Genomic DNA, 125,698 nt, shown 5'->3' with positions numbered 1-125,698 from the left:
TTTTATTAGGAATGGCTGAACTAGTGTGTAAGATTTTGATCTCCAGCAAACTCTCTTAAAATTAAGACTGCAATTTGAACACTGACGGTCCCCCCCAAAAGTTATAAAATATTGTGAAAAAGAAATGAACACTCTATGCAAATAAAAGGGAGCACCCATGAGCAATGCATGCTGTTTAATATTAGTAGGAGTCAATGATGATAGCACTGGGAGACTTATAATTTGGCTACAAGTTTCATTTTTGAGGGCCATTAGGAAATAGCTAAGGGAGAGAAAAAATTATAGACCCGGAGATCATGCTCAAAAAAAACCCAACTATTTAGTGTAGAATAACTTTGATGGGGGAAAACTTGCAGAGCTGCATGTCTGAATGCTACATTTCACCCTACCATGCTAGCTTTCTATAGGCAGGAAGGTTTGACAAGGGAGGAAAATATCATACTGTACTTCCTGGTGTTTGAACTATTTTCTTAAATAGGCAAACATTTGTTCCCAGAATAATCCACACACACCCTCCTAATAGGAGCAAGAACAAAAACGTGCCACTTGTAGAGCCCACCATAGTCACGGATGAACCTCCTCTTGATTTGCTTCAAGCTGTCGGTTTCTTGCATCACTTATATAGTCCTTAGGTATGGAACGTATTTATACCCTTAATTGCTCCACAAGATTATAGAATCTTATTTATGCACTTATTGAATGGAAACTAGCATGCATTTATGATTTTTTTAAAATGTGTGCCCTTGTAATTTAATGCAGTAGTTCTCATCTGTAAATCCTCCCGACGGGCTGGAGTTCCACTCCCAGAAACTTTGAGTATTGGTCATACTTGCTAGATATTCTGGGAGTGGAAGTTCAAAACATTTGGAGGTCTGAGCCGCTGTTAGTTCCTTTTGCTTCCACCTCTTTCACACATAAGATGCAGTGGAGACACCAATTGCTTCTTTGATGTGCCTAAGTTTGCTTTTTTGGCATATTTTTCTTCCTCCACTCACCTGTAGGTGTTTATTTGTCAGAGCTGATGTGCTCAGTTGACAAGGCTCGCCACCTTGCACAGGGCCCATAACCTCTAACCAGCAGAACCTGCTGCTTCTCTAACCACTGAGCCACAGGGCTGTTGATTGAAAGGTTGGCAGTTCAAATCCGCACAACGGGGTGAGCTGTCATTGCTTGTCCCAGTTCCTGCCAGCCTACTGTAGGCATGCTTCAGTTTCAAGAGACTATGATAACGTGCTCTGAATAGAGGTCTTAGAACAGCGTTTAGTGTGGCTGAGAAGGCCAATTTGAGAGTGACCATTCCTTCCACACTGAAGACAAATACAATCCTTCCCCTGTCCAGCTCCCTGATTTTGCTGTTTTTGGGACTGCCTCTTTGCCTTGGCCTCCTGAACAAGTATACCCCGTGAGGTTAACAGACTGTGGTGAGGCAGAATCTTACTGGCTGGGGGCTACCCGCCACTAGGCGGGCAGTAGCTACCTAGTGAGGTGCAATGCCCTCTCCCACCATCGGAAGTAGTCCTTGGCATCATGCTCTACCCCAATCAAGCAAAGACTTATAACTGGTAACTGCTACTTCCCATGATATTTCGATGCTGTATGCGAAGCTGGAATGTCCTCTCCAGAGCACGAAGCCTGGGTAAAATAATATGGAGGATAGGCTGTTACCCAAGCAGCAAATCCCCCCTCTCCACGTAGCTGAAATAGTCCAATGGAAAAGCAAGAGCCAATACAACAGGTTCCAGCGACGCCGCAGGAGTTGTCAGAACGACACGAACTGCCTCCGGGACTCCGGCTCCAGATTTTGCCTCGAGGTTAACTCCTGAGGTTTTTTCCACCAGTGGATATAGCCTCAAGGCAGTGGAGGCTTGAAATCTGAGTTTTCCTTCTCCTAGATGGGCTGCCTTCCAAGGGTAATGAGCCCCAGCTACACCTACCTGCCAGCCTAGCTGTTCAAAAGCATACAGATGTGAGTAGATGAATAGGTACGACCTTCGTGGGAAGGTCACGGCGTTGCATGTGTAGTCATGCTGGCCACATGACCATGGAAAGTGTCTACAGACAAACACGGGCTGTTTGGTTTATAAATGGGGACGAGCACTGGCTCCTAGAGTCAGACAGAACTAGACTTAATTGTCAAGGTTTACCGTCTTTCTATCCCTGCAGACGTGGAGAAGAGTTAGTGAGACGGAGGTGGCCAGTGGGAAGAGGAAGTATCAGGGACATGAAATGGGCATATACTTAGGGGCTTTGAATGTATAGGATCTAAAGCCCTGTCGGTACTCAGACATCCTTTGCCCCAATACTGGAAGCAAGGTCTGCATAGGATCGTTTTAAAGGAAAGCCTAATGAAAAGAAAAACACGATCACTTTCTTTCTATACAGGATTATGGGATGTCTCGGAGGCTTGTGCAGAAGTAGGATAGGACAGTTCTGTCAAATCCTGTAGTCCTAAAATTCGCACAGAGGAGTTAAAAGAAAATATCCTTGGAAAATGAAACTGAGCAGCAAAACACATACAATTTACAAGCTCCAAAAAAGAATTCATCAGGTTTAACAGACTGAAAAAGGAAAGAGTGTAAAGGATGTAATGTTAAAACTAAGAAACAACAACCTTGTAGAGATATTTATGTATGTATGTATTTATTTATTTACTTATTTACTTGAAATATGACTTTCTTCTTTCATCTAAAAATGCTCCCAGTCCACTGTAAGTCACTTAGCTTTAATAACATTCCTGCCTCTGCCTCTTTCTTTTCAGCGGTCTCTCATGATACGTCTACAGCACAATACAAAATGTTAGACATTTTATATCACTTTGACTGTTACAACTTCTTCCAAACACTGCTGGGAATCTTAATTTGATAATTTTGGGGGTCTTGCTTCCTAGCCTTATAACCTCATAGAATTGTTCTGCCATGTAGTAGGACTTTTTAGCTGGTTTAGTTTTCTACCACTTCTGTTCCACATTTGTTGTCTGCGACAGTACACCCGTGTTTCTGAGGGGGGAAAGCAATATGCTTGAGTTCACAGATCTGACCATTTTAGAACTTGGAAATGTTACTTTTTTTGGACTGCAACTCCCAGAATCATTAGGCAACATGGACATACAGCCATAGTGTTTTCTGGGGGATTCTGGGGAATACATAATGTTTCCAATCTCTGGACCTTATACTGTTCAAGTACACAAGATATGTGTGCAGTTTTCTTTTTAACTTAGAGCCTACAGAGCTACTTTAAAAGTGAACGAGTTACAGAATTTGAGCCTAGCAAGTTTTATAAACTAGTTAGTTACAGCTAAAGTTAGTTTCATTTTTCACTGATGAAAGTCTCATTTAAAAAAAACCCAGTAACTTGTTCTCTTTTCAGAAGTAGCTAAAATAGTTGATGGCCTGTGGTTCAAAACATACCAAAGGAGTGAGGCCATATATTATTGTAACAATAAAAGTAACTAGAACCATTATAGTTACATAGGAGAAGGAGTGAAGGTATGCCTTGTTGCATTATGATTGTAATGAAACTCAGTTATGCCTTAGTTATATCAGAAATGTATTAAGTTATTGCAGGAATAAAGGAACATCCTATTATTTGTAAATTGTTGCTGCAAAGCTGTTTAAAACACAAGCTGGCTCCTGCCTGTACGCACACATGTGGAATAATCAACAAACTGCCCAATGTCTTTAAAATATAACAAGTTACTAGCTGAAAAATTAAGAATGCCCTTTATGATAAGCTGAAAGTTAATCATATTTAAGTCCCATAGTTTTCAATGGGAGAAAATTAAGCATGTTCTTGAGAAAGAAAATTTAAATGTATTCAACATAGAAAGAATTTGTTTATATTGGCATTAAGATATTGTCATCCTCATCGTTGTTTTTCAATAACCATTGACTGATAATTGCCTCTGGAATTTTTCCTAACATTCTAAATATGAAAAATGGATCTTGCATTTTAAATATTCTAAACTTTGTACTTGGGAAGCTGGTGTTTGAATATCTGGAATTATTTTGTGACCATAATTGAAATGGATGCATGCAAATTTGCTTTGGCTCTAATGTACACTTTTAAAATAGAAACAAAAACATGAAGAAACAACATGGAGCAGTTTCTGCTTTCTCTTCTGCCATCTTTTGATGACCTTAAATATTTGTACAGAATAATCTGTCATTTAGATGTGACATTACACCTTCATTCCTCTCTGGAGGGGGGAATATCTGAGGAAAAATAGCATTATAAATTACAAATCCTGCCCATAACAACATGAAGATTGATGCATTTGTTTCAGCTTATTTAAACGCACTCTTTGAATGTCATCTGGAGAGATGCAGAATTTGGGTTTTGGATTACAATGGTCAGAACTTCCAAGGCAGAAGGGCCACAGGAAGTTTTACTCTGGAAAGTGTGGTACAGAAATACAAATCTGCACACTTTTACTTGAAACTTTTATTGCTATGGCTATAAATGTGAATATGATAATATACTTGTTTTTTCTTTTGGAACTGCTTTCTGTGATGAAGAAATTGAGTTGGCAGAATAGAAAGAAATCCCGCTACTGTCTATTGTGCATTACTTGGTCATTTCCACTGGATTATCTGCCCTTTTTTCATACATAACTAGTTTGCACTGTTTCAAACCCCAGTATTATCACACAATTTTGAATCAGAGAAGAAAAGTTCTAACTTAGCATATGCCTGTTTTCAGCCAGTCACAACATGCCAGTATTTTCTCATGTATGTAAACGACAATAAAGGAATTTGAAAAGACCAAGGACTTTCTCGTTTTCATAAGTCTTTTCTCTCCCCAGTAAACAAATAAGTACGTCGGTTTGCAGATCAACCACCTTTGGGGGCTCCCTAGTTAGATGGTCAAAAATGCCACACTTGACTCTTTGAAAGATGGGATGCTTGCAAGATGAGGCTTTGATTGTACAATCACCCACTTATTTAGAAGATCCAGAGCTCTTCCCCTTGAAACTGTCATGGCCTTCTTTCTGAGCTTTTTGCCTTCCACAAAATAATCCACTGAGAATACGGAATAGCTGCTCAATAGCTTTGGAACTGATAACACTGGTAGTTGAGGATCTATGACCTGGATTGGCAATAGCGGTCTTCCAGATGTTCTTGGACTGATGCTTCCATACTTTCTCACCATTAGTTATGCTGACTAGGGCTGATGAAGTTGCAGCCCAAGAAATTCTGAAAGGCCATAGCTGAGTCCCCCACTGGCTGATTTAGAAGCATCAGCAAATTGGCCACAGTTATATATCTTATTCAGTTATACACAGCTGCAGGGGTGTCATCTGTATCTCCTTACCTGCCTGACCTTGGTGAAACTAAAAAGGTGTACACCTGGTTTGTGTCTAGATGAAAGACTGGCCAGCAACAGGACTGGATACTGCCTTGTAAGTTCCGTAAGTGACAGAAAGTAGAAAGCATGTCAATATGTCTATCAGTATTTACTGTACATGTATTCTTGGGTCATATTCAAATACCAGGCTTAGCCAATGTCTGGAAGACATGCATGGGGTCCCCAACCTTGGGCCTTTAGATATTCTTGGACTATCCTTCGCAACCACCTCTGCTGGCCAGGATTTCTGGGAGTTGAAGTCCAAGAACATCTGGAGGCCCAAAGGTTGGGGAGGGCTGCCCTAGAGGACATGGTTCCACAATCCTTCAGGGGTTTTGCATTTTGATGCATAAAGAAAGTACTGCCTTGGCAGAGAGAGTGAAGTGAAATGGATTCCCTTTATGCAGAGACAATGCCGGTCTAGATAGCGTCTGTGGTTTCAGTCCCCAAATAACAAACAGCAATAATAAAGCAGAAGACGTACAGATGCTGTACTATGACTTTTCAGATTCCAAAATTTGGGGTTTTTGAATGGAATGATAGAGGACTCCCCTTTTCCATTTGTACCCCAGATATGGGCTTGACTCTCTGACTTGCACCACAAAATGAAAATGGCTATAACGTTTTTGTTTTTCCACTCATGTACTGTATATGAAATTTGGTGACCTGACAGACTCTGAAGAAGGGCTTGAGGGTTTCCATAGTAACCACATTTAAAGTGTACTTTCCCTCCCCCAAGAAAAAAGTGGGCTAAGGTGATTTGCCTCCAAATTTATTTATTTATTTATTTGATTTGTTTTCCGCCCATCTGGTCTATTCGACCACTCTGAGCGGCTTCCAATATAATATAAACAATTGATAAAAACACATACTGTAGTTATATAAATTTTCAAATGAAAATGTGAAAACCAAGAAAATAGAATAAAGATAAATAAAGGAGAAATGAGAAGAGAGAATCAAATATTGACTGGAGGGAAGGCCTGAATAAACATCCATGTTTTTAACTGGCTTTTAAAGATACCCGCGCGAATCTCTGGACGGAGTTTGTTCCAGAGGCGAGGAGCCACTGCCAAGAAGGCCCGATTTCGTGTCTTTTCCTTCCGGTCCTCTCTCGGCGTCAGGCTCCTCAACCTCACCTCCTGACTTGCATAGGTAATCCAGGTAGAGCTTGGTGGGAGTAGGCGTTCCGCCAAATATCAAGGCCCTAAACTGTTAGGGCCTTATAGGTAAGCATTAAGACTTTGAAGTCGATGCAGAAACGAATGGGCAGCCAATTTTCTCACTCCACTAAGGAGTCTGGCCGCCGCATTCTGCACCACCTGAAGTTTCCGCATCAGCCTCAAAGGCAGCCCCACGTAGAGCGCGTTACAGTGGTCTAATCTTGAGATTATGAGCGCATGGACCAAGGTAGTGAGCGCCCCCGTATCGAGGTAGGGCCGTAGCCGGGCAATCCGCCAGAGATGGAAAAAGGTGGTACGGACTACCGACACCACCTGCGTTTCCATGGTGAGCGCCAGGTCCAGATGGATCCCCAAGCTGCGAACCCCACTCTTAGCGGTCAAGGTCACCCCCCCAAATGAGAGTCACCCAAGCCGCCGACCACAGGGCCACCCAGCCTCAGAACCTCCGTCTTGTCCGGGTTCAATCTCAGCCCATTTTCCTTCATCCACTGCAGTACGGCCCCCAGGCAGCGATGAAGGGACAGGGTGGCATCACCTGCAGTTGGTGAAAAAGAGATGTAGAGCTGGGTGTCATCAGCATATTGATGACACGAGGCTCCACACCCCCTGATGACCCCACCCAGCGGTCTCATATAGATGTTAAACAGCATTGGGGAGATAATCGACCCCTGTAGGACCCCGCAATTGAGATTCCATGGGGCCGAGACATTCTCCCCAAGCTATACTCTCTGGGGTCGGTCCTCCAGGAAGGAGCGGAGCCAGGCAAGTGCCGAGCCACCAATTCCCCACTCAGAGAGCCTCCCCAGGAGGATACCGTGGTTGATGGTATCAAAGGCCGCTGAGATGTCGAGGAGGACCAACAGAGATGTTTTGCCCCTGTCGGCCTCCCTCAACAGGTCATCGTAAAGGGCGACCAATGCCGCCTCTGTACCGTGGCACGGCCTGAAGCCTGACTGAAATGGATCAAATGACTCAAATTGTACTACACACTCAAATCAGCTGGTTAATTTGCTTCACTTTAACCCCGAACCAAACCTGTGTGTTGGTCCAAATCAGACCAATTGGACTAATCATTCCGGTTCTGATCAAATCCAGTGCACACCTCAAACTAGCCCAGTGTTATCTAAATACTGGCTCATATAGGTTACGACTGCCCTCCCCTGGTTGTCTTGTGTAAATGATTTAACTCTAGTTCGGGTGATGTATGTACTGGTTGCTGTTTATCCAGTCATAGTTTATTTCAATTATGTGTCGTGTGCACTGAGATGTACTAAGATTTTGGCATCTCCTAAGGGCTATTTTCATATTTGGTAATTTATTTTCAAAAATTTTAATTTCCCCCTATTTTCTGTTTTTAAGGTTATATCCCTTTGTCCTAGAGTAACCTTTACCAGGCCGTTCACTGTCGTTCAAACTCACATTTCCCACTTCCAGGGTTACAGTTATCATACCTTTAAGCATTTAATACTGTATTTATACAGAAATCAGACTTTGACATTGCCCCCTGGGTTCAGAATCAAGTCGTTCACAGGCAGGTTACTACGTCCGCCTTCTATTTTAAAAATAAATAAAAACTACTTTTTTGGCCACAGGCAGAGGGCAACACACAAGAGGATTCCAAGCACCTTCCATGTCCTTATTTGTGTTTGTTATGTGCCTTCAAAGTCAGAACCGACGGATAGTAACCCAAATGGGTTTTTTTAAGGGTAACGGAAATATTTAAGGAGTGCCTTTAACCCAGTTCCCCCCCCCCGGAAATTCTCTTGACCGAGTGGGGATTCGAACCCAGCGCCCCCCCCCGGAATACTAGACCGTCACTCTACCCGTAATTACACCACATTGGGTATCTGTATTTCCTCTTTTAATCGGGGGTGACGTCTAACATCCCATCATTTCACATGAGAACCATCGCCGCCACAATCCTCCAATCGGATTTTGTTTTTGCTCTGCATCCCTCGGTGGTCCTTTTCAAAGAGGCCCATCCTTACGAGAGCAAGATGATTGGCTCTTTCGGGCCACTCGATCAGCATATTCAAATTTTGCCCCTCCAGCTGTCCAGTTGAATAAGACTAGAAGGGCGGAGTAATAGAGCCATGAAGCACCATTGGTTGAAGTCGGCTCTCGCTCGAGTGCACATCCGCGCCTTCCATTGGTCAGAGTGCGCTGGCATTCAGCAACGAAAGCTCCGCCCCTTGGGGTGTCCTCGTCTTCCTCCGCCTCGCTGGCTTCATTCACGCCTGGGGTCTCGAAGGGGGAAGGCGGGCGTGTGGCGCGGAGAGCGTGTGGGGCGAGGGGATAGCATCACGTAAGGAAATCAGTACAACAAAGAGCTCGAGGTAGCGACCGCAGCTCCTTGCCCGGTAATTATTTCCTACGTTTCTCAGAATTATAGTGACTGCTTTTTTAGGGTTGTCTTTTATAGCCTTAATTGAGTTGGGTTTTATTTTCTTATTCTTCCTGGAAACAGGAATGTAACGCCTCTAAGACTAACTAGCGTTTATTTTGCATCGGCTTTCTCGTGTCTGAGCACACTTCTTCAGATAACACATGAAAGGCTTAGGAGAAATAAAAACAAAACCTCGTTAGTCTTATAGGCACCCCGTTTCTGTTCCTAGTATGAATTACAGTATTTTCTTCCTCTTTCATTTTGCCTTTGGTAATACTTTTCCCTAAACCTCTCTTCTGGGCGCACACAAATATACAAATGTATACTGTTTCTGTAATTAAACTGTAACCCAGGCTGGTTTTGATAATAATAAAAATAGTCATGGCAGCAGCTACAGGATGTAGCACTTGTTTAAAATGGTAATTTGCTTATATGATGCTTTATTTTTATACAGACTGTGGTTGCTTCTGGGTAGGCCCCATATACAATAATGTAGGATGCTGGTGAAAACTTACAGTTTTAAGTAAATGTAAAGCATCCATACATAGGAATGATTATCATCTCCTGTGTATTTCATTTGCTTTGAAGGCCTCTACAGAGTGACTGGTCCTTGTATTAAATCAGATGTACACTGATTTTTTGTCAAGGTGGGGGGAATTACTCTTTTCATTATCAGCATCATACGGATTTGTTTTCAAATCTCCTTTTCTAAATGATTACTTTGGGAAGGGAGACAGACTGTATTCTTGTAAGGCAGCTTGCTAATACCTGGCGCAGTTCCTCAGTATTTGAAGAAGACTGCGAATATCTGATTTGAAGACGACAAGTTGAATTGAGCATATCTGTGGTTGTGAATCTTTTAAAATAATTTTGCTGCATTGAATTAAAAAAGGGGAAATCCATTATTTTCTGGTACATAGAGAAACAATTACATGAACAGGCTGCAAAAGTGAAAGTCAACTCAGCCTTCGATTTAAAGGCAGGAAAGAGTCGCTCTTAAACTTTAAAAGTGTTGTTGTGAACTTCCTTGCTCATTTCTGCAGATCAAGCCCTCAGCTAGCTGTTTCCTGCGTGGGCTCCTGCATGGCCTGAAATGAACTTTCATCTCAGCCGTAAACCAAGAAGTAGTTTCAAACTCGAAAAACCCAACGTTTTCATTTTGCTGCGCTGCTTTTAATCAAGGATTTGCTTTTGGAGTAGCTTTTAACAAAAAAAAAAAGCCTCCAAGTTCTATTGCTTCTAATAGCAAAGAGGGAAAGAGAGAGAAAGCACAGCCAGAAATTGGCACGGTGGGCCATGGCTGAGGAGGGGGAAAAAGGTAACCACATGTATAAGAATGAAATGTGGCTCATATTTATCTGATCCTTCCTGTTCATATAGTAATAACTATAATAAGGACTTACGATTATCCTGTAGGGACTTATTTTGGTGCATTGACTGTAGCGCATTAGGACGCTATGCTTCACCTCAGTTGGCTAAGGTACATTTAGGTTGCAGTGGAATATCATCAACCCAGCTGGCATGGGTTCTGCATTCTGCGTGACTTGCTTTATTCGAGGGAGACATTGGAAGTTACCTTGCGCCAGTTCAGATCACTTGTGCGTGACATTTTCAGTTTCGATCAGCAGTGGCTCTCTAAGGTCTCAGAGGGCAGATCTTTCACATAATTTGAAACCTTTGAATGTGCAAGAGATCGGATCTGCATGCAAGCTCCGTGCTAGGGTGTGGCTAGGTGGGATGGAAATTCTGATATTTTGTGTGGAGTCCTTATAATATGCCCCTTGACTCACTTGCTAGAGCTAAGTACCATACATGCAATCTTCTGAAGGATGCCTAATCTAACCTGCTTGTGTTATATATACAGCATCTGGGTTGGTCTGTTTGTAAGCCCTTGCCTCATGCAGGATTTGGCCCTGTCAATCTTTATTGCAAACCTGCATGATGTTGGGCTCCACCAACCTTGACTGCAGTTTGCTTCCATACACAATGGCTTCATAAGTTACCTATTTTAGAAGCCTGTTTAAAACCAGGAAAATCTTCAAGCACCTAACAAGCCACACATGTGGTTGTAGGAAGGAGTTGGTCACAAGTTTATTTATTAATATAAACAAATCACATTGTGTCCTTTTGGTGCTAATGCAGCTGTTGGCACAGCTAAGAACGATTGAAATCCGTAAAAGAATATGACAAGATTTCAATCTAGTGATGTTTTGGAAATATCTGTAAGAGATAAAATCAAATCATGAGGTAAACCTTTCTTACCTAATCAAATAAACTGCTGTCTAAACAAGAAGGTGCAGTAAATTGTTCTCAAAAAGGTTTCCAGTTTAACCGTATGAATCATAGGATTTTATAATTTCAGTGCCACAACTGTGAAGACCCTTAGTTTTATTTCCAGTCAGTAACACATCCACCATAGCTTGGTCACAGAGAATAATCTAACAATAAGATGTTACTGCTATTGGAAAAAGCACTAATGTATCTAGAATGCCTTTGACTTAAACCTTTTAGGATTTTCAAGGTTGTCACCAGCACTTTGAATTGTGTCTGGAAATAAATTCATTGCAACCCATGCAGGCTATAGGCATGATGTGACCCTGTAAGAAAGCACCCATCAACATTTTTGCTGCTGTGTTCTGACCATGTGCTGTTCGAAAGACTTTTCGGAGAGAACCCAGTGGAAAACCTTATTGCTGCAACCTGTCCAGACAAACAAGCCAGGGTGTGCATAATCCATCCGCTACTTGTATTCCTCTTTAGTTTCCAGCTTTTGCAACAGCTTTGCAAAACAACCACAGCATCACAGACCAATTACACACAGTTTGTGTGTTACATTATCACATAACAACCACTTACCAAAGCATGCTACAGATTTTTCTTCTTGTTTATAGGTAAACAAACTAGGGAAGATTAGCCTAGTACAGTTATGGGTAACTAATTGCCGTCCAGTTATTGTCAGGTGATGATCTGTTGCACTAAAACAGGCCAGGATTTATGTGTCAACACCAGATTCTGATTGAGAATGGTGTTCTACTCCCGGATTGCATCCTAAAAGCCGGCTTCTTTCTAGTTCCCATGGGCGTTTCTTACTTTCCTTGTGGTCATCTCTTGCTCACCACTGAACATCAAGCAAGGAGGTGCGGACAAGTCAGAACTTGGGGCAGCTTAGAATGTGCATAGTTTTGTGTCACTGTTGTGCTATTTCTTTGACTCTCCTTTTCCTATAACAACACCCAAGGAACCTTCCGTATCCAGAAAGATACATTAAAAATGAACAGTAACTCTTTATAGTTTATGGTATAAAATCACTATAAAATTGTACCTGCCTTCTGCATATTGATGTTTGCCATATTTCTGATGTGGCCTTCAGTTTCATACAAGATACAAATTCCAGGATTAAGATCTTGATTAGAAAATCGCGTGGCAATGACTTTGTGTTTTCTCTTCTGCAAAATGAAGATCTGAAGACACTGCTTTCCCTGAACGTCATGAGTCCATTAACTTCAAGGGTGCTGGAGGGTCCTATCCTGCTGCAGGCACCATTGAAGGAACGTTCTTCAGAAGCGCTTTTAAATTCAGTCCAAGAACCGTTGGATCTTACGCACAAAACATTTTAGAAAAGATTATACGTGTATTATATATACATATGAATATGGAATAAAAATATGCACATCTATATTCCATAATGAGATCTTTTTCTCATGATTAAATGTATGACATATCTTAAATTAGAACAATTGGTAGATAAGGCTTTTTTTAAAAAGGGATTTTAGCAGTAAAAAATAACGTAATTGGAAAAAAAAAACCCTGCCCCCCTCATTGATTTTTATCTATCCTGGCTCTTTCTGATGGGACTGGATGAAAAAAATGCCTCTTGAGACACTTCTGGTGCTTTGAGATAAGATGGCAGGAAGTCCCTTCTATGCTCTATGAAGCCTATGGTTTATTGCTAGTGAAATGCCTCTAATTGTGAGAAGCAGCCTATATTGGGAGAAGGTAGACTTGTTTATTTCAGTGGACTCTGCTTGGAACCTGTCAGCATTTGAGGTATAGTATTTCTCAATGTTTTCTAAGACGCTAGTAATTTATGAGTCACAGGGACCTGTTGAAGCAGAGGAAGGCTTGTTCTGTCAACTGTTGACTGATTCTGCAGATTAAAAATGTTTTTTAATGCTAGGTTCCACCTGTACATTGATAATAATGAACTCCAGATCATGGCAATGCCTTGCCATATCCTTCTTTTTGGTGGGAACAAACGAGATAGGCACGTCCTTTTCATTGAAACTTTTATTAACAGAACCAGAAGGAGAATCTAGTAACTATTTCAACAGGGCCAACATCCAAAGGAGACTCTGTCCATGAAAGAGACAAACCGCAACATGAATCTTCTGTCTTTAACGAGGGGACGGTCCAAACTTTTATTGATCCGTGGGCTTCCTCAGAAAGCCACTCCTCACCACAAATATAGTCCCACAACATGGATGGCAAGCCCAATCCCCTTCCTGTGGCTTGTGGTTTGGTGTTATGGGTTCCAGTCGGACAGCCTTCCTCCAGGGTCCTTGAACTTTTGGATAAACTAAAACTGTCCATTCTTCCGGATCTAAATCTTCCAGAGGTATTTTTACCTCTTGTCCACTTCTCCCCTTTCCAGCTATCTCCCGTTGTTTATCTCTCATACTCCATCTTTCAGGTATTTTAAACACTCCCGGTCCTGCATCCCCATTGTCCTCTTCCTCCCCAAAAACTACCTTCCTCGCCTCTCCTGTCTTTTCCCTCTCCTCTTTCGTGAGGAAGACATTCACTCTCCTTTTCTCCTTTCCTGACTCCTCCTCTCCTTTCACTTCTAAACTTTCCACTCCGTGTCACCCCCATCACATCATCACTGATCTTGATTGAGCCTTCTTGTTCTCCTCCTCCTCTGCACTCTTGGTTTCCACTTCACAGTGAGATGAACTGCCTCATAGTGACGTCCATCGTGAAGGTGACCAAGATAACTCTCTGCCACTAGGATTTTTAAATTTTCCAACTGCATTTTAAATGCTGCTTTGCGTTGCCAAGGCCTTCCACTCCACATCATCATATGCACCACAGGTTGGTTAATTATTTCACTATTATATCACCCCTAATAGGGCTTTCAAGGTATGTGAGAAATTTAAGGAGTGGTTTTCCCAGGTCTACTCCCCCAGTGAGTTTCTGTGACCAAGTGAGAATTTGAACCTTGGTCTCCAACGTCCTAGTCCATCACTCTCTCCACGACCACGGGTGGACAATGGTAACCACCTGTTTTTCCTTCTTTCTTTCTGCATCTTCCATAATTATCTGGAGCACCACAGTTGCCTACTCTGATCTACACCAAGGGTGGGCAGCTCTGCTGCTGCGGGGCCTAATTTCTGAAGCTCCTTGCAAGCAGTCAATTTGAAACTTCTAGGAGGAGTAATTTGTCATATCCCTTGCAGTTCAGTGCGTAGGGAAGAAAGTGAGGAGAGAAAGTAAAGGTTCCCCTTGACAAATGTCCAGTCATGTCCGACTCTGGGGGGCGGTGCTCATCCCCGTTTCGAAGCCATAGAGCCAGCGTTTGTCGAAGACAGTTTTCGTGGTCACATGGCCAGCGCGACTAGACACAGAAGGCTGTTACCTTCCCACCGTGGTGGTACCTGTTTATCTACTTGCATTTGCATGCTTTCAAATGGCTAGGTTGGCGGGAGCTGGGACAAGCGTCGGGAGCTCACTCTGTCGTGTGGATTCGATCTTACGGCGGCTGGTCTTCTGACCTTGCAGCACAGAGGCTTCTGCAGTTTAACCCGCGGCGCCACCACGTCCCTTAGGAGAGAAGAGGGTTGGCTTATACCTATTTTGGTTCTGACCCTGCCTGCTACTGGGCTCAGCACCATCTGCTGATGGCATGTTACCACCACCAGTGACTTCCAACAGATTAGCCCTGAGACAATGGGGCCCTTGACCGAGGACAGAGTCTCACCTCTTGGAGTACTCATGTATATGCATGTAAATCTACAAAATCTTCCTCACACACATACTAAACTGGAAAAGCCTGAGGGGAAAACATTCCCTCCCATGCACTAGTTTTCCAGATCTACTTATTACCTCACTCCCAACCACGATGGTTGATGGTATAGGCAATGTTTTAATTTTTTTATAACATTTAACTTCCTAAGGGGAAATATATTCCCAGATGTTGTTGCTGCAGTATGACATAACCAGAGTCTCACTCATGGGAAACATTTGCTTCTAGATAAACACTTCTGCACAGTGCTAGTGATTAGTTTGAACTGGCTTTCTGCCCCCTGATAAGAGGTGTTTTGGCAGATACCAGCAATCATCTGTCTTGCAGGGTTCAGAGAGCTGAATTCTTCTAGCTGCTGAAAATTGTCCGTGCAGAGTAATTCATGTTTACCCCTGGTCAGATTGAAAGGAGATTAGCTGGGTACGGAAGTAAGCCTTGTTCCAAATATTATTGATAACTCAGAGCCAATTCACACTTTGATAATTTATTCTCTCTCCTAACCAGTCCTTAACGTACAGGTTGAATGTCAATGACCAGCTCTCCATCTTTTGAAAAGTAAGCAAAGGGAGGACCAATAAAATTTTCTCATTTCCACAGACGTTTAGGGGCCAGGTTGAGCAACATATTTAGGCCAGTCTGTACCATTATCACGTGTGTGCAGAAGAACCAGATTGAATCTGCACTCCTTGTGCGTCTTTGTGGGAATGACCTATTTGAAAGCATTCCACATTTGTGCTGCTGCATAAGTAGAGGCCTTAATTGTGTGATCGATTCCCAAGTAATAAATGGAAGATTGAGATTATACATGGGTTGAATTATATGCACAAATACAGTGGTGCCTTGCATAACGATGTTAATTGGTTCCATTAAAAACATCGTTATGTGAAAACATCATTAAGTGAAACACCATTTCCCATAGGAATGCATTGAAAACCAGTTAATCCGTTCCAATAGGAGCCTATTCAATACATTTCAATGGTGAAAAAAAAATCAACAAAAATTCAAAAAGACTCAGAACGAAGCCAAATTACTTTAACGAAGGTTTTATTAGGTGCACTAACGATTCCAAGCATTTTAAACATTTTTAAACATTTTAGAATATTTTTAAAATAGCGAAAACAGGGCTGTCAAAAAAAACGTTAAGCGAAACAGGGGACCTAAACCTGTCATCGTTAAGTGAAGCAAGGTCCCAAACATCGTTATGCGAAAATCCCCCATAGGAAACATCGTTAGGTGAGGCGGCAAAATTTCCAGCAAAGGCCATCGTTATGCGAATTCATCGTTGAGCGAGGCACTCGTTAAGTGAGGCACCACTGTAGATGTAGTGTAGCTAGGTTTACAGAGACCAGACCTTATGTTTTAACAGGGGTAACTACATCATCTCCCACCCTTAATCCCCACAGACTTCCTTGTCTGAGTTTAGGTGTATCTGTGCAAAGGTGTTTTGCTGTCTTAAAAGGCTTCCATGCTTTTTCTATTTCTTCTGCCTAGAATTTATTCCCCAAGAATAATTTATTCACACGAGCAGTGCATCTCCTTGCATCCTCTCGCACCTCAAACTTTGAATCTTTTCAGGCCACCTTTATTGCATGTGGAGGGGTTGGGGAATGACATGGGAGACTGCAGGAGAGCACCCTACCAACTGACCCCCTCCACTTGCCTGCTTGCTTGTGAACGTACATATGTGTGTATATGTGGGTAGCATTTGTGTTTCTGGAAGAATGTGACGGGGAAGCAGAGAGGGGGGGAAGAAGGGAGAAAAAAAGAACCAACTGACTCATTGACTCTTGAGAGGGTGAAGAAAAGCATGCTATAATAAAACGATGCTAAACAGAGCAGCATGAAGCAGGGTATTACTGTATATCTGTATCAATATAGCTATACATGAATAGGATGGTTAGTAACTTTAATCCTATTTAATCCTTTTGATGTGTACCAATATCTGTGAATATAGCCCAAGTTGCCTGCTTCGGTCTCTCAACTCTTCCATTGTAATCCCTTTTCTTCACAGCAGTTGCTCTGAGATCTGGAACAGAGTGTTTTGGGAGGTTGAAGTACGTATTCTAAATTGGCTTCTGCCTGTTGTTTCTGCCGCTAGATTTATGTCCATTTATCCTCTGGTGTACAGGTTGTGCTGCTTCCAAGAGGGCACTGCTGGCAAAGAATGGCATAGATCTCTTTTGCAGATAAATAAGTAAACACATTTATTGATGACAAGAACTGGAACAATCACGATAAGAGCAGCAGACATGGAAGTTCCGATGGAGCTTATGCTGGAAGGGAACAGGAAGACGTAACCAGCCTAGGGGGAGCTGCTTGGCTCCCAGTGTTATATATTAAGCCCGCGGTGGGTCTTCGCTTAGTGATATGAGAGTTGTTAAAGGGAATTGTAACTCTGAGAGCCTCCTTCATTTGTGGCCAGAGAATGGAAATTCAGGGAGAATTGGCACTGTTTGTACAAAAGCTGTTTACGTGGGTAGGTCTGTGTGGGTTACAGCAAAAAAGCAAAAGCAAAGCGTGCTGCTTATATACCGCCCCATAGTGCTTCAAGCACTCTCTGGGCGGTTTACAAGTTAATTATGCAGGCTACACATTCCCCCCCCCCCCAGCAAGCTGGGTACTCATTTTACCGACCTTGGAAGGATAGAAGGCTGAGTCAACCTTGAGCCGGCTACCTGGGATTGAACCCCGGGTTGTGAGCACAGTTTTGGCTGCAGGACAGCAGTTTAACCACTGTGCCATGAGGCTCAGCCTGTGGTCATATTTGCCATCCTCTGAACACTTTCAAGACTGGTCTAAATCAAAGTCACTCTGCTGTTTCTTGCTTTTGATGCTGCTGTGTTGCCTCGCTCAGACCTTGCTATCTTGAAACATTGGGGGGGGGGTCAGCCATGTTCAGCAGGCCATCACTGACTGTAGACTGCGTTTGTCTGGCTCCTTTTCTTCTTTTGCTTTGGCCCATCATGGCCAAGAAGAGCTTCTGGCAGAAACTGCTATTAATTCACTGGCCAGTAAACAGAGCCTGGTGGGTCTAAAACAGTGGTTCTCCCAATCTGCTGCCATCTGGCCTGTATACTTTCCTTCTTTTTCTCCAGCAAGGATACTTGGACATTTCTAGCAGGTTTGCACTGTTCATGATTGATGGGTATGTGACCTGCCTGTAATTCCATTTAAATCTAGAGAGGTTTGATAAAAATGAAATTGGGCAATCTTTCCCCCCTGAATGTTGCAGGAGGCCTTAGGGGGTGGTTTTAGGGATGCAGGACACAGCCAGAACTGGTGTGTGTCCCCTGGTGCACCCTTCCACATAAACATGCTCTCATTATCCCCTTCTCAAGTTCATGCATACATTCATTCACAGACTTCTCATCTGCAGTTCTGTTCCCAGTGTAGTTGTGCTTCTCCTGGACTGCAGGCATCGGAGTCTAAATTTAGTAGTGGATGTGTGTGTGCTGGGTACCACCTACTAGGCATTGCTTCCATGTGATGACACTACAGTCCAACTTTACATATCTTCTAATACCTGTTTGCATAAATGTTGATAAGGTTGTTACTTGATTAAAGAAATTCTACTCAGTTAATCACACTTAGTTTCTACTGATAATTGTGTGCCCGCTATGTGGTACAGTATATCAATACATCAAGAGCATCCCTTTCAAGTGAGGATCTCTTGCCTCCCCCCTAAACATTTTTTTTAAAAAATATGCTTGTTCAGTTTAGCACTATAGCAGGCAAGCGCTGCAGTTTCACAAGTTGTTATATCTGGTTTGTGCTATTCCCCCCCCCCCAAAAAAAAGGTCATTCCACCACCAGTCTCACCTTAGTGAAGACATAACCACTAACTGCCCCTTTGGACCAATACAGGCAATCACACATGCCAGAAACAAGAAAAAAAATGTGAGCTGAATCATTACAAAAAAAGTACTAGTCCCTGCCAGATGACCAGAAAAGGAATAAAAAAAGGGGGGGGGGAAGGCTGAGTTCTTCTCAATTAGCTGTATATCATGTAGTGGATGGCGAAATATATCAAATTTAACTGTATGAATTCTGGCACAAATTGCAGAGTAGACTGGAGTGTAGGCATACTCTAAAATGGAGTTTTATCATCTGCATCTGTTATTTTTCATTCTAAGCACTTAAAACATTAAAAAAACCCTCTTGATTTCAAATCAATTAGTCTTCCGAATTTGTCCTCCGAAAAGCACTCGGTGGCATCTTTTTCCTGCCCTCCAAATGGTGTGTGGTTTTAGTTTGTATTTTTGGTGTCAAAAACCATGACTTTGTAAGTTTTTTCATCCCCTTCTGGACCATGGTTTATTGACAGGGGATTGCTTTTTCTTTTTCTTTTCTTTTAATCTATATTTTAAAGCTAAATGGAAAGTCCATCTTCTTTTCCTTCTCACTGATTCTGAACCCCGCCCAAGAGTCCCAAGTACAGTAATTGGATCTGCATTTGTGTCTGACCATGCCTTCCAGCTGCAGCACAGAAGACTGCACCAGAGGCCATGGGGTGGATGGGGCTTAGATGGATGAGCAGCAGCTGCTTTTTGGCCTTATGTAGTACCCTGGGTTATTCCTTCTCATACACCAAAATCCAGGTCTATAGAGCCTGTGTCCTGAGCACACTCCTGTACTGCAGCGAGTCCTGGACCCTTTGTGCACGGCAGGAGAGGAAGCTGAACACCTTCCATATGCATTGTCTCTGACGCATTTTTGGTATCACCTGGCAGGACAAAGTTCCAAATAGAGTAGTCCTAGAACGAGCTGGAATTTTCAGCATGTATACAATATTGAAACAGCGCCGTCTACGTTGGCTTGGGCACGTCGTGAGAATGGCTGATGGTCGGATTCCAAAAGATCTCCTGTATGGAGAATTAGTGCAGGGAAGCCGCCCCCGAGGGAGACCACAGCTGCGTTACAAGGACATCTGCAAGTGGGATCTGAAGGCCTTAGGAATGGACCTCAACAGATGGGAAACCATGACGTTTGAGCGTTCAGCCTGGAGGCAGGCGGTGCATCATGGCCTCTCCCAATTTGAAGAGACACTTGTACAGCAGACTGAGGCAAAGAGGCAGTCCCGAAACAAGCAAAACCAGGGAGCTGGATAGGGGACAGATTGGATTTGTCTCCAGTGTGGAAGGGATTGTCACTCTCGAATTGGCCTTCTCAGCCACACAAGACACTGTTCCAAGACCTCCATACAGAGCACGATACCATAGTCTCTCGAGACTGAAGGATGCCTATATGATTCCCTGCCTGCCCCTTGCTTTCTTCCCGTTCATCTTTTGTTCTATTGAGGATGAGAATTTTTGCCCCCCTCTAAGGCACTTAACAGTTTGGGTACAAAATATTCAAAAAATCCCCCACTCTTTCATGAAGAAAAGGAAATGCAACTGGAACAGCTGAGAGGTTCCTTTATTTTTTGGCCTGTGAGAAGTTTGGAAACATGTACATTGGTCTGAGAAGAAGTCCCACTGAACAGGTTGGGACTTGCCTCTGATAATATACGTAGGACTTCAGTGCTAATGTAATGGAAAGCAAAGCAAAGCAAAGTGTGCTACTTATATACCGCCCCATAGCGCTTCAAGCACTCTCTGGGCGGTTTACAATTTAATTATGCAGGCTACACATTGCCCCCCCAGCAAGCTGGGTACTCATTTTACCGACCTCGGAAGGATAGAAGGCTGAGTCAACCTTGAGCCAGCTACCTGGGATTTGAACCCCAGCGTACAGTGAGCACAGTTTTAGCTGCAGTACAGTGGTTTAACCACTGTGCCATGAGGCTGAAAGCTTCACTAGCCTGCTTAAATTATTACTTACCTGACCCCATGCAAATACCAGGAATGCTACTGTAGTTGAATTAGAACTAGGGAAACTGAACTTCAGTCCCAGTTCAACCAAGGAGTTTATTGGGTCAGCATGAGCCAATCATGCACATGCTTTCAGCTAACTTGTTTCCTAGAATTGGTGTGAGGAAAGTTGGGTAAATGAATGGTTAACTGTTTAGTCTGGAGCCACTGCAAACCATATTTGGCCAAGCCTATACCAGAGTTAAGCTGCTCTTGGAAATATTCCAGTTTGCTACATAAATTAAAATTAGCCTGTTCGCTTGGGGCTGCATGGGAAAAATTTGGAGGTGGGCCCCTACCACCCCAGGATATTTTTCTGGTCCTAGACTGACTGACCCCTTATCAAAAAAAGAATGACAGTTTCTGGAAACTTCCAGAATTAGCTATTTATCTTTTAAATCAGTTGCAGCCACCTCCTGTACAGTATTTCCTTAAAGTGGAAGCAGATTTGTAGCTTGCTGTCTTTGAGGTGGTGGGGGGAGGTATTTTTGGTGGACAGAAGTGGCCAGGACTCGAGCAGAAAAGTGGTGGATTGACCCCCACCTATGTTGTAATCTTTGCTTCCCACTCACCTAATGTCGTGGGGCCAATTAATTTTTGTTGTTCAAACTAATAAAAAGGGGAGGAAAGGCAAAACAAGTACGTACAGTTGAAGTACTGTCATCATGAAAAATTGATGTCAAAAGTAGGCATGTGTTCCATTTCATTATGGCTTAAATTTCATTTGTGAGTTGAAAGGATGAGTTGGTGAGATGATCGTAATAATGGCTAATTAGGTTCTGCCGCGGCCATCTGCCACTTTGGATCCCATTTCTTCTCGCAACTCCTCGAGACCATAGGAGAGCAATCCTGCTCCACAGGTGGTTCATTAGCTGGAAACAAGTAAATTAATTTATTAGGAGGATTACCTTCTGTTGGCTTTTATAGCATGTCTAAATATATTTCAAAATCCGTAATCATCTGTAATTGATGTTGTTCAGTAATGCAGAGCGAACACAGTAATGGCTGTCGAATTGAGATCTAAAGATCAGCGTTATTTGGGCTGAGTCCACAGCTGATGGGGGATGATGGAGGTTATACTCCCAACACATTTGGAAGGCACAAGATTGGAGAAGGAGGCCCTAATTATTAGGGAAGGGCCCCCTTTTCTAGCGGGACCCCAAAGCGGTTGATGAATTTTTGTAGAGTTACTTCTCCTTTGGTATCCAATGAAATGTCTTTCAGCATGACAGCTAAGGCTGATCCACAGTTTCCTTCTTTATTGAAGTTTTATAATATTCAGAGCTGGGAAAAGTTACATTTTAGTTCTGGAGTTCCCAAGACTATGGGCTGCACTAGCTTGGGATTCCTGGGTCCAAAAATTAAACTTTCAGATCTCTGAATTTAACCCATGAAAGGCCCATTAAAAGTCAGGCATCAGCTCAGCCATCTGGATCTGATACTCTTTTTTTGCTATAGATTTGTACCTTTCTGTTTATCATTAATTATTTCTCAACCAGTACTTTCCAGCAGGCTGAGTAACATTTTTTCCATAGCCCCATAGTTTAGCACAGAATCGCTCTGTGCAAACCTGCCTGTGTTTCTCATACCAACAAAGTGTCCGTTGCTCATGTTGCTAAGCAATGAACGGATAAACTTGGCCACAAACTCCTTAGGCTAGTGAGTCAAACAAGAGCTATTGTATGTCTTTAAGCTGGATTGAGTTTAAAGTGCAGACAAAGCCACAGTTTGCAAATTCGAGTCACGTGGCTTATCTACAAAGGAGTGTTATTATTAGTACAGTATATTAAATGAGCAGCAAGAGAGCTGAATGCAGGAAGGGCTGAAAATAAAAACCCAGAGGCTGTAGTTTTCCATGTTCTTGTCAAAACTTTTATGAAGGATTTAGAGATCTTTGAATTACTGACGGTGCATGGAAAATTTATGACAGTATGTTTGCTTTGCATAATGCGAACCAGAATTTGATTTCAAAGCAATATTTTATAACCACTATATCATCTTTTTAGTTCATTATTGATTAACATAATACCACCTCTAGAATGTTCATAGTCTATAAAGTTAATTAATAACCTGGAACACTGAAGCAAGCTAACACCCTTTATTTTAATATAATTTGTGTTTAATTTATTTAGATTCGAAAGACTTAGCATTTTACTTTCTGGTTTCTAGTGCACCCTCTTAAGATAGTTTAGGGTCAAGTTAGACATTGCTGCCAGAAACCATTTAAAATTGTACTGAAACCGGGGAATAGAGAATTCTCATCAAATACACATTTTCCTCAGGGCTTCGAAAAGCAGGTATTACCCTGGATTTTTATTTCCCTCACCAGCTGCATTTGTTATGTGACAGTCTCCCACCCCTATCATATTTTACGTATACTTCCCTATTGAAAATCTATGAGCAGATTGTGGTTCTTCCGTTTTGTTAATATGCAAGTCAGAGGAGAATGAAATGCGGAAACATGTTTTCTGTGAGCATAATGTACATCCTCCGTTTTGCACTTCAGAGGAACACCTGGACAATATAGAGGACAGTCCTTCAGAAAGTAAACAATCAAATGATCAGTTGCCAGAATGAAGAACCAGTTGCAAATTTTGAACAATTAAAAAATAGCCATACTTACAGGGATATTCTGGGAGCTGTAATTTAAAAAAAGTAATATCCAAATCTTTGGTTTCTCCACTTTTCTCCCATTTTTATAAATAAATCTGTTTGTAAATATAGGGTTCTCTTATGTTTATAACACTGGTGTTTTGTTTTCTTTTTGCCTGTAGTGCCATTTCTGTATGTGTTGCTTACAAGGGGCAGGCTCATGGCGCAGTGGTTAAACTGCCGTACTGCAGCCAAAACTGTGCTCACAACCTGGGGTTCAATCCCAGGTAGCGGCTCAAGGTTGACTCAGCCTTCTATCCCTTCCGAGGTCGGTAAAATGAGCACCCGGCTCGCGGGGGGGGCAATGTGTAGCCTGCATAATTAACTTGTAAACCGCCCAGAGAGTGCTTGAAGCGCTATGGGGCGGTATATAAGCAGTACGCTTTGCTTTGCTTTATTGTACTTTGGGCAGATAATGACAGCTCATTTGCAAAGACAAAAACGAAAGCAACAGGGGAAAAAGATGAGAACTAAATGGGATGACTCAGTAAAGAAAACAACAACTTTGAGTTTGCAAAAGTTGAGCATGGATGTTGACAACAGGACCTTGGAGGTCATGAATTTGGACCTGTCACAACCTAATAGCACATAACAGCAACACTTGGTGGCTGCCCAAATTAAATCTGTAGTGTCTGATTTTGATCTCTGCTGGAAATGATGTTTGTGTATTTCTGTGGCACCTTTTATATGTTGTTGTTCAAGCTTCCCACCAGTTCACACAAAATATTAACAAAATGTCAAGAGATCTCTTATGTCCTTCACAACTAGTAGCCAGGGAATAGCATGAATGTTGATATTTAGTGCTTCTGTTAGGTCACTCGCATTCCTTCAAGAGTTGTTTGGCTGATCTCCAGGCTTAAAAGGAAGGTACCTCAAAATGGCAGATGCAGGAGAGGAATATCAGGAGACAGGGATCTAGTGGCCTCGTGTGCTGCCAGAGGTGTCTGGTGGGGGCCCCTGTGAGATACAGGAAGCTGGACTAGATGGGCCCTTGGCCTGATCCAGCAGGGCTCTTCTTATGTTCTAATGACATCTCCTTGTAGCCAAAACCTACAACTATATTATTGATCTAAAATTAGAAAACAATCCTCTCCAATATACAGATCTGCTTGTTTCTCTGTGTGGTGCTGGTAAGAAAAAGGATGTCCTCTCAGTAGTTGTGTAACATAAGCTTTTATGTGTCCCCCCCCCCCCATTTTCTAGGTATAGAAAATGTTCTCCCGATTAAGAATAGCTGCTGCTCCTTGTGCGTTGGCATGCCGTGGTGTACATACAAAAGAAAAAGGGAAGCTCTTGATGCTGAACCCTAGAACAAATAAAGTAAGTCGGATGGATATATTTCTTGAATTGGTGATGGTACTGTGGACCTTAACGCAGGTTGAAAACTGCTGTGAAAGCAGGGCATTCATATCTTCGTATGCTGATGCTAATGCTAACAGCAACAACAACATTGAACATAACACACCAGGCATAGAACAAAGAAATGTCTGGATCATTGACATTGCAATTCCAGGGGATACCTGAGTTGAAAATAAAGAATTGGAAAAACTAACCAAGTACAGAGACCTGGCAATTGAAACATCTTGCCTCTGGAAGAAACATACTTCAGTGGTCCCCATCATCATTGGGGCTTTGGGAACAATATCAAGACATTTCACACAGTATGATAAGCAGTTGCAGATCTCAGAAATCATACCATCAGAGCTATAAAAACTGGCCGTATTAGGAACAGTATACATACTTGCACCAATATTTAACAGATACCGGTACTAAGATTTTTGGTTAAAACTTGTATCTGCTATATAATACCAGTCAATGTTATAATTTTGACTGTGCCTGGTGTTTTTGATTGTAGTAGTAGTAGTAGTAGTAGTAGTAGTAGTAGTAGTAGTAGTAGTAGTAGTAGTAGTAGTAGTTGTTATTATTCAGTGAGATGGGTCAAGTCTTACATTGAGCAAAGCCAGAGGGGGCCCCCCTTAACATTAAATGTGCTTATTAGCTTAATTGGAAATGTGACAACATAGAGAATTGTGAGAAATACATTGACTTAATGGTAATAGTGGGCAGAGTATTGTAATGATGTGACAGAACCTCTGATTAGATGTGTTGTTGTAGCATTGTAGAATGTTTTCTTGATCATGAAGCAAAGTAGTTTGCACCAATGTGGATTCGGTTTAAATCAAATTGATTTAAATCACAATGTAAATTATTAAAATTGGGTTTTTTAATGATTTAAATTAAAAATAATTAAGAATTTTAAATTGTGATTTAAATCAATTTGATTTTTTTGGGGGAAAATCATTTGTTTTTATCCACCCTACTTTCCAGACTGCCTTCTGTGAGGCAGGGGGCTCTTGTTAGCGTGGTTGGGCTTAAAACCTTGCCTGGACAGACTTGAGGACTGATATGAAGGGCTCTATAGGGCCTAGAAGAACTGCTGGCCTTGTTTCCTAAGAGATTCTGAGGTTCAGCAGCTGAAGGCCCCAAGCCAAGCCTGGCCTTCTGAGATGTGCCGTTTTGTTCCCCAGTGGTCCCCAGAGGCAAGAAAGGGAGAAATGGCTGTATAGGTCTGTGTGTCTTGACAGGGGCAGCCGCTTGTAACCTATCATCCCCTCTTCAACATGGCATGGGGGCATAAACCTAGCATACATGATAAATGGAGCCTTTACCTGGAAAGGCAAAACTGGATGGAGCTTTGACAGTTGTATCTCATGACTTTTTAGACTTCTGATTTTTTAAAAATTAATGTAATTATTTTTCCCTTGGTTGAGCTTGTTTTTATTACATTACTGTATATCATAATGATTATAAAATGCCTTCATGCGGATAATAAGAGTAATACAGTGGTGCCCCACTGGACGATTACCCCGCTTGACAACGAATCCGTTTAACGTTGAAGTTTTTGCAATCGCTTTTGCGATCGCAAAACCATGTTTAGATGGGGGAATTTCGCTTAACATCGATCGGTTCCCTGCTTTGGGAACCGATTTTTCACTTTACAACAATCAGCAAACAGCTGATTGTTGGGTTTCAAAATGGCTGCCGGCTGTAGAAAATGGCTCCCCGCTGTGTTAGGGACGGATTCCTCGCATTACAGACACCAGAAAATGTCCACCATATGGAGGTTCTTCACTGGACGAGCAGGTATTTTGCTCATTGGAACGCATTGAACAGTTTTCAATGCGTTTCAATGGGTTTTTTATTACGCTTGACAACAATTTTGCTCTACAGTGATTTCGCTGGAATGAATTAACATCATCAAGCGAGGCACCACTGTAGTAGTAATTTTTCTTGTAGTAAAATACGAGGCTTGATCAATTGGGTAGGTGCTGATAACTTAAACAGACACATTTTCGATTTCCTCAAGAGTTTTATGTTGAAGAAAAGCTTCGATTAGGACGGGAGATATCAGTAGCTGAAACCTGGAATCAATGCTGGCTTAATGTGTAACTTGCACTCTTCCTTTCTTGTCTCAGGGTATGGCTTTCACGTTAAAAGAGCGTCAAATGCTCGGGCTTCAAGGACTTCTACCGCCCAAGATAGAGACACAAGACATCCAGGCCATGCGTTTTCATAAGAACGTGGCCAAGATGACCGACCCTTTGGAAAAGTAAGATTGGGATGGCAGACTTGTAATCTTTTGTGATTCATTCTTCAGAGGTTGATGAGAATATGCTTTTCCATTGTGATTTTATATGTGTGTTGAAATTTTTTTGCAAGGCCCATAAAAGATATCACAAATCCACTGGGGGGAAAAAGACAGCTCGTGATGAATTCTGTGCAGAGAAATGGTTAGTTCTGGTAACACTGAAAAGTGTCAGGTAAAAGAATGCCAAACAGTGGGGAACATGTCTCTGCGAGCGTGGGGCAACCTTTGAAACATCCTCTCCAAAGTCTCCTCTTTTGTGTTTGGGGCCGCCTGTAACTGGAGGCCACACATCTTTGAACGCATTCCCATTCTCCAAATGTTCCCAATGTCCTTTATGGGTCTCGTTCTCACAAAAGATTTTTTTAGAAGTCAGGGCAGCCAGCTGTCCTCTTTCACACCATTGTAAGTGCATTGTCTAGTTTGAATGTTCACTGTGCATATAGTTGATGATGAAAAGACAGATAATACGCCCAGGGAAGCAGTGTTTTACATAGAAGGATAATTTTTTCAGCAAAACACCATGTTTGCTGTGCACACAGCCATTAACAAAATGATACACATTGTACAGAAAAAGATTGTGTAGCTGCACCTGTGCAAAAATGACATTGTTATGAGTCACAGGTTGCTGTGGAGTTTAAAAGGTTTCCTTTTTTAATTTGGACAACAGGCAACTGAGTCTTGTGCACCTCAAAAGCAAAGATTGAGAGAGAGAGAGGAACTTTTTTTAAAAATATAATTTATTGTCATTGTAAGTATATACACAAATTCACAAATTTTAACTCCACAGCAACCTGTGACACAAAATGTTGTCATTCTTTTTGCTCAGGAGAAATTGTGCAACAGACTTCAACTAAAACTGTTGATCACTGTATAGTTTTAATGGTCGTGAGCTGCCTTGGGACCCTTATGGGAAGAAAGGTGGAATATAAATAATATAAAAAAGTAATACAATTAATAGTGGTCATTTCGCCCCATAAGCACATTTCTTCAGCCTGATGTGATGCATGCATTCTTGGAATCAGCTCATGCTGACTTGGTTTACCTCCAAGTAGGTGTAGTGAAAGATCACTTTCACTACGGACACTTATGTGCAAAATAAACAAGGTCATTTTATAATTTCCTGTAAAATGCAATTTAAAACAAGTTAGTTATTAGCAAATCTGTATTATTGAATGTAAAGGCTTCCTTGATTTCAAAGTATATTCTGCTTTAAATACTGTTCTCATCATTTAGCGTTCTTTTTCTACAAAAGAACATTCAGAAGTGAGGGATCTCAATGCAGAATAGAAAGTTCTTGCAGATGTATTTAGGAGACACAGTTAACTTCACAGCTATATGTATACTTATTAACATTGGTCCCCCAGTTGGGGTAGGGGAAACGATACTTGGGTTTTCACAATGATTTTTTACGATCAGCTTTTAAAAGTCTCTGTGCTAGTTGTTTCTAGAATATATGGTTTTTAAAAAATGCTTATTTCTTTTTATGTGATCGTTGTTACATTTTTGTGTTTATTTTTATTTTTAAATTACTGACCTTTTGTGTTGAAAAGGGATGATGGAAAGGGAAAGGGGTGTTTGTGGGAACGTGAGGTTTTCTCAGAAATCAAGAAGGGGTTGCATGCACTAATAGGGCAGCATATAAATCAAATCAAATAAATAAATAAATAAATGTTACATGTTCCACGTGTCGGGACACTGGGAGTTATTGTACAAAAACGTGTTTTTGTTACCCGAAGTATCCAGGTAGAAAAATAACATTGGTTAATCGACCACAACAGACCGTTACAATTTTTCCCATGTGGATTAAAACTTTTTCAAGCCATTAGTTGGCTTTTAATAAAAATATTCTGTTTTTGTTTTCTCTTCTGAAGTCAAAAGTTGCTGCAACAGAAACATGATTGGGAAGGAAGGGCATTAAGCAATTAACCTGTCTCATTGATTCCACCTACCACTGTTTTCTACCTCTTCTGAAACTTCCTGTGTCTGAGTCTGTTTTGGGATTTAAAAAGTGTTCGGTGCAGACTTTATACCCTTTTGTTCGATTCTGTGGCTATAAACAGCATGCGAGTTCTATGAACAAAATGGTTTGGGGTATTTTAAATTATTTTCCTTTTATTTTAGCTTCTGAGTGTTCTCCAGCAGCAGGAAAACACCCACAGGAAAATCTAATCCTGCTTCTTTTTTGCTGCCTCATTTACAGATACATCTATGTGATGGGAATGCAGGAAAGGAACGAGAAGTTATTCTACCGGGTATTGCTAGATGATATCGAACAGTTAATGCCAATTGTTTACACACCAACAGTGGGCCTAGCGTGTTCTCAATACGGACATATCTTTAGAAGGCCAAAGTAAGGACAACCTTATATTCTATTTATGTGTGTGTGTGATTATTAGTGAACCTTATTAGAAGGGAAATTTCCTCTGCGTAAACTCAGAAACAGTTGTTCTGTCAATGTGTAATAATAATCATGGGCTGTCAAGTCAGTTCTGACTTGTGTTGACCCTTTTCAGGGTTTTCCAGGTAGAGAATACTTAGAAATGGTTTACTACAGTAGTGCCTCGCTTAACGACGATAATCCATTCCAGGAAAATCGCCGTTAAGCGAAAACATCGTAAAGCGAAAATAAAAACCGCATTGAAACGCATTGAAACCCATTCAATGCGTTCCAGTGGAGTAAAAACTCACCGTCCAGTGAAGATCCTCCATACGGTGGCCATTTTCGCTGCCTATATAGTGAGGAATCCGTCCCTAAAGATAGCGGGGAGCCATTTTAATTACCCGACGGCCATTTTGAAACCGCGGATCAGCTGTTCTAAAAACATTTTTCTTTGCGAAGAATCGGTTCCCAAAGCAGGGAACCGATCATCGCAAAATGAAATTCCCCCATTTAGACCACCGTTTTGCGTCCACAATTGCGTCCGCAAAAAGATTGTCGTAAAGCGGATTCATCATAATGCGGGGCAATCGTTAAGCAAGGCACCACTGTATTCTCTTCTGGCACTGTGCAGCCGGCACAAGGCCACACAGGCTGGCTCCACTTGCAGGACTCACAGTGGGGGAATCAAACTCCCAACCTCTACCTAAACCACTGACATTCCAGACAGCTTGTTAATGTCTATAACATGATAAAGTCAGTGTTACATATGTATGCTGAACAATGCTATGTATAATTGCCTGTGCCTGTTTATCTTGTTGAACTTTCCTACCTAGTAAAAGTAGTTGGCTTGCTGCACCAAGCTTTTTCTATTCTTAGAGGCCAGACAGAATAAAGGTGTCAACGCAGACAAACGTTATCTTTCCATGAAGGTTATGGACTCTAAATGATTTGATCACTTGTTTCCTGAGTAGTTTGCATACATACAAAATTCACACTAGTTAAATCTGGTGGGTGTGGGTGGATTGGTTCCAGGAGTTTCACTACCACAATACTGTAGTTATACAGCCTTGTCATCTGTGTGGCAAGGCCAAGGTGGCAGTGAAGGTAGATTGAAACCTTTACTTTGACCCCAAAGAGTAGGTGGCGTTTAGTGCAGGAAATCAAGGACTGTCGTAATAAAAGCAGTGCAATATACTGTAGATAATTTAATAAATCATTGTTCTCTTCTGCGCCACGGGATTAATAATTATTTTTCCCCATTTACAAATTAGAAACATTTCCTCTAAAAGTTTTGCACCACTGTCAGTTTCTTCCAATGTAAAATACAGTGGTGCCTCGCACAACGGGTGCCTCACACAACGATGCCTTTTTCTGTTAAATTTGCCGCCTCACACAGCGATGTTTCCTATGGGGGATTTTCACACAACAATGTCTCTTTTTCGTTCCTGTAAAAGTGTTTTACAATGTTTGGAAGCCGTTTTAAATGGTTGCAATGGTTAGCCCACTTCCTGAAACCTACGCAAACTGATTTTGGTGTTGTTCTGACACTTCGTTAATTTATGGTAATTTTTTGTTTTCCCCCCTCATTGAAATGCATGGAGTTCAATGAGGGGGGAAAACAAAAAATTACCATAAATTAACGAAGTGTCAGAACAACACCAAAATCAGTTTGCATAGGTTTCAGGAGGTGGGCTAACCATTGCAACCATTTAAAATGGCTTCCAAACATTGTAAGACACTTTTACAGGAACGAAAAAGGACTTTGCAAAGCCATTGAAATGTATTGAGTCGGCTTCAATACATTCCAATGGAGGAAACATTGTTTTACACAGCGATGTTTCCTATGGGGATTTTCACTCAGCGATGGCAATCCGTTCCAATTGGAATGGATTAACCGGTTTTCAATGCATTCCTATGGGAAATAGTGTTTCACAGAACGATGTTTCACACAACGTTGATTTTTTTGGAACCAATTAACATCGTTGTGTGAGGCACCACTGTATTGTGAAAAACAGAATATTAGGACAAGTGTTTTATCTGATCTCTTCCTCTTTCTCAATTGTACCCTCAATGCAAACCTTTAGTTTTATTGTCAACATCGGTAATTGGTTTATGGATATATTTTTTTCCAGATGATGGAACGAGTGTGGCCTGAGTGTTAAGATTTTATAAACTCCATTAGCCTTTAAGAATGGCAGGGTGTAGAAATCATAAGTTTGTTTTGCATTGTAAAAGTACAGATTTAAAATGGTTTCTTAGGAGAAAGAATGCATTTTGGAAAGCTTTTTAGAAAAACAAAACAAAAAAAGGGGGCAGGTAAAATGGATCAGTGGTGAAAGCATTTCCGTTTTGATTTTCTTGCAGAGGATTGTTCATTGCCATAACAGATAGGGGTCATGTTAGATCAATTGTGGACAACTGGCCAGAAAATGATGTGAAGGTACTGCCTCAATATATTTGCTTGTGTGTCTGTTTCGCTTGATGCTATCTTATAGAGTGGGTTGTTGATGGATAGATGATACTCAGGGATGTCCTTGTACTGTATTGCAAGCTGATATTTGCATCCTATAAGGACCTCTCATGCTTTGTCTAATTTGCACCCTCATCTATTATTGTGGCTTATCCACTTATTATTGGGCTTCTGATTTCTGGCTGTTGCAAAAATTAGGAATTGGAGAAAAGAGGCAGTAAACTTCTTGTGGAATGCATAGTGTTTGATTAGACCAGTGGTTCATGCAATGTTGGATCCCCTGATGTTCTTGGACTGCAACTCCCAGAAATTCTGGCCAGCACTGGTAGTGGAGAAAGGCTTTTCTGAGAGTTTTAGTCCAAGAACACTAGAGGACCCAACCACTGGTTTAGACAGATGCATTCTCTCTGTGTGTCCCTACTTCTTATATTAGCAGAGCTTTCTAAAGTGTGATATTCTACCCTTTCTGAGCACTTCTGCAAATGTGAAGATAGTGAATAAGAATACTGTAGTAAAATTCAGTGCCAGCTGCCCTGTCCCACTTTCAGAAGACAACTATATGTCTGGGAAATCGATGATGCAACAGGGTTTACCAAAAAGCAAATCTGTTCTACCAACTTTTCACTAGATTCTAATACAGTACAATTCTCCCTTCCTCAGAAGGTTTCTACAAGTTTGGTTTTGGTCAAAGCGGTGTGAATTTCTTCGAGAATTTCACACACCCAATCTGAACCGCAGTTTACATTTAAAAAAAGAGAAGAGGCAAAGTCAGTTGTGCTGTTGATATTTGGGCAAATAGCCAGATTCACCGGTGAGGTTTGTGTTTATGATGACTTCTTAAAGTATTGGAAAAATATGCAGACTTCCAAGTTCTTTAGCGTTCTGTATCAGGTCCCTAGATTTTGAATTACAGATCTCAGGATTCTTTGGGAAGAGGAAATAAAGTGATCTAGTAACCCTGACTGTAGTACAAAGTGTGGTGTTGGTTTGAACATATGATGCAAGCCACCCAGGGCCCTCTTGCGGAGAAAGGTGGGATGAAAATAGTTTAAATAAATAAATAAATAAATAAATAAATAAATAAATAAATAAATAAATAAATAAATAAATAAATAAATAAATAAATAAATAAATAAATAAATAAATAAATAAATAAATAAATAAATAAATAAATAAATAAATAAATAAATAAATAAATAAATAAATAAATAAATAAATAAATAAATAAATAAATAAATAATGTAGTTTACCCTGAGCTGTTGTAGCACATTTTTTTCTCCTCTGACTGATGACAACGGTTCTTTCACCTTTTCAAGCTCCAAGGTCTCGGACAGAGAGCTTTTCTAACCCTGAGATTTCAGAGTCGTCAAAGATTGCATCTTAGCTCCTATGTATGCAAAACACGAGGGCTTTCTCCTTGCCTATTCTTATATTATTAGTAATTTCATGCATTGAGCTAGCAAGGTGTTTGCCTCCTTTTGCATAACATGAGCTCCATACAGCAGCAACAAAAATGAGAAGTTGATCAGGTGGCTTTGCTCAGTTATGTAGGGGGGTTCTCCATGCTGGACCAAAGCCTCTCTGGAAAGGTACATCGTTTGATAGGGCTTGTCATGTCAACACATGGAAATGTCATGGCAATTCCCCAGTAGGTGGCTCTGCACATTTTCTTAGCCTGTAGGTGCTGCCCTTCAGATGACAACCACCTCCAAAACCCTGCACTCAGTTTGGGGTTCCTGTTTAAACTTGCGAACAGGGACTCCTTTTTTTTTGAATGATCCTTATCACCAGTTGAGGCCAACAGCCAGTGTTCCCTTTTAGTCTGCTGTTATTACTTTGACTCAGCTGAGGGCTGACATCACTCTGCCTTTTTAATGTAAAAAAAGGTTTTGATGAGACACAGCAAATGTGGTTCTTCTTCGTGGCCTCTGTGAATCACACCCTGGGTGATCCGCGCCTGCGCGGAGCCTCATCAGAAGATTCTAGAGCTTCTGCAGTAGCAATCAATGCATTAGAATATGTCCCTCCCCACTTCTGGATAGATAAAATGATACTTGCTTTGAAACAGGTACCAACAAGACCACACTGTTATTTAGAGCCTCTCAAATATAGACCCACACTCAGTTCTAAAAACAATAATCCTAGTCAACACACAGAGCTCTTACTCAGCTGATTCACGGCTTTGACTTAACTTACTCTCATACGCATCCTTATAACAAAAGAACCAGGAACTGCACAGATCAATGAGCTCATAGTTCCATTTATAAATATTCTTTGAGAGACCTATATACAATGTAAAATTACCACCTTTGCCGCCAGATAATATATGAGGCCAGGCCTGAGTTTAATTAGCAAAGGAATAACTTATTTGCCCTAAATATTACAGAAGAGATTGAAAATTATTTCCTACTGGAAGAAAATGATCATGTAAAGGAGGTTGGGTGAGTGGTCTTGGCTACATTGGTCAAGGCTTATAAGAATTGCAGCCCAGTATTTGGAAGTCCATATGTTTTTCACTCCAGCATAAAAGCTCTTACAGTACTCCTTCAACATTATATGCGTGCATCTGATGAAGTTAAATCTCCGTTTCTACTTTCAAGGCTGTCGTCGTCACAGATGGAGAACGGATCTTGGGTCTGGGTGATCTCGGTGTGTACGGAATGGGAATTCCTGTCGGCAAGCTGTGTTTATACACAGCATGTGCTGGAATAAACCCTGATAAGTGCCTCCCTGTCTGCATTGATGTCGGCACTGACAATCAGGTGAGTTACAGTCCCCCCCCCCCAGGTATGGACACTCGTTTGTCTTTGATGAGTTGAGACATCACTGAGTTTTGTCCTCCAGCAATGGCACTCATCCTGGTTGAGCAGTGGCACATTTTAGCTTCTTCTTGTCTGTGGTGCTCAGAATGCCCTGACCAAGCCAAGCTGCAGAATAAGGCAACCCCAGCTTTGCTTGGGAACGATTCGAAATGCTTAAGGTTAGCCCTATGCAACTGCTTGCCTGCATGTGTGGAGGGCTGCATTTTTGATGGAGATGTGGGCATACCTGTAAGCTCTGCCCTGAACATTTCTGGAAAGGTCTAGAAATATGCTAGACCTGTGTGTATTTAACTTACGGATCTGGAAGGAAGGTTCTGTAAATGTGTTTGGCTGAACACAGTTGCAGAATTTCCATGATCCAAGAACCTTGCCTAATCAGGAACCTTCTATCACAGGGTTTTTAAACTCAATTAACCTGGGGGCCGCTAGAGGCAGAGTCTGGGTGAGGCTGGGCCACATCAGATTTTCTGCCAAGTGGAGCAAGAGCCCGAGGAAGCCGCCCAGGAGTTTCCTTAGCTGACAGACAGGTGGGCTGGCTGGCAGGCTGCAGTTCTGAATGGAGGGTGCAAGAGGTGCTGTCTTGTGAGAGAGCCGGCGAGCAAGGCAAGGCTTTTTTTTTACTCTTGACAGCAGAGGATGTGTGGGCGCTTTGGGGGGGGCAGGCAACGCAAGGGCCACAAACTATCATCGGGGGGCCGCATGTTTGAGACCCCTGTTCTATCATGTAAACCGAGAACTCTGCTGAACTCTGCGAAGTCCCCTTCAGATTTCTGCACTCAGCATATGGAGTTACTAGAATGCACAGCTTTCATGTCCGTCCGTCCCTCACAAGTTTCACGCTACACATGAAGAGGTGCCTGCAAAGATCTTCTCTTGTTCCTTGTTTCCAGTTTCAGTGCCCATGCAAACAAAACAGAAGAGAATGAACCCTGATTTTTAAACTCAGAACTCCATCACTATTCATGTGTAATTTTTTAAAATTCTTTTTCCAAGGATGATTATATTCGTAAAGTACAGTTTGGGCTATTTGGTGTGTTCTGCAGATGGTCATATTTCATGGGAATGGCATAAGATTTTATAACACCGTGTGCTGCAGTTTTGATCTGATGGCTTCCTTTCATTCTTCTCTTAGGCACTTCTGCAGGATCCATTTTACATGGGACTCTACCAGAAGCGAGACCGTTCACAACTTTATGATGATCTCATTGATGAGTTCATGGAAGCCATTGTAGGCAGGTATAAACCCTGAAAGGATTGTGCCCCCTCAAAATGTGCAAGGAGTGTCTACAAGCTTGAGCAGTGATGCTTTGTGTGGGTGACCGAACAAGACTGAGTAGATGAATGTATTGGGCTCAAGACTGATACAACAGCGACACTTGGGGAAACAGTCAAAGAAACTCTTAAGTGCTGATCTTATTTCACATACAGTTTTCTTCCAGGCTGGTGACAGCCCTGTGAAACAGGCTGATATGACACTGCTTTGAACTATAAGTTTCAGAATCCTACAGCAAATTGGCTGTATTTGCTTGAGGAGTATGGGAATTGTAATCCAAAAAAAAGGGAGAATTTATTTTTTGAGGTTGTGATGTTAGGTCATAAGATGATTACAGCTAAGCAAGCAAAAGCTACTATTCTTTTGATGCACATTTGCCATAATAACAAGGTCTTCTTAATACTTGTATAGGAGTTTTAGTTGCCCAAACTGCTTGCCTGCATTTTCTGGTTGTAATTCTTACTATTCTCCTGTGCTCTGTAACCCTGATAATACTCTATAATACCCTTGATTATAGATTGCTGATGGGAGGGCTGAGACTGAGAGAATGTAGCTTGCCTAAGGCCCTCCAGTGTGGTCATGGCAGAGGCAAAAATTGACCTGGAGCCTTCCTCATTTGTTGGTCAGTCTTGTCACCTGTGTATTATAGCAATCTTTATAGTTGATGATGGGGTGTAGGTCTGTGACAAATGATGTGTTCAGCAAACAGAGGCCCTGGGGGTCTCTTCCATCTACATTTAGGAGGTTGAGGAACAGGTCTTAAAGCAATTGAAGTTCTACTGCTAGTAAGCATAGGGCCATACTTACGTTACATGGGTAGGTTCCATAGACCCTGAACTCAACTGCTAAGTCACTAGTCCCAAGTCTACACTGTAATGACACTGATAACGCTTCTGCTTACTTAGGGAGATGCTGCTCCAAGGCATCTATGCAGCTGCATTGCAACGAATGTTAAAGTACTTTGAAAATGTGTGCCTTTTTGTAGCACAACCATTCCATTTTTGTCTTCTAGGTATGGCCAGAACACCCTTATTCAGTTTGAAGACTTTGGTAACCACAATGCTTTCCGTTTCTTGAGAAAATACAGAGAAAAATATTGCACCTTCAATGATGATATACAGGGTAAGTGTCCCCCTTTGGGCTTCTGCCACATAGCTGGGCAGATATGTCCCTCCCCAGATTTTGGAGGGTAGTTTTATGCCTGCTTCAGCTACCAAGACCTAAAGCACCTTGAAAATGTGTTCTTCACCAATGAAAGTCATGTTCCCAGTAGCCTCTGGGAAGGGAGAAGTTTGCATTGTGGGGAGCAAATTTTTTTTTGGGGGGAGGGATAGTTCTGGACTTTACACTTTAAAACGGATGACAACGAACTGGAGCAAGTTCAGAGAAGGGTAACAAGGATGATCAGGGCACTGGAAACCAAGCCCTAGGAGGAAAGACTGAAAGAGCTGGGCCTTTTTAGCCTTGAGGAAAGAATACTGAGGGGTGATATAGCATTTTTCAAATATTTGTGCCATACAGAGGAGGGGCAAGATCTGTTCTTGATCATGCCAGAGTGCAGGACATGCAACAATGGGCTCAAGTTAAAGGAAGCTAGATTTAGGCTGAATGTCAGGAAAACTTCTGAACTGTTAGAGCAGTGCGACAATGGAACCGATTACTTCAGGAGATGATAAGCGTTCCAATGCTGAAAGCATTCAAGATAAAATTGGACAACTCTCTGTCAGATCTGCTTTGATTGGATTCCTGCATTGAGCAGGGGGTTGGACTTGATGGTCTTACAAGCCCCTTCCAACTCAATTATTCCATGATTCTATGATACAGGGGGCTGCATTTCATCCATGCCTGCAAACCCATTTAGTTTTTTGTTTTGCTGGCTGGCTGTTTCCATGAATCTCTTTTCATCCCATCTCATAGTCATTTGTTTCCTTCCCTAGGAACAGCTTCAGTGGCTTTAGCCGGCTTATTGGCAGCCCAGAAGGTTACTGGCAAACCACTCACAGAGCACCAGATCTTGTTCCTTGGTGCAGGAGAGGTGAGTTGGGCAATTGAAAAAGAGTGCTGTCTCTCAAGTTTAAAATGGATGTAGTTGGTGGAGAGCCTTGCACACTTCTGTTGGAAAGAAGAAATGCAGTAAGATGTGGAATGGACAATTTCCTGGGAACGGGGCAGCGCTGGATTCTCCTCCTGCAGTGGGAACCGCACTCTGACGCTGCTGCACAGAGCAGTAGTAGTTAAAATACCTGTGCCTTTCTTTTGGACATGGAAAACCTGTGCTTTGTCTTAAAGCAGATTTGCCACCACTGGCACCTCTAGAAATAGGATTCTTCTTTAAAACAAAGCTAGTGCTCCCCCTACAATACTGTTAACGGAGTTTTTGGCAGGGGTGGGTACGAAAAGGCAGTGGAGGGGATGTGTTCCTCTTATGAATTGGCCACCCTTTTGGTCAAAGAGTCCAAAAGGCTTTGTATACATAGTGGCACCTGTTTTTGTACAGACGTCAGACATTTTGGAAGAACTGCATTCCAAAGCAAGGTGACCAAGTCCTGCAGCAGGAGAAGTTGCATATGGCAGCTCTGGCATGAATGAGGGAGAGCCAGCTTCTGCTTAATCACCTGGAGAGTGTCAGCTGCTCGATTATTTGGGGCGTTCTCTAGCAAAGCATCCTGAGTCATCCTGTTTAGCCTGGTCCATTGGAAGACAGAGCATCCAGTTGAAAGGCAGACTATGGGCTCTGCATGCCTAAAGGTCTAGTTTGCACATCCGGTTAAGAATATCTGAGGTTCAAGATGAGGAGGGAGACCTCTTGATGTCTAAGGCCTCACACAGCCATTATTTATTTAGGTCAAGTAACACTGGGTGGATGGATGATTGGCGTCCTCTCTTGCTACACAAGGAGGTGGGCATTGACAGTTTTCTCATGGTAATGCTGATGTTCTTGGGTGTTCAGTGCAAAGTGAGGATGGTGGTGCTATGAGAACATAAGGGAAGCCCTGCCACCTCAGGCTGATCTGTTGCAGTATCTTCCTCGCGAGAGCAGCAAACCAGGAAGCCACAAAAGAGGATGTGAAGGCCACAGGCTCCCCATTCTGTGTCACCTTGGCTGCTGCTATCCTCCACTGAGCCCATGTTTAATGTTTTATGGAGCATGTACCATGCTGCCTGGGGGATTCTGGCTGTGGTAGAAAAAGATGTCTCTAAACTCACATCCTTCAGGGAAATGTATCCAGCATTGTTTTGGATTAGGCATCCTTCAGTCTCGAGAGACTGTGGTAACATGCTCTGAATTAGAGGACTTGGAACAGCGTCTAGTGTGACTGAGAAGGTCAGTTCGAGAGTGACAGTCCCTTCCACACTGAAGACAAATACAATCTGTCCCCTGTCCAGCTCCCTGATTTTGCTGCTTTCATGACTGCCTCTTTGCCTCGGCCTGCTGGATGAGGGTCTCTTCAAATTGGGAGAGGCCATGCTGCACCGCCTGCTTCCAAGCTGAACGCTCAGATGTCACCAGCATTATTTACCTTCTCATTAAAGCAGTCTTGGTATTCCCTAGAACTCAGCTTGAAAACAATTTGATCAGCTGATTAAAAGGTGGTTGTTTGACTGTTCTACAGAACTACATGTTTCTTTTATCTTCCAGGCTGCCCTTGGAATAGCCAATCTCATCGTTATGGCTATGGTTGAAAATGGCCTTTCTACAGAAGACGCTTATAAGAAAATATGGATGTTTGACAAATTTGGCTTGTTGGTTCAGGTGAGGCTCTACTGAGGTTTGGAAGGGCATAGTCTGGTCCAGTGGTTCCCAACCTTGGATTCCCTGATCTTCTTGGACTAAAACTCCCAGAAGCCGTCACCATTAGCTGTGTTGGCCAGGATTTCTGTTGGTTGTAGTCTAAGAACATTTGGAGGTCCATCATTGGGAACCACGGATATAGTTCAGTCATTCTGAATCCATTGTCCTCCAGATACTTTGACCATCTGTCACAATTCTTTAGGGTCGGGAACAAACAGTAGATGTCAACCAAGAGCCTTTCACTCACCCACCTCCAGAGCAACTGCCCAAAAGCTTCTTGGATGCAGTGAATGTGCTTCAACCTTCTGCCATCATTGGTGAGTATTTTGATCTCCTTGTGTACCACATTATAAACCTGATTCTGCTGCTGCATGAATTTTAGCATACTGACTAAAATCTTTTCAAGTTTTTTTATGCACCATTGTCGTAAATCTTGGTGCTGAGGTGACACCAGCTAAGAAGAAGAAGATGTAATTTAATAGGATCTTAGCCAGTGCTTTTAATGTCTTATGGGTGTGGTAGATTCCTGTAGCAAGCCATCCAGTAACATCTGTCCTGCAAGAGCTGAATGTATTGCTGATATTTGGGGAATGCTAAATGTTAGATCTGTTGCCAGACTGTTTGTGCAATGCCAATTCTACTAAAGTGCTACTGTTTTCACGTTGGTCCCATTTTAAAAGGAAGTGGAACTTCACATGCATAATCGATTCTCAGTGCTATACCGTGCAACTTAGGATCTGTCCACAATTCCATCTGTCACCAAATGATAAATTACAATATATTACAAAATATATTTGTTCTATATGAAACTTCATTTATTCAGCTCTTTTAAAAATGCAGTTATTTTATTTTGCACATTCTATTTCCAGGTGTTGCAGGTGCTGGCCGACTCTTTTCTCCTGATGTGATCAAAACAATGGGTTCTCTTAATGAGAGACCAATCATATTTGCACTGAGCAATCCTACTGGAAAAGCAGAGTGCACTGCTGATGAAGCATACACGTTAACAGAGGCAAGTAACGAATTTATAAAATGCTGCTGGCCGTCATGTTGTGTGCAAAATGGCTCCCTTGCCTGAGCCATTTCTAATGCCTTAGCATTAGAAATGCTAAGTTCTGGAATAAATAATGTTACCCTTTTTATTGTAAGACTATGTAGTCAGTGGAACCCTCTAAGTGTTGTCCATTTGAAAATGTTAAACTGCATATTAGCTAATGTAGGACTGAATTGTAAGATAGCGGGTCTATTCTGTGTACAGTGGTGCCTCGCTTAACGATGTTAATCGGTTCCAAAAAAAACATTGCTATGGGAAAACATCGCTAAGCGAAACACCATTTCCCATAGGAATGCATTGAAAACTGGATAATCCGTTCCAATGGGAATGGATTACCGTCCTTAAGCGAAAATTGCCATAGGAAACATCGCTAAACGAAATGCGGTTCCCCCATTGGAATGCATTGAGTAGGTTTCAATGCATTTCAATGGTTCTGACAGGTTCGTTTTCGCTATTTTTAAAGTGTCTTAAAATGTTCAAAAACTGTTTAAAATGCTTGGAATCGTTAGTGCACCTTGTAAAACTTTTGCAAACTTAATTTGGGTTTGTTCTGAGTCTTCGTTAATTTTTGGTGAATTTTCCCCCCCATTGGAATGCACTGAGCTGTCAAACCTACAGTTCAATGCATTCCAATGGGGGGGGAAAATTCACCAAAAATTAACGAAGACTCAGAACAAACCCAATTAAGTTTGCAACGGTTTTACAAGGTGCACTAACGATTCCAAGCATTTTAAACTGTTTTTGAACATTTTAAGACACACTTAAAATAGTGAAAACGGACATCGCTAAGCGAAACGGGGACCTAAACTGTCATCGATAAGCGAAGCAAGGTCCCGAACATCGCTATGCGAAATTTCCCCATAGGAAACATCACTAAACGGAGCACAAGATCACTCCAAAAACCTCATCGCTAAGCGAATACATTGTTAAAGGAGGCAATCGCTAAGCGAGGCGCCACTGTATCCATATAAGGTAAAGGTAAAGGTTCCCCTTGATATTCAGTCCAGTTGTGTCCGACTCTAGGGCGTGGTGCTCATCCCCTTTCCAAGCCACAGAGCCAGCGTTTGTCCGTAGACAGTTTCCGTGGTCATGTGGCCAGCGCGACTAGACACGGAACGCCGTTACCTTCCCACCGAGGTGGTACCTATTTATCGACTTGCATTTTTACATGCTTTTGAACTGCTAGGTTGGCGGGAGTTGGGACAAGCGACAGGAGCTCACTCCGTCACGTGGATTCGATCTTACGACGGCTGGTCTTCTGACCTTGCAGTTTAACCCACAGCACCACCACGTCCCACTATATATAGTGTTCATATACGTCGCAATAAATAAAGAATAATGAAATACATGAATAGCGGTTACTGATGCTGGGCATTCAAATCAAGCAATAAAGAATTTCTGTGTTTATTTCATAAACCTGGGTGCCCCCTTATATCCTTTAGGATTGTTTCTTTGAAATCATGAATAATAATAAGAACCATGTGCTGTTAAGTCAGTTCTGACTTAGCCACTCTTTTCAGGGTTTTCCCAGTAGAGTATACTCAGAACTGGTTTACTGTTCCTATTTTATTCCGGGACACCCTGGGATGTGCAGGTTGCCCAAGCCCACACCACTGAGCTATGAATACTGTGCTCCTTTTCCTCTCTGATACTCAGACCCGTGAGAGGCAGGGCAGTGGATGCAGTGTCCTCCGAGGATTCAAGAGACCTGCTTTCAAAACCCACTCAGCCATGGAAACTGACTGGGAGGCAGCCATTGTAAAAAAACACTCCTTAAGTATCTCACACATCTTAGAAACCCTTATATCCATATAATCCAAACAGAGTCACCATAAATTGGACCATTCATCTCCTATAAGAAATATTGTTTGCATTGGTTCTAATAAGTTTCGAACTAGGTGTGCACAGATGTGTGATGAAAGAAGGTTCTTACCTGCCCACCCAGCACATTTGTTTTACTTTTAAGTGTCCCCAGCATCCATGTATTGGATATGCACTCTGGATATGAATGCATAAGCTAAACAAAATCCTGGCTTGCATTCTGTGCATGCATCTCACAACTGCTTTTCTCAATGGGTGGAACAACACAAGTTTCATCCAGCTATTGCAACATTTAAATCAGGCCTTTTCAAATTAGACTCCACATGTGGAAACTGGTGTCTTATAGAGGGATATCCCATAGGTGTGCCTGTTGGACGGATTCTGATCTTACATGGTTTGTATGCTCTTCTGTCTGAGCCCCTTTTCCCGTGGGAGGAAGTGTAGTGGAGACCCAGTGGGTAGACAGTCGGATACACACACTCACAGTGGAACACTGGTCTGCAGTTTCCTCAATTTTGTGGTTCCCTAACTGATTTGAAACGCTTGCGGAACTATGTTCCAGAAGTATCATTTCCTCTTTTTTCCTGTTTCACAGGGCCGTTGTCTGTTTGCAAGTGGGAGTCCATTTGGGCCAGTGAAGCTCAACGATGGCCGATCGTTTAGACCAGGCCAGGGAAACAATGCATACATCTTTCCAGGTAAATTCTGCCATCTTTCTGGGTTTAAGTACCGCTTTAGAACCATGGGGTTGAAAAACATGTTGGTATTTAAGAATTTAGAAGCCTTTTTTTTCATTTGACTAAAAGCTACTTGAAAATAATTGTAAGCAAATAAAATCAGAGATGCCAGGTATAGGGAACAAAAATGCTTTCTCCAATAACAGCATCAAATATTTTATATTTCTTTACTGTCTCATTCATGATCACCTATGATGGGTAATAACAGTGGTCAGATTCTCTTTGTTATGTCTGCTGGGGTGGAGGAATTGTGCACTGAATCATGTGGCTCAGTGCAAAACAGCAAATGCCTATGCTGACATCTCAACTTGTGGCAATTCACTGGTTAAAAATCCACCAATTTAGTTAAGACAATGTAAAAACTCGGTAGAATCTTGGCCAATGGGCAACTTTGGCCCCCCAAAATGTTTTCAGTGTCAACTTTCTGGAGCATTTCCAGGGAAAATGCAAAAACAGAAGAATCCAGAAGAATGAATGCAGTTATTTCAGAGAAGGGATGCCCTGTAGATCTCACAAATGCTAAAAACCTGATAGAATCTTATCAAAATGAATTCTTGCATTTTTAGGCCACTGCAAGAAAAGGCAGGATGACTATTAACAGAGATCACTGATTCCCAACCTTGAGTAACCCAAGTGTTCTTGGACTGCAATTCCCAGAAGTCTTCACCACCAACTGTGCTGTTCCAGGTTTTTGGGAGTTGCAGTCCAAGAACACGTTGGGTTACCCAAAGTTGGGAACCACTGACTTAGAGCAGGGATGGGAAATGTTTGGGTACCAAAACAGAAGAATATGCTGCACAAATGGAACATCCGTTTTGTTCTATTCCCAGTCCAAGATAAAAGTTCCCTCTGAAGGGAGATGCTCAAAAACCATTTAAAATTGTATACATCCCCAGTCCTTTCAAAAGGCTGCATAGTCCGGCTTTCTTCCTTGCCTACTTTGTTCTCCTGAGCCACAGTTTTTTTTTTCCGTAGTTGTTATTTTGATCTCTGGTATGTGGGGAAATTTGACCCTCCCATTGTGTTGCCTGCTGGGCCCATCAACCCCACCCAGCATAGCCAGTAAGAAAGGATTGTGGGAGTGGTGGTCTAAAAACATCCAAAGGGCCAGAGACATCTTTAAACAGTGAGAAGGGCTTGGCAGATTTAAATTGGGAAAGCTTATTAACAGGTGCTTTTCGCCGATGCCTACATGCATCTTCCAAATTTCCTTTTGGTAGGGCTTAGAAAGTTAGTTTTGGAGTGTGCCCGTGCAGCTAGGGTTTTAGGAGAAGTTGGACTCCCATAAAGTTACTTTTCCAAACTCTGTCTCCCTTGTTTTACCAGTTACTGGGGAACAAGAAAGTAGAAGACAGATGTTGTTCGCATGCCCTCTTCCTGGATTTCCAGAAGCATCTGGTCAGCTACTGGGGAAAGAGGATGTTAGATTAGGTCATCCTTACATTCTTGTTATAACTTGACTGCTATGTTTTTAAGTATTGTATTTGCGAAGACTTTCATGGCTGGGATCTAATGGTTGTTGTGGGTTTTTTGGGCTCTTTGGCCATGTTCTGAAGGTTGTTCTTCCTAACGTTTCGCCAGTCTCTGTGGCCGGCATCTTCAGAGGACAGCACTCTGTGCTCTGGTGTAGTATGCTTGGGAGTTGAGTATTTATGGCTGTGAGATAGGCTTTTGTCCTTTTCAGGAGATAGGTGATTAGTGTGTCATGTTGTGGGTGTATTGTTGTGATAAGGAGGACAGATTATCTGTCACTGTGATTGATGGGTGTCATTAGCTGGTGTTTTGTGTGTAGTCCTCTGAAGATGCTGGCCACAGAGACTGGTGAAACGTTAGGAAGAACAACCTTCAGAATGGCCAAAGAGGCCGAAAAACCCACAACAACCATTTTTAAGTATTGCTTGCTATTTTCTGGTGGTAGCTTAGTGCCACTGAATTTGGGGAGTACACTGTTTTTAACCTACTCTGCTGTTTGACATGTTGAAATCAATTATTTTATTTATTTATTTATTTATTTATTTAATCCAATTAGTTAGGCATCTTTCAGTCTCGAGAGACTATGGTCACGTGCTCTGTATGGAGGACTTGGAACAGCGTCTAGTGTGGCTGAAAAGGCCGGTTCGAGAGTGACAATCCCTTCCACACTGAAGACAAATACAATCTGTCCCCTGTTAGTGGCTGGGGATTGCCCAGCTTAAGGCAGGCAGTAGTTACCTACTGAGGTGCAATGACCTCTCCCAACGTGGGAAGTAGCCCCTGGCATCATGCTCTATGCCAGTTGAGCAAAGACTTATAACTGGTAGCTGCTACTTCCCGTGTCATTTCTATACTGTACGCAAAGCTGGAGTGTCCTCTTCAGAGCACGAAGCCTGGATAAAATAATATGGAGGATAGGCTGTTACCCAAGCAGCAAATCCCCCCTCTCCAGGGGGGATTTGGCAAGAGACAATACAACTGGTTCCAGCGACGTCAGAGAATTTCGCGCACTGCTTCTGTCGTGCTCATTTAAATCTAACCCCTGCCCCCTCAGACCGTGAGGTCAAAGGTCAGCCTAGAAAAAATACCTCCACAGATAAAATGTGCTCCCAAAACAGAGTTTACCTCTTGCCTCAGCTTCCCCTTCAGGAAAAGGGCTTGGAGCTTCTGCTTGCGCTCATTTAAATCTAACCCCCACCTCCTCAGACCAATACACAAAATGTTTTTGCAAAATGATGTATAAGCCTCTGCCTTTCAGGTGTTGCTCTTGCGGTGGTTCTCAGCGGCGTTCGACACATTAGTGACAAAGTCTTCTTGGAGGCTGCAAAGGTAGGTGGCAGAATGAAATGTTTAGTGAGTGAGGTGAAGCGTATATTGTAGCTATTGCTTGTGGGGTTGGGGTTCAGGTTGAGAGGACTGAGGCCCACACTGGACAATATAGTTTGGTTTTTAGAGGTAGAGCTCCCTGAAATGAGGAAATATTTTTGATTATCTTAGTCCAGGTTTGTCTCTCTCTGCATTTTGCAAATTAGCTTCCTTTTTGGTGTGTGTATGTGATTGGTCACTGGGAGGTAAATATGAGATTTATTTGCATATCTGATTGTACTTTGCCTGGAAGGAAACTGTTTTCATAGCAAGAAACACACATTTCCTTTCGTGTGTGATGTGACCCTGAATTTCAGTTCCAAACTGGCTAATGCGTTTTGATTGCTTATGAGACTGAGTGGGCAATTTATTTATTTAAAATAGTTTTACTCTGCCTTTCTCCTTGAATGGACCCAAGGCGGCTCATGTCATTAAAAAGACAATGTACAAAGCGAAAAACAGTAGAAATATTTTTTAAAAGAATTAAACAAATACGGCATCATATTAAAAATGGTAAATAAAATCAATACCAATTTGGTTCTTGATTGTTGCTATGCACCAGCAAGATGCTTCAAACTAATGGGAACCGTATGGATTTATGACTTTGAAAAAGTCCTTTTAGTAACAGCCCCACAGGTCTTGCAAGTTAAATGCTGTACCATCTTGGGTCAACCCATCTCATGTTACATTTTCCTGTTGCCTTCCACATTTCCTAGCATGATTGTCTTCTTCAGTAAATCTAGTTGTCTTGGATGTGTGCAAAGGACAACAGCCCCAGTTTTACTCACTTTAGCTTCTATTGAGATTTTAGACTTGATTTGAATGAGAACCCATTTATTCATTCTGGTGGGATTCTTAATGAGGAGTATTTATAATTGGGTTGGTTTAGGAACTGTTAGCCAAACTACACAGTAATGTAACATAAGACATGTTCAATTTTTACGCCTTCACCATTGGCAGCCAAGCATACATTTATGTGTGAAGGTGTGGTGAGATCCTTTCTCCCAAGAAGCAGGCGTCTTTTAATTTCATGACTGCTGCCACCATCTGCAGTGATGATCTGCAGCTTTATATTCTTCCCTAAGTGTTACTGGAAGGGATGGGGGAAAGCACATAAAACAGCAGGTATCTGAAGCCTCTTGTGACATAGTCCTAAATATTCAATTTTTTCCCCCCACCAAGTGTGCCTTTGAAACAAAAAAGCACAGGATTCAGTTTTTAAAAATATATATATGAACACTGAATACTATGGTGCAAGTCCTCTTCATGCTGGGATATTCCCAGGGGGTTAAGAGATTTAAATTGTTGAATGTGCTGGGCAAGTGTTTCTTGGCCTATGATCTGCTCGGTGTTCTTGACCACCGTTTGAACCGCCCCTGTCCCTTGGCCATGCTAGATGGGATTAGGGGAGTTATAATTCAAGCATCTGGAAGAAGAGGCCTGTGCTAGACTACCAAGATCCAATTAACTTTGTGACAGAGGCTTTATGTAATTAATTACATGTTACCCAGTGCAAGCTTGGATGTTTGAAACGTCTGTTATGTCACAGTGAATTGCATAACACCCTTTGCCAGCAAAAATGTTTGCTTGTGGTCATCTTGTTGCAGATAAACCCATCTGTAAAATCTAGATTTGATCTAGCAGTCGGCACAGGGAGAATGAATTGGAAGCCTATTTGACAGACACTTTATCATATGCATTACAGGTTGTTTTTTTTAGCATTGTGGCTTCATAAATGCTTGGAGCCACTTACCATGCAGCTATGAAGAATAATAAAATCAGCTACCACTCTAAAGAGGAATCCCAAGGAGAGGGTGGTTTATAGGAGTGAATCAGGAAGATGCTAAACCTCCCATCCCTTTTCCCATGAAATTTCCCTTTACGCTCTTCCCTACCTTAAAATGTTCTCAGTTACTGTACAGAAAGGAAGCGTCTGTGGAGCTAACATTGCATGTAGCTGCAACTTGGCTCTTTGTCCTGTATTGCTGAATATATTTGTTTAGAGCTGAGTAACGTGGCTTTCTTCTCTCTTGTGTTAAAAGGCTTTGACAGAACAGCTGAGTGAGGGAGAGCTTGCTGAGGGACGGCTTTATCCTGCACTCTCCAACATCAGAGAAGTTTCCATTAATATCGCTGTTAAAGTAAGTGTGCATTTCAGAGGGGGAGTCGGGAGAAGCAAAAAGCAAAGCAAAGTCTGTGGCTTGTATACCGCCCCATAGCACTCAAAGCACTCTCTGGGCGGTTTACAATTTATTTAATGCAGGCTACACATTCCCCCCCCCCCCAAACAAGCTGGGTCCTCAGTTTACCAACCTCAGAAGGATGGAAGGCAGAGTGAACCGCAAGCCAGCTACTTGGGATTATACCCTGGGTCGTGAGCAGAGTTTTGGTTGCAGGACTGCATTTTAACGACCTGGCCATGAGGCTCTTCTCCACGAAGCAAGAGAATATGTAATTTGGGATGAAGAAAGACATCCTGACATTTGATTAACTGGATATGCTTATGTGGAATGAGCACAAACAGTCCTCTCTAGCTGTCTGAACAAGAGTTTTACAGTTGTGGTGGTCACTCCATGAAAACCTCTTTGTACGATGGCATTTTATTTCTGGGCACTAAATGCTGAGGACAAGCTTGGTTCTCATGCCCACCTTATGAATTTCTAGAAGCTTTTTGGCTTGGGCACTCCTGGAAACACAGCTCTGCATAGACCCTGGGGCTCATCTTGCCAGAGCTCCTCCCAACCTAATGTTCTCCAGATGTGGAGTCCATTGGGTGTCCTGCCTGGGGGTAATGGAAGTAGTAGCCCAATGTGGCTGGAGGACACCAGGTTGGGCAAGTCTACTGTAGAGAAGTCATTTGATCTGTTTTCTCTCCTTCTGTCCAGGTTATGGAATTTTTATATGCCAACCACATGGCGTTCCATTACCCTGAGCCTGCAGACAAGAACCAATATATACGATCAAAGATCTGGAACTATGAGTATGACTCCTTTCTACCGGATCTGTATGACTGGCCAGCATCTGCATCCTACCCACAAAAAGCAAGCTGATCGGCCTGAGGGGCACACACCTCAGGTGGCATCTGAAGTTCTGCAGGGAACCCCTGTCCAGAACAATGTTGGAAAACTGTCCAGACCAGGATGTTTTGAGACTTGAAATGTTGCTCCTCCTTTCGGTTTTTTGAATACTCCCCCAAGTTAAAACGTGGCCCCATAATTGCTGATTGGACTGCTTATGGTATGGACTTTCCCACTGATGGATTTTGTTGCTACATCTGGAAACAATACAAAACCTTACTTTGATATTTTATAATTCCTATCAGAATAGTAATGGAGCCACATGCAGAAAAGTCTTTAATGTTGTCTCTCTCCCCCCCCCCCTTGTTTTAGAGCTAGTTTATACAACTCCAGCAAGACTGAAGGATAAAGATTTTTCTGGCTTTCAGTTTTCATGTGGAGAATGCTGGTACACGTTTATATGCATCCTCTTTGACATGTAATTCAGTGGAAATCAGCAAGTGAGAAAATGAGATGGAGATTTGGGCTAGTCTTTCCTTTAAAAAAAACTTGCAACCTATTTTCGTGGGGAAAACATGCAAATATAGTCTTCTGCAGCCTCAAGTGGAACAGTCCAGAAAAAAAGTATCTATTAATTCTGCTGAATATGTTAGCTGGCCACTCCCATCCAGTGTTATGCTTAGAAGTCTTCCCCCCCCCCATTGACAGCTCTTGCAACTATCTGATGACACTGGATTTTGTGAAATGAATCGGGCAGTGCCAGATTTGCTATGAGTATAGGCCTCCTGTTTCCTGTGCTGAGTTGCCTATTCTGAACTTGCAGTAAGCAGTTCTGTTCTTGCTTTTTGTGGGGGGGGGGGGGGAACATTGCCAGGAATCATGGTTTAAGTCTCCAGAATCCATTTAGCTTAGTATGCTAATACTGGCTCCTAATTTTACAGTCAACTTGTCTTTGCAGCCCTCCATGATTTATCTCCCCTTCCTGTAAACAACACTTATAAATCAGTTTTTGAGCTTTTCATTTTACAAGTTTTTATTTGAATGAGTTGTCTGTCGAATCTGTTAGAAAAATGCAGCTATTTGGGGGAGGATTTGTAAGCTGGCCTCTCAGAAAAGTCCATCTCAAAGATGCATGACAAAAAACAACTAACCCCACACACAGTTTGTCCCCAATTCCATCCAGTTAAATTCTGAATGTAATACTGTCTGGAAGGTGTTCTTTAGAGCCACAAGTGTGAAGACTGAAACACAGTGCAACTTGAAAATGTGGACTTCAGTCTTGATAACATTGATAGGATCTGTTTCTCCACCTCTTTTTCACTGAAGAAAAACTTAAAACCATCAACAATATAATAAAGGCATTAGTGAGTACCAGATATAACAGCATCATTGCAAAGATAAATTTAAAGCATGTCAGCAATTCAGAGTGTGTTATAATAGAATTAAATTAATCCATAACCTCTCAGAAATACCTGTTTGACCAGGAGGGTTTGAATATATATGGTTTTTTAAGGGAAACGAGCCGTTCGAAGCTACATTTCCACCACAGGAACAAGCACCGCTGGGGAGACTGAAAAGATGGGATGGTACCCTATGAACTTGTCCAAAGCCAAGACGAATCTTGGAGTCATGTAGAAGCTTGTGCAGGAATCACACTCCATGGGCGTTGAGTTGGCAAACCCTGGGAGGGGGCACAGCTCCATGCAACTGCCCTGTGTCTATTGTACAGATCGGTTTTGTGCAGAGTTGTTTTAAAACTGATTTTTCCCTCCGTGCTGATGCATCTGCCATTTGGCGTTCCTACAGAGCGGTGTTTTGTGTAGAGGCTAAATTAGAGTCTAGGTTGGTAAGCGTTAAATGAATGGCCTAAAGTTGAGATGATTTGTGGGAACTGGTCTAAGAGTTGTTCCCTGATTATTACAGAGGAATTGTTTTTCATGTCAAGACGGCTGTCGTGTCCTGAGTTTTAAAGGAACCTGTTGGGCAGACAGATGCATCTCTTTCTCCTTTTGTGTCAAATTGACAACAAGGTAGCAGGGGATTTATGTTTGGCACTTCGTATCTCTGGCATGTGTCAGTCTTTCGCTTGCCAAATGGGATGGCATGCATGCATCATGGGAGCAGTTAAACCATAGGAACAAAGGAGAACACATTCTGGAATTGATTTTAACGTGTGTGTCCTCAGAAGAGTTTAAACACCTGGCAAACTAGTTGGAAAGAACTGTCTACAATTCAGCCTTCTCCAGCCGGGTGTACCTCCACTTTTGCAGGCAGGGGAAGATAGGACTTGTAGTTTAGTAGATCTGGAGGATGGCTGGTTGAGAAAAGCGGGACAGAGGTCTTCCTCCTCCAGGAATACAGCCCTGGGCAGTCTTCCATTCATGTCAATCATGACAAGACCTTTAGCAAGCAAATACCAAAAATAAAACTTCAGGAGAAAGAAATATTATGTGGTACAAAGAATAATAGTTGAATACAAAGCTGTACGTCTGTGTCTTCCCCGGCTGTACTCATGACAAAATGATGAGTGTTAAAGATGCTATGTAAAATAATGAGGTCAGTAATGTGTCCCTTTATAATATTGTGTTCTTTTGAGTCACGTGGCATTTTCTGTGTTGTAAAGAATCATCCCTCCAGTTTGCCTTACAAGACAGTTTTACTCATTGCACTGCTTTCTCTTTCTTTTTAATGATGTTAACTTATTCTGTAAGTAGTTTTTTAATACCTGTGTGTATTGCATTGAGGGCCCTACCTTTGTGCATGAAGATTGCCCTTTGTGAAACTAGATGATGAAAATAAGAGGTGGCAGGGGGACTTAAGAAAAAGAAGAAAAAGACTAGATATAGGTTACAATTCAAGATTTGGAAAGGGCAATGAAATGCTTTCTTTCTATTCTCGAAGGCTTTCATGGCCAGGATCCGATGGTTGTTGTAGGTTTTTCAGGTTGTTTGGCCGTTTTCTGAATGGCCAAACGGCCTGAAAAACCTACAACAACCAAATGCTTTCTTTCTTTGGAAAGTTTGGCCCTAGCTTTTCTGTCTCTTTGTGTGGCCTATGATCAGCCAACAAGCTGTTCACGCAACCGGTGGAGCTGTGAATCCATGGTGGTCATTTTTCTACATGGCTGGTACAAGTCCTTGGAATTAACCTTGAAAATGAGGTCATTTTATTTTTGTCAGTGAGAGATTTTATTTTTGTCAGTGTTTAAAATGGGAAGCAAACACTTTTCCGGTTTTCCTGCCTCTATCCTTGATGAGTCTTGATGGGCATTGAGGAAGCCCACCTACGGTATCTTTGGCAGAGGTTGTGGGGAGCGTTGCTCTCTGGGCTATGATTTTCAGACACACACCCCCATCTGATGGAAATTTGGGAGTTAAGGATTTAAAGTCCAATTCCCCCCCCCCCCCAGGTTCTGGTTTCCAGTAGGACAAAGTCACAACAGAGACATGAAAGGAAAACGTCAACAAAAGTAAAGACTTGTGTACTCATTTGCTATGCCTTGTAGGAATCTGTTGGAACAATGCGAAATAAATTAGATGCCTTTTGGGGCAGCAGTTCTTACATAGTCAAAATATGTAACCTCGGGATGTTAACACCCTGCCTCAGATCCCCTTCAGAACATGGTTTGTTGCAAAATAGTCCTCCTTGTGTGGTTTGAAATGAACACTGTGTTTTTTTTAAAAAGTCAGTTTCTATTTCTCCTTTGGTAATTTCGTAACGGTCCTGAGAGATGTGTTACAGTCTTCTATTTTCATAGTAAAATCCTTTCCTTTTCCTGCGTTGTGCTGTAAATGTTATTATTTTTCCCAGTTGGGTATGTCTCCCACTTATTCATTCATGGATGCAACCTCCCTACATCTATTCTGTTTCCAAATGCCCTAGTGGTTAAAATGCCGGCAACGAAGAAGATCCAATCTCTGTTGGTCATCAACTTCACCGGGTATCACACGGCTAGCCACTGGCTGATATCCTGTTGCTTAGCATAGTAAATTGCAAGTAGAGCAGGCTCCATTGAATCAGTGAGAATTTAGTGAGTTAACTCTTCTCAGTTCCACCGTCTCAGTGAGCCTTCTCTGACTAAGCAATTGAATTTCAGCTCCTATCTTTCAACCTATCCTACCTCATGGGGGTGTGGTGTGACTACAAATGGGTGGAAGATCATGCCCTATGCTAACACAATATATAAATTCCTGGGAGAAACAGTAATCAAACATCCAGCCTCTGGCTTTGCAGCCGGATACCTATCTGTGGATAATGACAATTGCAGACTAACACATCTGGAGTGTAAAGCAGTGGCCCCCAACCTTGGGCCTCCAGATATTCTTGGACTACAACTCCCAGAAGCCTTCACCACCACCTCTGCTGGCCAGGATTTCTGGGAGTTGAAGTCCAAGAACATCTGGAGGCCCAAGGTTGGGGACCACTGGTGTAAAGCATCTGGGGTCTTCCAGAAATCATAGGCAGAAACATGTGGATTATACAGGTGTCAAGTGTAGCTGTGTAAACTGATAGCAAATTGCTGTTAATTAGCAGGTTGCTACTGACATTTCCAGTCATGTGACTTGGGTGCATGGTTCTGGACGGAGAGTGGCGACTTGTTAAGCAGGAATTCACTGATGTGGTTCATGCCTCTTAGTTCGAGAAAGTATCTTTGCTTTTAGAGTAGAGTACACGCAAGTAATGACCCTACCCACAGGGATTACAGATGCAAATAGTCAAGAGAGGGATGAAAGAAGATTATGGGGAAACTGTGCCAGTGGGTGTGTGTGGCAGGATTGTGAGAGCCTGGGTAGAGTAGTTTAAGAGAACCTAGAGCAGGCACTAGGAGACATAAAGATGACAATCATGCTAGAAAAGGTTGCTTCCAGGGTGAGCAATTTTTAAAAAGACCCTTTAAAGTGACCCTTCTGTCCAGACATAATCATACTAGTGCACTTCAAAGCAGCCCAGCCCTTGGACCAAAAAGATCCAGGAGAAAGGTAGGACTACATAGTTCACCATCTGGAGTACACTGAATGAGCCTCAGCAAAGAAAGAAAGCCAGACCGTGGTGTCAGAACTACAAATGCAATCTAAATAATAATCTGATTGCACCCCTAATCATGCTGACCCAACAGAGCCCATCCAATTTGGCAGAATCCGCTTTCAGTGTTATTAAAAGATACCAAATTGCTGTTTATTTAATTTCTTCTATTGCCAGGGTTGAAGTGGACTTCTGAGATTTTCTACCTTCTGTGTCAAATAACTTGGCTGGCTTTGGGTACTATGAGATCGGGAAGCAATGCAATTTGCTGCTGTGCCTCAGCTTGTTGACATGAATATGTGGCGAGTCTTCTACATGTACTAGGTTGCTCACATAAGCTGCAGCTGTTATATGGAGTTCTCATCTAAGCAGATTTTCCCCCTTGGTGGTCTCCACTTGATGCCACGTTATAGGATCAAAATACGCAAGGCTACAGGAGTGGTGTGGTGGCACTGCGGGTTAAACCGCAGAAGCCTCCGTGCTGCAAGGTCAGAAGATCTGCAGTTGTAAGATGGAATCCACGCGACGGAGGGAGCTCCCGTCACTTGTCCCAGTTTCCGCCAACCTAGCGGTTTGAAAGCATGCAAAATGCAAAAATGCGACTAGATAAATAGGTACCACCTCAGTGGGAAGGTAAACGGTGTTCCGTGTCTAGTCATGCTGGCCACGTGACCATGGAGGATTGTCTGCGGACAACCGCTGGCTCTATGAGTTGGAGATGGGGATGAGCAGCGCCCCCTAGAGTCAGAAATGACTGCCAATTTGTCAAGGGGAACCTTTACCTTTACCTTATGGGAGTGGCAGAGCTTGGAAAAAAGTACTCTTCTGGATTCTGAGAGCTGCACACACACACAAAAAAAACCACAATGTTTTGAAATGCTGGAACACACACACACCTTTTAAAGGTGTACCCCAAGGTAGTTTTTATGTGCAGCCAGTACAGCAGCATGAATGTAACAGAATACAGTCAATACATCAGAAGAGTATCAACTCATTTCTATGCTAAGTGGCTGCTTCTTTTAGCAATGTTTGATGGAGAACTAGTGTGTAGATGGTGGAAATAGTAGGGAGGTGTTAAACCTTTCCTATTTAAGCACCATTTTCATTTATTTGGTTGTCCTTGGGTGTATTATTGAAAGAGTGCCATTCCCCTTTCCGCCTTGCTTCCACGCACTGCCTTGTTTTCAACTTTGCACTCTTGACTCTGCTCAGAGGCAGCATAATAAATATAAAATATCCTGTGCTTCTCAGGTGCTTTTGTTTCCATTAGTTTAAGAATGTGTCCTGGGCTGCCCTGTAAAAGGGGGGTGGGGGAGAAAAGAAGCCATTTAAACACAAGTTATCCCTACAGTGAATACGCTGTTCTATTATGGATGTCGCTTATGAGCATGCAGTGCGATTTAAGTATTTTTGGTGGGGGGGCAAGAGAAAAGCACATTTCTCTCAGATCTAAACCCAACAGAAAAGCAGATGCAATACTTACGCTTTCAAGGGCTTTTCGGTTAACATAATTTTGATTTTGAAGTATGCAAAACAATTTAAGAAGAAATGAGGGTTGGGAAATTCAGGAGCAAAGAGAGATCTGGATCGTTTAGGAGAGTTATGATATTAACCAGGGTGTGAGCACTGGTTTGAAATATAGGCAGTGCTGCTGAGCATGTGCAAAGTGTCCCCAGTTTATCTGTGGAGTATTCAGAGACTGGGATCCCGGACGTAGGCAGAACGGCTCCTGGAGGTTGATTTTCTCCCTAACCTGCAGAAATTAAAGGCATAGGAGCGCAGCCAGAAAAAAAGCGTTGGCAACCTCCTTCATTCCTTAATTTGCATAGACATCCTTTTCCGATTCTCTGCTAAAAAGCACTAATACGTTCCGCTCCTTCCTTTCTGCCGCAGTCTATACCGCGGGCTCGATCCCCGGCCGGAGGCTTCAGCCCCGGAACCTCTTGCTTTTCTCCTCCTCCTTTTTTTTCATGAAAGGTCGCGGTTCGTTTCCTGTGCACGTGGGAATCATCCTCCTCGTGCAAAAAAAAAAAAAAAAAAAAAAAAAAAAAAAAAGAAAAAGAAAAAAGGAGGCAGCCTGTCAGCGGGCAGAGGGACGCTTCTTCTGTCCTTGCACGTTGCTTGGAAGGTTGATTTTGGACCTGAAAAATTAAAGGTCTCAGTTGCTTTCCACCTGTCTTCCAAGGCGGGGGTTCGAATCTCCTCTCCCCCCCCCAAAGTCCGCCTCTTTGAAGAAAAATTGGTGGCCGAGGCGATGTGACCCCTGGAAGATATCGAACCAGGTCCAGGTAAGTTGGAAAAAGACCCGAAATCCATCACCCCTTCACCAGATCGGCGCCCTCCAGATATGTTGGACTACATCAGCCCAAGCAGCACGATGGGAGTTGTGGTCAAACTCATCGGGATGGCTCCGCGTTCTAGCTTGCTGGGAGTTGCGAGCCATCGCCTCTAGGGGGCAGTAGGTGGGGAAAGCCGGGCTATACTGTATAGGTTTTCTCCGTAGACTTAAAAGTAGTAAAGGCTTCTCTGGACTGTACCACTTCATGCTGCAGAGGGGTGTTGGATGTCAGAGAGTTCCTTGCTAGGGTGGGGGGGCAATGAGTTTTCTATAGCTTAAATTTATACACGCCTAACTGTTTAGGGGAGAGATCAAGCTCAATCCTGATAACTGACTTGCTAGTTTTTCTGTGTCCCAGAACTTTCTCCTTCACCTGGCTTCCTGAAACATATTCCTTACAGCCTCTGTGGCTTCAGAGGGACTCTGGGGTAGCACGTGGATAAGAAAGGGGTTGGTAGTGCTGTTCTGCTGCACATGTCTGGCATTCCAGATCATGCCCTGAGCCTGGGTTTGGACTAGAGGACCTCTAAGGCAGGGCGCAGCCTCCTTTGAGCTGGCTTTCTTTTTGCAGCTGAGGTTTTGTAAGAACATAATTTTTTCAACAAAGTCTGGATCCGGATTTTGTTGCACCCAGAGTGGATTCCTATCCCATCTGTAGTAACGGGTCTGCTCTATGTACATCTAAATCAATGGTTTCCAAACTTACGTCCCTAGATACCCTTGGACTACAACTCCCAGAAATCTTGGCCAGCACAGCTAGTGGTGAGGGCTTCTGGGAGCTTTAGTCTAAGAACATCTGGGTACCCAAGTTTGGGAACCACTGATCTAAATCCTGCCCAGCCTGGTGTGGTTCCTCCCCCACTTGCCCTCTGAAGTGGTACAGGCTGTTTTACCAAGCGCATGACCTGTCTCTTCATTAATTAGCTGCAATTTGCTGCACCATTTCACTTACTTTGGAGCAACATTCCAATAAGATTCTAGCCTATGGATTTGGGGAAATACATATTGGGTTGCAGGTGTCGTCTGGCAGGTATACGTTGATATTTCGCAATTTTATATTTTTCATAGAAGTCTGACTCTGGTAGAAAAGTGAACTCAACTTTGCACACGTCTCTGTTCCTCTTCAGGTGCTGTCCTTTTTCTGAGTAAAAATGACAATGGATGTCACTTTTCTGGGGACAGGCGCCGCATATCCGTCTCCAACCAGAGGGGCCTCGGCTACAGTTGTCCGCTTTGAAGGAGAATGCTGGCTCTTTGATTGTGGCGAGGGGACCCAGACCCAGTTCATGAAAAGCCATCTGAAAGCAGGTCAGTTCTGGATGTGGTTTTTTTTACTCTGGTCAGCGAGTCTTATGGTCAATAATAGTAGTAGCACTACTACTACTACTACTACTACTACTACTACTACTACTACTACTACTACTACTAATAATAATAATAATAATAATAATAATAATAATAATAATAAAAACAGCACTATTAGGAAGTATACATACTGCACTGATATTTAACAGTTACTTAGGTTTTTGTTTAATAATAATAATAATAATAATAATAATAATAATAATAATAATAATAATAATAATAATAATAATAATAATATATTGTCATTGTAAGTATATACACATACAACGAAATTCACAGACACCCAGAGACCAGACACATGCACACACATAAAATTCCCCAAACACTCCCCACCCACTAAAAGTCCCCCACTAAAAATACAAACATCTACACCGCAGGCCAAGTAACACAGTCCAACTAATTATTCACTACTGGTGGTCTTTAAGCTCATTATTAATTGCAATTATAGCTCTGGGATAAAACTTGTATCCGTTATATAATACCAGTCATTTTATAATGTTTACTGTGCCTGGTGTTTCTGAATGATGATGATGATGATGATAAAGCCAATTCTGACTGATGGCAACCCTTTCCAAGTTGACTCGGTATAGAATATTTAGAAGTGGTTTACCATTCCCTTCCTCTAGGGGGAGCCCTGGGACTGTGCAGCTTGCCCAAGGCCACACAGGCTGGCTGTACTCATAGAAGGCACAGTAGGGAATCGAACTCCTAACTTTTGGCTGTGCAACCGAATACCTAAACCACTGAGCTATCTAGTCACTGCTGATCCCTAGTAGCTGATGGAAAATGGCCTGCTTCTGGCTAGATGCTCCGAGAGATGCTGAATGACAGCTTTTTGGGCCATGCTTAAATTCAGGTGGCAGAGAGGTTTAGCCCCTGGAGGATCTTCATGGATGCTGGGTTCCATGTAACTTGGGAGCTGCAGCCTCTGTTGTTGAGGCTCCCCCTATGTGCTTCAATCCTTGTCTTCTTACGTTCTGGCATGTTTGGAAAACCTGAGCAGATACAGAAGTGATTTGGGAAGAATGTGTGCAGCACCTAAACAACTCACCGAAGCTGTGATGAATGATAAACTGAGAGAACAGCCATTTTCCCCCACCTGAATGATATAGCAAGAGACATTTGAATATTATTGTTTGGCCTGTAGTTAGCCTTTGTGTGATACATATATACAGTTTTCTCCATACTGTCTTTGCTAGAAATGTCCAGCGGTTTCTCAGCTCAAAGTTCATTTGATTTGTTGGGTGTTTTTTTTTTTCTCATTAGGAAGGATTACTAAGATCTTTGTCACACACCTTCATGGAGACCATTTCTTTGGCCTCCCTGGGCTTTTGTGTACAATCAGCCTCCAAAGTAGCCCCGACGCGCAGAGGCTTCCGGTGGAGATTTATGGGCCGCTTGGGCTGAAGAGCTTCCTCTGGAGGGCGATGGAGCTTTCTCACTCCCAACTCAACTTCCCTTATGCTGTCTACGAACTGGTGCCCACGCCAGACCAGTGTCCTGGAGAGGAGTGGAAAGAGCTGTCCTTTACAGATGGAGATAGGGCCTTGTCTAAAGAGATACAAGGAAAAACTATTTACCTGGATCCCGCAGAAGACTCATACACCTTGGTAGAAAACGGACAGTTTGTGGTGAAGGCTTTCAGGTTGTTTCATCGCATACCTTCCTTTGGATTTGTGGTGGAAGAGAAGCCACGAACTGGTAGACTCAATGCCCGAAAGCTGAAGGAACTAGGTAACAATGGCACTTACCTGTCTGATTTGTAAAAAAAAAATCCCATCTGTTGGTGATCTGGATTCTGTTGAAGATAAGTGATGTTTTCAGCAAAACCTTGCAGTGTGGCTTGATCCTGTTCAGAGTTTCCAGCAGTCTATGCCCTTTTCCGGAATACTACACTCTATTCCACCCCTACTCATTTACTGATTTTCCCCCTCCAAAATATGTATACAGTCAATGAACCTTCTCACTAGTCAATTGGGTTGTTGCAAAGACTCAGATCTGGGTGGTAAGTGTTCGTTCTCTAGAACCAGCTGTGGGCCACATCCTCAGTGAAAACTGGGTTTTTCATGTTCTTTTAAACAAAAGTAATCAGAAGTGGATTTCTGGCTTTCACCGTCATCCATGCAGATTTCTGGCAAAGCAAAGCAGCACCTCTTGCTTTGAAGCAGAATGTTGTGTTCTGGAGGCGTTCCCCTTTGTGGGAATGAACTTGCAATGATTTTCCTTCTTTGGCACACATGGACACACAGACACAGTATGTTTAGCATCTATTGAAGGAAACAGTAGTGCTCAGGGACCAAAGCAATACGTGGTGCTTTATGTGGCCCATGTGTGGGTTGCCACTCCTAAACTGGTACTACTGAATTCTTTAGAGTTCACACATTTGCATGAGTTAACATCCCTGTATTCTTTACAAGTAGACAAGCAAAACATGAGCACAGGGCCAACGGTAGCTAATCAAGGCAGACATCTTAAGCACTCACCAAGGGAAGTCCTTGCAGATTCTAAATAAGGAAACCACCCTAGGAGGAAAGACTAAAAGGACTGAGTGTGTTTAGCTTTGAGAAAAGAAGACTGAGGGGAGATAGGATAGCATTTTTCATATACTTGAAAGGCTGTCCTACAGAGGAGGGGGCAGGACCTGTTCTCAGTCATCCGAGAATGCAGGACACGTAATAATGGGCTCAAGCTACAGGAAGTCAGATTTAGGCTGATTATCAGGAAAAACTTCCAACACTATAGAGGCATTCAAGAGAAAAGTGGACAATCTTCTGTCAGATCCGCTTTAATTTGAAATCCTCCCTTGAGCAGGCGGTTGGCTTTGGTAGCATTATAGGTCTCTTCCAAGTCAATGATTGTGTGGTCCCTTCATCCTTCTAAAATGTTTTGTATTTTTATGATCCTTGTGATTCCCCCAAACATACTGCCATTTTTCTCATGTTTGTGGATAGTACTGTTTCGACTGTAAGGACCAACGTGGATTTGAGAAGGAATTTGCTCTAAGTACAATAGGAATTACATGCTGTCAAGTCAATTCCAACTTACAGCCATCCTTTTCTGGGTTTTCTAGGTATAGAGTATCCAGAAGTGGTTTCTCTAGGTTCTGTATTATAGAATATCCTTGATCATAATTGTTCTTTATGTTGCTTTTGTAAGATGTATTATAGATTCATCAGGGGCTTGGAACAGAAGAATGGTGCCGCTTAAAATATGTTAGTAATATATATTGTAAAAAAGGTAAAGGTTCCCCTTGACATTCAGTCCAGTTGTGTCTGACTCTAGGGCGCGGTGCTCATCCCCATTTCCAAGCCGTAGAGCCAGCGTTTGTCTGTAGACAGTTTCCGTGGTCACGTGGCCAGCGTGACTAGACACCAAACACTGTTACCTGCTCACCAAAGTGGTACCTATTTATCTACTCGCATTTTTACATGCTTTCAAACTGCTAGGTTGGCGGGAGCTGGGAGAAGCAACGGGAGCTCACTCCGTCGCGTGGATTTGATCTTACGACTGCTGGTCTTCTGACCTTGCAGCACAGAGGCTTCTGCGGTTTAACCTGCAGTGCTACCACGTCCCTAATATATATTGTATTCTCTTGCTATTATTTCACTGATATACTGCCTTTGTTTCAGTGAGCTAAAGAGAGCATTTATGGGTGTCTGCCTTTCTTTAATAACCCCATGAAGTGGATCAGGTTCAGAAAGAGTGACTAGCTGGGGTCACCCAGTGGATTTTGTGAATCACAGGTGACTTGACCCTGAATCTCACAGGTTTCCAAACGACACCCTGCCAGCTTGGTCTCTTCATGTAAAACACTTTGTGTACAAAAAATTTGCTGCTTATATCACTCCATAGCGCTTGAAGCCCTCTCTGGGCAGTTTACCGTTTTAATTGTGCAGGCTACACATTGAGGTGTGAAGATTTGTGTTTTTGGAGTACAACTTGTTCTTGGAGTTGTAGTACAAAAAACCCCCACAAATCTGCACCCCCTCCCATTGTGTATGTGTGAGATATTTTATCTGAAGCATTTCTTGTTCTTTACAACAACCCTGTGGTAAGTTGGCATTGAATTGCTGATGGAAGTCACTGGGGAAGATTTAAATAGCCAGATGTTCCTGGTTTGTATCTTACGTTCTCAGGTGCTATACTAGCTAAAGTGAAAGTCTCCCAGGGCTGATATCATGGATGCTAATATTACACCTCACATGTGGAGTTGACTAATCACTTTCTGAGCATAAGAAAGTACTGGCATCTCTGTAAAAAAGGGAGTGTACTGTGGCATGTTAGGGACTAATTAACTGATCACACTGGGTGTTCTCAAAATTATGGGCCTGTTCTATTGCCATGAAGTAGATTACTAGCTACGAAAGAGCACATTGCATTAATCCTACTAGTCTTAGAGATGTCTGAACGCTTCCTGCCGTTTTGCTATTGCAGACTTAATGCACCTTTTTCTTTCTAAAACACACTGAGAGCGTAAGTTCTGAAAAGCTTCTAGGGGAAAAGGAATCGTGCTGCTTTTGCAAAAGGTTCTCCCTCTTTTGACAGAGAAAGACAAATTAGTTAAATAGAATCATAGAAGTGGATGGGATCTCAGACTTCATCTCTTTCAGAGTTGGTCAAAGTTACTTGTTCGGATTCCCGTTCCCGGAAGCAGACAGACAGCACGGCCAGTGCTAACTGTAGTCTTCTGAGAGTCCAAAAAAATAACTCTGTCCATTTTTGCATCTAGTCCACTCCCTTGTCAATGCTGTAAATCAGCTGGTACCATCTCCTTCCCCAACCTAGGACCCTCCAGATGGGCTGAGTGGTTATCTGCACTGGGGATAATGGATGTTGTACAGTGGGGTCTTGACTTGAGAACTTAATCCGTATTGGAAGGCGGTTCTCAAGTCAAAAAGTTCTCAGGTCAAATCTGCATTTCCCATAGGAATGCATTGAAAACCATTTGATCCGTATCTGCTCTTTTCCGTCCATAGAAACTAATGGGAAGCTGCTATTCTGCCTTCAACCACTAGAGGGGGATATTTTGTTTCTTTTTTTCTTAGGTCAAGAAAGGTTCAGGGAAGGCAGGGAAAATACAGTCCAGGCAGTACAAGTACCAGGCAGTCCGAAGACTGTCTCCCAATCCACTCTCTAAACGCTGGGAGGAGTGAGGAAGCAGACAGGCACCCTTTTCACTGGCCAACAGTTAGCTGAAAGTTCAAATTTTGCACTTTCCCTGCCTCCCACGTGGGTTTTTTTCAGTTCTTAACTCAAATCTAAGTATGTAAGTCAAGTCAATATTTTCCTATGAGAGTGGTTCTTAAGTCAAAATGTTCTTAACTCGAGCCGTTCTTAAGTCAAGACCCCACTGTACTGTAATCCATCTGGGGGATTCCAGCTTGGACGAAAGCAGTGGTTCTCAATGTCTGGACTTCAACTCCCAGAATCGCCAGTCTTTATGGATTTTGTGGGGGGCGTTGGAGTCCATTTATTCTGGAGGGCCAAAGATTAAGGGCTACTGAGAGATTGGTGCTGGATTACATTAAGGCTAGTCTTCCACCTTCTTTGGACCCATGGCAATTTGCATACAGGAAAAATAGATCTACTGATGATGCTGTGTCCATTGTACTCCATACTGTATTGAGCCACTTAGAACATCAGGGAACTTATGCGAGGCTGTTGTTTGTGGATTATAGCTCTGCTTTTAATACCATTCTACCAAATAGGTTGTTTTTTAAAATGATCAACCTGGGATTACCTCAGGAGATATGCATGTGGATAAAGGATTTTCTGACAGATAGGCCACAGTCAGTAAGGATGGGATCTCACCATTCTTCTACCCTGGTACTAAGTACAGGAGCTCCCCAGGGCTGCGTGCTAAGTCCCTTCCTCTATTCCCTGTACACACATGATTGCACCCCACTGTATAACACCAATGCAATTATTAAATTTGCGGATGATACGACAGTGGTGGGGCTCATAAATAAGAACAATGAGTCTGCTTATAGAAAGGAAGTACAAAGGTTGATACTTTGGTGTAAAGAAAATCATCTCACACTTAACATCAAAAAAACTAAAGAACTCATAATTGATTTTAGGAGGAAGAGATATGTACATTTACCACTGTACATAAACGGTGAGGAAGTGGAGAGAGTTGGTAGTTTTAAATTTCTGGGTACTTACATCTCAGAGGACCTCTCATGGACTATAAATGCCAACATGCTAATGAAGAAGGCACAGAAGAGGCTGTATTTCCTGAGAATGCTCGGCAAGTTAAATTTATCTCAGCATTTGCTTCTGTCATACTATCGTAGCACCATTGAGAGTGTCCTAACCTATGGCATTCTGGCATGGTTTGGGAGTAGCTCTGTAGCGGACAAAAAAGCTCTACAGAGAACCATTAAAATTGCCCAGAATATCATCGGGCTCCAGCTACCAACCCTGGATGACATCTTCACATCCCGCTGTCTAAGGAAATCACATAGCATCCTGAGAGACTCTTCCCATCCTGCTTATAACTTTTTTGAACTGTTACCATCTGGCAGAAGATATAGAACAATTAAGACTCGGACCACACGTTTTCTCAATAGTTTTTATCCCAGAGCTATAATTGCAATTAATAATGAGCTTAAAGACCACCAGTAGTGAATAATTAGTTGGACTGTGTAACTTGGCCTGCGGTGTAGATGTTTGTATTTTTAGTGGGGGACTTTTAGTGGGTGGGGAGTGTTTGGGAATTTTATGTGTGTGCATGTGTCTGGTCTCTGGGTGTCTGTGAATTTCGTTGTATGTGTATATACTTACAATGACAATAAATTATTATTATTATTATTATTATTAATGTTTGGTTAAAATCCTATTTTCTTTGTAGCTTGAACATCTGGCTTGGGTGTCCTTATAGGATCAAATAAAGAACAAATCTAGCCTAACATTTTTTTAACTAACAGCCCTTCACATATTTGCTTACATATCATTCTGTCAGAAGACCAGCAAAGAACTCAGTGTGTATGTTTGTATGTGTGTGAGAAAAACAATGTTAGTTGTCATAATGTGGGTGTTAAAATGTAGAGATTATTATTTCTGCAGGCCATGTGAAGGATGAAATTATGTGGTCAATAAAAGCAGCAAGGACAGTAATCTAAGGTAGATTAGAGTTTTGTGGTGTAGTGGTTAAACTGCAGTATTGCAGCCAAGACTTCTCTCACAATCTGAATTCGATCCCAACGATCTTTTCATCCGTCTGAGGTCAGAACCCACCTCCCTTGCAGGGTGGGGGGGAGCAATGCATAACCTGCATAATTAAATTGTAAAGTACGCAGAGTGCTGTAAGCACTTATAGGGTAGCATATAAGCACCACGCTTTGCTTTTTAAGTTTTTTAAAGCTGTATTCTGTTCTTTTAAAATGAATCTCTTTGTGTGCAGTCTTCTGAACCTAATATTCTGTGTGTCATCTTACGATATTAAGTGCTGTAGCAGTGGGCACTAGTGGGAAGAGGAAAGGTAACTACATGCATGAATGGGCAATGAATGAATACTGAGAGCCATGTGAGAATTAAATGTAGGGTAGATGTTATCTTATAAGGACGTGGTGGCACTGCAGGTTAACCCGCAGAAGCCTCTGTGCTGCAAGGTCAGAAGACCAGCCGTCATAAGATCTAATCTATGCGACGGAGTGAGCTCCCATTGTTTGTCCAAGCTCCTGCCAACCTAGCAGATTGAAAGCATGAAAAATGGAAGTAGATAAATAGGTACCACCTCGGTGGGAATGTCACGCCGTTCCCTGTCTAGTTGTGCTGGCCACGTGACCACGGAAGATTGTCTTCAAACGTTAACTCTATGGGTTGGAAATGGAGATGAGCACTGTGCCCTAGAGTCAGACTTGACTGGACAAATTGTCAAGGGGAACCTTTACCTTTACCTAGATGCTCTCTGCTTATTTTCAAATATCTGCATTCATAAGAGCTAAAAACGTGATCATAATAGGAGGGAGGGCTGTGTAACAAGAAGCATTTTCTTATAACCATTATGTTGTATTTAAGAAATGTTGCTTGGCATTTTTTGCAAAAGCTTATGCCATTTTATTTTCCTAAGAAAAGTCTAAGATTTTAACCAATAAAAATAATGTAAAACCAAATGTGTTAATAAAACTGGATGGAGAGTTGAATTACTTGAAAATTAACTTTTCCTTCTGTTTCAATTTGCAGGAGTTCAGCCTGGTCCACTATATGGTAAGCTGAAAGAAGGTATTACAGTTGCTCTAGAAGATGGAACTGTGATCTCACCTTCAGACGTCTTAGAAGAACCTCTTCCAGGAAGAAAAGTTTGTATTTTTGGAGATTGTTCCGGGATTGTCGGAGAGGGTGCAGTGTCTCTATGTTATGGAGCAGATCTCTTGGTTCACGAGGCTACGCTAGATGATAGCCAGGAGGATAAAGCCAAAGAGCGTGGCCACAGCACTCCAAAAATGGCAGCCACGTTTGCACAACAATGCAAGGTTAAGAGGCTGGTTCTCTCTCATTTTAGTCAAAGGTATAAACCAGCCGGTCAGATGGGTGAAGGAGATCTGGATATCACAGAACTGAAGAAGCAAGCTGAGGTAGTGTTGGATGGGCAAGAGGTACTACTGGCCGAAGATTTTATGACCATAGGCATTCCCATTAAAAAAACCAAGATAGCGCCAACCTAACTATAAAGAAAGAAGACAACAGTTTAGTGATAGACGGAGCCTAAGACTCTTTGTTTCCTAAGGAGCTCAATCAAGCCCTAATTGGAAGGAACTGATTGGTCGAGGAACCACTGGGCAGACACAGTAATATCTTATTTTAGCATTCCATTTTGCTTTGTACAGTACACATGAATTGCACATTATGTATTTAACTAGCAGTTGAAAAATTGCTTGAATTCAGCCTGTGATGTTGTGCTAGCTTTCTTGGGAGGAAACCCCATTGAAATAAGCAAGGGTTTTACATGAATGTGTCCAAATTGGGCTGTTTACCCTCTGTTAAGGGTTTTAGCTTGTTAATGCTAAGAGTATATTAATAATTATGCCAGAGTTTTAAACAAAACCATTCTCACCATAATTACATTTGAACTATTCACATTTTTAGCTTCATAAGCGATGCCATGGCCTCATATTGAATGTGCAAATAAAGGATTTCAATTTATGTCAAGCAGTTTGTAGGTGTCTCGTTCTTACCCATGACTGTATGTTCGTTGCAGAAAGCACTCTTAACAGACATTCTTACTTTGTTTACAAGTTGATAAGGCACCATAGTCAAAGCTATGGTTTTTCCATTAGCGATGTATGGAAGTGAGAACTCGACCATAAAGAAGGCTGACCACTGAAGAATTGATGCTTCTGAATTGTTGTGCTGGAGGAGACTCTTGAGAGTCCCCTGGACTGCAAGGAGAACAAATCTATCCGTTCTAAAGGAAATCAACCCTGAGTGATCACTGGAAGGACAGATCCTGAACCTGAGGCTTCAATACTTTGGCCATTTCATGAGAAGACTCCCTGGAAAAAACCTGATGCTGGGAAAGTGTGAAGGCAAGAGGAGAAGGGGGACGACAGAGGACGAGATGATTGGACAGTGTCATCGAAGCAACAAACATGAATTTGACCCAACTCCGGGAGGCAATGGAAGACAGGAGGGCCTGGCGTGCTCTGGTCCATGGGGTCACGAAGAGTCAAACACGACTTAACGACTAAACAACAACAAGGCACCACATCATAGGTGAAGGGAATATATTTGTCAAGTTTTACTCACTATTACAGCAGTTGAACAAAAGTTGGTAACTGGGCCGTCTGTGCAGGCAATCAAGGCGGTTGGCATGTAGTGTTTCCAGGAGTATACAGGGAAGAATTATGTGATCCAGGAGGGTCATCTCAAGATTTTTTGATACTAGCATTCCTGGGTCATGCCACAGCTGCTGCTTCTACTACCAGTATACTACTAACTACTACTACTGCTATTTCTCAACATTGCTGATTGTTGCTGTTGTACCTTTTGTTATTAGGGATTACTCTGTTTTTGTCTCTACTTGCTTTTTTTTAAGTAATGTTGTGAAGTTGGTCCCAGGTCTGTGAAGAAAAGAAAGATACAAATTAAATAAGTACAGTAAATAACAGAGTTCTGTAGTTTACATAGCACAGGGATCTACACTTTAGCTGCAACAGTGGAGTCCGTGTGTTGCTGTGATGAAAACGTCTTTTGTAGAATTCAAGAGGCAGAAAAGACTTGAGAAAACGTGGCTTTATCCTCTGTAGCTTCCAAGACGTCATGAAACAGGAGCTCTCTCACTTCCCCTTATGCTGTCGTGTCCAAGTGCATCTAGAGTTTAAAAATACTCCTGCTTCCCCCCGAGATCTCATCCTTGCTCAGATGTTCTTGATCTAAATTTAAACCTGGCAGGCCCGGTAGGTTTGAAGGCGGAATCTTTCTCATGTTCTGTTAAATAGGGTGTGGTTTGGATTGAAGATTCCAGCTGCACGCATATTCTACTTCTTAAATGGCAGGTACTGACTCTGCTGGCCCAAAGTTTCCTCCTGTTTGGGTCAGTGGCCTGAGCCAAGGAAAATTTCCTGTAACTAATCACTCTTGGGCTCAACACTTTCTCCCGACCAACCATCTCCTGACTGACGGCAACTGCAGTGAGATTGTGCTTTTCTGATTGGTGGGTCAAGAATTTCGGACTGTAAAATTGTAGATTCTGAAAACCAGCGTATCCATTGAATATTAGGAAAAACCTCCTAACCGTTAGAGCAAAATGGCAATAGAATCAATTACTTCAAGAGGTGGTGAGTGTTCCGACACTGGAGGCGTTCAAGAAAAATTTAGACAACTACCTGGCAGATATCCTTTGATTTGTATTCCTGCAATGAGCAGGGGGTTGGACTTGATGGTCTTGTAGCCCCCTTCCAACTTAATTATTCTACCCTGTTTCCCCGAAAATAAGACCTACCCTGAAAATAAGCCCTAGTATGATTTTTCAGGATGCTCGTAATATAAACTTTACCCCAAAAAGAAGCCCCAGTTAAGTGAAACCCCGCCCTCCACCACTGTGCAGCAACCAGAAGAAGATGACATGGCTGTATTTGTATAAATGAAGATTGTTGTACATGAAAAAATAAAACATCCCCTGAAAATACGCCTTAATGCATTTTCTTGGAGCAAAAGTTACTATAAGACCCTGTCTTATTTTCGGGGAAACATGGTATGATCAAGTTGTTACAATTGTCTTGCTTTCTTGGACCAGAGGGGGTTGGGATGCTAAGCCTCGAATATGGGAAACCCTTAAAATGATCCCCAAATATTTTCACCTCTCAACAGTAAAGTAAAACTAATAAATACGTGGTACTTGTCACGCAAAAGGAAAATAATAAACACACCATTCATGTAATTTTCAAAAGAAAATCAGTTATCTGCTCATATACCTCAAAAGTGACGCATTACAAGTAATAGGGCAACTTGCATAAATTTCAAGCTGTGCATTTGGATAGCACACGGTTGGGAGTTCAATTCCCCACTGTGTCTCCTTGACAAGGGGCTGATGATCCAGAGGGTCCCTTCCAGCTCTGCAGTTCTAAGACTATAGATTATTATTATTTAAATAATTGTGAGGAAAACCTGGTGGCGGGATCTATATTTTGAGAAACGTCAAATGTCTAAGTGACGTGAGGACATGAACACACTTTTACCTGCTAGCGAATCACATTAGTTATGTTACATCCAGGAGAGTTGTTTACCTATTTCACCAGGTTCCACTTTTAAGCTGACAATGCCTCAATTAAACGTGATTTACATTCTCTAAGTCTGATGCCATGGATTTAAGCCTTCAGTGTCAAAACTGCGTTGCATTTATCCCATTTTGATTTCAGTTTATTCGAGCAACCCTAAGCACTGAGGAGCAATGACTGAGTGGAGTCAATTGGGCTTCCTCTAGAGCCAATACATGGGGCTTAAAGCCTAGAATGGAGTGAATTAAACTGAGAAGAAGCAAAAGAAACCTCAGCTTTCCAAAACCTGACAGATACGGAGGTAGATTCCTTAACAGCAAGGCCCAAGAGAATTTTGTTTCTGAGACATTTTGTTAGGCAGTTTAAAGCAGCCAGCCTTCAAGAAGGAGATCATGGTATGAAATTGTGCAATTAGTTTAACAATGAAGTTTGCTGTGCCATCTGTAGACTTAATTGGGATAAATTTTTATCCCACCCTAGTGTTTAGCAATGTCTGTGTTAATAATTAACCTTGCTTGGGGAATAGTCAGCATTAAAGATTTTGACATAATTTAAACTTAAGCATAACTGTTGCAAGTTGTCTATTTCAAAACGCAGTTCCCTCTGATTTTATAGTTCATACAGTTACACCCACCCAAAACCATATGCATCTCATATTTCTCACCCTAGGCGGGAGGAGGGGACCATGCATGGGTGTGAAAGCAGGACAATAAAGAAAGCTTGATAGATTAAAAAAAACATTCATTTGAAATTTGGTGCTGCAGGACGGCTTTGAGGATACCTTGGACTGTGAGAAAGGCAAACAAGTGGGCCCTAGATGAAACCGAGCCTGAACTATCTCCGGAGTTGAAACTGAGGCTGGTCCTGCTTTTGCGAACATCACGGGAAGGCAGGATTCTCTGGAAAAGGACACCATGTCAGGCAAAGTGGAAAGAAGCAGGAAAAGAGGAAGACCAAATACGCGATGGACTGATTCCCTAAAGGAAGCCACAGGGTTGAGTTTAAGAGAGAGAAGCAGGGCAGTTGAAGAGGGGACATTTTGGGGATCGCTCATTGATAGGGTCGCCCTAAGTCAGTAACCCTAAGTAACTTGATAGCACATAACAATAACAAAAATTATTTGTTGCCACCGTGACAGGTCTTCTAATCTGTTCCGACACTTTGTAATTACACAAATTAGAAAATGTAAATCCACTAATCCTAACACGAACCAATTTGTTTGTAGTCTTAAAAGCTCCCATAATACTTTTTTTGTGGCATTTGGCCCCTGAGCTCAATGGCCTCAAAAACAACCCCCTTCCCATGCTCTCGTCGGGGACCGGCGAGAACCCGGAAACACAAAATTTAAGCACGCGACGTCCTTAGCCGCGCCCGCCCGTCTCCTTTTTCCTCCCTCTAAATTACGAGAAATCGATCCGAAAGGGCTCGACGCGGCGGGGGTGGGGCGGGCGCAAGCGCTCCTCTTCCGATCGACGGGCGCATGCGCGCTTCGCGTGCCTGAAGTGGTCGAGACGGAGAGAATGGGAATGCGTGGAGGTGAAGAGGAAGAAGGAGAGAAAGAGCGAGCGAGGCGCGCGGGGGGGGGGGGGGAAGGAGACCCGGATGTGGCGCATGCGCCACGGCCTCCGCCTGGACGTGTCTGCGGCAGCCCAGCAGCGGCGGCGGCAGCAGCAACAACAACACCAACACCACCGCGACGACGCAGGCGGCGGCATTGGCCGTCGGTTGGCGCGTTCTTCTTCTCCCTCACCGCCCCGCCTCACGCTTCTTCTTCTCTCGGGCCTGAGGCCTTTCCTCCCTCGGGGGCGCCCCCCCGTGCGCGCTCTGTGAGGGGGCCTCCCCGCGCCGCCCCCCTTTCCTCGCCTCTCTCGGGGGGGGCCTCCGGAGAGGGAAGCGGGAAGGCGGAACGAGAGGAAGCGGCGGCCTGAGGGGTAGGCGGGTGGGGGCGACCCGCTCAGGCCCCCTTCACGGGCAGGCCGCAGCCCCGCACGGGGTCCCGACGGAGGCCCAGGTAACGCCCCCCTCAGCTTTCCTTCTCGACCCCCCACCCCTCGTGTGTGGCTTGAGCTCTCCATCGCCTCAGCCTCGGGCGTGAAGAGTCGTCGTGGTAAAACTTGCATGGGTGAGGGAGGCTGCTTTGGCGGGGGGCTACCAAAAGGGCCAAGCCTATTTTTTTGTAAGGGGGGGTGGGCTTGTGATGATGATGATGGGAGTTCCTGCCTCCCCCGCCCCGCGTGCTTGGCTTGGAAGGAAGTCCTGCGAACTTCGCGCGTGTGTTTGTGTGTGCGTGTTTTGGGGCTTTGCCGCCGTCGAGGCTCACAACGGGGCAGAAGTTGCCTCAAAGGCATCTGGCCTGAGACTTGAAAGGGGGACGCTCCCGCCACCATTCACTTGATAAGCTTTTATTGACTTTTTTTATTATTATTATTATTATTTTATTTTATTTTATTATTTTATTATTATTATTATTTTAAAAATAGTTGCTTGCCGAAGAGGAGTAATGGAGATCGCAAAGGTGGTGGTGTTTTCATTTCTTCCTTGCAGTTCAGAGAACAAAGACTGGGCGGGAGGGAAGATCTTGGAAAAGTTGAAAGATGTGGCCTCAGAACCCACTTCGTGAGCAGCTTAGATTTTGTTATGGGGTCCCAAAGGCGTCTTTGGGCTCCTCCAGCTGCCCCAGGGGGGTCATTTGCTGGGCTACTGACCATTTAATGAGGTCTCAAAAACGAAGGGGTATTACTGCTTTTGAAGCTCAGGCGACAATAAATCACTTAACCTGTACAGTGCTGCACAAGACACGTCCTTCCTGAGACATAAAGGGAATGTGTTATATTATAATGTGCTTGAATGGCTGTATTAGTCTTAGGTTATGGTATTTAAGGAATGGATTCACAGAACTTATGTTCATAACCAAGAGTGGTGGCATTTTAAAGATGTGACAACTTTCATGGCCTGTAGCCCACTTTGTGAGACACTGGTAGTGTCCATTTAAGCTTATGTCAAATAAAAATTGCTCGCTATAACACACTTCTGTTTCTGCTGCTACAGACTGACACAGCTATCCCATTTGTAGTCTTGCTATCTTTTAATAAAGCATATGTTAGTCAAGTCAATTTTGACTTAGAGAGATCCTTATCAGAGTTTTCCAGGTAAAGAATACTTAGAAGTTGTTTACTCCTTCTGGGGGCGCCCTAGGACTGTGCAGCTTGCCCAAGGCCACATGGACTGCATTTGTTTGTGAGAAGCATCTAAGGGAATTGAACTCCCACTCTATGGCCCCACAGCTGTATACCTAAACCACTGAGCTACCTAACCAGCAATTTTAATAAAGCATGGGCTTTATTAGAACTTTATGTATAAAATAGTTTTATGAGTGGTAGCCGTGTTAGTCTGTTTCAGCAAAGACACACACAAAACAAGAAAAATTGTGATATATTCAAAACTTTAGTATTAATGGTGCCACAATACTTTTGTTTTAGTTTTTGTATTTGCTTTTTTAAAGGAAGTAGAAATACTTTTATTTCTTCAAAGACACACTGTATGAAAACAGTTAAGAAGATGGTAGTGTCTTATGAAAGCTTATACTGTACTGAATTAATACTTATTTTGAAAAGTTGCTCCTGAATGCATACTCTTAAACAGCTTGAGCCTTACATTAAATAACCTGTTCAGACTTTAAATTGTAGAAACTAGTTAAGCATCCACAAAAGAGGCATGAGTGGGAAAGAAAGGGAAGCTTACAGAGTATTCTGTGTTGTTCTTTACATGGAAAAAACAGCTCCGGATGTGTTGTCTGAATCAATAGGAATAAGTGGGAAGTACTGTAGTTGGTAAAATCAATATTAAAGTTTGTTTTTGAAACAGAAGAATAGTGAAAAGCATGATTTTAGAAGTTATTAACCTCTAGAAAAGCATGATTTTAGAAGTTATTAACCTCTAGTTCATGTTAGTGTGCACAGTTCCTTAATGGTCCTTCATATTATTATTGAAACACAAAGCCTGCAGCACTTAAAATTCAGGAAAAAAGCTGTAGACTTGAATGTTATGCTTGAATCTGGGTTGCAAATCCAGATTTAACCTTGAGGTATTGTTAGCGATTACTTTTCAGCCTTAATTTGTGAGGTAGAATAGTGCAGCTGCAAGTACATGCTCAAATACCTCAGGATTTGCTCTGTTTATAAAATGGGTGAATTTGAACTATTTTTTACTGACCACATGATGCAAAGGCTGATTTTGCATCAGTCTAGTGCAGCTTTTATCTCTGCTGTGGTGGTCTACTTCTTCAAGCTGGTATGATCTGAATGGGCTCTTCTCCATGCAGTTAGTTGTGGTACGCTCTTGTAAAGATGGGTGGCATGTCTGTAGGTGGTATTTTGGTGATGTAGGCAGTTGTACTGGGGGAACACATCCCTGCAGTGTACCCTCTGTCAGCCTTGCTGGTTGGGACTCTGCCTCTCTCTCTCATGTCTCCACCCATGCGTGCACGTGTGAGCGACTCCCCCCTGCATTGGGTTCCGTCGCAACTGGAGCCTAACACAGTCACTGCATAGAGGAGGAAGCCAGTTGCATGGAAGGAAGCGGAGTTGTCTACACGTGCATGCACTCGCAGCTTAGTGGAACCTTGCATCCCTGCATTCTTTCCTTTCCCTTGTTTGCCCTCCAAACTTCTAATAATTTTTTTAAAGTTCATTTATTTTATTTATTTATTAGATTTTTATCCTGCCCATTTAGACAATGTCTGCTCTGGGCGGCTTACAGCAAAATATCATAAAAACAATTAAAACAACAATTTAAATCAGTAATATTAGTATTACTCAAGATGGAAAAGTATAAACAGAAAATCAAAATAAAAAGTAAAATCAAGTATTGACAGGAGGGAAGGCCTGCCTAAAGAGCCAAGTTTTAAAATGGCTCTTAAAAACACCCAGCAAGGGAGTCAGGCAGATCTCTGATGGAAGGCTGTTCCGGAGTCGAGGGGCCACTGCCAAGAAGGCCCGGTTTCTTGTTCGTTCTTTCCTGGCCTCCCTTGGGATTAGGCCCCTCAGCCATCTTTCCAGGCTATAGCGAGTGATTTGATTAGATCTAGGTGGGAGAAGGCGTTCTGCTAGGTATTGAGGTCCTAAACCGTTTAGGGCTTTATATGTCATCATTAACACTTTGAAATAATTGCGGAAATGAATGGGCAGCAAATGCAAGGCAGCCAGAGTGGAAGAGATGTGCTGATGTTTTCTTGTCCCGCTAAGGAGTCTGGCTGCTGCCTTCTGCACCATTTGAAGTTTCCACATCAATCTCAAAGGTAGCCCCAAGTAGAGCGTATTACAGTGGTCTAATCTTGAGATTACAAGCACATGGACCAGAGTGGTGAGGGCCCCGCCATCAAGATAGGGACGCAGCTGGGCAATCCACCGCAGATGAAAATAGTTCTTACATTTATGAGGTTATCACCTGTCACCTCATTCGTGGTGTGTCATTATTAGATGACTTATGCCTGATAAAATGATTGGGAGGTCCAGAGAAGAAAGAAAGGATTGGCAGAGGCAGGATCAGAGGAAGGAAGAAAAGAAGGGGGGCTGTGAGCTGGAATGTGAATCATATCTCATCCAGTATGAATAGTTAACTCCTCAGTGAACCTGTATGATGACTGAATGAGGTTTCAAATGTAATACAGGCTACAAATCAAATCTCTTTCCAGTGTAACCGCACCCTGAGTTATCTGATTTTCAGAGTTTTAATAGTTTCATTCTCTGTCATGCAACCCCCCCCTAAAAATTCACCTCAGTGCTACGCTAACAAATGACTTGCTTTATTGGCGTTGCTTAAATGTGCATAAAAGTATCTTAGTACTTTGTATTTTAAAGTGCTACCTTTAGAAATGGCCCTAACTGATAAGTATACAAGGAATATTTCCTCATGTATCATGAGGAAAATATTAGTATTATTTTCCCTGTTCTCCTGGGATTTTTTTTTTGTAGAGTATGACTGTCTCCTTCCATGTAAACACACTTACTGTGGTGTGTGTTCAGAGTCACTAATATGGGTTAATGTCCTTATGCCGTTTTTGTGAGTGTGTATTGATGAATTAGAAAAGTGCACATGTGAGAAGAAAAGTGTGAAGGACACTTTACACACACAAAAAGTGTTACAGAAATGGAAAGTGACATCTAGAGAATCTGCTGTGACTTAAATAGTATGTAGCCTTTGATTATGAGAATTCTGTTGGAGTTTTCTTAAGCATTATTTCATGTTGGAGAACAAAGGCTGAAATCTTGTATTCTTACACTAAATGTAACTTTTAGATGTGAATTGCCATAAGTTAAGAAATCTCTATTGCACACCAGGTTATGCTATTCAGTATGCAAGAGATAATGTCTATGGAGGTGTTTTAACTTCTGTTGATTCCAAAAGTTGCACTGTTTGTGTAAACTGCACAATACCTGCCTGTAGGCATCCTTCAGTCTTGAGAGATGATGGTAACGTGATCTGAATAGAGGTCATGGAACAGTGTCTAGTGTGGCTGAGAAGGCCAATTTGAGAGTGACAATCCCTTCCACACTGAAGACAAATACAATCTGTCCCCTATCCAACTCCCTGGTTTTGCTGGTTTCGGGACTGCCTCTTTGCATCGGCCTGCTGGACAAAGGTCTCTTCAAATAGGGAGAGACCATGCTGCACTGCCTGTCTCCAGGCTGAGTGCTCAATGTCAGAGTTTCTCATCTGTTGAGGTCTATTCCTAAGGCCTTCAGATCTCACTTGCATATATCCTTGTGTCACAGCTGTGGTCTCCCTGTACTAATTCTCCATACAGGAGATCTTTTGGATTCCGACCATCAGCCATTCTCACGACATGCCCAAGCCAATGTTTCAGTAATGTATACATGCTAACAATTCCAGATCATTCTAGGACTACTCTATTTAAAACTTTGTCCTGCCAGGTGATACCTAAAATGCGTCAGAGAACGCATATGAAAGGTGTTCAGCTTCCTCTTCTGCTGTGCACAAAGGGTCCAGGACTCACTGCAGTAGAGGAGTGTACTCAGGACACAGGCTCTATAGACCTGGATCTTGGTATATGCCATCAGCTTCTTGTTAAGACATACTCTTGGTTGTTGTGGGTTTTTCGGGCTCTTTGGCCGTGTTCTGAAGGTTGTTCTTCCTGAGGTTTCGCCAGTCTCTGTGGCCTGCATCTTCAGAGGACTGGAGTAGGAACTCTGTCCATGGTCTGTTGGTGTTTGTTGGATACTACTATCCAACATTACTTTATATTCCCCTTCCACAAATGTACTTTTAAAAATTATCTCAAGAGACATTTGAATTAATCCCATGAAGTTTTGGAAGCTGCATGGCAAACTTGTTTTCTTCTCTATGATAAAATAAACTTTCTATTCCAGTTATAGAAATATTTCCTTCCTACCTGTTTATTGTGACCCCCAAATTTGAAAGTATTTCTAATAAACTACAACAAATCTGTCCTGATAAAATCTTATCATTTTAGTAATAGCAGTAATAACAGACTCTAATGTTTGATAATAGCAGAGTACTTAATGCCTTTTCATGGGCTGCAGACTGTTTCTTTATATTAATTAGTCTCTTAGATGTTTTGATGTGGCTTGTTTAACACTGTATCACATTTTCAGTTTTGAGAATACATTCTAGATTACCATATCAATTCCTTGTTGTTTCTAAACAGTAATACATTATACTGTACTGTACATATTTCCATGGTTCTCCAATGTAGCCATTCCACTCCCTTATTACATTGTATTTTCCCATTTTTAAAGAAAACGGTTCTACAGTGCTCACTTTCTGATTCCAGTTATAAAGGTTTCCTATATTTGTTGTTACTTTATGTGCTGTTCCACATCTGACAGAAATCAGTATGTTGTAGTCTTTGCTCTTTCATATAGATTCTTGTCTAGAAGGGTGGGATAAAAATCCAATAATAAATAAATAAATAAATATAGAACACTGCTTACACTGCTGTGTTGAAATCTTCCTTACGTTTACTTATCATGTTCCTTTGGTTTTGTGTTAATCTATACTTTCTCTCAGCGTAAAATAAGGATTAAAAAAAAGTAAAGGATACCCCTTGGTACTTTGGAGCAAGGTTGATCATAAATTACTCGGTCTGAAACTCAACATCAAAAAAACCTAAGATCATGGCCACTGGTCCCATCACCTCCTGGGAAATAGAAGGGGAAGACATGGAGAAAGTGACAGATTTTATTTTCCTGGGCTCCATGATCACTGCAGATGGAGACAGCAGCCACGAAATTAAAAGACGCCTGCTTCTTGGGAGGAAAGCGATGACAAATCTTGACAGCATCTTAAAAAGCAGAGACATCACCTTGCCAACAAAAGTCCGAATAGTCAAAGCTATTGTTTTTCCTGTAGTGATGTATGGAAGTGAGAGCTGGACCATAAAGAAAGCAGACCGCCGAAGAATTGATGCCTTTGAATTGTGGTGCTGGAGGAGGCTCTTGAGAATCCCCTGGACTGCAAGGAGAACAAACCTATCAGTTCTAAAGGAAATCAACCCTGAGTGCTCACTGGAAGGACAGATCCTGAAGCTGAGGCTCCAGTACTTTGGCCATCTCATGAGAAGAAAAGACTCCTTGGAAAAAACCTTGATGTTAGGAAAGTGTGATGGCAAGAGGAGAAGGGGACGACCAAGGATGAGATGGCTGGACAGTGTCTGCGAAGTAACCAACATGAATTTGACCCAACTCCGGGAGGCAGTGGAAGATAGGAGGTCCTGGCGTGCTCTGGTCCATGGGGTCACGAAGAGTCGGACACGACTAAACGACTAGACGACAACAACATCATAATACAAACAGAACAGTGTTCCTGTTTTCCATTTTAATTAGTAGGCGTTTTTATATTCCGTGAAATGTGACTTTTAGTATTAGATCTAAAATGTTTTGTCTGTGTATACATTTTCTTCTTGCAGCCCTCATGTTTTCAAATATTATGGTTTATGTCTTAATAGGGATTCTTGATTCTGGAATGCGTGGATTCTGAGTTCACCTTAACATCACATGTTGCTTAGCATAGTAAGTCACATTAGAAATGGCCCACTGAATTTTGTGAGTCAACTTATCTGTAAGTTCATTGATTCAGATGTGCCTATTCTAATTGCAACTTATGTGCTAAGTAACAGGATTTCAGCCAGTACATTTTAAATTCTGGGACTCTTTAAGATAAAAATGGAGAATCGGTGACCCTGCAAATGTTGTTGGGCTCTAACCCCCATTGGCCCCAGCCAGTATGGATGTGTGATAGGAATTATAGCTCAGCTATTCCTGGAGGGCCCCAGGTCTAAAATCCTTGCTTGAAGTTCTCCCAAGTAGGCCCTGGTTGTCTTCTTGCTTGAGGTGAAGCATCAAGGCACAGAACTTTTTCACTAGTTTGGCAGGGTGTTTTGTTTTGTTTTGTTTTTTTAACAGAACATGTTTTCCAGGTCTCTTCGTTATTGGAACTAAGCTTCATAAAATGGTAAGGTAAAGGTAAAGGTTCCCTTTAACAATTTTTTTGTCCAGTCGTGTTCGACTCTAGGGAGCAGTGCTCATCCCCGTTTCCAAGCCATAGAGCCAGCGTTTGTCCGAAGACAATCTTCCATGGTCACATGGCCAGTGCGACTTAGACACGGAACGCTGTTACCTTCCCACCGAGGTGGTCCCTATTGATCTACTTGCATTTGCATGCTTTCGAACCGCTAGGTTGGCAGGAGCTGGGACAAGCGACGGGTGCTCACTCCGTCACGTGGATTCGATCTTACGACTGCTTGGTCTTCTGACCCTGCAGCACAGGCTTCTGCGGTTTAGCCCACAGCGCCACCCCGTCCTTTTCATAAAATGAACTGTGACCTATTTATAAGTTTTTCCAGAACTATATGTTGCTTTTAGATAATTATGATGAAGTTCTCATTGTGATTATTTCTTTTAAACTGTTTTGAGAGCATCGTGAAGGCTGTAGACCAGGATATCATTGTTCATGCTTTAATACTGAACAAAGGTCTTAAAGAAAACTAAAACACAATGCTTGTCAGGGGAAAAGATAGAAGTGTGTGCAAAGGTAAACAGGATCAGGGTACTCATTTAATAGGCATGTTGTTCACTTTCAGGATTCATTTTCTGCAGTCACCTGAAAGATCAAAAAAGGTCCCTCTTTGTAGTATTTAAAAGTATAGCTTTAAGAGGTATACCTGAGTCTGCTTGCTTTATAATGATTTATCTGAAGTGGATTTTAAACAGTAAGTGCATAGACCTTTTACTTCTATATTTTATCAAAATCCAATCCTTAAAATACTGTTTATAATAGGACATTTGAAGTCTTCAGATTAGAGATGTAATCTGTATATATTTTTTAGCCAGCTATGTTAGAATTTCTCTTTTCAGGATAAATCAGCCTTTGCAATTAAATCTGCAGAACATGGTTTGCGAACCAGCAGGCTGCATACTGGATGCAGCGCTTAAAACCTCCCAATGCAGGTTGTCTGGTTCCCCCTCTCAACAGAGCAGGTTTAAAAACAAAACTGCTGATGCCAGTTAAAACTTTTAATTCCTAAAAGAACTAAGACACATCTGGAGAGAGGCGTGGTAGACTTCCCCATGTGCTGTGTTTCCTCAGTCATCTCCTTTGCATAACAGTACCAGTATAAACTCTTCATAAGCAAAATTAAGTTTGTGCTTTTGTGTATTAAAGATGTGCTAAAAAGGAGAGAGAAAAGGGAATACTGTAGAGGAAAGAAGGAGGAATGAGAGTGGAAGAAAGAAGGTTTCTAAATGAGCGGGGGTGGGAGGAATGCCCTGCGGAACAGCTGCTAGCATGTGGCCTCTTAAAATCTTTCACCAGAGGGGATGCAGATGGTTTACCACCATTGTCACGGAGATTGCTTGTCCCCAGAGGTTTTTCTGGTCTGCCTGCCCTTTCAAGTACAGTCTTACCATGCTCTGTTGAACTTGGTAAAGCATAGTTCTGAGGAAGCATTTTTCAATTATATTGCTAGTGCGGGTGTTAAGAACCAGAAAGAAAAGAATCACTAGTGTTTCTGGTTAGCATAGGCCTCTGTATGGGCTGGTTTAGGGCACTTGTTACCTCAGGCATCTTGATTAAGGTGACTGTTTACAAGGATATATCTATTTGATTTGCTTCTTTAATTGTTTCTGTCTCCTTTTTGTGTGTCTCCTTATGGCTTCTAAATTTTCTGTGCTCCCTGCTGTCTTTTGTACTGTGTCGTTTTCATCATGTGTTGTTTTTCTTTACCTGTATTCTTCCTTGTTTTACAGTTTTTCTTCAGGTTTACTTCAATTTTCTATATTAGTGCTTCATGGTTTGTATCAGAGATCCCCAACCGACGGTCTGTGGCCCGGTGCCAGTCTGTGGCCTGAGCCGGACCGGGCCACGGAGACAGACCAGCTGCCCCACCCCCCGCATGCACTCACTCCCGCACAGCTGATTTGTGCATGTGCGCGCATGCCCCACTGCGCCTGTGCGAGCACCATGCTGCGGTTTGCGAATGCGGACCTACAAGCACCGCACCATCATTTGCGCATGCGCACAAGTACCCCCGTGCCCGCACAAGCATAGCACGTCATTTGCACATGTGCACGAGTGAGTGCGCACCCACACCAGCACTGCCTCGCTGTTTGCACATGTGCGCACACATGCTCGTTTGTGCATGCACATGAGCGCAGGGGGTGTCCCGCCTTCCCCAGCCGGTCCGTGGGGTGAAAAAGGATGGGGACCCCTGGTTTACATTACATTCAGGTCCTGGTTTTGTTATTGCAGGAAGAGTAGACCTTCTCCATTTTTTACTTCCAGTTATATAGTCTGTTTTCTGGATTAGCCATCTGGCTTTCCATGTGTGCTGTCATCTGTTCAGTTGCTTGAAAAATGTATTTCTAATAAATTGTTGTCTTCACAGAATTCTGTGAGTCACTGATTCATTTCTGATTCCTGAGGCCAAATTCTCTAATAATATTGACTGTGCTTTCTTTCTTTTATATGACTTTGCTTTCTTTCCTACTTTTATATTCCAACCACCGCTCAGAATGTCCTGTTTTGGTATATAATCAGTGATCTCTTAGATACTTGCATAAAAGCTTTCAAAGCTTGATTCTTTTTCAGCATCTGTAGGTGGAGCATAGACTTGAATGATTGTATTGCTAATAGATGGTCCATAAAGAGTGATTGATATTAATTGATAAGATTTTGCATCATGGTTCTTAAATGTTTGAGATGTGTCATGGCTGACTATTAAAGCTACTCCATTTCTTCTGAGTGGATCATTTCCAGAGTAAAATAGTTTATAATTATTTGATTGTAGTTAACATAGTTAAATCCACCTTAGTGGGCTGACACCAAGTTCTGTGACCTTCCATTTCTTGTTTTGCAATTTCAACTTTGCCTTGATTCCTTATTCTAGCATTCCAGGTTCAGATATATATTGTGCAGGTCTGGACTTTCCTTTTACTTCTGTGATCATCAGCAATTCTTGGCCTCGGCCCAGTTAGTTCCTGAAGAACAGCCTTTTGGCTGTAGTCCAGTTGCTTCATTAAGAATAGCACTACTCATACTTACCCCTAGTAGCTGATTGCCAGCCTTCTGTAGTGGGATTTTGGTCTTGTTTTGTATTGTCTTCATGGTAGGGTTTTTAAGGTATAAAGAATTCGGAGGCAGTTTGCCTCCTTCTTCACCATACTAACAAGAGTAGTATGCTGGCCGGACCAGCATTCCTGCCTTCGGGGGAGTCTCCATCATCTGCCATCCCTCAGGCACTGAGTGAGAGACAGTGTGGCTGTGCTGCCGCCAGTTGCCAGCCTTCCTGGGGGAGTTTGGTCTGGACTCCCTCGGCCTTGCAGGACTGTGCCCTTGCTGCCTCTGGCTGCCCTGCCTTAGTATACTTCGGGACTGCGGGCGATGAAGTGAGAGGGGAGACAGCTGGAGCGCAGGTGTATGAAATCCCGCTGGGAGTCTGATTGAACACGACTTTGAGCCCATTATCGGGCCTATTTCATGACAATATGGCTGGCGAAATGGCAGTATTTCTCCAGCCGTATTGCTTCCTCAGAATGTTGTCCAGCAGAGCCGTTTCGGGTGGTCTGGGATCTTCAACCGGGAAATCCAGTGGAGGTTCTGGACTGCTCAGCAGCTGGCTGTGATGAGTTTGCCATTCATTTTGAGGGGAAAATCGCTCAGATTTGCAGTGGGTTGGACACCACCGTTACTGCAGAATCAGAGGATGTGTCCAGTGTGCTGTGCTTAGGTCAAGTATTAATGGATGAGTTTCAATTGTTGAGACCTGAGGATGTGGACAGGGTGCTTGGATCTGTCCATTCTACCACCACTCCGCTCAACCCTTGCCCATCTTGGCTAATTGGAAGATCTGCCAGGGGGGGTTGCACCTGGGTCTAGGAGGCCGTATAATGCCTCTTTGAGAGAGGGAGTGGTCCCTACCACCTTGAAAGAGGTGGTAATTCGGCCACTCCTTAAAAAAAGCCTAATCTGGACCCAAAGCTGGTGGCTGTCAAACCTACAGTTCAATGCATTCCAATGGGGGGGGGGAAATTCACCAAAAATTAACAAAGACTCAGAACAAATCCAAATTAAGTTTGCAAAGGTTTTACAGGGTGCACTAATGCTTCCAAGCATTTTAAACAGTTTTTGAACATTTTAAGACACACTTAAAATAGCAAAAACAGACATCACTAAGGGGACCTAAACTGTCATCGCTAAGCGAAGCAAGGTCCTGAAAATCGCTATGTGAAATTTCCCCATTGGAAACATTGCTAAACGGAGCGCAAGATCACTCCAAAAACTTCATTGCTAAGCGAATACATTGTTAAACGAGGCAATCGCTAAGCGAGGCACCACTGTACCTCCTTTTTGGCTGTACGGGGGAGGGACGGCTCTCCAGTGAGAGGGATACTACTCTCGCCCCGTCTCACATCTGCAACAACACCATTCCATTTGTATGCCATATTATTAGGGTAACATTTGAGAATTAACCATGATTATCCATGTGTGTGCACACATGCACACTTATTGATGTATGGAAACTGGTAGATATTTAAAGTACGCAACCTTTAATACTTGATGCTCTTCAGTTTCTCTCTTCAAAACAAATTATTTGCTACTGGGGAGGCACTGCACCTTTGGGGTTGCAGTATTCCCATACTTTTCTTGTGGTCTCCCATCCCCATCAAAGTTTCCTTCTGAAAAATCACTTTCCTGCAAAAAAAAAAAAAAAAGGTGAACTGCTTCTGGAAGCCTCCAGGAGCAGTGATTTCTCTTTTATACGTATAGTGTATCTTCTAGCTTAGTATCTGGAAACATGCAAACATCCAAAAGTGGTAAGGGCTGTGTACCACAGATTTAAAATAGAATTTTGCTCCATGGCTTTTCTTTGTACAGTGGAATGGGTGTTTTGTGCTTCTACAAGTTAATTGTCTCCTTAAGCACTTTTAAATGAATTAAGCCAAATGGAAAACCTATTCCTCCTGTTAAAAAGCTAGATTGTCCTTCAGTAACCTCTAGTTAATTGAAGTGCTTGAATGGCTCCCATTAGTTCCATGGAGTACTTTTTTTAAACATATTGTCATCATGTATGCTTCCAGAATGATTCATTCTAGTCCTGAAATCTATCATAAATTATGTGAGTAATGATGATTATTGAATTCATGTGCCTTATTTCCACAGTTAAATATATTGTGTGATACTAAACTATTGACAAGGAAATTAATTGAGTCAGAGTTTTTGTCTGTTAGATGATTTAATGTAGCCTTCATTTTGTCGCTGGGTATATGGTGTTCTGTCTGATATTTCATCTGCAGCATATTTTAATACTTTGGGGATAGTGCTGAAAATTTGGATTTAATAAAAATTGAAATAAATGTAATTTTATTTGTGAGGAAATCTATTTACTTTTACTTACCATTATTTGTTACATATTTCAGGATATGAATCCTTTCAAAACAAGCTTTAAAAGTGTACACAAAGATGAATTAGTGGTACCATTGGCAGAGAGGAAAATTAAGCTGGAGCAAGCTCAGAGGTAGTCTGCTTCTTTCTCTTTTGCACCTGCAATCTTTCCTACATCATTATTAGTGGTAGATGGCACTGTGGAGGAAGGATGTGTGTTTTTAGGCTATTACAGTGCATCAGTTATTATATTGCTTAAAACTGTTGTATTTCAACATCCATAAAGCCATCTCCATATAATATCTATTGTAGTCCTCTCACATGCAGGTTTCCAGAACACAAATAGCTGTCGTCTTTCCATACAGTGGGGTCTTGACTTGAGAACTTAATCCGTATTGGAAGGCAGTTCTCAAGTCAAAAAGGTCTCAGGTCAAATCTGCATTTCCCATAGGAATGCATTGAAAACCATTTGATCTGTATCTGCCCTTTTCCATCCATAGAAACTAATGGGAAGCTGCTATTCCGCCTTCAACCACTTTTTTTTCTTAGGTCAAGAAAGGTTCAGGGAAGGCAGGGAAAATACAGTCCAGGCAGTACAGTGGACCCTTGACTTACAGAATTAATCCGTATTGGAACGGTGGCTGCAGGTCAAAAAGTCTGTAGGTCAAGTCTCCATTGAGCTACAGTGCATTAAAAACCGATTAATCCCGTAACAGGCCATTTTTGTTCCATTTTGGTTTTTTTCTGGTCTGTAAGTCAAATCTCAGTCTGCAAGTCAAATCTAAATTTTGCGGCCAGAGAAGTCTGTAACTCAAAAAGTCTGTAAGTCAAGCCGTCTGTAAGTCAAGGGTCCACTGTATTTGTATCCAGAAGAGGTCAAAATATGTACCAGCCTCATTGGTGTTCTGTGCCATTCTTGCAACCTAGATGTCAACTGATAACCACTAGCCAGGGTGGATGAGGTTTAGAGCAAAATGATTTAAAACATGATTTAAATACAAAATTGGATTTTTTACAGTTTGAATTAAAAGATCTATTTTAATTTAAATTGCAATTTAATTTGTTATTTAAATCAGTTTGATTTTTTAAAAAATCATGGATTTTTATCCACCTTGCCTCTGCTGAATCTGAACATTTCTGGATTACGAATGTATTCCTTTCTGGAATTTTAATTCTATTTAGTAGAAACACCTCCTCTTGGGACAGATGAACAACCCACTGCCGGTACATCTGTCCTGTTTCAATTCAGCTTCAGTTTTTTAGTCCTCTTTCTGTTACTTCACCATATGGTTACTGTTTTAACACTTAAACCATCTCACTATATTAAATGTAGAAGAGAGGATTGAATATCACCTGCATGCAATAGGGAGAACAGTGATCAAAGAAAGGAGATTGGCAAAGCATGTGATCCTAGGCCAGGCTTTGTACCTAGGAAGGCAGGAACATGCAGAGGGAAAAGGATCTCTGGAGGATACCTGAATCATGGGAAAATAAATCTGTTCATTGGAGAAGGCTATTGAAGGGAAAAATACATATAAGACAAGGAACTTATCAACAGGAAAGCAAGTGTCAGCCTGCATTGTCTCCTCCTCCTATCTCCAGAGCTAGATATAGCTCGTAAGTGGATCAATTTCTTCATTGGTAGGGAATTACCATGGAATGGGATCCAAGATTCATGGAGCAATGTCACAACGGTCAAAATTGTTTGTTGAATGGCCATATTATGAAAAGTAACCTTTAAATACTTCTCTTCTGTTTATTGCTAGTTAACACATTATCTATGAACTAACATCTCCCTCAGAAAACATACGGTGGTGATGGTGAGAAGTTTGAGGTGATGCTATAAAATTGGTGGTGAATATATTGCATATGCTTGCTGAATATTGCTGGGAGGCCAAAATGATTCTTCCTAGTTGCTTTCCTGCAACTATACATTAAGCTTTCCTGCTGAGCTTGAAAAGGAGAATTTGTATTTGCTTATGCATATTCTCTAGGCCCAAATCACTACAGTATATGGTGGAGGTCCTACATTTCAAAATAGTGATGGTGTGTTGAGGACATGTCTCTCCAGATCTGTTACAGATTATATATGCACTTTGTGCCTCTCCTAGATGAGGCATCCTGGAAATGCTTCTTGAGTGAAACGACAGAGATGTAAAATAGTAAAGAGCGGGTTGGCCGTGTGGATGTCTGTCCTCTGATCCTTGTGTCCCTCTAACCCAGTAGCGATTCTGGCAGTGAATTAGGTCTCCTGTTGAGGACTAGAAAGGTGTGAAGGGAAGGGAAATTTTGGGAGAAGTATATTCATATGAATATGGCAGTTTTCAACTTTTAATTGAGACACTAACAATCAGTGTGAATTTTGTTGTAGTTACATGTTGTCAAATCACCTCTGACTTTACGGCAGTCCTATGAATGAGTGATCTCCAAAATATCCTATTTGCAACAGCTCTGCTCATCTCTTGTAAATTCAAGATTGTGACTTCCTTTATGGAATCAATCCATCTCACATTTGGTCTTCCTAATTTCCTGCTGCCTTCAACTTTTCTCAGCATGTCTTTTCCAGAGAATCCTGCCTTCTTACTATGTGCCCAAAGTATGACAATGTCAATTTTGTCATTTTTCTTCCAGAGAAAATTCAGGCTTGATTTGCTCTAGAAGACACCTGTGCATCTTTCTGGCAGTCCAGAGTTATCTGCAAAGCTTTCCTCCAGCACTATTTCAAATGCATATTTTCCCCTGTCAGCTTTCTCCATTGTTCTGCTTTCACATCAATACCTAATGATTGGGAATACTAGAATGTGGGTGATTTTAGCCTTGGTCTCCAGTGACACATCCTTACACTTGATCTTCTTTAATTCCTTAATTGCTGCCCTTCCAAGTCTCTGTCTTCTTCTGATTTCTTGGCTGCAGTCTCCCTTTGGATTGATAATTGATTCAAGGTGTAAAGATCTTTAACAATTTTAATTTTGTGATTGTTAGCATTAAAGTTGTGTAATTCTTCTGTTGTCACGATTTCGATCTTCATGCAGCCCTGCTTTGGCATTTCTTCTTTCACTTTCACCAAAATTCATTGCTGCTTTCTTCCAGTAAGATGGTGTCATCTGCATTTCTTAAATTATTAATGTTTTTTCCACCAGTTTTCGCTCTTCCATCCTCTGAATCTAATCCAGCTTTTTGAATGATAGATTCTGTGTACGGATTGAATAGATGAGATAAAATGGAATGTATAGTGAATGCTTAAAGTCTGTGGGCCTTTGTTTTATTTCTATATTTGTTATCATATTCTTGTTAGGATTTTGACAAATTCAGTCTCTGTGGCTTGAAATAGTACAGTACTATCACTATCCCTCACTTTTTAAAATTACTGATTCATCATAGGATTCCTCTTCACAGGAATCTGTCATCCTTTTATATAGACCTAAATAGGAGTAAGTAAAATGGATACTAATGCAAACTATACAAAGACTGTTATAAATTTAAAATACGCATGCCATAATCTTTGTAAAGCCTGCTCCCAGATGCTTGCTTTAATTGTTCAAATACCCCATTGAGACAGAAATATCCTGAGGACTGAAAAAAGGCAGCCAGTTGAATCAGTATGTTTATCAGAGGAGTAGCCATCTGTTTTGAATTCCATTGCTTATAATCCCATTGGTCAGCTCACATTGGCATTTTGTGAGTTTTAAGCTACATATGTAGAAAGTATTCTGATGATGGCTTTGTGATTCATCAGGACGCTCAGTTTTGTTAATTCTTTCTTGGAACTTATTTTGTAACTTCCTAACTGTTAAAAGTCAGTGGTATATTAGGGCTTAACTGGAAGGAGGTACAGAGTACAGTAATCAACCCATATCATCATTATACAGAGTACAAAGGCAAAGGTAGATGATGCCTCTATTAGGCCACCAAAAAATCACAAACATATGCTAACTGTTGGCCTGTACAGTGGTGCCTCGCATAGCGAGGTTAATCCGTTCCAGATTAACCTTCGCTATGCTGAAGCATCGCTGAACGGGGCAGGGATTTCCATTGGAACGCATTAAACATCGTTTAATGCGTTCCAAATGGGCCAAATACTCACCGTTCAGCGATGCTTCAGGATGGCCAGCAGCCATTTTCGCGCCCTCGCCTCGCTTAACGAGGGCGCGAAAACGCTGCGTGCGGCCATTTTGGGCCATTTCCAGGCTTCCGGCGGCCATTTTGGCCGCCGAACAGCTGATCGTCGGGGTTCGTTTTGCGAAGATCGGTAAGTGAAACGCTTACCGGTCTTTGCAAAGCGAATTTTGCCCCATTAAAAAAACGTTGAGCGATCGCATTAGCGATCCGAAAAAACGGATCGCTATGCGATTTCATCGTTATACGGTGTGCTCGTTAAGCGAGGCACCACTGTATAGACATTCATTAGGCTGGGTACCATTTATATGTGGACAGAACAGAAAAAATACAAAGAGTTCAAAAAAACCATGGCTAGATGTGTGTGCCAAGGCTCTTTGTAAAAAGTTTGTTTCAAAATGAGAACCAGGCCAGGAATGTTGTTTTTAAATTCTGCCTCTGGCAATGTTGATTGAATTGTTCCAAAATTGCCAGACAGAAGGCTGCCAGCCACACAGCATTCATACCCCTTACCCCTTTCCTTATATTGAAACAAAAGGTGTGTGTATTTATTTGGTTGGGTGTTGGTTGACACAGAGATACAACAAACCTCTTATCAGAGACGTTGGGATGAAATTTAGGTTACCTACTTGTTGAGCTAGTTATTAAATTAATAGTATTACCTAGTGGCTGCAGAAAGATGTTATTCTCAGTTCGCAATCCTGCTTGGCAGATGTTTATTGTCCATGCTTGCAGGGTGGATAAAAATCAAATTCTGTTGAAAAAAAAAAGATTTTAAAAATTGTGATTTAAATTAAATCCAGCATGCATGCTTGGTCACAGATGCTTGTAACTAAGTAAATCATTGTATTTGTCAGGATTCGAGAATGGGTTTCCCTGGGGAAGAAAATTACAGACTTTTAATTGCCGAACAGAAAAGACAGATTAAATATAAATTGTTGTTTTGTGCAAAAAAGATGGATTAGATTCAGAGGAGTGAAAATTAGTGGAAGAAATAGTAGTTAAAGATACAGTATGCTGATGATAACACTATGTTACTGATAGAAGGCAACAGTAACTTCAAATGAATATTGAGACAAGATTGCAGTTGAACCTTAAAAAGACAAAAATAATGTTTACAAAAGAATTGTATAACTTTAATCTGGTTGTGGTAAGAATAAGACATTGTTGTCTTCATACAAATTATTTTTATGAACCTCCCCCCCAATTTTGACCTCTCTGATATTGTTCTCTTGCCTTATCTTCAAGGCTAAAGGATCTAATGTGATTGCAAATATAATAGGAGGGAGCCTTCTCTAAGCAAATCTCATGCCTGTCATATTTTGTAAGGCAGAAATATGTATAGTAAATACAGAAGAAAACATCTGCTACAAATAACTGCGCTCACAACCAGACATTCCTTTCTCAGGGATATATTTTGAGGCCCTGTGCCATAATGTCAAAGATAGTTGTGAGATGTATGTCTGTGTTAACAAGTAACAGTTTTAAGTAACCACTTGTCACAGGTTTTATCCCTTATGTCACTCATAACCTTGAGATGAATTCATATCTGTGATTGTCTTGTTAAATCAGTGGAATCTATCATATTAAATACAGTGATTTTCTTGTTCAGAGTATGAGGGTCAGAAGATAAAGTCAGAGAAATCTGCTTTCATAGGATTTACTGGATATCTAGGATAGAATCCCACCTATCTGAGCAGTTTTGAGGAAGAGGAGACAAATTTGACAAATAAAAGTGACTATTTGTGGGAAGGCTCATATATAGCTGCAGGAGAATAGGGGTCTGTCTAGCACTTGTCTGATAATTTGCTAAGAGAGTAATGTAAATGTACTGGAAAACTGGGAATGGAAAAATAGAGAATTCAGTTATGTTGATCCTCGCTGCTACTGCTTTGTGGTGATCTCCATTATAATAGATGTTATGTTCCGTCTTACCATGGTTTTCTTCTTTCTTCTAGGTGTAATCTGGATACAGTCGTCTGGCCTACAGTCTAGTAGGCACCTGGTCTGAAAGTGTAAATTCTACCAAATGGACAATATGTCTATTACTAACACACCAACAAGTAATGATGCTTGTCTGAGCATTGTTCACAGTTTGATGTGCCATCGACAAGGAGGAGAGAGTGAAACATTTGCAAAACGAGCAATTGAAAGTTTAGTAAAAAAACTAAAGGAGAAAAAGGATGAATTGGATTCTTTGATTACAGCTATAACTACAAATGGAGCTCATCCTAGTAAATGTGTAACAATTCAAAGAACGTTGGATGGAAGGCTTCAGGTTAGTACAGACACACCTCCTACCTTAATACTGTTTTGGCTGTGTGAAAGAGAATAGGAAGAAGGTTCCCTCTAAGGTGTGTGGCTATGTGAGTATGTGTGACTCTGACCCCACTCCGCATACCCACAGCCATAGTTTCCAGCCCCTTTGGTTCTGGTTGTGATGGAATCCCATAAGGGGGTGGAGTCCTACCCTTGGGGACAGAGTGGAGTTGAAAAGTAGAGGGGACTTTGGGCAGGAATATGCTAAAGGAAGGATAATGACAATATACTTCCCCTGTGAATCAGGAGAAATTAATGTAGAGATTTGTGAATGACATTGTGCTCTTGTGGTGTCATCTCATAAGACATAAAAGTGTAGTGGCCTTTTGTTCAGTTTATCAGTTTTTGATAATTTTATAGATGGTGCGCCCTCTGTTTCCTTCATATTTGAACGTTTCATGATTTTGAATCTTTCAGGTGGCTGGCCGCAAGGGTTTTCCTCATGTTATTTACGCAAGGCTATGGAGGTGGCCTGATCTCCACAAAAATGAACTGAAACATGTCAAATACTGCCAGTATGCTTTTGACTTGAAATGTGACAGTGTGTGCGTAAATCCATATCATTATGAGCGTGTTGTGTCACCTGGCATCGGTAAGTATATTTTTGATACTGTATAGATAGTGGTGTTAGGGATGAAACATTAAATTAAGTTTAATAAAAGGTTCTTCATTTTCCTCACTCACCAGAATGCTCTTCTGTGGTTTGTAGTTTCCTTACATGGCCAGTGGAATAGTTCTGCGTCGCAACTTTGAGGCTAGGCAAGAAACCGTTGCTCCAGAATTCAGTTGCATTTATTTTGGGAAATTAGCTTGCAAATGGATTTCACCTTCAGCAGCTGCTGTTTGCTCCTTTTCTGCTCTTACTTTGTTCCTTTTCTTTGCACAAATAAGCTTCTCCTTGCTGGGAGAGCTGCAGTTAAGAGAATAGCCTTCTCTGACATTTGAGGAACACCAGTTACTACCTCCTGATATGAAGGGGATGCAAGCCAGATTTTCTATATTATTTCCTTGAAACTAATATTCTGTCCTTAAAGGTTTTGTGGAGCAGGAGGGAGGAAGGAAGAGGTACAGAAGAGACATTTGAGTGTAAGAATAACATGAGCACAAGGTTTCTCTTCCTTTTTTTGAACAGAGCTGTTTGAAAGAACCTAGTACTTGGGGAGTTCCTTATTGGCCTCAGTTGCCATTGCATTTGTGCATTCTTTGTCTAGCTGTGTCTTTGCTGTGAAAGGATTGCTTCATCAAGGTTATCTGTTCAATTGTGCTTCTTGACCTGTTGAGGTTTAAGGTTCATCCTGTTGCTGAACCTGGCTATGTCTTCCAGAGGATAGGCTGACTCTTAGCAGCCACACAGGCTGTTAATGTAGACTCTGTCAACACACTGTACAGTGCATTCTGAGAAACCTTTGGAAACTCTTTGGTCTCATGGGCCAACTCTCATTTTGAAATATCTTTAAAAATCTTTTAGGATGGAAGGAAAGTTTGAAGGTGAGCCCCAAATTCTTACCTAAGAAAGACCCTGTTCTCCAGCCTTGGAGAGCTTTAATGAAAAAAGATTGCTGGCTGAACAAGAAAGTTATTTGTCATGACCTGGTGCCCTGTTAATGTACAGAGCCTCTTAGGGACCTTGTGGCACAGAGAGTAGAATTCCTGAGTAGAAACCCCTTTTTTACAATCACATCTCATGCTCAGTAGGCTTTCTGACTGCACTCTCCTCACTGTCTTTCATCTTCTGTACAAGCAGCTGCATTTGGAATATCCCTTTGCAGGCTGTTCGTTACCAGAGTGCTCATCATTAATTTTGTTTATTCCTTGCTTATTCTCTTTTTGTTAGATTTTTGCATATTCATTTGACAGAGCTGTTGAGGCCCAAGATAAAAGATGTGCCTCCTTTGGGGGAAGATGATGCCTCTTAATGGGCATTCAGAATGCTTGCTTTGCCTTGTGAAATAGCATCTTTAGGACTTCCACTCATTTTGCTAAATTTCACTAGGCAGGTTCTCCAGTATTCTTACTCTTGGAGATACTGCAGGTAATCATGGAGCGCCATTCCTCTAATGATGTTCTCCATGAAGGAGAATCCTCAGAAAGAGAAACTCTGGTGAAGTTATCTCTACCGATAACTAGACTGACATCTCTGATCATCATCTCTCCCCCCTCTTTCCTGTTTTCCTCAGTGCCACTCCTCTACGCAGAGAAATTACTCATACCATTCTGTTTGTTCTGAAGATTCCAGGAACTTGTCGTGGGAACTGCTTGGAAGCAATTATATTGACAGTCCTGCATTGAGAATCTCAGAGAACACTGTTTTAGGTTACCTTCATCTTACTGTTGAGACTTTAGATCGCCTCCTCAGAGAAAGGACTGTCAGCCTAACCAGTAGGCGAAAGACCATCTGACACCACAACTGCTTTCTTCCTCCTTAGATTTTTAGATTAGGCATCCTTCAGTCTAGAGAGATTATGGTAACATGCTCTGTATGAAGGACTTGGAACAGCGTCTAGTGTGGCTGAGAAGGCCAATTCGAGAGTGACAAACCCATCCACACTGAAGACAAATACAATCTGTCCCCTGTCCAGCTCCCTGTTTTTTGTGGGTTCAGGACTGCCTCTTTGCCTCAGCCTGCTGGACAAGTGCTTCCTCCTATTCCCTTGCTTACTTATCCAAAACTCACTGTTTCTATGAAACAATTCTAGGTTTCAGCCAGCTTGTACTCTTTTATGACCTTTCTCTTCTGAACCAATTTATGGCATTTTAGGACACTCACCACTGACATCAACATGAGTTACATTCTCAGTATGGCTCTTTCAGTAATTCTGGTAACCATGTTATTACCACTGTAACCTCATCAGTGGTTCTAGTCATTGCGCAAAGGGTTCTACAATTCACATTTGCTCCAGTATCCTCAGTTCTGTTGATCTCAGAAATGACACAGTTAAGCTGCTTGATCCTAACAATGATATTAATCCTTCTGATATGTGTTCTACATGTGATATGTGTCAGTCTTTTGTTACTGACACTATAATGAGTTCCTACAGCTGGCACATAGCAGTTCACCAATTAAATTATCAGTGTTGCCATTCTTGTCATCTCATACTGCCTCCATCATTTCATATGCAGTGAGAACTACAGAATAGGAATGCTTACCATCTTCTGATACAGAATAAGATTATGAATTGGGTTCATCATCAACTTCATAACTCATAGCACCATCTGACCCTCTTGTTGGCAATCAAACACCATGGACTCCTATCAGCAACATTTATCCCATATTAATAAAATACCTTTGATTATATGGCAGCGTCCCTCAGTTTATAAGTTAAAACACTTCCAGCTTCCTGTAACCAACTCTTTCCTGATACATTCTGTCTCAGCTGAAGAAACTGGTCACAGTTCTGTACTGGATCAGACAGTCATGGGAGAAACTCTTTTATGCCTTCCACTTTGAGAAATCTTGAGAATTCGCACAGAACCATGAAGAGGATGCAGAGTTACTATTTTGTCATCCAGAAAAGGAATTGTAGTTGAAGGTTGGAAAAAGCCTCATTTTACCCTAGTTGGTTTTGAATGCAGAAAATTAGGTGGAATTGGACATTTTATTTTGTGGCTACACTTTCCCTTTGCAGTTTCTTGTTACCAGACTGACATGGCAGTCTACCAGCAATATCTGTGGAGAAAGAGTGAATCTTTTTAAATTTAGAAGATTCCAGATCATTCATATTGCCCTCATTTTTCAAGTGGAGATCTACCATTTAGGTGACTAACAAATTAATATCTCATGACTGTTTGCAGTTTCAGTCTAATGCTGGTACAGGGCTTTGCTTGGCATTGCTCAGTGTCCACAACTCAAAGTGTTGAGTGTGTTTCTTTCAATGAGAAAGTCTTTCACCACCAAGACTGATGATGTTATGGATCACCTGCAGAATGGATCACAGCATGCAAAATGGGTGTGGGTGATCAAATTCAGGCATGTTGTCCACAGTAACAACATGTTTATTTTGATTTATATTCCCTTTTTCTTCAGAATTGGGACTTAAGGCAGCAATCTTGGTTGCAGTATTCAACAAGTCTTTGATGTCTACAGCATGTTCTTTTGTCTGGTTTCACAGTCTTGGGAACAGCAGAAACTTTCCTTTAAACAATCTGAGCAGAGTTTTGGTCCTTATAGAAAAAGAGGCACTTGCTTCTCATCTGCACAAGGCCACTACTTGCTCCCAGTCAACTATAGTTTGTCTATTGTTCGGCTTAGTTGAGGTTGAAGGTTCTTTCTTTAGTATTCGTTTTACATCATTCTTTGACAAGGTAGCTCTCTAATCTTTCATCTGTGTGAGTCACAGGCACTATAAGAAAAACAGTCTGTTACCTGCAGGTGTAGTTCTTGGAATGGTCACCTGTAAATTCACACATCCCTCCTCTTTCCCTCTCAGATGTCTTACTCTTTGGAGGTAGACTTGGCACTGAAGAGAATGCAGTGAAGTGCATTATTAAGCATATGTACTGAAGGTGTGGTCTAGAGGGGCGGGGTAAAAATCAAATAAATAAATAAATAAATAAAATTCCTACCACAGTACTGAGCTCCAGAAACATCTGAGTGCGGCTGTACACAGATGCAAGACCCATCTGTGCAAGTTTACAAATAACTGCAGAACTATAGTTATAGATATACATCCGCTTGCTGTTATTTGAAGCTAACTAATAACTTGCCTTTTCCCTTTCTCTTTAAAGATCTTTCAGGATTGACACTGCAGAGTTCTGGTAAGCTTTGCTTGAATTTTCTGTGGAATATAAACACATAGTTTTCTTTGAAAAAAATATATACCAATTTAATTTTAAGGATATAGAAAATGCAGCTAAGAAAATTACATTTTTGCTTATAGCAGGGAAAATAATCCCAGTCTGTGCATGGTCCACAAGTAACTGTGGTCTTCCTTACATCTCTCTTTGAATGAAAAAGACATGAAGATAGAAAGGAAAAGGGGATATTTTGGTACTGTTTTTAATCTGTGTTACAGAAATAAAGATAAAATAGGCATAAAACACAGATTACTGTTGTCAGTTGTCTATGCATTTTACATCACTGAGTCTGGTAGCACTAGGTTATATTGGCTGATAAAAAGCCCCCTTTAAAACATTAATAATGAAAAGTTACTTTAGCATTCTGAACATGTTCTTAACACATTTTATTTTATCATAGCTCCCTCAGGCATGTTGGTGAAAGATGAATATGTTCATGAATTTGAGGGACAGCCATCGCTCTCAGCTGCTGAAGGCCATTCGGTTCAGACTATCCAACATCCACCAAGTAACAGGGCATCTACTGAAACCTACAGTACTCCAGCCATGTTAGCTCCTTCTGAATCTAGTACTACCAGCACCACCAACTTTCCCAACATTCCTGTTGCTTCCACAAGTAAGATAAATATGCCCATCTGAAATATTTCAACAGTCCTTGCAGCTTCTTAGGCACTCAAACATTAAAGGATGTTATTTATTTTCAGTTTTTTTATACCATTCCTCACTTGAAAAAGGCTCTTTGAAGCATATATAAAGATAGGCCCTCAACATGGTGTGATCTAAAAGGCACAACATGCAAATAAATTGTTTAGGAAAGATGAAAAGAAGAAGAATCTGAGGCACTTGATGTTAGTCACAGAGTTCTTGTAGATGTACAGTCTGGCATAGAAAGGAGGTTGGTTGGTTGGTTGTTAAATAATTCTTAAGCTGAATAGTAATTCAGATGATGTGTAAATATTGCTGGTGTTTCCCAAATTTTTCAGTGTTGTGTCAGCTTTTGTTTACCATTTCTCAGTGTTATTTGTTTGATTTATTTTTTAGTATTTATATATAATGGTGCCTCGACTTACGAACTTAATCCGTTCCAGAAGTTGGTCGTAAGTTGAAGCACCATTTCCCATAGGTATGCATTGAAACTCAATTAATCCGTTCCGACCGTTTTTGGTCGTTTCTCAAGGCTCCGGTTGCAAGTCAAAGCATTCGTTCCCATAGGAACAAATGGAAACATGGTTAACCCATCCACTACCATGAGGGGAGACTTTTTTAAACCTAAGATGACTTAGGTTAAAAAAGGGGGCAGGAAAGGAGGGAGGGAACAATGGGGGAAAGAGGAAAGAAAGAAGGTCATCACTGGGGCACACAGAACCGTCAGACAAAGGTTTGTGCTTTTTAAGCACAAAAAGAGAGAGGATAGAGAGAGAGGACAGTGGAGAGACTTTGGAGTCTAAAACACATTTTAAACCCACATATTTTACACCAACACCTTTTAAACCAACACCTACTGTGACCTCTCTTTTGTTTTAAAAGATGTTTGGTTTAAAACATGTTGCTACATTTTGTATGATAACTTAAATGTCTGTTCTTAAATTGTAGCAATTTTCTTTCAAAATTATATGCTTTTCTTCCCCTCAAGCATCAGATTTGTGTTGCTTTATTTTACAAACAAGCATGCATGCATTTTTAAGTAGAAATGAAATATTTTGCATTTTGTCAGGTCAACCCACCAGCATGTTACCAGGCAGTCACAGTGATGGACTTTTGCAGATTGCTTCAGGGCCTCAGCCAGGGGCACAACAGAATGGCTTTGCTGCTCAGCCAGCTACATACCACCACAGTAAGTGCATATTAAGTCCAGTTCCATTACATGCAGCCAAAGGCCATTTCAGTTTAGTAGACATGAAGAGTCGGACACAACTTAACGACTAAACAACAACAAAAATTACTGTCTGTAAAAATACTCAACAATAAGAAAGTGTAAATTACAGCCTCCTTTTAAACGCACTGGAACCATAGCAGGCTGTTTGCACATCAGATACACTGACAATATAAGTGATTTAAGAGTGTTTAAATCCACTAATTTTTTTTAAATTGTAATTTCCTGGCAGCTATGCAAATAATATTACCCTGTAGGTGGTATACTGTCTTTATTGCCTGAGCAGCAGAAGTGAGTCTATAATGGACATTTTGTCCAACAAGTAACATACAACAATTCATTCTGATTTCAGCTGAAGCTACATTTCTATCTTGTCAAAGGGATACCCGAGTGTCTCCCTCAAGTTAAATGGAAAGCGTTACTGAAATCTAAGTTGCACGCAAGCAGAGTAGAGGTATGATAGCCAGGAAGTGAGTAGAGCTCTAACTGTGGTGGGATTAGGGATGTGCATGTAAAGCCCTTCCAGAACCCCTTGAATATCAATCTGTGCATTGAGTGTAGAGGTCGGGGGAGGCACTTGCAAATGCATTTGTTTGAACATACATACAGCACATACAGCAGATCTGCAATCGGGTATGTTGATAAGGCAGAGCTTCTAATCAATAATGTCACTGTAAGCATGTTCATTGAAGTACACAGACATATTTTAAGACATCATGCAGAACGTACAGGAGCTTCATTGGCATCTAGCGGGGACATTGGTGACATGACATACATGTTTCCCCACTGTTGTTGCAGCCTTACCTATGTTCAGGCTATATTGTCTGAATGAGGCTATAGGCTCTACAGATACAGGGGAGAGTCAAATTTTGAAAATAGTGTGCTCCCCTTAATTTTAGTATAATTAAGTAATTGTGTGCTATCAAAATGATTCCAGCTAATAATGATCCTCTTAGGATTTTTTGGTATAAAGTATTCAGAAGTATTTTACCATTCTTTCCTCATTATGGTGCTCTGGAACTGTACAAGTTGCCAAATGCTACACAGGTAGCATGACACATAACCCTATCAGTCACAGCTTTTTTGTATGATATGAGCTGCTCCTCTTTCTAGAGAGGCACAGTGGGAATTTGGACTCTTAGCTCTCACTCTGCAACTGAGCACTCCAACCCACTGAGCTTCAACTTGTACTGTAGTTTCAGACACTCTAACGTGTGATCAAAATAGAATTCTAAAACTATTTTGCAATGCAGCCATTAATGTAATATAGGAACCTACCTTAATCTTTACTATCTAGACAACTGAAGTTAGAACAGAAAGCTCCTTGACACAAAGTTAATGTATAACAACTAGAAAGATTGTTCTCTTGCTTGCTTGCTTTTATATTTTGCTTGCACAAAGGATGTAGGTTCCATAGCTAATAGCCCAACAGGATCTGAGCCTTGATCAGGATGTTCCTGTCCTGCCCCAAGGCAGGCTGGCCCCAAAAGCAAGGTTTGGTTGGCAGAGGCATAGAGAAGGGGAGTTCAGAGTCAGGGTAAATTAATGCATAGGAAACAAACAGAATCCTGCAAGAGATTTAGAAACAAAGTGCAAGAGCAGTCCAGAGCAAGTTGAGGTTCTTGCATCAGAAGACAAACAGGAAGGATTCAAGTAGCATAGTCAAATAGACTACAAAAAGGAGTTGGCAGCAGGGGCCACAATATATGGCAAGCAGGGTCTGGAGAAGGAAATGGCTCCAGCTAAGCTCCTACTCTTGCCTAACGTTGATGTAGTGAAGTTGCTAGAGGGGACATCCAGAGCTCAGCTGCAGGTTACGGCCCACTGGTCTCCCTGGAAGGAAGAGCTTTCCTTCAAGGAGAGTTCCTGCTCTTGAGGAGACTTCTGGAGGAGTCTCTCCCTCCAGCCAAGTTTTTCTTTTGGGGACTTCTAGCTGGGTTAGGCACTATCTCAAGCTCTTCTCAAGAGAGAGTGCATAGCTGGTTTGAGTGATCTGTCAGCCTAGGAAAGACTTCTGTTTACAAAGTCAGCATTGCAATAACAGTGGAAGAAATGGCAAGGTAGAAAGGTTGAGCAGAGTCCAAGGTGGTGGCGGGAAATGCTGGATCCTATCCTGCAGGATGCCTAGGCTTCCCTGTGTATTGCTTCAAGGACCCTCATAGTCCCTGTGTCAGGTCACGTACATGAAAGTTCTTGTTGGTGATGACAGCATTGCTGGCTTGAGTGGACACTCTACTTTCATAGAATCATAGAAAATACAATACAATAAAAATTTATTCTATAGCCAAAGGCCCGATAAAGAATAATAGAACAGTGAAGTTGGAAGGGGCCTACAAGGCCATCAAGTCCAACCCCCTGCTTAATGATTGTCTTTCTTGAATGCCTCCAGTGTTGGAGCACTCACCAACTCCCAAGGTAACTGGTTCCACTGTCGTACTGCTCTAAAGAATCTTAATAGCAACAAGGCAGGGATGGCAACAAAGTGTTAAAAATATCAGCGAACAAATACAGAATCTAATCACATGCTCTGTAAGACCTCTGAGCTGCCTTTATCCACATAAAGAACATAGAAGCCTATATAATTTTTTAGAATGCTTTCTTTTTTCCTTTTAATGACTTAGGGACATTTCCACATATAGAAATCAATTAGACTTTTATTTTGTATTTTTGTTAAGATAGTACCACAACTTGGACTGGGAGTCGAACTGCAGCGTACACGCCTACCATCCCTCACCATCAAAATGGACACCTTCAGCATCACCCACCTATGCCCCATCCTGGACATTACTGTAAGCACCTGTGGATTGCTGCCTTGTGCTACACTGTGTGCAGGAATAAGGTTGCTGTGGGGAGGTCATTGTAGTGGGTAGAACAGGGGAATCTGGTTTTGAAATTCCTGTTCAGTTATGATGCTTCCCAACTTACCTTATGCTAGTTCCAGTTGCTCAGTCTGTCTTACTCTACAGCAGGGGTCTCCAAACTAAGGCCCGTGGGGCACGTCTAGCCCATCTAAACCCGTGTGCATGTGGGGGTGGGGTGGCATACATACGTGCGCAGACATATTCCTGTTCCTTCGGCCGTCTAAGATCTGGAAAGTATTTGGTGTGGCCCTCAGGGTAAAAAATTTGGAGATCCTTGCCCTACAGAATGGGAGATGATTTTGTTGCATGGGAGATACTCTGAGCTCCATAGAGAGAGAGTGGAATATAAATGCAATGCAATAGAAGGAAAATGCCATGTTTTTCTTGGGCAAGGCTGCCCAGCACTTACTCTTCTGGTCAGGAAACTGTATACTCTGCATAGAAATAATTCTTTGAGGGAAGGTTGGCGTGCTTAACTTATAAGTCAGTTAGTCTTAAATTCTTAGAAATCCTTAAATCTGATCTTATATTTGAAGACTGTATTGTAAAAAAGCCCTATTGTTTATTTATTGTAATTATTAAACCTGAATTCTTAGTGATAATTTGTTTTTAGAGAATGCAAGAAGTTGTGAGGACAGTGGATAAACAACATTACTTTATTGTAATTTCTTTGAAGGGCCAGTTCATAATGAACTTGCATTCCAGCCTCCTATATCAAATCACCCTGGTAAGTGTTTATTCGTTTAAATAGCTGTTGTTGCACTTGATGAGAATGTCGAATTGAATGATATTTTAACTCCCTTCTATGTGTTTCATTTGATACATGGCTATACTAAAGGCTAGATGTTTTTTTTAAAAAAACTTTAAGCATAACCTCATGGAGGGAATCCATAGCGTACAGGCTGGAACCAGCCTATGGGCCTTTCATAGGAATGTACTTACATTGCATCCAAGTGCTAGTCTGTCTCACCAGGTATTGCCCACTTGGACTGGCTATAGTTTTCCATGGTTTCATGCAAGTGTGTTTCCTGATTCTACCTGAATTTTTCTGGTCATCTCTGATAATCTCTCATCCAAGTGGTATAACCAGACCTGACTCAGTCTAGATTTTGAAATTAGAGGAGACTGGGCACGCTCAAGATGGTATGGTTTTACCATTTTGAGCTATAGGTTCCATTAATCTTGTATCAGTTGCTTTTAGTTTTGCATAACAAATTGGCCTTTTTAAAAGCCCCTCGTTGGTGTCAGTGAATGGGTTTTAAATGATCCGATTACTGCTGGGGGTGGGGATGAGAATTTGTTTGTGCTTGAGGGAGGTGGTCCTAGGGAAGAGAAGGATGCTTTTTCTTGGGATGCTGCTTCATTGTGCTTTTCATTAAATTTTCCCCCTCCCCCCCCCCTTTAATCTTTGAGCACATTCTGACCTCCAGGAGATCTTCCGCCTCCTTCAATCCCCTCTGCAGTAGTTCAGGTTTTAGATCGTCTCCCTTGGTGCTAGAGGAAAATACTTAAAGTCTAATTGCTGTGCTGGAGAAAATTAGGATGTCACAGCTAAATAGGAAATGTTAACTGTCCTTTGTTGCTCTGTCTCTGAAATTACACTTTCCATCCCCTTTAATGCACAGGAATTATAGAGTAGCAAATTGGGAAGGCAGCTGAGGAAAGAAGATGGGGTGGGTGTGCATGGAACCAGTTCCCTGTCCTCTTCCTTTGTTGCTTGTTCTTGTGATGTTGTTTGCATAGTAGTCGTCATCAAGTTCTTTCCCTACTCTTGTCCTTAATCTTTAGCTCCTGAGTACTGGTGTTCAATTGCCTATTTTGAGATGGATGTGCAAGTTGGTGAAACATTCAAAGTCCCATCAAGTTGTCCAATTGTTACTGTTGATGGATATGTGGACCCTTCAGGTGGGGACCGCTTTTGCCTTGGTCAGCTGTCCAATGTTCATAGAACAGAAGCCATTGAGAGAGCAAGGTATGTTGTTTGGGTTGTGGGACTCTAAACACAAACCAAGGGGAAACACATTCACTTCAGAACTTCACATTCTGGGGAGGGGTGACCTTTAACTCAGGAATGATTCACACTTGCCTGGCTGTATTTGATTTATAGCAGGAAGTGATACTTCTGCATACATGAATGATATTGTATTACAGTAAAGCCAAATGTGCTGCTGATGTACCACCTCATAGCTCTTAAAGGACTCTCTGGGCAGTTTACAATTTGATTATGCAAGCTGCCCATTTCTCCCATCCCCAGTGAGCTGGGGTGCTCGAGATTGAACTCAGCTTATGAGCAGAGTCAACTGCAGTACTTCAGTTTAACTACTGTGCCATGAGGCTCCTTGGAAACATGGGTTTCTGAAACATTAAAGAAGGCTGAATAAGAGTTCTTGATTTGAAACCCAATGTCCTGAATAAAACATTATTTTTCAAGGCATCTTTAAGGTTAAATTTCTCGTTATTGTGAGAATTGGTGCGTTCCCCATTTTTCTGTCTTCATCTTTTCAAGTCATATTCAGAACTGCTAGGAAAGCCATTTGAAAGATCAAGCAGTTGGAATCCACTGCGCCTGTGTTTTCAGTTTCATGTTAAGATTATAGTCATTACGTGCTTGGCAGTTTTCACAAAGAGTGCCTGTTTTCAGCATTTCTGAAATGTACCATGGAGGATGGACATCTTAGGGGGACCTTGTGAAGAAAAAGATGCATCTTCCCTCAAGAAGTGCTTACTCAAGAGCTTGTGAATAGGAAGTTGATTTACCCATTACTAGATTCTTGTGTCCCGTCCCCCCGCCTTTAATTGAACCCACTGGAATCCTCTTGTCTTTTTTACACAGGTTGCATATAGGTAAAGGTGTGCAGCTAGAATGTAAAGGCGAAGGGGATGTCTGGGTTCGGTGCCTCAGTGATCATGCTGTCTTTGTGCAGAGTTACTACTTAGATCGAGAAGCAGGACGTGCACCAGGCGATGCAGTTCACAAAATTTATCCAAGTGCATATATAAAGGTTTGTGTGAGATGTTTATTCTATGTATATAAATGGAGAGAGAGAGACACACACTCTCTCTCTGTTGATCTGGCTGTTTTTCTTTTACAAGACTTTCTCTAGCTGTTAGTTCAAACAGTGTAGTAACATTCACTGTTGCAACTGGTAACGGGTGATGTACAGTGGAACAAGAGCTTTGTATTTTCAGTACCTTCTGTGCAACTAGGCTGTTGTGATTAATTTGATAGTAGTCTGACAAAAAATTTCTGCACAGGTTTTCTGTACCTGTCTCTAGGTGTGATTTACGTGATTTAACTTTGGTACTGTTGAACACCAGGTCTATAGCCAACAAGCCCCAGGTGATTCACAATCTTATCCTGGAGGAGAATGCAGACCTGACATGCATAACTGAGATGTGGATCAGCGGGGAGGGGGGTCCTCCCCTGGCTCTTGTCTGTCCGTCCGGTTATGCTGTCCAGCACCAGGGTAGACTGGAGGGGCGGGGGGGGGGGGGGAGTAGCCATTCTTTATAAATCCAGCTTGGAGGTTACTAGGCACTTCTTGGTGGTAAAGCCGGGTCTAGAGGCACTCCACGTGTCAATTGGGGCCAGGAATGGTATTGGGATTTTGCTGGGTTACTGCGCTCCCCGCATCCAACCACTTCCCTTCCGGAGTTGACCGACTTTGTCTCCGCGGCACTATTGGGATCCCCAAGGCTTTTGGTCTTGGGTGATTTCAACGTGCACGTGGGGGCAGAGACCACAGGGCCAGCTCTTGAGTTCTTGGAAACCATGGCTTCCTTGAACATGTCCCAACATGTCAACAGCCCCACCCATGTGGGTGGTCACACACTGGACCTGGTCTTTTCCTCCAGTTGGAGCGAATGTGATCTGGTGGTGACAGACCTCGTGTCAGTCCCCTTATCATGGTCAGATCACCACCTAATAAAATGTAACCTCACAGTGGCCCTCCCCCCTCGCAGGGAGCAGGGACCTATTTCTGTGGTCCGCCCTCGAAGACTACTGGATCCTGTTGGATTCCAGGATGTCATGAGAGGGGTGACGACTGACCTGGCTAGCTCTCCTGTCGACGCTCTGGTTGGCAACTGGTCTGCCGCCGCCACCAGGGCCATAGACATGATCGCGCCTAAACGCCCTCTCTGTCGTAGAGCTCAGCCAGCGCCCTGGTTTAACCAGGAGCTTCGAGTGATGAAGTGAATAAGGAGAAGGCTAGAGCGTAGATGGAGGAAGAACCCGACAGACCATAACTGGATAGCTGTTATGGTCGCAACTAATCTTTACCTAAATAAGGTAAAGGCTGCATGTCGATCATTCTTCGCTAACCGGATAAGCAAAGCGTCCAACCAGCAGGAGGAGTTACTCCGTCTAGTGCGCAACCTATCCGGAACTGGTTCAGATGATAGGCCTCCCCCTAGTTTCTCACCTGACCAGTTTGCAGCCTTTTTAAAATCTAAAGTGGAGGCCATCCGCTGGGAGCTCTCTCCTTTTTTAAATACAATGAATCAAACAGAGATGTCCAGCGCTCCATCTTGGTCGGTGATTTTCGACTCCTTTCACCCTGTGACGCCTGATTCTGTGGACAAGGTGATTGATCGCTGTCAAGCCACCACCTCCTCCCTTGACCCTTACCCGGCCTGGCTAATCAAAGCAGCCAGGCCAAAAACAACAGAATGGGCCACAGCAATAATAAATGGGTCTTTCCTTGAGGGCAGGTTTCCATCTGCCCTTAAGGAGACACTCATTAGGCCCATTAGAAAGAAACTTAATATGGCGGCGGACGAGATTGGCAATTATAGGCCCGTCGCCAGTGTTCCTTTCATGAGCAAAGTGGTCGAGAGGGTGGTCGCTGATCAGCTTCAGGCCCACTTGGATGAGACAGATGCCCTGGATCCATTCCAGTCGGGCTTCAGGCCGCGCCACGGTACAGAGACAGCATTGGTCGCCCTTTACGATGACCTGTTGAGGGAGGCTAACAGGGGCAAAGTGTCTCTGCTGGTTCTCCTCGACATCTCAGCGGCCTTTGATACTGTCGACCACGATATCCTCCTGGTGAGGCTCTCCAAGTTTGGAATAGGTGGCTTGGCGTTAGCTTGGCTCCGTTCCTTCCTGGAGGTCCGACCCCAGAGAGTACAGCTTGGGGAGAATGTCTCGGCCCCGTGGAATCTCAGTTGTGGGGTCCCACAGGGGTCGATTATCTCCCCAATGCTGTTTAACATCTATATGAGACTGCTGGGTGGGGTCATCAGGGGGTGTGGAGCCTCGTGTCATCAGTATGCTGATGACACCCAGCTCTACATCTCCTTTTCACCAATTACAGGTGATGCCGTCCTGTCCCTCCAGCGCTACCTGGGGGCCGTACTGCAGTGGATGCAGGAAAATGGGCTGAGGCTGAACCCGGACAAGACGGAAGTTCTGAGGGTGGGCGCCCTTGGAGTTGGTGGCCTGGGTGGCTCGCTCACATTTGGGGGGGGGGGTGACCCTGGCTGCTAAGAATGGGGTTCGCAGCCTGGGGTTACACCTGGAGCCGACGCTCACCATGGAAACCCAGGTGGCGTCGGTAGTTCGCAATGTCTTTTTCCACCTTTGGCGGATTGCCCGGCTGCGACCCTACCTTGACATGGGGGCGCTCACTACCTTGGTACATGCGCTTGTAATGTCAAGATTAGACCACTGTAACACACTGTACGTTGGGCTGCCTTTGAGGCAACCAATAACACGGCTGGCTTTTAATCACCTCCTAATTCACCCTCAAAATACACAGCGCGGCCATTGTGGGAGGGGGTGCATTTCAATTTGTTCTGCTTTTGCTGGATTTTTTTGGGGGGGGGAGAGTGTTAAAAAGCTGCAGTAGATGTTGCTTCTCTTTCAGGTGTTTGATTTACGTCAGTGCCACCGTCAGATGCAACAGCAGGCTGCTACAGCCCAGGCTGCAGCTGCTGCTCAAGCTGCTGCAGTTGCAGGAAACATCCCTGGGCCAGGATCTGTAGGAGGAATTGCTCCAGCCATCAGTAAGTGGTACATGAACAATAACTTTCGGCCTTCTTCATTTTCTTCTTGGTTTTTTTTTTTTAATCCTCCTAGCAAGAAGAAGGGAAACTGAGTGTCATTTCATTTCAGATGACATGCCCTAACTGTGGGCTGTGCCAAGAATCCAAACCATGGGTTGAGCTCCCAAATATTTGAGCAAATATAGAGGTGTGAAAGCTTGAAAGAAAATAGGTCTTCCCCCCCAAGCCCATTTTATCCATTTAAGTCTTACAGTTTCTTAACTATAAAAAATATTTCAACATTTTGATAACATTTGGGCCGATTTATTTGTTTTTGTTGTACAATCCATCATTTTTTTAAAAAAAAATTCATAAACTTTTCCAAGAGCATTTGTTAGCATCAGTAAGTGAACATGTTAAACAAATAAATTTAAAAGCAAAGTCAGTAAGTTGTATATTTTGTTCAAATTGTACTTTTTAATTTAATAAACCAAACATAATAGGTTTGTGAGTGAATCAGAGTAAACATGATAGAAATTATGTCCCTGAAATAGCAGAGTAAATATTCATTTGGAGAAAACGCATGGGGGGGCAGTTCCCCGTGACTTCAGAGATTCTGCAAATAACAGCATCTCTAAACACAACTGGTTTATACTGCCTTTGATCCTCCCTTTGCTCAATATTCTAATCTCCAGGTACTGTATGACACGTACAGCAAGGGATAAGACTGTGGTTCTACCTGCTACATAGCAGAACCAATTACTTGCAAATCTTAATCAGAGCATGAAGTGATTCTGTTTTGCCAGCTGGTCACTAAGTCTGGTTTTATCAGTTCAAGCACCATAGTTTTGTTTGTTTTCAGAATGCAGCCATTATAGATCTTTCTTTGATGTATTCAGAGGGTTGGCTTTGCTGCTTTTCAGTATGATGTGCTCTTATGAAGTTGGCAGGCACTTTGGGTGTGAAAGCATTTGCAGAATTCCATTCCCATTGGAATTCAGAGGGTGCAATAGTTCTCGGTTAAACGCTTTGAATATTTTAAAAGCAGGCGAAATCAGAGGCAGCAGTTCAAATGGAACAGCTGTATCTCCTGCTGAGTTTATATGGATTAAGTTTTCTAACCAAAAAAATGCTTTAATGTAGCTCTGCAGGGTAGAAGCAGGGGTTGTTAAACATCATCATGATCTTTTACTGAAATCTGAGGAAGCACTCTTCAGCTCTGAATGGTGGGTGCTAGAAATCGTTCTTGAAATGTTACCTGAATGCTACATTTAGTTAAATGAGGATTCAGATGTGGATCTAGAAGAGTTGAATGAGCTGGTGGGCACCGCGGCACAGTTAATGGCCAATTCTGCCTAGCCAGTGGCATAGAGAGACATTCTAAAAGGACAATGAATGCCCAGGATAAGCACTGCTGACCTGACAAAAAGTGGTTTTAGAAAATATATGCAGTAATCTTGAAGTGTTGTTGGCAGGTAATATTTATTTATTCAGTTTATAAATCACTACATTGGATGGCGTACAACAAATAACGGGTCATGAGGGTGGTCCTCCCTCCAGACCAGTCAGAACTGGATCTATGGCCGCAAATGACTTTCCGAAATAAAGAATGTTTATTGCAGTTCTGTGTCGTTCTAGGTTTGTCAGCGGCTGCTGGGATCGGGGTGGATGACCTTCGTCGCTTGTGCATCCTGAGGATGAGTTTTGTCAAAGGTTGGGGACCTGATTACCCAAGGCAGAGCATTAAAGAGACACCCTGTTGGATTGAAATCCACCTGCACCGTGCGCTCCAGCTCCTAGATGAAGTACTTCACACTATGCCTATTGCAGATCCCCAGCCGCTAGACTGAGACCCCTTGCTGCCGTTAGCTGTTCTAGAGTGAGGATGGTGGATTGTAAAATACCATTTTGTTTATTACTGGAAGATATATTTTACTTCCATTCTGCTTAACCTCTTAACCAGGTTTTAAAGAGAAAATGTTTTTGCCACCTTGCTCTCAGCAGAAAGAGACAGAACTTGTTGTGAATCTGAAGGCGTTCCCAGCTTCAGATTTCATTTTTGAGGTGGTCGGAAACTGGCACGAGCCAGCATACTTTTTATTGTGGTCTGTTGGTGTGATCACTGCTATGCCTGTTCCTTGGGAATCTCACTTGGCTCAGTGGAGCTCCTCAAAATTCTCATTGAGATGGCATGATGCTGTCACTTTGAACAATCCTATGCATTTCAGGGAGCCCCGGAGGTCAGGTTCCATTTATGCAGTTATTTAGCCTTGTCCTCAGTCGGTTCCCCCAAAAGAACAAAACCATGTTGATGATTCTAAAGGGAGGATTCTAGTGCTCTGTTCTACTGGGGCATCTCTCATAGGGAGACTTCTATGTGAAATATTTATATACACAATATTTTAAAATACACTAAAAATGGATGGGCTTCAAAGCCGAGTCTAATTTTAAATGCGACATGAACAATACAGCCAGGAGAACTGCCGGTCAAATTATGTAAACAATGTTTTAATGATAGGAACATATTTTCATCACTGTTCCCAACTGATTTTAACTAACATCAATGAGCTTATTAAACTTGTGCAGTTGAGATAGCATGGATATTTGTTTTATTGAACTGAGAATGCCGTCTTAGAACTTCATAATCATGCTTATGGTTGCATCACTGAGAATTTTGATTTTATTTTTAAATCTTTCAAAATTTCTACTCAGGGCAAGATGGCAAACTTGTTTTTATACCTCTTGGTTATTTTAAGCTCTTTATCCCATCAATCTATCTTATTTGCATTGACTTTGTATAGAGAATTTCAAGTAGAAGTTGGAAATGTATTGGCTGTATGACAGATGCAATATTATGCTTTCTCTAGTTAATAAAACTATTGGAAAAATTCTCAGAACTATGATGGAAATGGATGTACAGTTTTATGAAGAGTCTGCTTGCCCTCTAAACCCTACTGTTTGGTGGTCTAACTCAATTTGCTTCCTAAAACATTGTAATAAATAAAAAGGGAGGTTATCTCGCGGTCTCTACATCGCTTTCAAATGAATAGAAGTACAGAACTGCAGAGCTGGAAGGAATCCCAACGTAACCTATTCCAACTTGCTGGCTGTGCAGGGATCCACAGTTAATGCATCCCTAACAAATGGCTATCCAACATTTATCAAAAACCTCCAGCAAATGAAAATTCAGCAATTCCAAGGCACACCCATTCCTCCATCAAACAGCACTCCCTGTCAGGAAGTTATTCCTAGTGTTTAGTCACAACTTCTTTGTTGTCATTTGATCCTATTTGCTTGGGTGCTCCTGTTTGAAGTAGCGGAAAACAAGTTTGCTTCCTGTTTCATGCCACTCCATGAAGATTCACTGGTGTCTGCCTTTCCTCTGTATAAGTAAAGAATTCTACACATGATGTTCAGGAGAGTGATGGTAGCCACTGCATCCTGTAGAAAGGGAGAGTCTGGCAGGCAGAACCACTTTGGTGCCCCGCACAGCTGCCGAACCTTCTGCTCATAGGACTTTCTTCTCTTTGTCCTCTAGTTTTGTTAAACTGAAATGACACAAAACACTTTTGGCAATGATTAATCAAGCAACACATTTCTTTAAAAATTCTTTTAAAAAAAGACTTAAGTGTTCATTACCACCCTGATGTTGGGAAAGTGTGAGGGCAAGAGGAGAAGGGGACGACAGAGGATGAGATGGTTGGACAGTGTCACCGAAGTTACCAACATGAATTTGACCAAACTCCGGGAGGCAGTGGAAGATAGGAGGGCCTGGCGTGCTCTAGTCCATGGGGTCACGAAGAGTCAGACACGACTTAACGACTAAACAACATTAAAACTACAGATGGCAGCTTCCATTATAGTATAGTCATTCCTCCTGTTTCATACAGGAGGAAATGCCTTTTAAGAAGGTGCTTGCTGTGGGAAAGTTACAGTTTCTTCAGACTTAAGTGATTCATATGCCGATAGATGGCAAATTTAATTAAACAATCATTTTAAAATGCTAGGATGAATTGATGAAAGATTTGTTTAGGTAGCACTCCTAGCAGAATATACCCTGCAACCATTATTCCCAGTTCGCATTCTCCACCTCCCCGCAAGCCTAGACACATGCTTAGGACAAAGTATGGCTACGCCTCTCAGGGAAATGCCTATTGTAACACTTTTCAAACACAGAATTTTGTTAAAAGCAGATATAGCAAAATGATTAATCCAGCCTTGATAGGGCCCCTTAATAATCTCAACATACTGAGAAATTTAATTGTTCAGACTCCATCTTCTAAAACACAAAAAGCCAACATGGCTAGTGACCATGTTTGCTGGAGAAAGTGGGTGTTCTAGTAAAAAAAAAAAAAGTAACATTTCCTATCATTAGACCGCACAAGACAAACGCTACAGAAACCAAATCTGCACTAGATGCTTTTGAAAAACCAGTTTAATAGTGCAAGACTCACTGGATATGAAAGCAGCTGAACAGATTTTTTTCCCCTAGGTGATGCAAAGCAAGCGCTAGTCACTTTGGGTTTCTGAGAAGATAGGCTTTTGGAAAGAGGAGGGGCTGAGAATGCGTGGTATATATGTGTAAGTGCCAGATTCGGTTTCCCTACCAATTGTGTTCCTAACAGGATGAGTCATCAGAGTACGCCCATGTGCTCCCAGTGCACTTTTTTGTAACCTCGCGGTGTATAGCTTCTTTTAGAGAAGAGCATTCACTGCTGGTTCAGTAGCAGTTTGGTGCAGTTCGGTTCCTGGCCGAATAGTTGATCTGCAGTTTGGCACTCCACCTCCTCCAGTGGGCGTCCACTGACAGCACCCTGCCCTGTCTCCTCCTAACATGGCTGCTGAGTGGGTGCTTGCTGGAGGGGATGGCATGCTATTTGGCCAGGAAATGAAACGTGTCAAACTGGCAGTTCGTACCTCTCTCTAGCTTCTCTCCCTTCCCCTCCCACCACACACCCACATGGCCTGCTCCTGAAACAATTGCAGTGATGCCTCACTTGACGACAATAATGCGTTCCGTTAAAATCACTTGAGCGAAATTGTCGTCAAGCGAAATTAAAAAACCCATTGAAATGGATTGAAAACCGTTCAATGTGTTCCAATGGGCGAAAAATCTCATGCAGCGAAGATCCTCCATAGGGTGGCCATTTTCTGATGGCTGTACAGCGAGGAATCCGTCCTTAACACAGTGGGGAGCCATTTTGAAACCTGCCGATCAGCTGTTTTTAGATTGTCGTAATGCAAAGAATTGGTTCCTGGAGCAGGGAACTGATCGTCGTAAAGAGATTTTCCCCCATAGGAACATCGCAAAAAAACCATCGTAAAGCAGATTAATTGTTTGACGAGGTAATCGTTAAGCAAGGCGCCACTGTATTTCCTTTTGGCTATAGGGCCCGGGGGGGGGGGAGGAGAAGCAACACAGAGATATAGCCACCTCTATCACAAAGAGGGAGTTGTTTACATATATAAACTATGTATGTATGTATGTATGTATGTATGTATGTATGTATGTATGTATGTATGTATGTATGTATGTATTTTTCTTTTTTCCTCCTCTAGTCTCACTCTCCATCCTGCACCTCATGGCACAGTGATTAAACTGTAATATTACAGTCAAAATTCTGCTCTGGTACAGCATTCTGTCGCAGTGCATTTTGGAAGCTGGCTCAAGGTTCCCTCAGCCTTCCATTCTAAAATGAGTACCCAGCTCGGGGGGGGGGGCAATGTGTAGCCTGTATAATTAAATTCTAAACTGCCCAGACAGTGTTTTAAATACTATGGGGCGGTATAGAATCATAGAAAAATGAAGTTGGAAGGGGTCTACAAGGCCATCAAGTCCACCCCCCCAGCTCAACGCAGGAAAGCATATTTGCCACGTGATTATGATTATCTGAGTTTTCTCTTGAATGCTTCCAGTGTTGGAGCACTCATCAACTCTCGAGGTAACTTGGTTCCACTGTCGTACTGCTCTAACAGGAAGTGTTTCCTGATATTCAACTGAAATCTGGCTTCCTTTAATTTGAGCCTGTTGTGGCGTGTCTCCTACACTCTGGGATGATCAAGAACTGATCTTCTCCCTCGTCTGTATGACAGCCTTTCAAATATCTAAGAAGTGCTATTACAACTCCCCTCAGTCTTCTTTTCTCAAGGCTAAACAGGCCCAGTTCTTTCAGCCTTTCCTCATAAGGCTTAGTTTCCAGACCCCTGATCATCCTTGCTACCCTCCTCTGAACTTGTTCCAATATGTCAGCAACCTTCTTGAAGTGTGGTGTCCAGAACTGGACACAATACTCAAGGTGAGGCCTAACCAATGCCGAATAGAGGGGGACTAGCACCTTGTGGGATTTAGAAACTACTTCTGTTAATGCTGCCTAAAATAGCATTTGTCTTTTTTGCAGCCACATCACACGGTTGGCTCATATTTAGCTTTATCACATCATATCTTAAAAGTAAATGGGGTGGAAAGGTGAGGAGGAAATTGAATTCCAAGATCCTTCTCGCTCGTAGTTTTGCTGAGCCAGGAATAAAGTAGCAAACTTTATTATTTGGAGGGGCACACTGTCTACGCAGAGAATAAGAAAAAAAACCCTGTTCCATCCCTATGTGTTTGTGTAAATAGAGAACCATCTACCCTTTCCCATCCTACATTGGTAGGAAAGTAAGGAGAGAAAATGACTGAATGAGCAATGGGGATGGAAGGTGAACAGACCTGGTGAGAAAGGAAAACATATGGTTGTTGTGGGTTTTTCGGGCTCTTTGGCCGCGTTCTGAAGGTTTGTTCTTCCTAATGTTTCGCCAGTCTCTGTGGCCGGCATCTTCAGAGGACAGCACTCTGTCTCCGATGCGTTGTCTCCGATGCATTTTTGGTAATACTTGGCAGGACAACGTTCCAAATAGAGTAGTCCTAGAACAAGCTGGAATTTTTAGCATGTATACATTACTGAAAGAGTGACATCTACGTTGGTTTGGGCATGTTGTGAGAATGGCTGATGGTCGGATTCGAAAAGATCTCCTGCATGGAGAATTAGTGCAGGGAAATTGCCCCAGAGGGAGACCATAGCTGCGATACAAGGACACCTGCAAGGGGATCTGAAGGCCTTAGGAATGGACCTCAACAGATGGGAAACCATGACATCTGAGCGTTCAGCCTGGAGGCAGGCGGTGCATCACGACCTTTCCCAATTTGAAGAGACCCTTGTCCAGCAGGCCGAGTCAAAGAGGCAGTCACGAAAGCAGCAAAATCAGGGAGCTGGACAGGGAACAGATTTGTATTTGTCTTCAGTGTGGAAGGGACTGTCACTCTTGAATTGGCCTTCTCAGCAACACTAGATGCTATTCCAAGACCTCCATACAGAGCACATTACCATACTCTCTCGAGACTGAAGGATGCCTAATCTAAGCTAAAATAGGTAAGGAAGGCTGCTTGAATGAGAATAGCTAACTTCTAGCTTGGAAGTGAAATGGCGGTGGGGGAACAACTGGTACTGGATAGGGCTAGGGAGGAAGAAGAGAAAAACCAGAGAAGGGAAGAAGGAGAAAACACATGTGTATGAGAGGACTCAAAAAGTCCTGATTCATGTGCAGCTGATTCACAGGTTGAGTGAATACCAGGGTAAAGGGGAAAGGAAGACCTGGTGAAGAGGAAGAAGAGAGATGTATGGGATGGAGTTAGAATTAGGGGCTGCCAACACAGACAAAGCTGGGCACACTTGCAAGTTGTGATTAAATGAAGGAAAGCTTAGACTACAATACATGTACTGGTCAATTATCCTTGGGTGAAACTTAGTGCTTTTTGAATTATTGGCTTTTTCCTCAGAGGTACTCTATCTCTCCGACTTCATTTACCAACTAATTTATTTAACAATTTCATTTAGAAGATGACATTTTGGGGGCAATATTTTATATACACGTACCAGCTGAAACCGGATCACCATCCTAATTGCTAAATAAAACAACAGGTTACCCACCTGTAATTGTAGTTCTTCGAATGGACCTCTGTGATTCACACCCTGGGTGATTTGCCCCTGTGCGGAGCCTCATCAGAAGATTGTAGAGGTTCTGATTGTAGAATATGCCCCTCCCCACCTGTATAAGTACCTTGGCACCAAGCGTCCCCTTCAGTTGTGTTAACCACCACTTAATAGTAAGGGGAAAAAATGGCGTGACAGAGGGGAGGACGGGCAGATGTGTGAATTACAGAGGTCCACTCGAAGAACTACAATTACAGGTGGGTAAGCTGCCATTCTTCTTTGTGGCCTCTGTGAATCACACCCTGGGTGACTACGAAGTTGTCTTACCTGGAGGCAGGGTGTCACGCCAAGGTAGAGGCTAGAACAGCATGTTCAAATGCCACAACAGACTTCTGCCGGAGGTCGAGTCTATAATGACGGATAAACATGGATGGCTGTGCCCAAGTGGCAGAGGCGCAGATGTCCGGAAGAGGTACGCCACGGAGAAAGGCTGTAGAAGCTGCCACTGCCCTGGTGGAGTGAGGGCAAACCACTATAGGGGCTGGTTGTCGAGCAAGTTGATAAGCCAAATGAATGGTAGAGGCGACCCATCTGGAGATAGATTGGGAAGTCGCCTGACGGCCTTTTGTAGGTAGCTGATGGGTTATGAAAAGATGAGTTGACTGTCTAAAATGCTGAGTACGATGGAGATAAAAAGCAAGAGCTCTTCTGACATCCAATGTATGGAATATTTTTTCTTCGTTTGAGGAAGGTGATGGAAAAAATGAAGGAGAACCAGCTGGGAGAGATGAAATTGAGAGACAATTTGGGGGAGGAAGGAAATGTCCATGAATAACTTCACCTTATCGGGGAAAAATTGTAGATAAGGGTAGTCATACCGTAAAGCTGCCAGTTCACTAGCTTGTTGAGCTGAGGTGATGGCTATGAGAAAAGCTGTTTTAAAGGTGAGGAGTCAAGTCAGTTGTAGCTAACAGCTCAAAAAGAGCTTTGGTAAGCTGTTTCAAAACATGAGTCAGTGACCATTGTGGAGAGGGAGATCGAGTATCAGGGTAGATATGAGAGAGACCTTTAAGAAAACGTTTCATTGTTCAATGTTTGATGTTTGCTGCTGGAGGATTTGGAGGTTGGTATGATATTATTCCCCTTCACAGATTGCTGCCTTGTTGTGGCGAAGGGGCTTGAGTAACTCAGAGAAGCTATGGGCTATGCCTCGCAGGGACACCCAAGACGGACAGGTCATAGTGGAGAGTTCTGACTAAATGTGATCCACCTGGAGCAGGAACTGGCAAGCCACTCCAGTATCTTTGCCGAGAAAAACTCTATGGACAGAAACAAAAGGCTAAAAGATATGATGCTGGAAGATGAGCCCCTCAGGTCAGAAGGCGTCCAACATGCTACTGAGGAAGAGTGGAGGACGAGTACAAGTAGCTCCAGAGCTAATGATGTGGTTGGGCCAAAGCCGAAAGGGCACTCAGCTGTGGACATGCCTCGAAGTGAAAGGAAAGTCCAATGGTGCAAATAAAAATACTGTATAGGAACCTGGAATGTAAGATCTATGAACCTTGGTAAGCTGGATGTGGTCAAACAGGAGATGGCAAGAATAAACATTGACATCCTGGGTGTCAGTGAACTAAAATGGACAGGAATGAGGGAATTCAATTCAGACGATTACCATATCTACTATTGTGGGCAAGAATCCCATAGAAGAAATGGAGTAGCCCTCATAGTCAACAAAAGAGTGGGAAAAGCTGTAATGGGATACAATCACAAAAATAATAGAATGATTTCAATATGAATCCAAGGCAGACCTTTCAACATCACAGTAATCCAAGTTTATGTACCAACCACCGATGCTGAAGAGGCTGAAATTGACCAATTCTATGAAGACTTACAACGCCTTCTAGAACTGACACCAAAGAAAGATGTTCTTGTCATTATAGGGGATTGGAATGCTAAAGTAGGGAGTCAAGAGATAAAAGGAACAACAGGGAAGTTTGGCCTTGGAGTTCAAAATGAAGCAGGGCAAAGGCTAATAGAGTTTTGTCAAGAGAACAAGCTGGTCATCACAAACACTCTTTTCCAACAACACAAGACACCACCAGATGGGCGATACCAAAATCAGATTGATTATATTCTCTGCAGCCAAAGATGGAGAAGCTCTATACAGTCAGCAAAAACAAAACCTGGAGCTGATTGTAGCTCTGATCATCAGCTTCTTATAGCAAAACGTAAGCTTAAACTGAAGAAAGTAGGAAAAACCACTGGGTTAGTCAGGTATAATCTAAACCAAATCCCTTATGAATACACAGTGGAAGTGAAGAACAGATTTAAGGAACTAGATTTGGTGGACAGAGTATCTGAAGAACTATGGATGGAGGCTCATAACATTGTACAGGAGGCAGCAACAAAAACTATCCCAAAGAAAAGGAAATCCAAGAAAGCAAAGTGGCTGTCCAACGAGGCCTTACAAATAGCAGAGAAGAGAAGGGAAACAAAATGCAAGGGAGATAGGGAAAGTTACAGAAAATTGAATGTTGACTTCCAAAGAATAGCAAGGAGAGACAAAAGGGCCTTCTCAAATGAACAGTGCAAAGAAACAGAGGAAAAGAATAGAAAGGGAAAAACCAGAGATCTGTTCAAGAAAATTGAAGATATCAAAGGAACCTTTTGTGCAAAGATTGAACATGATAAGGACAAAAATGGTAGAGACCTAACAGAAGCGGAAGACATCAAGAAGAGGTGGCAACAATACACAGAGGAATTATACCAGAAAGATCTGGATGTCCCGGACAACCCAGATAATGTGGTTGCTGACCTTGAGCCAGACATCCTGGAGAGTGAAGTCAAGTGGGCCTTTGCAATGAGCCCCCCAGCCAGTGCGACTGGTGTTGGTAGCGACTTGTATTCACAGGTGAGGTTGTTGGAATAGTCACCCAATAAAAAGGTTGGTATGGGAATGGCACCATTGAAGTTGAGAGGCCAGTTCTGGAGTTACTCGTAGGAGAGTGTGGGGAGAGTCTGTTAGTGGATCGAAAAGGGCCAGAAACCAGGACTGGAGAGATCTCATTTTGAGACACACATGCTGTACAACTCATGTCATAGAGGCAATGGTGCCTAGAACTTGTTGCACTGTTATGGCAGGTATCAAGGCATGCAGAGTGAAGCTGCAAAGTAAGGTGAAGAGATTTTGTCTCTTGTCTTCAGGGAGGAATGCGCAAGCTCGTGTGGAGTCTATGACAGCGCCTATGTAATGCATAGTCCTTGTAGGTTTTAATTTTGATTTCTGTTTGTTGGCAGACCAAGATCGCGAAGAAGGGCAAGGGTGAAACTGGTGTCTCACCGAGCTTTGCAATGGGAGTGTGCTACAAGGAGCCAGTTGTCGATATATGAAAAGACAAGAATGTTTTGAAGTCTGAGGTAAGCGGCTACTGGCACCATGCACTTGGTAAACACTCTTGGAGCGGTTGCAAGGCCAAATGGGAGTCTTTTGAATTGGTATGCTTGTGATCCAAGTTGGAAAGAAGGAATTTTCTGTGTGCGGGATGTATTGCAATATGAAAGTAAGCATCTCTTAGGACTGTGATGGTGAATCAGTTGTCTTTTTCGAAGTAAGGGAAGAAGAGATTCTAGAGTAACTATGCAGAATTTTGTGGTGACGATGTAGTTGTTTAATAATCTTAAATCTAGAATAGGGTGAAATCCCTCATCTTTCTTGGGGATGGTGAAATACCAAGAGAAAAATCTGGTGTTGTTTTGATAGACAGGTTGTATGGCATCTTTGAGAAGTAAATTTGTTATTTCTTCTTGCAGGGATTGTGACGGAGGAGTAATGACACGTGCTATCAGAGGAAATTTGAAGAAGTGGATGCGGTAGCTGTTTTTTATGATGGAGATTGCCCAGGAATCTGTGGTGATGGATTCCCATGCAGGTGTTTCCAGAGGGCAGGGTTGGTGGGTTGGGTGGCAATCTCAGTCACAGGAACGTCAAACATGGTGTTTGGATTTCCAATCATTCCGTCTAGTGGCAAGCTGTTGCCAGGTTTTGGCTCTGGTTTTTGAAGTACGGATTGTAAGAGGTTTGTTGTGGAGGGTCTCGTTGAACCTCTGGTATGAGTTATAAGGTCACTTCCATTGATTTTGTTGAGGACATTGTTGATAGGAAGGGTAAACTCCCCAATGTCTGGCTGCTGAACGTTTCTTTTGTACGTTCTCTAGTATATCGTCAGTTTCAGAATGAAAAAAATCTGCTCCATTGAAGGGGAGGTCTTTGATACGTGCTCAAGCATCTTCTGCTAAACTGGCCATTCTGAGCCAGGAAAAATGGCGTAGGGATACTGAAGTGGCCATGGACTTGGCTGTAGTTTCTACAGTGTGGCGGGTGGAAAGCATCCATTGTTTAGCAACGGAAAGACCTTGTTGGAAGGTTTGTGCTAGTATCGTTTCATCCTCTGGCAGGGATTCAATAAAGGTGGACATGTCCCAGAAGAAGCACTGGTAAGCTCCGTGGCTTCTTGATAATTAGCGACTTGCATGGTGAAGGCTGCGGAAGAGTAAAGCCATCTACCCTTGGAGACTATTTGTTGGCTGTCCTTATTTAGTGGCATGACAGACTGTCGGTGTCAAGATCTCAATTGAGAGGCTTCGATAAATATAGAATTTGGAGCTGGTTGTTTCTGGAGGAAAATGGCTCCTGGGTCATGGATTATATAGAGATTATCAAACCGTTTAGACATGGTATGGGAAGAAGCTGGTTTTGTCCGTGATCTCTGCACAGTACTAAGGAGAGATGGCAACACTGATATGTGTACCGGAGTGGTTGTATTTTTAGAGATAGGATCATATAGTCAGAGTTTTAGCCTCAAGAGGAGAGATTGAAGAACTGCGTGCTTAAAATTTTTGCACTGGATACGGAAGGAAGTTCTCCCAAACAGGAAAGGCACTTAGTGTGTCCGTCAGAAAGTGATATTTTATTATCACAGACAACACAGTGCTTAAATGGGCCCAAAGGGGCCATGTACAGGAGAAAATAATTTGAGGAGAAAAACCGATGATTGAAGGGGGGTGCTGCGGCTGGAGGCCAAGCGAGGTGGAAAAATCTCTGATGATAATGAATCTGATCTAATTGTTTAAAGGAAAAAAAGATTGATAACAGGAAGGAATCAAGAATAAGCTCTCTTTCTCTTTTACTCACAGAAGCAGAATTATGAGGCTCTCAACGTGGCAGTTGAAAGAAACTGAAAGGGGATGCTTCGCGCCAACATACTTATACAGGTGGGGAGGGGCGTATTCTAATGTGTTTATTGCTACCATAGAAGCTCTAGAATCGTCCGATGAGGCTCCGTGCAGGCGCGGATCACCCAGGGTGTGATTCACAGAGGCAACAGAGAATTATCTGTTACCACCAGAAGAGAAAACTGATCACAAAAAGCAAACACACGTGCATCCCCAAAACCAAAGAGCAAGAAAGCTTAATGCTAGTCAAAATTTTACTCAATGTTTTATTATTCATTGTTTTGAAGAGCCGTCAAATTATTCTCAAGGTCTTTCAAGCACAATGGGACTAAAACAAAGAGGTTGAATATCTGACTGGCATCTCGCAAGTGATTTTTCATCAAGGCACGTTGAAAGGTCTATTTTGCCATATGCAGTATGCAAGATGATGCAATGAAATTACCCACTAGATGTCCTCACTGCTACACCTTGGAGACGAAATGTTTGACAAAATGTCTCTATTCCTTCCTCCTTTGCTAATGAAGAAAGGAGCCTTTATTTGGCAATAAATGAGCTTGACACCTCAGCTTGGGCACATGGAAGGGATTTTTCCATTCATCTTGTTACCTCCATAGCTTATGTGAGGAGAGGCTGACACAGGGTAGCCTTAGCTATACGAACAGCTGTGATGGAGTAGCAACAAGAGCAATGAAACACAGTGGAGGACCCACTAACATGAATTACGTCCACCTGGAATCCACCCCACTTGTGTTTAGTGTTAAAGACTGCAAATTTAGCTTCCTTTCTTTGGCTGTGAGTTTTATACCATTTATTTATTTATTTTCACTCCACCCTTCTCCTTCAAAAAGGAGCCAAAGCAGTGTACATCATTAAAATACAATATTTAAAAGCTAAAAACAGTAGGTATACAAACATTAAAAAGAATCAAACAAATAACGTGCATCAGCTCTTGCGGCTTCACTGTATGATGTTTTTGCATTGTGCATTTAGCTGGATCGAATGATAAAGTAAGTATGTGTGACCATTGGACACAAATTTGGCAGAATAATATTACGTTTACAAAATCAGTAGATTTCAAAGATGGCACATGACCCCAACAAAACTCTCTAAACTGTATGAAAATGTTTTTAACAAATGTCGGAAATGTAAAATACAAGAAGGCACCTTCTACCATGTTTGGTGGACATGTAGGGAAGCAAAAATTACTGGACATTAGTGCATGAAACTCTGAAAAATATCTGATCTTGTGTGTTACCATTTAAACCAGAACTGTTTTTATTAAATATTATGCCTGAGAGTCTAGATAAAGAAATGAGATATTTGATAATATACATAATTACTGCAGCTAGGATATTATACGGGAAATATTGAAAAAAAAGCAGAAATACCCTCCCTAGAAGAGCTGACAGAAAATATATTGGAACTTGTGGAGATGGATGTACTAATGTAAGTATTCAATGAAAAATAATTTCAAAAAGGACTTAAAAAATTGGGAACGGCTTTACAGTTGGACTCGAAAGATGGCTTGGATAGAATAGATAAAAGAAGAATGTGAAGATTCAGTTAGGGAATGAAGAGATTAATAGGGATAGTAACTGGTAAAACTTGCTGATGTATGTATGTATGTATGTATGTATGTATGTATGTATGTATGTATGTATGTATGTATGTATGTATGTATGTATGTATGTATGTATGTATGTATGTAAAGTACTTTATCTTGCCTTTCTCCTTTAAAAGGACCCAAAAAAGACAGTATTTAAAGCTAAAAGCACTAAGCATACAAATACTAAAAAGGATCAAGCAAGCCGTACTAAAAATGGTAATAAAAATGATTACTTACTGCTTTGAGTGAAAACCACATTCAAAGCAGTAAGGCACAATAAACCGTTTAAAAACCCCGTTCAGACAACCGGTCACGCTGTGGGAAAGCTTGTCTGAAGAGAAAAGTCTGCTTGTGGGAGAGCAGGGTCAAAACAGAACATTTTTCCATTAAAACTGTGCATGAGGCATATTTTTAGCTCCCCTAACACTGATTTTTAGTCTTCATTTCCACCTTAATTAGAGTTGCCAGGTTTCCATTGTGGAGTAAAAAAAAATAAAGCTCTAAGCTGGTAGAGTTACCTTGACACAGAGGCCCTCGCCTGCAATGGCTAGTCCTTGCAACACCTCGTTTGCAGCCTTTCTCGCTGAACATAATTCCACTGCTCTGTTCTTCTTGGCTACTCTTTATTTGCACTCGGTATCTCCACAATCCACTTCCCTCGGGTCCCAGGTTTTTAATTTACTACCTACTTTGTTCCATGCAAATACTGTACCTACTTAATCTACTACCCAGGTTTGTTTCCTTAACTACTCTGACTCTTCACAAACCTCCCAAGGACTTCCTTTTTCCTTACCCTATATAGCATAAGTGCTGAGTAGCTCAGTGGTTTAGGTAGAGGTTGGGAGTTCGATTCCCCACTGTGCCTCTTGCAAGTAAAGCCAGCCCGTGTGGCCTTGGGCACCCCCAAAAGAAGAGGATTTTAAGCCACATCTGAATATTCTCTGCCTCGAAAATCCTATAAAAAGGGTGACTATAATTGACTTGATGGCACATAATTATTGCAGTGGTTCCCAGCCTTAGGCCCCCAGATGTTCTGGGTCTACAACTCCCAGAAATCCTGGCCAACAAAACTAGTGATGAAGGCTTCTGGGAATTTTAGTCTTATGGGTATCTGGGGACTCAAGGCTAGGAACCACTGATTTATAGCATCAATTGCCCTTCTTCATCATACATAAATTTCCTTAGATTTCCCCCCTCCCCTGATTACCACTTTGTGTCTCAAATCCAGTTACCTCTCTCCTTTCCTGTAAGTCTACTGTCTGCTTTGCACCTTCCCTTCCACCACTTGTCCTTGAAGTGGACTAACCTCTTTGTATCGTTACGTTGCAATACCTTAATCTCCAGGATGCCCGTGAGAGGTTTTGATCCCAGCCCAACCAAAAAGATGCTCCCTTCCTTCAAGGAAGATGGACAGCCAAGTCATTCATTCACTGCACAACTCGTGATTCTGTGATCACCAAAGCAGCTCCAGTAAATTGGTAGCAGAAGTTCCATCACTATAAATGCAATTCCATATAGATCTTCCTTGGCTTACAGTGTAAATAGATTGCAAGTACTCTGTTTTTTTTTCCAGATAAGCATAGGTCACACAAGGGGTTATTTTACCTTGGGATCATGCTGTCTGAAGGTCATTGACCTTGGGACAGCATTATGTCCTTTTAAGGGATATGGTTTGAGGATTCATTCTGGGACCCTTGCAGCCACACCCCATTGGGGGGGGGGAACCCTCTTGACCAAATTCATATTGATTCGTTTCTAACCCATGTTGAATCCTCAGTAAAAAAACCATACTCAATATAAATCAAGGCTTTAAAGAGGGGTTTTACATGGAGCATTATGCCTTGCTTTGAATCTGTTTTTGGTGTTGATTTTGTTTACAAGCTTTAGTGTGAGATTTCTTTGAGTCTTTTTAAAATTACTGTTTTTAGCTTTTAAATATTGCCTTTTAAAAGCTGCCTTGGGTCCTTTCTAGGAGAAAGGCGAGGTAAAAATGTTTTTAAATCAATCTCTCGCTCTCTGATGGTGGAACAACTACTATAAACCATCCTGAGTGCTACCTGGTACTAGAAATAATTGCAATAATTCTATGTATGCTGCAGTCACATCTTGGTCTAATGTCTCCACTCCAGATTAAAGCAACAGGGTCATGCTGAGGACTTGTGTGAGTTGTGCTTCAGTGTAGTTGTTTTTCTGTAGTGCTACCAGAATTTAAAACAATTTTGCTTTGGGAATAGGCTGGGCAAGTGGTCTACTTTACACAAGACTGCCTTCAATCTGAAGGCTTGATGGAGGACAGCCTTCTATTCTCTTTGAAAGATTTGTGTCATGGGGTGGGAGTTGTAGGTCCAAGTCTTGTATAAAGTTGCAGAACCAGAAGAGGGTGAAGAAGAGAGATACTGAAGTTGTCCACTATCTTTCAGTACCTGGGGGGGGGGGGGGAAGAGACATAGAAGGCACACAAGTGACCAGCATATACTGTAGTCTTCTCCACATCTTCAGAGTATTGTGAGTGATATGCAGTACAAAATACAAAAGAGATGTAGTCAAGATGTTCACACAACATAATCCTTCCTAAATCTCTCTCTCTCTCTCTCTCTCTCTCTCTCTCTGTGTGTGTGTGTGTGAGAGAGAGAGAGAGAGTATAGTGGTTACTTACCTGTAACTATGGTTCTTCTAGTGATGTGCTACCAAGTCACTTCCAATTTGTGGTGATCTCTAGAAAGTCCTATCAGTAGCAGCCTTGCTTAGATCTTGCAAATCGAAGGCCATGGGATCTTTTATTGAAACAACCTTGGGTGCACCCATTAATGTGGTAAGTGGGGTTTGTGTGTGTGTGTGTGTCTGGGAAGCTGATTGGAATACTATCATGAGGCTGGACTCCATTATGAGTCCGGACTCCTAGCAGGTCACCCAGGACGGGGATGGTCAAAGTGGATACATTCAACTAACACATATCTGTCCATTTCAAGACAGGTAACACTACCTCAACAGAAAAAGAGAGGTTACTTACCTGTAACTCTGGTTCTCCGAATGGTCATCTGTGAATTCACCCTAATTTAATCTGCGCTTGTGCAGAGGTCTCCAGAAGAATCAGAGTTACAGGTAAGTAACCTCTCTTTCTTCTTCGTAGTCTCTGTGAATGCACACTAATGGGTGATTAACAAGCTGATTTACCGGAGGTGGGACGTCATGGAAGAACAGATGAAAGTACAGCTCTCCCAAAGGATGCATCTCTCTCTTGGCTTTCAGGTCAAGACGATAGTGGGAGACAAACGTCAACAACGTTGCCCATGTGGTAGCTTTACAAATGTCCAGGAGTGGTACTCTGCAAAGAAAAGCTGCAGAAGTAGCTGTAGCCCTAGTAGAATGGGCTTTAATACCAACAGGTAGAGGCTGTTTGGCAAGTTGATATGCCAGTTTTATAGTGGAAACGATCCAACGGGAAATCGTTTGAGAGGAGATATGACAACTTCTGTGTGGGAGGTGTGGCATTATAAACAGTCATTTTGTTTTGCAGAAGGATGAAATCCGTGATATATAGAAGGCAAGTGCACATCTGGTGTTCAGAGATCATTCTAGCTCAGTCGTGGGTGACGGGAAAAAAGTAGGTAAGATAATAGGTTGGGTGAGATGAAAATGTGACACAACCTTTGGCAGGAAGGAGATATCAGGGAAGAGGGTGACCTTGTTGGGGTGGAACTGAAGAAATGGAGCATCAGTCCTGAGGGCAGCAAGCTCAGAGGCTCTATGGGTGGAAGTAATGGCGACGATGAAGAGTGTCTTGAGGAAAGGATGTGCTCTGAAGTAATAGTGAGTGGTTCAACGGAGCACGGGAAAGCCAGTGTAGTGCTGTAGATAGGCCGAAGGGGAGGGATGTGAATTCGTAGATGCAAGCTTCTACAGCAAATCTGAGATATTTGCAGTGGTCCTGGCAAATTGTGATGTGGAAGTGCGCGTCACTCAGGTCTATAACTGAGAACCGGTTTGCTTAGTGAGTTCTAGTGAGGGAATAAAACTCATGCTTAGAGGCAGAGTTTGTTGTTCATTGATATCTTCAAATACTTTGTCAGATTGGAGTTGAGTAGGTTGTTGGACATCGAGTTCCATAGCTTTGGTGATTTGGAGGACTAGCTGAGAATAGGAGGATCATCAGATGGTGATGGAGGATTGTTTTGAATGACACCTGAGCCTGGTGTGGGCAGATTGGCAGGGGATTCTTGGTCTGTTACTGAGTTGGAAGATTCTGAAGAATAGAGATGATGAAGTTGGAGAAGTAGGGCACTACTGT

At 42.2% G+C, this 125,698-nt stretch overlaps 3 protein-coding genes and 1 long non-coding RNA gene across 8 annotated transcripts; 3 read left to right on the top strand and 1 right to left on the bottom strand.

Moving 5' to 3' along the window:
• The first annotated feature begins 8,729 nt into the window (after window positions 1-8,729).
• Window positions 8,730-53,065, top strand: ME2 (malic enzyme 2). Of its 2 annotated transcripts, none has more exons than XM_020811051.3 (16): window positions 8,730-8,884; window positions 24,637-24,753; window positions 26,910-27,043; window positions 29,283-29,432; window positions 31,827-31,902; window positions 34,533-34,694; window positions 35,887-35,990; window positions 37,040-37,149; window positions 37,965-38,062; window positions 39,668-39,781; window positions 40,023-40,137; window positions 40,690-40,832; window positions 43,291-43,393; window positions 46,164-46,234; window positions 48,313-48,411; window positions 49,156-53,065. In XM_020811051.3, exons 2-16 carry the CDS (start codon window positions 24,646-24,648, stop codon window positions 49,318-49,320), a joined length of 1,752 nt encoding a protein of 583 aa, XP_020666710.2. In that variant the 5' UTR covers window positions 8,730-8,884; window positions 24,637-24,645; the 3' UTR covers window positions 49,321-53,065. The 2 variants fall into 2 exon arrangements, with proteins under 2 accessions (XP_020666710.2, XP_072849028.2); XM_072992927.2 differs by lacking the exon at window positions 8,730-8,884 and adding an exon at window positions 12,893-12,957.
• A 2,141-nt stretch (window positions 53,066-55,206) lies between these two features.
• Window positions 55,207-56,244, bottom strand: LOC140705013 (uncharacterized). Its single transcript, XR_012084579.2, has 2 exons — window positions 55,793-56,244; window positions 55,207-55,603 (listed from the first exon to the last, which is right to left on the bottom strand). It is a non-coding gene; the product is annotated as an uncharacterized LOC140705013 (long non-coding RNA).
• Window positions 56,245-56,279: 35 nt separating this feature from the next.
• ELAC1 (elaC ribonuclease Z 1) lies at window positions 56,280-67,165 on the top strand. Of its 2 annotated transcripts, none has more exons than XM_072992930.2 (4): window positions 56,280-56,597; window positions 57,775-57,955; window positions 59,279-59,746; window positions 66,200-67,165. In XM_072992930.2, the coding sequence occupies exons 2-4, from the start codon at window positions 57,799-57,801 to the stop codon at window positions 66,679-66,681; spliced, it is 1,107 nt and encodes a 368-aa protein (XP_072849031.2). In that variant the 5' UTR covers window positions 56,280-56,597; window positions 57,775-57,798; the 3' UTR covers window positions 66,682-67,165. The 2 variants fall into 2 exon arrangements, with proteins under 2 accessions (XP_072849031.2, XP_072849032.2); XM_072992931.2 differs by having other exon boundaries at window positions 56,469-56,597; window positions 57,830-57,955.
• Window positions 67,166-71,604: 4,439 nt separating this feature from the next.
• On the top strand, window positions 71,605-109,499 carry SMAD4 (SMAD family member 4). 3 transcript variants are annotated; one of them, XM_020811047.3, is made up of 13 exons: window positions 71,607-71,743; window positions 84,687-84,784; window positions 90,726-91,045; window positions 91,504-91,678; window positions 95,812-95,841; window positions 96,281-96,496; window positions 97,595-97,714; window positions 100,429-100,542; window positions 101,291-101,341; window positions 102,403-102,586; window positions 103,448-103,616; window positions 106,485-106,623; window positions 108,241-109,499. In XM_020811047.3, exons 3-13 carry the CDS (start codon window positions 90,797-90,799, stop codon window positions 108,450-108,452), a joined length of 1,659 nt encoding a protein of 552 aa, XP_020666706.1. In that variant the 5' UTR covers window positions 71,607-71,743; window positions 84,687-84,784; window positions 90,726-90,796; the 3' UTR covers window positions 108,453-109,499. The 3 variants fall into 3 exon arrangements, with proteins under 3 accessions (XP_020666705.1, XP_072849030.2, XP_020666706.1); XM_020811046.3 differs by lacking the exon at window positions 84,687-84,784 and having other exon boundaries at window positions 71,605-71,743; XM_072992929.2 differs by lacking the exons at window positions 84,687-84,784; window positions 106,485-106,623; window positions 108,241-109,499 and adding an exon at window positions 105,933-106,132 and having other exon boundaries at window positions 71,605-71,743.
• Window positions 109,500-125,698: the final 16,199 nt, after the last annotated feature.

Source organism: Pogona vitticeps, chromosome 2 (genome assembly GCF_051106095.1).
Source record: "Pogona vitticeps strain Pit_001003342236 chromosome 2, PviZW2.1, whole genome shotgun sequence".
NCBI classification, from domain to species: Eukaryota; Metazoa; Chordata; class Lepidosauria; order Squamata; family Agamidae; genus Pogona; species Pogona vitticeps.
This window is presented reverse-complemented; position numbering and strand designations above follow the sequence as displayed.

Bases quoted from the DNA above. Each gene is read 5' to 3' on its own strand.
- ELAC1 (XM_072992930.2), top strand. From the start codon at position 57,799: ATGACAATGGATGTCACTTTTCTGGGGACAGGCGCCGCATATCCGTCT. The intron at 57,956-59,278 runs GTCAGTTCTGGA...TTTTCTCATTAG, and splicing joins GAAAAGCCATCTGAAAGCAG to GAAGGATTACTAAGATCTTT. The intron at 59,747-66,199 runs GTAACAATGGCA...TTCAATTTGCAG, and splicing joins CCGAAAGCTGAAGGAACTAG to GAGTTCAGCCTGGTCCACTA.
- ME2 (XM_020811051.3), top strand. From the start codon at position 24,646: ATGTTCTCCCGATTAAGAATAGCTGCTGCTCCTTGTGCGTTGGCATGC. The intron at 38,063-39,667 runs GTGAGTTGGGCA...TTTATCTTCCAG, and splicing joins TGTTCCTTGGTGCAGGAGAG to GCTGCCCTTGGAATAGCCAA. The intron at 46,235-48,312 runs GTAGGTGGCAGA...TTGTGTTAAAAG, and splicing joins TCTTCTTGGAGGCTGCAAAG to GCTTTGACAGAACAGCTGAG.
- SMAD4 (XM_020811046.3), top strand. From the start codon at position 90,797: ATGGACAATATGTCTATTACTAACACACCAACAAGTAATGATGCTTGT. The intron at 96,497-97,594 runs GTAAGATAAATA...GCATTTTGTCAG, and splicing joins CATTCCTGTTGCTTCCACAA to GTCAACCCACCAGCATGTTA. The intron at 106,624-108,240 runs GTAAGTGGTACA...GTGTCGTTCTAG, and splicing joins AGGAATTGCTCCAGCCATCA to GTTTGTCAGCGGCTGCTGGG.